This window comes from Dryobates pubescens, chromosome 2 (assembly GCF_014839835.1).
Source record: "Dryobates pubescens isolate bDryPub1 chromosome 2, bDryPub1.pri, whole genome shotgun sequence".
Lineage (NCBI taxonomy): Eukaryota > Metazoa > Chordata > Aves > Piciformes > Picidae > Dryobates > Dryobates pubescens.
Window position 1 is genome coordinate 13,467,164 of NC_071613.1, and position 132,656 is coordinate 13,599,819.

General features: G+C 42.6%; 1 protein-coding gene across 1 annotated transcript; it reads left to right on the forward strand.

The window, feature by feature from the left end:
- The first annotated feature begins 11,148 nt into the window (after positions 1–11,148).
- Positions 11,149–111,734, forward strand: DISP1 (dispatched RND transporter family member 1). The gene is made up of 8 exons (XM_054170314.1): positions 11,149–11,324; positions 73,535–74,071; positions 92,764–92,793; positions 98,888–99,011; positions 100,247–100,374; positions 100,769–100,866; positions 102,906–103,003; positions 108,085–111,734. The coding sequence occupies exons 2-8, from the start codon at positions 73,566–73,568 to the stop codon at positions 111,721–111,723; spliced, it is 4,623 nt and encodes a 1,540-aa protein (XP_054026289.1). The 5' UTR covers positions 11,149–11,324; positions 73,535–73,565; the 3' UTR covers positions 111,724–111,734.
- Positions 111,735–132,656: the final 20,922 nt, after the last annotated feature.

Genomic DNA, 132,656 nt, shown 5'->3' on the forward strand with positions numbered 1-132,656 from the left:
TGGCTTAGGCCATGACTATTTCAGTAAATATGATGTAGTAGTTTAAAAATAGCCTAATGGAACAAACCAATTCAGTCACCATGTGTTGCTTTTCAAGACAGACTTTGTTTATGCGTGGTTAAAATCCTGTGGCAAACATTGGGTAGCTTTACTCAAGAACCTAGAGTGTTGAATTTGCGACGTGTAGAGAGCGGCCATGAGTCCATGAGCAGCTTTCTCTCCTGGTTTTGTTGGGTAGTAGTTAGACTTACTGTAAATAATGTGTAGGTTAAGTGTCCAATGTGCTTAAGATTATGGGTGGATTCACTGGGAGTCTCAGTTAATCTCGGTTTCAGCTGAACCCAGCAGCCACGTTCCTTGTGTTGCGATTTCCTTTAGAAGTTTTTCAGGATGAAGTCTTTTGAATGGTGACTTGGCAACACTCTCATGCTGCAAGAGCCTGCTTTTCTGGCCTCTCCCTGGTTTTAGAGGCTCTCATGGCTAACCTGCAAATCTTTTTGGTGTAAATAGTCTTTAAAACCGTGTGCCCAGTCGGAACTAGGAGAGAGCTGCAGCAGAATAAACTACAGAGTGCTGGGCCCTCTGTTTTGTGCTTTTAAAACTGTAGTGATTGTCTATAACCTACTATAAACCAAACCATAAAGCTCTTTGGAAGATCTCTATTTAAATCCCTTCCTCCATGTATTTAAATACACTTTCCTCCATGTTTCTTGTTCCTGGGTTTACAGTAGTTAATCTCCATCCAGCATGTGACACTCCTACAACTGAGGGACTAAATGTGGCCCTTGGGTGCTGATGTGCAGCTCTCGCTGCATTCAGGAGAGGAGCTGTGCCTGTCAGCCTCAGGATGATCTTTGGTCACTTCAGTGTTCAGCATGGATATGTAGTAGTAGTAGTGGCTCATACCATGAGCAAGAGAACGGATCCCTGTGTCTGTGTAGAATATAGCCAGCTTTGCACTTTAGGAGTTTCTGACCTTGCAATTTCAGTACAATACAATATGGTTGTAAATATTCCTTCCTGTCACTTTGATTGTGTTGCACTGATTTCAGTACTGTGCTCTTGGTAAGATTTCTAGGGGAAGCATTACTAAAACGTATCTTCAACTGTCTGTGTATAAAACAAACTCATGAAGCATATCTCTGCCTTCAGTCTTGGGGGAACGTGAGAGGAGGCAGCAGTTAATCTGCCCGTGCAAAGAAATGAAAAGCTGCTGTGTACTGGCTGAGGGATGACACATTTCATCCCATCCACGTGTCTACTATCTAAACTAAGTTTCAGCATAACCATCAGCCTTGTCCATGCCTATACATTATCCCTGAAACAACAACCCCTCTCAAAAGATCACTGCCAAATTATCACAAAAGCATAGGCTGCTTTCTAATTTCTAGTTTAATTTGGTTTTGTCCCCTGACTGGCCTAGTTGAGGGAGTATGACAGGCATGGAGAAGCCCCTGCAACAGGTACCTGTCTCCAGATTTTGAGTGCGGTATGAAGACCTTTTCTACAACGACTGTTGGTTTCACTCAGATCTTTTCCCCCTGGTGACGGTCTCAATGTCAAGAAATGCCACATGGTAACTGGGGCAGCCCTTGGTTAGCTCTTTCCATAGGAAGGCCTACCTCCTTTGGTGCCTTCAGGGACTGCAACTTCGTCACTGGCATCAGCTCTGCCTGAGCAGTCTCGTTTTGTGAGGACTGTCACCATGCAATCTTAAGCTTCATAGTTTGGCAATTTGTATATAGCCACGGGTTTTGGAATACCATTTAAAATAAACAATCTTAATGTACCAGGTCTTGTTTCATCATTTCAAAGGTTAAGGTTGGTAGCAAGAAGAAGGGTGTGACTTTCTCCAATTTCATGCAACACTAATAATTACAGAGGATACTTGAATCCTCTGAGGGGCTGAAGGAGGATTTCCATGAGCAAAACACATGGATTGGGTGAGGTGGAAGTGGTAGCTGCAGCGAAGCACTTTTGAGTCATAGGGCAGGAAGGGAGGAGATGCAATTTCCAAGCTTCTAGTTCCTTTTTGGGGAAATAAAAAAAAAAAAAAAAAAGAAGTCTGATTTTGTAAGCTTACACAAAATCCTAGTGTTTGCAAAGGTCTGGGATGTTGTAGGCTGTTCTGTATACTGTGTGAAGGGGCTGTTTGGGAACTGCAGATTGCTGGCCACTTCAGGTGGCAAGTGGATTTGCAGGAAACATGTTTTCTATTTTCAGAGGCACAGTTGGCCTTTTAAGTTTTCAGTGTAAATACACACTAAGGCCTTTTAGCCTCTCAAGCTCTAGTGCACTTTCTAGAAGATAAAAATTGCCTCTAGCAGACTCTGATGTCTTTTTCCTTCTGAAGTAAATAATTTTCCCTCAACAAGGTACACTGAAAAAAAACCTGCAGAAAAGGTTAATTTATGCATGTAGTGATTTCAGTAAAGTCACTGTGGTGAGGCTGCACCTTGAATACTGGGGCCAGTTTTGGGTCTTTCAGTACAAGAAAGACACTGAGGTGCTGGAGCATCTCTAGAGAAGGGCAACAAAGCTGGTGAAGAGTCTGGAGAACAAGTCTGGTGAGGAGGGGCTGAGGCAACTCAGGTTTTGTCTGGGGAAGAGGAGGCTGAGGGGAGACCTCATTGCTCTCTACGGCTCCCTGAAAGCTGGTTGGAGTGAGGTGGGGGTCAGTCTCTTCTCCCAGTTTTTGCCCTCAGCAAGTCAGTCAGTCCCCTCCTCCTCCTTCCTCCTCTTGCACCAGAACAAGAGCACTGTTGAATTTATAAAAACACTGCCACAGTACCATAAAGGATTTTTGGCCACTAAGGGTCAGCAGAGCTTCTATTTTCCTGCAGGTTGTGGTTTCTGGTGAACAGCACGGAGTCAGCACAGGCAGCAGCCCCTCTAGATGTCTGTGTAACACCAAGAGCAGGCACTCAGGAGTGACATTGCAGCTTTAGAGTGGGGAGAGGTGTACCAAGTGACATCTTTTACATCAGGTGACACTCAAAAGAGCACTGGTGTAATTATCTGGTGATCTCAAGGAGCCCATTCACAGTCTGCGATCAAGTAAGCAGCTGCTGTGCCATAAAGGTCTTTGCCAATGCCAGGGAGCAGGAGTGCTTACAAACTGACAATCTCTTGGGCTGTGTCCCAGGGACTGGCAGCCTTTTCAAGGCATTTGCTCTTTAGGAAGAGACTGGTGTGATGCTGTTAACACCCGTGTAGGGTTTCTTTGAGGTCATGTACTGCGTTTATGTGGCAAGTATTTGGTACCTGGGAGACTGCAGGGGTGGCTTCTGTGAGAAGACACCAGAAGTTACACCCCATGTTGGACAAAGCCCATTTCAGCCAGTTCCCAAGATGGACTTGCTGCTGGCCAAAGCTGAGTCCATCATCTGGCCTTCTCATGGCCACAGGGTGGTAGGGTAAAAGGCTGCAAGGTGAGCAGATGAGGCATTCAGCAGCTGGAAAAGTAAACCAAGGCCTTTTCTGCTTTGCACACTGCCCTGCCAGCAGGCTGGAGACGCACAAGAAGTTGGGAAGGGATGCAGCTGGGACAGCCACTGACCAAAGGGATATCCTACAGCATATGATCTCATGCTCAGCAGTAAAACTGGGGAGGAGGGAGGTTAGCAGCGTTTGCTCTTGCTCAGGGCCTGACTGAGCTTCAGTGGTTGTTTTTCTTGTTTGTTTTGCTGTTGGTTTTTTTCTCTTTGTCTTTTATTACTATTACTGTCATTACTGATGTTGGGGGCTTGTTTGGCTGATTAGTTCTTTTGGGGTTTTTTGTTTGGTTTTTTTTTAATAAACTGTCTTTATCTCACCCCACAGCTTTTTATTCATTTCACTAGTATAGTATCATAGTATAGTAGCAGTCAGGGTTGGAAGGGACCACAAGGATCATCTAGTTCCAACCCCCCTGCCATGGGCAACGACACCCCACACTAGATCAGGCTGGCCAGAGCCTCATCCAGCCTGGGCTTAAACACCTCCAGGGACAGGGCCTCAACCACCTCCCTGGACAACCCATTCCAGGGCTTCACCACTCTCATGGGGAAGAACTTCCTCCTCACATCCAGCCTGAATCTCCCCACCTCCAGCTTCATTCCATTCCCCCTAGTCCTACCACTACCTGAGATCCTGAGAAGTCCCTCCCCAGCCTTCTTGTAGGCCCCCTTCAGATACTGGAAGGCCACAATTAGGTCACCTCGGAGCCTTCTCTTCTCCAGACTGAACAGCCTCAACTCCTTCAGTCTGTCCTCATAGGAGAGGTGCTCCAGCCCTCTGATCATCCTCGTGGCCCTTCTCTGGACACCTTGCAGCACCTCCAGATCCCTCTTGTAATAGGGGCTCCAGAACTGGACGCAGTACTCCAGGTGGAGTCTCACCAGAGCTGAGTAGAGGGGGAGACCTTCCAGTTCTCTCCCCTGTCCCACAGGTCTGGGACTTGAGCAAGTGGCTGCATGGTGCTTAGCTGCCAGCCAAGGTTAAACCACAGGATTCCTCTAGATCATAACAGTAATGCACCATGCATTCATAGAATCATAGAATCAATAAGGTTGGAAAATACCTCAAAGATCACCAAGTCCAACCTGTCACCCAACCCCTCATGACTACTAAACCGTGGCACCAAGTGCCACATCCAATCCCCTCTTGAACACCTCCAGGAACAGGGACACAGTCATCCACCACTGAGCAGCTGCAAATGAGGAGTGTGGCAGCATACAGGAGGATTAGCCATGGCCTTTTGGAAGAAATCATGAATATGACATGAAACCTCCACACAGCAAAGCATCAGTATGAAAAATGGAGAACATCAGAAATACAAAAGGTGGTATTCACAAAGATAGCCAAGGGGGTCTTCCAAATAGCCAGGGCAAGTAGGAAACAACTGTGGTTAATATGAACCCTCCCCCTGGAGACATCAGGCAAGGAGTTATGGATTCTTGGGAGAAAACATGCAAAATTTGCCCTTTTTGTCTTGTTTGGTTTGCCAAACTGACAAATGGGATACAGGTGAAGTACCTCCAGGTAGTCTCTCCAAGACTTGTGTCTTTACACGGAGTCCCATGGAAAAGACTAGGTAATGGGTACAAGTTACTCCTGGGGAGATTTTGATTGGACTCCAGAAGAAAATGTTTCACCATGAAAATGGTTAGAGATTGGAATCAGCTCCCAAGGGAAGCAGTGGATTCCCCTACACTGGACAGGGTGCTGGGCCATCTCATTTTGACTATGCTATCATTTAGAAAGGTTGGTCCAGGTGATCCTTGGGGTCCCTTCCAACCTGGCATTCTGTGATCTTTACAGACTCGGGTCTCTGTACAGCTGCTACATATGCTACCCCAGCAAAACCTGCTGGTCATGGTGGGATTATTTAAAGCTGGATCCGGTCAGTGTGAGGAGATCTGTTAAAACAAGCTTTCTTCTTTGCAAACTGGCAGGTCACTTCATATTGCAAGCTGAATGGCACAAGGCTGTGTTTCGTGCAGCTTGATGGATAAGCTTGTCTTGCTGTTCAAAATAAAAGCTTTCTTCTTGTTTATGCTCTCTAGGCCATACACACCTTGGAGGCTGTACTTTCAGATCTGGGCAGTCTGAATTGTAACCTCTTAATTCCCTAGTAAGTTGAAGTTTATTCTCTTTTTCAGTCTGAAGGATTAGCTTACTTTAAGGGATTAACTGGAATGTAATCACTGTTCAATAAACAAATCTAGAATGTTGCTATTCCCCCCCCTTCTTTTAATACTAGTCCTGTCTCAAGGAATTACTACTAGGATTTGAAATGACTTTTTAAACTCTGTGTTTTCTTTTGGCCAGATGATATAAACACTACCAACAATTTACATAATTCAGACTACACTGCTTGCTGTCAGCCTACCTATTGGTCTTTTCCAAAGGGTGCATTTCACAATACCCAGAAAGGAGCTATTTTGGGGGGTTGGATTCCTAGAGGCAGCCTTGGTGCAAGTGAAAGAGCAAATCCAAGACAATAGAACAACCTGATTATCATAGATTCATACAATGGTTTGTATTGGAAGGGACCTCCCTGCCATCTTCCACTACACCAGGTTGCTCAAGGCCTCATCCAACCTAGTTTTAAACACCTCCAGATAGGGGGTATCCACAACTTCCCTGGGCAACCTGTTCCAGTGTCTTACCACCCTCACTTTAAAGAATTTCCTTCTACTATCCTGTCTAAATCTACCCTTCTCAAGTTTAAATACATTCCCTCTTGTTCTAGCACTATAAGCCCTTGTAATAAGTCCCTCCCCAGCTTTCTTGTAGGCCCTCTTCAAGTACTGGAAGGCTGCCAGTATCATGCAGGTAGGTAACCACCAGAGTGCAGTATGTTAGGTATCTTATGAATTTTGTGCAGCCTTCACAGTTAGGTGAGTATGGCAGAGAGCACTGGCAGAAGATTCAGAACAGGAGGATTCTAATTAAGGATGGATTATTTTGTTTGGCTTCTTTCCCTAAGAGAGATGGAGTAATTCTGGACAGGGTTGTCAAGACTTCTAGGAATGGTTACTGCAGCAGCCCCCCCAGATAACTGGCTGTAGTGTTTTTGAATGCTTTCACTACTGGAGTTTATTTGATGTAGCTCATGCTGTCTGCATTTCAAGCTCCTCTCTTGTTCTATCAACAAACTATCCTTTTGTCTTACATGAGCTTTGCCTGTATTTGACTGGCACCACATCTCCCCTTAGTCTTTTCATCTGTAGACTAAACATCACCATCCCTTTGCATCTTTCTGCCTTCATCTTAGTTCCCAAGATATTTGCTTACTCTTTTTGCTGTCCTCTGGACTTTCTCTAATTTCTCCAGATGCTTTTCAAATGGTGGCACGTACAAAAGAGAACAGAAGCCTCCAGCTGGTTCTCACCAAGAGAAAGCATATCTGCTACCTAAGCAGCTGTTTCCCATCTTGTCTCAGTGCAGAACCCTGTAATTACTTCTTTACATCCTGATTGGTTTTGTTGTTGTTGGGTGGTGGGGTTTTTTTGTTTGTTTGGGTTGGGTTTTGTTGTCAGTGACCTTCATTACTGTGTTGCAATCAGCGTGACCCACAATACAGGGTATGAACTACTAGGCAGTAAGAAAGTTGGCTTTCAGTTAAACCTGTTGCAGTCTTATGAAAAGCAGGTGAACACCTGAGCTTGAACTGGCATAACAAGAGGGATGGTGCCAATGTAGAGAGGGTGTAAGGAGAGGGGAAGCAGGAGAAACTAGCACCGAGGCAGGAACTGAGGCCACAAAGAAGAAGGACCATAGCCATAAGTGCTGTAAGAACACGGCCTCAGAAGGCTGACAGCAGGATTGTGCTGGCTGATGTTTACTCCAGGCAAGCTCTGTCAGTTTGCTGTAGGCAGGGCAGTGCTGTGGCTGAAAAGGTGGGGCCTGAAAGCAGCTGCAATGAGTTCATTTTCCTCAGCAGCTGCCTCAAGTTCAAAAAATGTCACTTCTCTTTCTTAACCTCTAACAAAGAGCAAGGAGGTGGAAGAGGTAATTGTGCTGAGATAGTTCTGAGGTCATGTCATTAACTAAACCAAGGTCAAGTTGTTTAATTGAAACATAGCCTGGAAGAAATTTTTATAGACAGGGAATGGAGCAAGTGAGATAGGGCTAGCCCAGAAATGTTGGCCAGACCTCTGGAAAAAGTTGTAAAGGTTGGATTATGAAGGAGGTTTCCCAAACAAGGAGAAGATTTTTCACTTAAATAAATGAATTTTTGCCCTATGTCATCTCCTCTGCTGCTGCTTTTATGTTCATATGCATGACTGCTCCATGGAATTCTCTGCCATCATGCAAAATGCCTGTTGTCAAAAGCTCTGCAGTAGAAGGAAGATGTTCCATTTAACATCCATCTTTTGGGTGTTTTCAGAATGTGAGTCCCTTAAAAGGACACTTGCCACACTCCTTGGTCTCAGTGAACCCAGCTACAAAGTCACGGTAGAGGAATACAACAGGACACAGAACCAGGTAAATAAGAGCTGTATCTTGCTGTATCTTGCTCAGGAGTATGGAAAGGGTGTACTTCATTAGGCTTTAACTCTTGATGCCACAAAAGATGTTAAAATCTGATTTCAACCCTCAACAACACAAATTTGGTCCAAATTTGGCTCTGTAATACTTTTTTCACTGATGTACCTAAAGCTATTTGAAAGCTTTAGCAGAGCTTTCAGGGTGCCTATTAGTTTATGTCTCCTATGACAAGCACCAGTCCCTCTGTGCATTCTGAAGTCACTGCATTGAAGCTGGATGTTTTTTACTGTGTATTGAAATTTTGATTGATATTTGAACATGAACAAGCAAGTTAAAACCACCTTAGGAATGTTATTCCCCAGACAGATGAGATAGAGGTGCATGTTAATGGGGATGTGTGGCCAGATTGTTCATTTCACTTCTGATAGAAGGATCAGAAACCAACTTTTATATACATACATATATATATGCGTGTGTTTGATTTGTGAGTGCTATTGATTTTAAGTAATGTAAGAGAGACCTGTGTCAGAATTTAATGCCCTAAAATGAAAAATGAATAGATATGTCTCTAGATTTTATATATAGAAACAGAATATATTACAACTGGATGGAAGAGACCTCAAAGATCATTCAGTCCAACCCTCAACACAGCACTGAAGGGTTAACACTAAACCATGTCCCTAAGTGCCAGGTTCATACACCACGTGAACACCTCCAGGGATGGTGACTCCACCAGCACCTTGGGCAGACCCTTCCAATATTTGATAACCCTTTCAGTGAAGAAGTAATTACTAATATTCTGTTTAAGTGTCCCCTGGTAAAAAAGGTGACCATTTCCTTTAGTCCTGCTGCTTGCCACCAAGGAGAAGAGGCTGGACCTCTCCTTGCTCCAGTGGAGGTTGTGAAGACTGGCATGGTCTCCCCTCAGCTTCCTCTTCTCTAGACTGAATAACCCCAGCCCCCTCAGACACTCCTCATAGGCCATATGCTCCAGGCCCTTCATGAACCTGAGGGTGCACTCAGTCCCCTATTTGTAAATTGATACAATGTCAGTGCAGTCTATCAGTTTTCAAAATCTGATGAGAAATTCCAGCAGTTACAGCCTCTTTCACGTGTGAGCACTAGATGGCACTGAAAGACAGGAGCTGTGGCATGGAAACAACATTCCTTAGGGTTCGTTTTTGTGAAGGAAACGATGCTGTTATAGGAATTACAGAAACTATGTGACTCAGTAGTTGATAGAAGAAATCAGCACAACTAGAGAGTAAATGACAGAACTGACCAAGCCTGGTGGCAAAGTCCTCCTGCAGCCAGAAGGGCTGGAGCTTTTCCTCTTCCATTTGCTCATATTGAGTCACAGAAATCTCCTCTAAAATTCATATTCTCTCTCTCTCTCTCGTTCACTGTTGTGCTCCTCAAGTACAGCTCTAGTGGCAGACACGACAGAGTTAAACCCATCGACCTCCACAGCATTTCATGCTCTGATTCTACTCCTGTCTGACCAAACACAAACTCTGGAGGTGTTCAGGAGGGGTTTAGTAGTCATGAGGTCTTGGGTGACAGGTTGGACTTGGTGATCTTTGAGGTCTTTTCCACCCTTATTGATTCTATGATTCTTGGGCTGGTACAGGAGAAGCACTGCTGGTGTTTAGAATGAGGACTGAGTCAGAGATCAAGATTATAATGAGTCTTTAATAAAAAACATGTCAAATCAACTCCAGAGGAAGAATGAGGAGGAAAGGAGGGGGTTGGTGACTCTGACTCAGGCTGCAAACTCCAGCTCTTGAACCACTGACAGGCTGACCTGAGGTGTTTCATGTGCTTCTGAGCGACTTGCAGAGAGCCAATTACCCTCACGCTAAGATGAAAGCCTAACAGCTTGTCACGTGCCAGGGATCACTGCAGATTATCTCATGTTGTGTTCTAGTTTTTAAAATTACCTGCTTTCATTGCAACCACAAAAGCAAGTGCTCAAAGGTTAGCAAACTTCCACATCTCTGAAGTAAAATCACAACCATATTTCAGCCCGGTTCTGTGCACTAAGTGAGGCAGAAGTCCTTCGGGACAAAATGGCATGCAATCGTGTAATTAAAAACTAAAACATATGCACAAGGCAGCACAATTAGAATAGGAATAGGAATGGGAATAGGAATGGGAATAGAATTAACCAGGTTGGAAGAGACCTTTCAGATCATTGAGTCCAACCTATCATCCAACACTATCTAATCAACTAAAACATGGCACCAAGCACCCCATCCAGTCTCTTCCTAAACACCTCCAGTGATGGTGACTCCACCACCTCCCTGGGCAGCCCATTCCAATGGCCAATCTCTCTATGAAGAACTTCTTCCTGACATCTAGCAATTAGTGCTGTAGCAAGCTTTTCCTAGCACTTCAGCACTGCATTGATCCATCCAGAGAATATTGTTTCCTATGTGCGATTTCACATACAACATTAACCTGTCTTTGCAAGCGCACTGTGCACAGGGGGATGCTCCATGTGCCAGAGAAGTTTATAGGCTGAGCTGAAACCATCTGAGGGCCACTAGGGCCCACACTGTGCCCTGCACAGGCCTGGCTGCTGGAGCTGTGGGTGAGGCTGAGGAGCCCAGCTTGAGCTTCTCATTGTGCTCCTCTCTTGCCTGCCGTTCCTGGGCTTTCTGCCCTGTTCCCTGTCTTGCGGTGATGCCAAAGGACCTCAGATCGCAAGGGGGCTGCTGAGGCAAGTTTGGTTTGTTTCCGAATTTCTCCAGAGCAAAACAAACCAGCAAAACCAACCAACCACCACAAATCACCACTAATTTCTCACGAGCTACATGATGGTACCTTTCTTTTCCTTACCGTAATTTTATTGCACTGAAGAGAATCGTTTCAACCCCAGGTACGGCTTTCTGCTTTGATCTCTTTTTACATCTGTGTGCATAACGCTGTAATTCTTTAGTGTTCCCGCTCTCGGGGACGAGGCCTAGTGGGGAGGACAGGGACTCGAATATGCCCTCCAGGAATTTCTTTACCCTTACCGCCTTGCCTCGGTGCCACGCTCAAGATGGCGGAAGGCAGGCACCAGGCCGGGCGCTTGGTGCCACGTTCAAGATGGCGCCTCTCCCCGCCCCCTTCCCCGCCCCCCCGGCGGTGACTTCCGGAGGGAGAGGGCGTCCGTCCCATGGTAACTGCGCCACGGTGGAGACGCCGCCACCGCGGGGGCTGCTTGTTTCCTGTCGCCACCCGGGCCACAACAACGGGCAGCCACCTCTGGGGCCCTGCCACCGGGGCCCTACTACCCGCAGCCGTCAGGTACGCGCCACCGGGCGGGCCAGCGGCTTTCCCCGCCCGCCTCCGGTCGTGAGGTGAGAGGAGCTCGCCGGGGGCGGGCGGGCCCTGCGGGGCGGTCTCTCCGTGCCGCCGCGGCTGAGGTGTGCGGCCCCCGCGGCGGGAGGGCGGTACCGGCCGCCTCAGCCGCAGCCGGCTCCTATGAGCACCCGGCAGCTCGGCCCCTCAGCCCGGCGGCCGGCAACCCTCCTGCCTCTTGTCCGCCGGACTCATCGCCGGGACGGCTCCCCTCTCTTTAAGTCTCTCGGGGGCTGCCGTGCGGTCTGCTGGACCCCCGCTCCGTCTCTGTACGGGGGCGGCTTCCCCCCCCCCCCCACCTGCGCTTTGGAGTAGGTCGAGCCGGCGCCTCGGGGGAGGTGATGGTGGCTCTCGGCGGCCGCAGTAGCGGGGGTAGCATTCCCGCTCCCCGGGGTAGCGCTCCTGAGTGCCCTGGAGACCCCTCTTTCCCTGTTCGCGGGGGACCGGCGCCTCCTCCGCGGCGGAGGGAGAGCTCTTGTTGGGGCGGAGGTGTGCAGGCGGTCATGGTTGCCCTTGCAGCTGCTGGGCAGCCAGCTGTGCCCTTGTGTCTTCCGAGCCTTACTTTAAAACGTGATGTAAAAATGAATATTCTTAGGGGGGGTTATTTTGTTTTTACGTCGGCTTTTTGTGTGTGTATAGTGGGGTTGTTTTGGTTTTTTGGTGTTTTTTTTAAAAGATGTGCAGGCACCTAACTTTTCATTCATTATGGTCTGAAATACAATTAGCCCTTCGTGTGCTTTTGGTCTTTTGTTCAGATATACGCTGCAAGTTTGTTTGTTAGGAGGAAAAAAAACTCTGGTAATGTAAGGTCGGCAAGGCAGTGGTTCCCGAAGGGTACTCACGGCACCCTTTGTCTTGGGAAGTTACTCCTGATTTGCCTATGCAGCACCGTTGCTTGCAGTGGTGGTGGCAGAAGCTGAAGTTATTGGAGAGACGGTGAAGGCAGAGTTCTGTCCAGAGATGAGTGTTATGTTCTTTATGTGCTCCTCCAGAGAAGGGCCCCAAAGATGATCAAAGCACCGGGGAGCCTGCCGTATGAGGGAAGGCTGAGAGAATTAGCCTTGTTCAGCCTTGAGAAAAGGCTTAAGAGAGACCTTATCACTGTGGTCTAGAATTTAAAAGGTAGCTACAAAGAAGATAGAAACTCCGGTTTTACTAGCAATCACGTGGAAAAGATGAGTGGCAGTGAGTACGAGTTACTCCTGGGGAGATTTACAAGAGAGATTCAATAAGAACAATCTGCCAGGGAATCTTCTTAGGGAAGTGGTGGATTCCACAACATTGGACAGTTTTAATACTTGGCTGAGCAGAATGCTGGGTCATCTAGACCATGCTTTTGCGACAAAAGTTGGACCAAATGGTCCTTGAGGTCCCTTCCAACCTGCTACTCTACAACTGCATATATTATGGACAGTGCACACACAAGCCTCTTCAGTTTGATTCATTGCAAGCAACCAGTTACTGTGTTATCAATTATGGCATCCATAGCCATTGAAACTCTCATTGTAACTTGCTTACAGAATGGGTTAGCTTCTGTGTCAAAGGCAGCTCACCTGATGGTTTCTTCCCATCTTTCCCCTAGGAGAAGAGAGGATGTTAGAAGGTTAATTGAAAACACTTCTGTAAGAGAGACAATAGGACACTTTGTTTTCTCAGCTTCAAGATAAGATTGAAAAATACAGTTTTGCTGAATGGTTACTGATTCATGTTGTATAGCCCCAGATGAGAGCCAGGCCTCTTCAGGAGGGGACTGAAGAGCTGTACTTACTTAAATGTGCTTTTGGCTGGCCGATTATGAGCTAGCAGTGTGCTTGGGTGGCCTAGAAAGCCAATGACATCCTGGCTTGGATCAGGAATAGTGTGGCTGGCAGGTCTAGGGGTGGTGTCATCCTCCTCTACTTGGTACTGGTGAAGGCCACACCTCAAATACTGTGTTCAGTTTTGGACCCCTCACTACAAGAAGGACATTGAGGTGCTGGAGCAGGTCCAGAGGAGGGCAACAAAACTGGTGGTGGGTCTTGATCACAAGTCTTACGAGGAACAGCTGAGGGAACTGTTGTTGCTTAGTATTCCAAAGAGGAGACAGTGGGGAGACCTCGTTATCCTCTACAGCTACCTCACAGGAGGTTGGAAAGAGGTGGGGATTGGTCTCACATGCAACAGGTGACAGGACAAGAGGAAACGTCCTCAGGTTGTGTCAAGGGAGTTTCAGGTTGGCTATTAGGAAAAACCTCTCCCCAGAAAGGGTTATCAAGCATTGGTACAGGTTGCTCAGGGAGATAGTGGAGTCACGATCTCTGGAGGTATTTAAAAGACATGTGGATGTGGTGCTGAGGGACATGGTTGAGTGATCAAATTGTCAGTGTTGACTGGTGGAAGTGCAGGGCAATAAAGGTGCGAGAAAGCAGTTGTGACAGAGAGGGACCGGGAGGAAAATGGCAGTTCCTAACTGGGTAAAGGGAAAACAGCCTGAAACAAACAGCTTGCAGTGATGCAAGTGGAAGAGATCCAGTATGAAACAGCCAAGGAGAGGGGCAACAATCTTGGGAGTGGGAAAATGTGTACTAGGAAAATACCAACATTTAAAGCATCAGCATTTATAGGCTCTTGTGGCAAATGCTTAAGCTTGTCATCACTAAATTATTGACTTCCTAACATACTGTGGATGTTTATAGGCATTATTATTGATGTTTAGAACATTCACAAGTTATATATATTTTGCATACACTCAGCTTTGAATGTAAAATAAATATGACTTGCACTTCTTTCAGTTTTTCAACAGCTTCTAGAAACTGCAGCTACTATGGGGTGCCTCTGTGCTGACTGATGAATGCACATGTGAGCTGTGGTGCAAATTGGAGGCAAACATCTAGGGGCTTTTTAGAGACTTGTCTTTAAACATTAAGCTTAAAGTAACAAAGCATAACAGCCTTTCACACTCACGTTGTGTTTAGGAGTAAGTGGCTGAGCTACACCCTGATTGCAGCACAGTGTGTTTTGTGAGTCATTAAATAGAAAGGAAAATCCAAATTCTGCAGAAAGATTTATTTCCTACTTTACAGCAAAGTGAGTAATGTCCTGTGGTAATAGAATAGCCTGGCCTGAGGACATGGTTATTTTGAGATAGGAGGTTTAAATGTGTACAAATGCTAAAAGCAGATGAACGTTGAAAATGGGGCCTGATGCTGTGGTGGTGGAAGACTAGAATTTGAGTTAGGCTTTGAGACTTTGGTAGCATAGCCTAGGAGGTGGTTGGGGAGGTTTGTGGGGGTGGGGGGTTGCTGGTTTATATTTATTTATTTAGTATTGTCATTATTGTTTTAACCTGCTTTTGAATTCATCATAGTGGAGTTAAGGTTGTCTGCACTTTGTATAATACAATACATAAGACTTTGCCTTCATGGAGAGAGAGAGTTTTGGTGGCTGGGCTTTCTTGTGTACAGAGTAGTGCCTTTGCTTCAGTTTAGTTGGCTCCTTTTGCTCAGCAATGCAGGAGAGGCATGACTTGAGGATGGAGCATGTTCTTTTTTGGCTCCCCCCCCCCCAACCCCCAGCAGACAGTCTTACAACAAGTTAGCTGTAAGAAAGTAGGGTGTTTCCCTTCAGATGATTTCTTTTCTTGCTCCCTTCCAAATCTGCTACCATTGCAGATTCCTGACTCTGTTGGAAAATGCCATGTGAAGCTGTTTCTGACTGATCAGAGAATTACTGTCACAAGAATAAAAGACGTGGATGGGGGAGAGCAGTCCCAAGGGGCCTGGAGAAGAAAGAGATGGAATTCAGATTAGTAGCCTCCAAAAAAAAAATCTTGCTGTGGAAGAGGTGAAAAATAAGACTGTAAAAGAACAAAGGTAGAAGGAACATGTGAAAACACTTAGTACTCATAATGTTACCCTTTCCCATGAGGAGGCTTTTCAAATGGCTTTCATAGTAATGTTTCTCATATGTTGACCATAGATTTGAGCAGCAAGCTTTACTTTCCCTCCAAGCCTTGAACAGAGATGATTGATTTATTAGCTTTGATAGAAGTATAGAATTACTGTCAAACTTTGAAATACACAATAAGCACCTTGGATAATTAGCAAGCCTTACAGCTATCTCTCTTTAAAGTGATCAATGGCATTAATTTGTTTTGGTAACCATGGCTGTTTTCTTGTTCAGTGACCATATGGTATTTCTGAGTGGAGTGTGACTTCCTGTGAGCAGTTTTTACAAAGTCAGCTGGGCTTTGGTGTGAAGTGCAGCAAAAATTAAACACCATGTGAAGGTGTGAAAAGTTCTTATTTAAAAAAAAAAAAAATTATATAATTAAATCAGTTTTTCTGCCCAAAGAAAACAGGTTGCTTTAATTCTGGTGTAAGAGTGGATTGCAGCCTCTAAATCATAGGTTCAGTGAGATTGTGACTTGTGACTACTGCTTGTGTGACGCAGGCTTTGAATGCAAATTGCTGTTAGCAGTGTTTTGTTGTCAACAAAATACTTTTTAGCTTTGCTGTAGAAATGAGACCCTTGTTACAGTGACTTTTAAGGGGATATCTTCTCGAGCTGTGCTACAGTAATGCTGCCGCTGTGTGTTTTGACCTTGACAGGACAGCTGCAGAGGTTTCCATTGGAATCACAGAATCAGCCAGGTTGGAAAAGACCTCAGAGATAATGATTTGTTTGTTTGTTTCTTGAGACTTCCAGTAATCAAAAAAATTTGAATTTTGTCTGAATACTAAATCAAACAAGTCAAGAGGTTTGGAGAAATACTCTGGACATCAAGGAGCACAGTCCAGCTGAGTTGGTGAAAGCTAGAATAACAGAGAGGATTCCTTGCTTGGGAAGCCCCGAGCTGTGTGTGAAGCAATTTTATAAAGGTGAAAGGTGGATTTCTTTTTCAGCTGACCTTTACTCTCTGTTTATTAACAGCAGTTTAAATTGCTCCACAGGAGATTCTCCAGCATGTGATATTAAGAGAAATAAATCTGTCTTTGAGAGTTGTAAGGGAAGGGGAACCTGTGTCAGATGGTGGACTGGGAAGAGATCTAAAGGTGGAAGAAATCAGGCCAGAGGAGTGGGGCAAAGGAAAACGAGGAAAGAGGTGTTGGAAAGTGGAGTGTGGTGAAGCCAGAGGTCATGGGAAGCTAAAAGGTTGCAAGTGGTAATGTAGGGTAGCATAGACTCTGAAAGAGGAGAGTTCTCTGGGAGGGTGGCATTGAGGAGAGAGAGTGAGGAACTGTTGGTTGGATACAGGCAGGGAAGTGCCACCAGAAATTTAGTAGATACACATCTGAGAGGAGTGATGGGCAGCAGATGAACTAGTTACTGTGTAGTAGATGGGCTCAAAGTATGTGGATGGAAATGAGACTGTGGGCATGTGGAACCTGTCCCTGTGAGAACAAATTTGCATTGAGGTGGGGAGCCTGGGGTATGGAGACAGCTCAAGGCATGCAGCCTAAAATGACAGGAGCCCCCCTTAAGAGGGGAATGGTAGGATGCCACACTGAATGTCCTCAGTGGTGCAGAGCCTGAAGTGGTGGGCACAGTGTGCTCACCTTAGACTCTGCAGTTGAAACACTTTCTGCCCTCGCTCTTCTTAGTCCTTCCCACATTTTTATCCTCTATGGGAGAGGTGAAAAACTTCTCCTATGCAGAGCCATAACGTTTAGAAGTTATTGTTATTTCTGGATTGTCAAGAATCCCTGGCCCCCCTCCTAGAGTGTTAATTCTTTATCTTCTGCCTTTGTGTAACAAAGGTTGGTCAAGGATTGTAAACAGCCTTGGTTTAGACTTCCTGGTATTCCTCTCTGCCATTGCCATCCTTTCATGTGATAAGAGGTGCCTGTTGGAGCTGTGCAAAGGAGTAAATCTCAAAGGCAGTAAGGGTTATTGCCACAGCTAAGTCTCTGCTTGTGGCTTACTTTTGGAAAGTATCACATTGGCTGTTTTCCCAAGTGTTTGAAGAGAGTGGTGGTTTTTTGGAGTGGTGTTTCAGGTTTGAGTGTTTTGAGTACAGCATCATCATCTTCCTGTGACTGGTACCTGCCTGATCAATGAGCATGCTTTAAAAACATTTTAGATGTAAAAAACCTGACTTGGTTCTTTCCATGCTTTAAGGCTTTTTAACTAATGCCTTATTTAATTGGATGTGAAACTTAGGTTATTCTTCTTTGTTTTAAGCTTGGGGAAGCTGCATTTGCCATTGATAGGTGTTCAAGCTGCCTTCTGTGAAGTGCTTGTCTGAGATGAAAATATTTATACACAGGATGGAGCACCAGGAGTGAGATTTGAGAAGACACATTTTGTAAACACGAGATCCATTCTACCTGGAATGTGAGTGGAGTGCTACAGCTCAGATTACACTTGTGTTTCAGGATAGCGCTGGAACGGAGGCTGAGTGGTTTGGCCGTTGTTTTGGCTTGAGTTTCTGTGAGGCTTCATTTGTGGTCTTCTGAGTTTTGCACTTTCCTATTAGTTGTAGGGCACGGTGGGTGCTTGGAGATGCTTCTGGATTTCATGTCAACTTCAAAGACTTTTAGTTTTCCCTCTTTTTGCAAGAAGTAGTTTATATGCTGGTAGGATTCATTTCTGGAGGTAAAAATATTTAGTATTGAAACACCCTGGTAGGGCAGCAGTTCTGGAAGTCACAGGAAAGAAACTGGGTGATGTGGAGGTATCTTGGGGTGGGAGGAAGGAAGAGGGGGATTTTGAGACCTAAGTGATTAATTGAGGATTGCTGCAGTTACAATGTTTTGGGCTTAGAAAATTACAGAGTACTATGCCACATAGTTTGAAGATATAAGTTAAAATATGTAGTTCAAAATAACTACATAAAGCTGAAGGGAATTTTTGCCTCTTGGAATAAACTTTACCCTAGTCTTAAACATATGTTCTCACTTATTGTTGATAGCTTCTTTAATACCATAAAAAAAAAAACACTGCAGCAGGTATTGCAAGAATTCAGTAACTTAATCTTAACCCTTTGAAGTTAAATCACGTGAAATGTGTGCTGTGCTGATACCTTAATGAAAACATAATGGAATTAAACCCCCAAATCATTATTAGAACTAAAAATAAGATCATTAATATGGCACTAAAGTCCAAGATCCTGAGCAGTCCTAGGAATGTTTTGTGCCTTGGTCATTGACTATTTTCTTGGGTGAAACTTCATGACATGGAAAAAGCAGGATTTGTGGCAAGGGTTGAAGTGTAGCGTTTGTAAATGCATCACTGTGTAATAACGTTTATATATTAAGACAGCTGAAGAAAGTAGATTTATGGCTGGCTGAACTCTCAACTGGCTCTTTTTTTTTTTTTTGGTGGTGTGTGTGTAACTGCTTAACTGTTGCAGCAGTAAACTGTTTCTGTGTGTTTAATCTGCCGTCGAGCATGAGCCGGTTTCAGATCTGCTGCAGCTCAGTACTTTGGCAACTCGGTCTCTGTTAACAAGTGGTAGAGATGGCATTAGTGGGGAAACAATTACTTGCTTTGTAAGTCATGCTGTTGAGTTATGACTGAGTGTATTGATTTGCCTGGCCAACACAAACTCCAGGCAGATTTATTTATTTATTTTCATTTTTGTGTTCCCCCCACTCCTTTCTGCAAGAGGGTCACTTGCCTGTTTGTTATTGCTTTGGCTATGGTTGAGTTCTGCAAACCACACTTGCTTTCTGGGGAAAGGGAGAGGTTTTTAAAACACTTTTAAAAGGGTTTTATTTTCACTTTAAATAGATTTATTTTTTTTTTAGATCACTGATGTGTGCTGGTGAGTGGATTGGGAGGGGAGCACTTGGCCCTTTCCTAGCTTTTCACAATCTCTTACTTTGCAAAGCTTTTTAACTTCTTTGTCATGGCTTTACAAGTAGTGTATACAATAAAGAAGTTACTGACTTTAAGAAGTAGGAATTTCTAATTCTTATTTGTTTTTTACTCTCTAGACAGGACAAATGCTAATCTGCTTGTGCCAAATGTGTGGGGTGTTCTAGTTTTTCCCCTCGATTGACATCTTTCCCTCTAACTCCCAAAGATCTAAATATGTGGTTCAGAGTTCCTTGCTGTGTTTAGAATTTAGGCTGCTAAATCTGTAGAACCCACAAACTTAAGCTGTAATAGTGGGATTCTGTGATACTGAGGCTTCCTCCTGTTGGACCTCAAAAGTGGTAGTTAACAGAACTCCTCTTGTCTTCCCCACCTCTCAGTTTCAGGGAAGGGTCCACTAGTGGCTGTCAGAGGTTCCAAGTTAAAATGTAGTAAACTGGTAATAGTGGGTCTGAATGACATCCCAAAATGATTATACTGCTTTGCTCTTCAAAGTTCAGTGCCAGCTCTTGTATCAGCTCTGTTAAGAGAATGTTCAGTGGGATATAAACCTTATGAAGAGCAGCTGAAGGAGCTGGGTTTAGTTTACAAAAGAGGAGGCTGAGGGGAGATCTCTTTGCCGTCTACAACTACCTCAAGGGATGTTGTGGAGAGGCTGGTGCTGGTCTCTCCTCACAGGTAATTAGGGATAGAACAAGAGGGAACCACCTCAAGCTGTGACTGGGTAGGTTTAAACTGGACAGTAGGAAAAAGTTTCCCAGCAAGAGTGGTCAGGCATTGGAATGTGCTGCCCAGGGAGGTGGTTGAGTCACCAACCCTGGATGTGTTTAAAGGTTGTTTGGATGCGGTGCTTTGGGGATATGGTTTAGGGGTGAACCTTGTAGAGTAGGGTTATTGGTTGGACTTGGTGATCCCAAAGGTCTTTTTCAACCTGAATGTTTCTGTGATCTTGTTTATCTTCACTGGAAGCTCATATTCATATTTGTGTTACAAATTTTCCCTGTACAGCTCTGGGCAGGATGACTGAGTAGAAAACAGAAATGCAGTAAGTGAAAAGCTTGAACAAAGTAAATGTTTTGATAGTTCTTAATAAGATGTGGTTATCTCATGTGCTGCTTCTGTGTAGTCCTCTGTGATTTACTATTTACTGTAATAAAACCTGGGCAGAAACAAACTCAGAAGGAAGGGTGGGCTGGTGTGAACTGATGCAGCAAGTTTGTTCCGCTGCTTAAATTTGTCTTTCTTAGTTACCTTCTTCCTGTGAATTTAGACTTGTATAGAGTAGCTTCCTGAGAGTCTATCATTAACAGTATCAAGGTGTTTAAGTTATAGATGTGACTGCTATGTGTAACAGATGTGTTCTTACTGTGGGCCGTGGCATGGTATCCCATCTTGTTTAGGAAGAACAAATATGTTCTTGGGTTAATGAGCTATTCTAATAATTGTATCTGGGTAATAAGCAAGGAGCTGTTTCTCTAAATACCATGAAGAACCTTAAGTGGTTTTGTGCATCAATGTAAGACCAGAGGATGTCTAAACTGAGCAGTCTCTGCAGCATTCTGTCACTAATTTCAACTCAAGTGAAATGCTAAGGCTATGCAAGATTAGCAGCAGATGGTCCCAAGCTAGGAATTGCTGCAAGTGCATTGGAAAACGTGGTTAGGGTTCAGAATGATTTGAAGGAAGTGGAGAGGCAGGTGGATGGATAAGGACCACACTCAAGAATCCCTATTTATTGGTCATCTTTGTCAAGTAGACAGTGGGTGAGTAGAATGAGTTGTGCAAAAGATCTAGGGGTGTTGCAGGTAGTGTTGCAAACAAGTCAGATGCACATCAGCAGGATAATTTTCCATAAATTGTGTGCCAGTCCTTCATTCTAAGATAAGAAAAAACCAACACAGTACCTTGAGAGAGTGTAGAGTAAGATGGAGATCAAAGTCCTGAAAATAAGTCTTTTAATCACAGAAGGATTTAAACTTTCATTTAAAGACCAGAAGACTATGGGAAGAAGGAAGAGCTGTCTTCAGGTGAGATATAAAGGAGAGTGTTTTTTTCCAGCCTAGCTACTCTGACAACAGAACCACTGGTAATGTGCTTAAACTGCAAGAATGATGGTGTAAATGGACACTAGGAAAAAAAATTGTGAACCACTGGAACAAATTGCTTGGGAAGGCTGCAGTGTTTCCATTTTTACACTGCCAGATTAACTATGTCTAGACCATGCTTTTCTCCCCCAGTCAGGAGACAGTATAAGCTGATTTATTGAGCTCCTTTCCAACCATTATTTTACAGTACTAGAAAATCCTGGAAGGGTTTCTAGAAAGCAGGGGCATACCAATTAAAAAGGTTTCAAAATGGTTAATAGCACTGGGCCCATGTTAATAACTTTCTCATTTGTGCTAATGGGTCTTGCTCTCAAAATTGTACATCTGCACTCCCTCACTTCTACTCCCTGCTCTTCAAAGAGAAGTAATACTGCACTGGGGAGAGGGGGGAAATCCTTTTATATATCTTGTGGCTCACTTCCATTTCATTCCTGTAAATATCTTCCACTTGATATACTAAGTGTGTAGCAGTGGCTACAAACATCCAAAAATCTTCTGTCTTCCCCATCTTCATATAAAATTGCTTTGGGGACAAAGGAGAAACTGGAGTCTTCAAACCCCGTGGTAAATTTGAGATCAGATTCTGAGATTTCAGACTGCTTTGTTCATTACTCCAAATGAGAATTAAGATATGAAATCAAGCATTCTGTCATTAGCAGATACCAGCCTTTATCTTGCATGCTCTTTTTCCTGAACCTAGCAATTAAGATGCATGAAGAAGAGTCTGGTAGGAGGAATTTGGGCCTGGGAGACAACTGTCAGCATCTTAATCTTAGAAACAATGTTGAATTATGATCTGCTGAAGGGCATGTTTAATTCCTGGCCCCTTTTTTTCTACACACAGAATATAGTGCTGTAAGGATTCATTTTTTATCTGTAGCTACAGAGCTGAAAACTCCAGGACATGTAGCTCTTTTTGCATGAAAAATTAGCGTGAAATCCGAAGGTTTTCATTCATGATTCTTAGGTTGTGTTTTACTACAACTGCTATGGGACCTTCAGGTTGAAGAGCAACTGCTTAAACTTCTGGTATGTTAAAAATGCCTGTCACAGTAGAATTCACTGTGGTGTTTTCCCTAGTCTTTGTATATGGAAAATGCAGCCTCTTATTTTCTTCCTTTTGCCTTTTTTTTTAATATATTTTTCTCCTGTTTCCCATTGCTATTGAAGATAGCTCCTTTCTCAAAGGCTTCAGTATCAACAAGGTTGGAAGAGACCTCAAAGATCGAGTCCAACCTGTCACCACAGACCTCATGACTAGACCATGGCATCAAGTGCCACGTCTAATCCCCTCTTGACCACCTCCAGGGATGGTGACTCCACTACCTCCCTGGGCAGCACATTCCAATGGCTAACAACTCTCTCAGTGAAGAACTTTCTCCTCATCTCCAGCCTAAACTTCCCCTGGCGCAGCTTGAGACTGTGTCCCCTTGTTCTGGTGCTGGTTGCTAGAGAGAAGAGACCAACCCCTTCCTGGCTACAACCACCCTTCAGGTAGTTGTGGAGAGCAAGAAGGTCTCCCCTGAGCCTCCTCTTCTCCAGGCTAAACAATTGCAGCTCCCTCAGCTTCTCCTTGTAGGGCCTGTGCTCAAGGCTTCTCCCCAGCCTTGTTGCCCTTCTCAGGACACGTTCAAGTGTCTCGATGTGCTTTTTAAACTGAGGGGCCCAGAACTGGACACAGGACTCAAGGTGATGCATAGCACAACTTTTTGCCTCCATTTGTGATTGATAAGGCACAGAAAACTTGCAGAACTTAAATTGTATTTGAATTCCAGTTCTGTTTACTACCTAGCTTTTCTACGTGGGGGGGCTGCATCAGTATGCCCTGATCTGTGTTTTATTATAGCAACACAGTCATCCTATGGGTTTCTTTTTGGGTTTTCTTGATTTAACTTCTTTAGGAGACTGGGGCCCATGCTGGGATGATGTCATTCTGGTTCTACACACCCACAGTGTTGAAGACTGAGAAGGTGTGTGGGGTCTTCAGGGCAATGAAATACCTTTCCTTTACAACTGGTAGCATCAGACTGAAATCCCTGCAGGCTTCTTTGTGCAGGTGTGGGTTTGAAGCTAGGCCTCCGCTGACGTTTACATTTACATTTATTATTACAGTGTCACCCTACAGCATTTATAGTTTCTTCAGTGAACTCTTTGTGAAAGAACTGGCACCATCTTTCAAAAAAGGTTATGTTGAATTCTCGTTTCCACAGCACAAGTTGCCATGGATATGTTAGGTTCTTAATGTTTGTTGACGGAGGAATGAAGTAGAGAAGGTTCACGCTAGCTACTTTGGATTGAATGTTCTGCATCCAAATGATGCTGTTCTCATTTGGAGTTAACTCTGGCCAGTGCATCTAAATTCTACTGTCTGCTTTGGAAATGGATTAAGATCACTCTGGAAGGAGTTAATGCAGAGGTGTTCATGTGTATGCCTCTGCTTTGTGCTAGCTTTTCAGTTGTTCAGGGCGCTTTCCTCTGCGGTTTTGTGTGCCTGCTGGTGGTGTGTGCCCCGCAGTCCTGTCCTTCAGCATTTCAATAGCTAGGCAGGATAAGTGCATTATTGCAGTGCCCAGAAACTGAGGAATGCAGCATTGCCACTGTAAAACTTGTATCTTGTGTATCTTGGTGAAGCAAGAAAAGGTAATAGACTTCCCATTATCTGAGAGAAGGAGATGGTGACTGCTGGCATAATAATGAAATTGAACTGTGAAACTCCTGGACATAGATCAAATGCCCAGGAGAGGCCACTTGCATAAATGCAACTTTTGAAATATGTTTCTGTTCAGTTCTCTGCCTTCTAAACCATCTGTTTTACTGCTTCTTAACTACTAATTTACTTCTCTCCTTCAAGGTAAAGATCACAAAGATGAATGTGTTTAGGTAACCTCTCAAGTCTTGATTCATAAATACGGACTTCTGACTTTCAGGCCCATGCAAACTACCTGCACAGCACACCAGACTGCTGTTAAGTAACAACTAGAAAAAGTACACAACCAAAACAGAAGTCAGATATTAACTTCCTTCTTTCCTGGGTCACCCTGGAAGAGGCATGGGCAAACATTTGAAAGCTGAAGAAAATGAGCCTTATCTTTGTCGTAGTAAAGATACAAGCAGGTTAAGTATGGCTCATGCCTCATTCTCTGCGGTTTTTAAGGACAAGGTGAACAAATGCTACAGGACACATGGTTTGGGTTGTTTGGGGTTTTTTTTCATCAAATAAGCCTAAAGAGAAGCTGGAGGTCAAACGGCACTGTGGTGGAAAAGAATGAAAAGGTGAACATTCTTGTGTGGGAAATGAATAATGAGCAAGGAAGAAAAACACCTAAGGAAGAAGCAGCTCCATGAAAGATAGATAACCACTTTTAATGGGGTAGAAGAAATAATTAGTAGCAGGTTTCTTGGTAAAACTGTGGCTTTTGCCCATGCTGAAAGAAACTTAATTCTGCAACTCCACAATGTCTTTGTCCCCTTCCACTTCACAATCAAAGGCGGATTTGTATCTGAAGATACTCTGTCCATGTAGCACAGCTTTGTGTACCAATCACTTCCTCTACTAGCTCTATTGTTAACCTTGTTTTAAATTTGTCTTGTGTAGAGTCTATTAAAGATATCTCCACAAAAAGTGGTAGACCTGCACCTTATGTGTCCACAAACCTTCTCTACTGAGGAGTCTTTTGTATACACGAAAGCCACTCATAGTGCTAATTTTATTGCTGTACACCTGAGCTGAATGTCCAAATGGAGGTAGTAAGATGGTCTGTGGGTTTGGTAGCAAGCAATAGCCAGAGAGCTGTCTTTGTGAGGTGATAGGTACAGAGATAGATGTGTTATAAACTGTCTGTTTTAATAGAAGAGCTCTTTCATTGCTTTTATAGATGTAGTGCAAAATCTCCTGAGTGATTCAGGCAAGATAAATATTACTTAGCAGGCACCACTTTTGAACATCTCTGTTTTCCATTCAGAGTCCAAAACTCATGTTCTGTACTTCCTGCACCTGTTTGGAGGAACAGTTTAGTTGGGTCCTTCTTTGCAGCCAAATTCCAATCATGAGTTTGCCTTAAGGTGGGAAACTTAGAGAACAGCAAGGCAAGCTGTGGTCTAGTTTCCTTTGACAAAAGTTCTTTGGTAAGAAAGCGGATGCGGATTTGAAGAGGCTCGTATCAAACATCTGTGATTAAATGAAACTGCGAGTTGCCACTGGAATTGCTGAGATGTCTAGCTTCAGGTTTTGAGGCCTGATACGGTATGGCTCCACTTGCTGTCTCTGATGCAGCCCATAAACCACAAAGGTGCAAGTTCAGCAGGATGGTATGAAGTGATAGTGCCTGGGCATGAGTGCCTTTTGCAGTCTGTGCTTATTGCATTATATTAAGTCTTGTCTTAATAACAAACTGTCCCTCCGCTGGTTGTTGCCAGGAACCAAATACTCCTGGGTTGTTACTCTTTTAAGGCAATTCAAGCTTCCTTTCCAGGTAGATTTCTGGGTAAAAGTGACTCTCTTTTTTTCTTTCTTCTTCTCTAATCTTCCCATATGTCAGTTTTCCACACTTGGAAATTGTGCCGTAGGCAGAAAAGCCACTTGGGCTAGTGACAGGGGAGGAAAATCCTATGTGCTATATACATCTGCTGGATTACCTCATTTTCCATCAATCCTTTTGGCCTCACCCAACAGCTCTGTTTCCAAAGCTGATGCTACCAGCCATCGAGCTCCTGAATATTCATGGAGCAATCACTAGTAAATATTTTCAGATTAACCCTTAACACACAGTGAGAAAATGCCTCAGATGCAGAGTGTCAAGGGAGACCTTACAGTAGCCTTCTAGTACTTGAGGGGGACCTGAAGAAAACTAGGGAGGGAGTTTTTACAAGGGGTTGTAGTGACAGGACAAGGGGAAATGGCTTTAAGCTGCAAGAGGGGAGATTTGGACTGGATATTAGGAAGAAATTCTTTACAGTGAGGGTGGTGAAACACTGGAATATGCTGCCCAGGGAGGTTGTGGATGCCCCCTCCCTGGAGGTGTTCAGGGCCAGGTTGGATGAGGCCTTGAGCAAGCCGGTCTGAGTAGAAGGTGTCCGTGCCCACGGCAGGTGTGTGGGTGTTGGAACTAGATGATCTTTTGGGTCCCTTCCAGCCCAAACCAAGCAGGTAGCTTGCCCTTTCTCCTAAGAGCCATTGTTTAACACAGATATTGCTGTTCCTGTGGACAGAAATTGTTGACTTTTGAGTGACAGTGGTTTTGAAGAGCATGCTGTGAAGTGCAAATACGTGTTGTTAAGAGTATTTTGTGTAAAATGACTCATGTTTAGCAAAAGCCTCTGGTTTGCCTCAACCCTACATAGCTGCTGTTAAACTTTTTCTTTCTTTCTCCTGATATTTTAGACTTTTTAGCAGCTGTCATTAATTGTGCAGTTGAACAGTTTGAATGCTAGTTGGAAACAGGTGGTGCATGCTCTAAATATCTTGAGATAGAGAGGGTGGCCAACAATGTTGTCATTGACAATGCAGATACTTGCATAAGCCCTATGTTGATTTTGTTTTAGCAGAACTTTGATACTCTTTACTGCTGAGAAATATGTACAAAGTACTCTAAAATGATTTAGGGGTAAAATGTTGCTGAAATTTGAGATTGCTAAGCCTGTACAAAACCAGCATAGAATTTGCTGGCTTAATTTTAGAGTGAACGGATTAAACCAGCAGCAGAATGTCATGTCTCTTAGCTGAAAGACAGCTTTGTGTGAAGCATTTCATTTAGTTCTACTGTTCCCACCCAGAATATTCTTATGTTCACTGAATATGGCATGTGTATTTACTGAGACATGTGCTTGCATAACACAGTGAAATCTCTTCCAAGCAGACACTTTGGGAAGGCTTAAACTTAAGGCAGGATCTGTTCCTGAGTACCTTTATTTTGACAGTAAAAACATCCAGTTTGCAATAGGTTCTCCTGTAGTTTAGCATTAGTTTGGGGTCTTAAATCAGTTGGCAAAGTGAACCCTGTAAAATTGCAGCTAAAAGTGCACGGGTTTGGGTGTGCTGTAATTGAAGACTTTAGAGAAGAACAATCAAATTGAGGCAATTAATTTGGCCTCCTTAATTAAATCTGTGGCCGAAACACTCTTATAATTAAATCTTCTTTAAAGTATTATCCCTATCTCTGCACAATGTTGTACTGCTGATCTATTCAGTTGGGTAAATGAGGGTTGATCCAGACCTTTTCTCTTAAGCAAAGTCCCTGGACCATTAAAGCTAGCTAAAATAAATTCAGACATTTGGTTTTCATTAGTGTCGTAACCGAAACAAAAACACTTTAATGACTGATCCCAGAGTATTTTGAAGTTTGTGCAACTTTGCTGGGAAGGTATTTAAACTGTAGTATCAGTTGCAAGTTGGCCAGAGGCCAGCTCTTAAAAGCTGTTTCAAAGCAAGAAGTTGGGTTTTCCAGAGTGTTACAAAACAGGAAAACTTTGTGAGGGTCGAAGGAGTGGAAGGTAGTTCCAGGGAAACTGGCACTGATGAAATGAAATTACTTGCTAAAAGGAGACAGCGAGAACATTCATCCTGTTCTACAGTTTGCTGTTTTGTTCAAGAGCTGCTGCAGTTATTTGAGAAGAGATACTGCTTTGAGCTTTAATACTTCTGTTAATGAAGAGTCAACTACCTGAGGAATCAGTGTGCTTTTTAGATGGGTTTGCAGTACCTCAAGCTTGCACAAAATGGTATCCTGCTGCCAATGGTATCCAGCTACCTGAGGAATCAATGTGCTTTTTAGATGGGTTTGTAGTACCTTAAACTTGCACAAAATGGTATCCAACTACCTGAGGAATCTGTGTGCTTTTTAGATGGGTTTGTAGTACCTTAAACTTGCACAAAATAGTATCCAACTACCTGAGGAATCAGTGTGCTTTTTAGATGGGTTTGTAGTACCTTAAACTTGCACAAAATGGTATCCAACTACCTGAGGAATCAGTGTGCTTTTTAGATGGGTTTGTAGTACCTTAAACTTGCACAAAATAGTATCCAACTACCTGAGGAATCAGTGTGCTTTTTAGATGGGTTTGTAGTACCTTAAGCTTGCACAAAATGGTATCCTGCTGCCAAGGGGAAGGACTTAAATGTTGCTTACAAGACCTGATTTTCAAAATACTTTGAATTGGTCTTGGGAGAGGATGACAGTAAAAATCTCACAAAAATTAGTGTGTGGACTTGGCTTTTGCCAAAATACTAATTCATAGCTTTATAGTGGTGGGAAGAGCTGCAGGTGTTGAATGTGCTATAAGCTGGGGACTGCTTTTTCTGCACCGTTCTGTAGTTGCAATGTGTCATGAAAAAGCTGCTGAAGTGGAAGTGTTCTGGGTCACAGGGGTCACCTGAGAAGCCAGGGGCAGGATATCCAGGGCTTCACTGTGTCCAAATGGGATTCTCCTTGTGGTTGCTGCTTAGCCTGGGCACTCAGTGTCAATAAGGTAATGTTTTTGGTGTGTTTATTTATTGTTTTTTCCTTATTTGGGGTTAAGTGGCAATTAAAAAAAGACCAGGTTACTTCATTTAGGATACCAGAAATGGGTAGTGACTTGAGTTAGGCTAAACTGGCACTTCTAGCAAAAAAACCCACCAAACTGCTCTGATGGAATGGTGAATTATCTGTCTGAACAGGTATGGATTTTGAGAGATTCATCTGCACAGTATAACCTCAGTGAAGTGATTTTAGCTATGATTGATTGAATGAAAGTGTTCCTACAGAAATCCATCTGTCATAAACAAGAAACAGTGATCTGAGAGCACACAGAGTTCTGGAGAGCTTTTGATAGCTTTATCCTGAATTCCCAACTGATCTGTTTATACTTGATTCAGTATCTTCACCTTATGTAGAATGTGCATAGCCAAGCTGAACTTAATAGTTGCAAAGGCTGAGGGAGCTGGGGTTGTTTAGCCTGGAGAAGAGGAGGCTCAGGGGAGACCTCATTGCTCTCTACAATTACCTGAAGGGTGGTTGTAGCCAGGAAGGGATTGGTCTCTTCTCTCTAGCAACCAGAACAAGAGGACACAGTCTCAAGCTGCACCAGGGGAAGTTTAGGCTCGAGGTGAGCAGAAAGTTCTTCACAGTGAGAGTTGTTACCTGTTGGAATGTGCTGCCCAGGGAGGTGGTGGAGTCACCGTCCCTGGAGGTGTTCAAGAAGGGACTGGATGTGGCACTTGGTGCCATGGTTTAGTGGTCATGAGGTCTTGGGTAACAGGTTGGACTTGATGATCTTTGAGGTCTTTTCCAACCTTGTTGATTCTATGAAAAGACACAATGATAATTTTACTTGTGTTGTTGTGTGCTTGTTCTATTTCAATTTGGAGTACCTCATATACAATAAATACACCTTTTTCTCTGGCTTTGGAAGGATCCTGTAACTTTCTTTAGTAAGTTCTGAACAGAAATAAAGCATTTTACAACATAACATTTACCCATAGTCATGGAGTGTTCCTGTGTGCCATGTTCCATGCATGTCATGGAAGTTTTGTTGGAATGCCTGAATCAAAGGGTTTTACAAATGTGGAGTAAGGCAGAACTTCTGCTCCTCTAGGAGGAGCCTTTCCTTCCCTCCCATATTCTGTCTCGGGGATGTTTCTTGTGTGGTTTCCCAGTTGGAATGCTCTTGCTGAGTTCAAGGAAGGACATGTTTTTCAGCACCTGCACATGTGTGAGAGCACAATGTAGTCACACCTTCATGGTCTGTGAACGGATGGATGTGGGGATTGAAGAGAACAAGTTAATAGGGCCACATGTGGTTACTTTGGGACTTCTAGCTACAAAGTAGAAATCCAATACTATACTTGTATTTATTTGAGTTCTTTTTGCTAGGCCATGTAATTGTTATCTGACCACAAGATCCTAATAAAGATTTTTACTATCTCCTGTGATTACGAGGGGCCTACCAGAAAGCTGGGGAAGGCCTTTTTACAAGGCCTTGTAGCGACAGGACGAAGGGGAATGGCTTTAAGATGGAAGAGGGCAGAGTTAGACTGGATGTTAGGAAGAAACTTTTTACAGTGAGGGTGGAGAGGCACTGGAACTGGTTGGCCAGGGAAGTTGTGGATGCCCCCTTCCTGGAAGTGTTCACAGTCAGGTTGGATGAGGCCTTGAGCAAGCTGGTGTAGTGGAACTACGTGATCTTGGCCCTACGTGATTGTGCCCCTGTACTCTGCATTGGTTAGGCTGCACCTTGAGTCCTGTGTCCAGTTCTGGGCCCCTCAGTTTAAGAAGGACATGGAGACTCTTGAACATGTCCAGGGAAGGGCAACAAGGCTGGGGAGAGGCCTCAAGCACAGCCCTATGAGAGGCTGAGGGAGCTGGGATTGTTTAGCCTGGAGAAGAGGAGGCTCAGGGGTGACCTCATTGCTGTCTACAACTACCTGAAGGGAGGTTGTAGCTAGGAAGGGGTTGGTCTCTTCTCCCAGGCAACCAGCACCAGAACAAGAGGACACAGTCTCAAGCTGTGCCAGGGGAAGTTTAGGCTTGAGGTGAGGAGAAAGTTGTTCTCGGAGAGAGTCATTCACCATTGGAGTGTGCTGCCAAGGGAGGTGGTGGAGTCACCATCCCTGGAGGTGTTAAAGAGGGGGTTGGACATGGCACTTGGTGCCATGGTCTAGTCATGAGGTCTGTGGTGACAGGTTGGACTCGATCTTTGAGGTCTCTTCCAACCTTGGTGATACTGTGGTCTTTAAGGTCCCTTGCAACCCAAACAGTTCTATGGTTAAACTGAGGATGCCTTATCTGAGCTGAACACTTTTGGAAGTGCTTGCTGTGTTACTCAACACATGAGAACTTGAATACTGAAGGACTGCATAGCTTGTCATAATTCAGTGTAAAGATAGCTGCATTTTGTGATCATGAAGTGCCAGATACTGTGCCTTGAAATTGCTTCAGTCAGGCCTAAAAAAATCCACTCTCCCCTTCTAATACTCATTATAGATAAAAAATAAATATTAATTTTAGAACTTATTTTCTTGAGAATATTTAGTTGAGAGATTACTTTGATATCACCATAATTTTGATACTGAACAAACATATTAATTTGGTGCTGGTCCTAGCATGAAAAAAACCCACCATCAGATCTTGCCTAGGGCATGAAAAGACTTATTAATGAAAAAAGAGAGCTGTCCAGTAACCCTTTGTCCCAATTTATTCTCTGCTTGGTTTTAATTTTCTGGTAGTTTGCATAGAAATGAGAGAGAGAGCATTAATATTATTGGGCAGGATGAAAGAAAGAAGTTAAGTCCTTATTTGAACAAGGCCTGCCAGACAGTTGGGAATGTGTAGGAAGAATGATGCTCTTGCAAGCATGGAGGAGCAGAATAAGCAGGAGGAGAGAGTGCATCAAAACCCCCCAGACAAACTCCCAGAAAACTGGAGAGAAAGCAAGCTTCTGAAGAGTGAAGCAAGTAAATGGGATGTCTGGAGGAGAAGTAGCAACAGAGAGTAAGATCTGTTCTCCACAGGGATATTTAAAGAATACAGAAAGGGCTGTGCTGAATTTGATTCCTCATGTGCCTGTTTCCTGCATGATGTCTGATGCCAGCTACTGCCAAGAGCTTGACAAAGCAGAAAGTGCTGTGGGTAGGTAGTTGGGACAATCTGTTTGCCAGAGTAGCCTTGACTTACTAGTTTAAGAAAGGGCTCATCTAGAGAGCTTTGGATGAGTTTAGCTCTTAAAATAGTTAAGGACCTTGTAAGGCTCCCTTTAGATTAAATGAAGAGAGACTTGCTCTTTTCAAATGAGGTTTCCCAGGACAGCAGGAAGACAAATGTTTCAGCAAGCAGTTGAGGTTGTCTTGTTCTGGGGGTGAAGTTGCACTCTGCAGCTAAGTCACTGTGATAGCCTTGTTTTCACATCAGCTCTGGCATGCATCAGGTTCACTTTTGGGTCAGCTTGGCTTGCCAACCAGGGACAAATGCAGCTTAGTACGAGGGAGTATGGGGGACAATGGTTTTCCATTACCGTTGCCAATAGAAGCAGCTTAATTCAGGAGCTGAAGAGCACCAGGGTTGGAATCTTACTGTAAGGAATCATGTCACCTTAGAGAGGGTGAAATGACTCATTATGGTTTGAGCCAGCGACATGAAAAGTTTAACATCTCAAATACTAGATTTTTATCTCTCTTCCAATAGCATTAATAGTATAAGCAGCTAAATGTTCTTATCAACCATAAAAACTTGCAGTGCAGTAAATCTTGCTGTATTCACTGCTTGTGAATCCTAAAGGCTGATTGATTTCAAAGATATCAGAGGTGCCAAATTGAGACTTTTATTGAATGCTCTCCTGTCATGAGCAGACAACTTCTGTTTATTTCTCTCCACTGTTAAGCTGCAACTGGGAACAATATTCTTTTTAAAGAGGCTCCTGAGCATGGAGCTCCAGGAAGAGCAACATCTGGCTGTAATAAGACTTTGCTGTCTTTCTCCTGCTTTCTGATTTCCAGGTGCCAAATGCTTGGTGGTTTCAGCTGTGTTTTGCTCATAGGACCTGAGGTGTGTTGGGGGGTGGCGAAAAATTCAAGTGCCTTATGGAAATGTATGAAATGCAGGCAGCTGAGGGGGAAACAATAAAAGGTGGGAATATAACATGCAAGTCTTGTGAGTGTGAGAGACTTCTTAACCCTTTAAGAATACAAGGACAGAAATTCCCTTATTCTGGCCTGAAACTGTGCCAGGGAGGTTTAGGTTGGATGGTAGGAAAATTTTCTTACTGGGAAAAAAAGTGGTCAGGTGTTGGAACAGGCTGCCCAGGGAGGTGGTGCAGTCACCATCCCTAGAGATGTTCAAGAAATGTGTGGACATGGCACCTGGGTGCCGTGGACAGGGTTTAATGGCCATAGTGGTCTTAGGTTGATGGTTGGACTGAAGCAATTCCCTGTGCAGTTATTCTCCATATAAGTTTTAGTATGATACACTCCTTTTCTTTGCAAGGTAAATGATTTCTGTAAGTTTAGTGCCATTTTGATACATTTTCTTTTCCTTCTGACTTTGTGGGAAAGTGTTATAGTCAGAATGACAAGAGTTGTTTTACTGGGGAGATTCAGGGTGTAGGTTAGATGGAAATTCTGCGATTGAGAATTGGTTTCTTGATGCTGGCAGGGAAGGGTAAAGGCAAGGACTTGGAGAAAGAGGCTGTAACACTGACAAGGACTTTGAGGGAAAGACCTGAGGAATCAATGGAGAACAACAATGAAGAAGTCTCAGGTGGCAGTTACATTAAAGGTACATTTTTACCTGCACAGTAATTGACTCTAAAGAGCTGGTCAGGTGAGCCATTAGTATCTCTAAAGAACTGGAAGCAGAGGCTGGATGTATTAGATCTAAAAGGCAACTAACTCAGTGAGGATTCTCTTTACTAATTCTTACTTTATTTTTTTCTTTTAATGATTGTTACATCTGATTAGGCAATGACTCTGTTACAAAGCAGGTACAACAACTCAATGATTTAAAATACAGTGCAAACATAAGTGCACCCTGCTGCAGAGGTGAGAACAAATACCCTTGCCTGGGACTTGGGTAGAAGCTCTGGAGGATGAAGTCCTGGAGTAGGGCAGGGTGTGCCTTAAAGTTTATCAGTGCCTAACTTAAGCATTGATCATGGCATTGGGAGCTGAATAAATTCCATGTGATTCATGGAATGTTGGTTTGGTTTTTATTTGTTTTTGTTTTCTCCTCCTCCTGTTTGCTTTGTTGCTTGGGTAAGTAAGGGAGTGAAGTCTGGAGGTGACTGTAGGAATGCTTACTTGAAATGTAGAATTAACTACTTTTTCCCCTTTGCAAATGAAAAAAAAAACTAGAGCTGAGTGAAGATATTGGCATGGTTTCTCTACAGAAATGGAAAATGTGTTGCTTTTTTTAGGTGACAGGCCTTGGAATAAAAGCTGCCAATAACACTGGCGTGTAGGTGCTTTCCTGCTTCCCTGTCTCCATTGCCTGGTTAATGTATTTAAAGGAACAGTGACCAAATAGCAGGCTAGAAGTATTTACCTTCTACAGTTCCAAACAAAACAATGCAACTGTACCTAAAGATTATTCTGTTCTCTCCCTGGACTGACAGCTTACTGTGTGGGAGGGCTCTTTCTGAGTAGCAGTGCTCACTGGTGGTCCCATTGCTGTTTCCCAGTTCAGCCAAAGGGGAAGGGGCAGTGGGCACCAATACAAGAAATTCCTTTTAATAATAAGAAAAAAGATAATAAAAAGGCATTTTACTGTGAGGATGATCAAATGCTGGAACAGGTTGCCTAGAGACTGGCTGGATGTACCTGTCTGTGCTGAGGTACTGTGTGTTCTGTGTATGCCATGGCACTTTTAATCGTTTAGTTGTAAAGTGATGCTATGACAGGGAAGACTGTGTCCAGTGCTGGCCATTTCTGCAGATTTACTTTTGCTTTGATTAATGCAAAAATTGGAGTTCTTGGAAGTATGGGGTGGATTATAAGAAGCATACCTTGTTTGGAAAGCAGAAAATTTGGCTGGATGGTTGCAGAATTGATGTTTTTGAGATGGGGCCTCTGCCATATATGAAGCTTCATTAAAAATAGATCATGGCCTCCAAATGTGAAGCTTTTCTTTTTCTTTTTTTTTTTTTCCCTGTGTTGGTTTTTCCTTCCTTTTTCCTTTTTCTTCCCTTTTTCTTTTATCATTTTTCTTTTTGCTTTTCCATGTTTTCTTTTTTTCCCTTCAGTAAACCCCCCAGGTAATAGTTACAAACTTACAGCCCAAATCAATTCCAGAGAGCACATTCCTCAGGTGTTCATCTTGTGACAGTCATACTTTGCTTTGAATGATCAAATATTTGGTAGGTTTTTTTTGAATACTGCAAAATCCAGTATCTTGTGTGTTCATTCACAGAATCACCAAGGTTGGAAGAGACCTCAAAGATCATCCAAGTCCAACCTGTCACCACAGACCTCATGACTAAACCGTGGCACCAGGTGTCACGTCCAATCCCCTCTTGGACGTCTCCAGGGATGGTGACTCCATCACCTCCCTGGGTTCAGCACAATCATTCCTGTGATCCAGTGACAGAAGTGTAAATAGCTGCAGCCATATATATAACAGTGTACAGTATTGTACCTGATTTCTACAACAGAAGAGAAATCTTGTGCTACAGAAAGCAGTAACACCTTATCTAACCCATAGATAATTATGCGGATAGTTTCTCATAACTTGGTAAATGTTGGAGGGAAGAGTGAAGAGTGTTAATTTCTGTGCTGATACACATGCCATTTCTCTTACCATAGGTGCACATCTGTCTAAAGATATGCAAACCAAACTCACCTGTCTCTAAAATCCTCAAGTGAAAGGGGTTCTGGCTCATCCTGAGCAAGAAGATTCATAGGTTTCTTTTTCTTATTGAACACTCACTTCCAATAGTCCACTGCTGCCACTGATCACATTAAAAAATTCCAGAAGCAAAATTTTAACATGATTAGCCTGAGACCTTAAGCAGAGATTAAGTTAGCATTTCTTAAGCAGTCTTGGTTCATGGAAAGTAGAGCAAATCAGCAGAGTGTGAAACAGCAATCGGCCTGCCTTGAAGTTTTAAGCTGGGAGTGGGAGTGTTGGAATGCCAGATTTCTGTCTCCACCCCAAATTCTCTGTTAGTTTTTGAGACTTTGTACTGCACTTTTTCAAAGAAAGGTCATGAGTAGGAACATAGTCCTCTGCTGTTCCTAAGTGCTCAGTCCTCTAGGAGGGGAGAGTGAGTGGAGTGATAAAGTGTTTTCCCTCTTTCCATTACCTCATTCTCATGTTGCAGACATGATTTTTTTTGCTTACTCTTATGGTGGCATGATAGGTAAATTGTGTCTGAATGGTTTAGTGCAAGAAGCTTAATTTTTTGCTCATACTGTGCTATAAAATGAAAATGTGCCCTTAATGTTGCTGCTTAGCTTAATTGTAAGGGAAACTGGTCATTCCATTAGTCTTTAGATTTCTCAGAGCAGTATGAGTAGCTTTTCATAGCTTGTTATGGGTTGGGAAGGAATGACAAACCGTGCCACTGCTTCAATTTGCTTTCTACACCATCCAGCCCATTAAGAGCACATCCTGCCTGGGGAGTGGAGAGGAGTTTGTCAAATACATTTCAGCTCTGAGCTGTTCAGTAGCAACAGCTGCTTCCATCTGTGTACATGGCTCAGGAAGAGATGTTCAGCTGAACAGGCAGCATGCTCTTTTTATTGTGGTGTGAATAATGCTAGCATATGTGCTCAGTCTGCAAATCTGCAGAATGCAGTGTATTTTTACTGAAGATTATTGAACAAAATATGACTGAAAAAGAGTGGATGCATTTTGAAAGCAAACAAACAAAACCAAAGGAACACCTTGAGTTTTGTTGGGGCATTTGAAGTCCTCTTTGGTCATCCATCAAAGTTATCTTCTGTCAGAAAGGACAGGTATATTACTTTGTGTATTCCATCCTACAAGTGAAATGTAACTGTCTCTGTCAAGGTCTCCAGGGAAGGAGGCAGGGCTTTTGGCATGTACTCCCAGTTCTGACAGAGTACCTAGAAGCCATTTGCAGCTGGCTGACATCACATCAGGCAAAGTTTCAGTTCACTGAGTCCAGGCACCTCAGTCCACAAAATGTGTTTTCAGTGCAGATTTGGTTGTTGGGAGATAGTCATTGGATGTTCAGAATTGTAGATTTGTTTATAAAAGCCTCTGGAAATATCAGACTGAAAAGGAGGAATTCTATTTTAAGGTAAAGACAAGTGAATTTCCCCTGTGCCTTCTAAAAAAAAGTGGATCTTTTATAGCAGCTGCAACTCCTTTTTGCCAAAATAGCAGTCAGTTGCCCTACTGCTTGTGTTAGCTACTGTTTGCAACACCAGTTAACTAGAAGCCCAGCAGCCAATTCTTTTCTCAGAGTGGCCAGGCAGAAAGGGACCTGGGGGTACTGGTTGATAGTAGGTTGAACATGAGCCAGCAGTGTGCCCAGGTGGCCAAGAAGCCCAATGGCATCCTGGCCTGTAGCAGGAACAGTGTGGCGAGCAGGAAGGTCATTGTGCCCCTGTACTCAGCACTGGTTAGGCCACACCTTGAGCCCTGTGTCCAGTTCTGGGCTCCTCAGTTTAGGAAAGATGTTGAGTTGCTGGAATGCATCCAGAGAAGGGCAACAAAGCTGGGGAGGGGTCTGGAGCACAGCCTTGTGAGGAGAGGCTGAGGGAGCTGGGGTGGCTTAGCCTGGAGAAGAGGAGGCTCAGGGGAGACCTTATTGCTGTCTACAACTACCTGAAGGGAGGTTGTGGCCAGGTGGGGGGGTTGGTCTCTTCTCCCAGGCACCCAGCACCAGAACAAGAGGACAAAGTCTCAAGCTGTGCCATGGGTGGTTTAGGCTGGATGTTAGAAAGTAGTTCTTCATAGAAAGAGTGATTGGCCATTGGAATGTGCTGCCCAGGGAGATGGTGGAGTCACCATGACTGGAGGTGTTTAGGAGGAGACTTGCTGGGGTGCTTGGTGCCATGGTTTAGTTGATTAGATAGTGTTGGATGATAGGTTGGACTCAAAGGTCTTTTCCAACCTGGTTAATTCTATTCTACTTCAACAAGATACTGTGATTTTTGTGATACCTTTGCAGACTGAAGGGAAGGAAAGGTTTAAGTATCACTTCTACCACAGACGAACTGGATATAATTAATATATTGACAGCTTAGTTTTGGGGGAGAGGAGTTTTGACATGGAAATCTTTGGAGGGTCGTGAGCATGAAGGTATAGTTTATTTACAATTATCAATATTCAGGACAATCCAGGCAATGTAATGTATGTATGGCACAGGTAAGTGTATTCTCTTGATTGTCGGGAAGCTTGGAGCTTGAAAGGGGAAAATTAGCAGAGTGAAGAAAGAAGCTGAAATGTTGGCACACATCATGTATCGACAAAACTGTCGCGTGTGACATGAGCTGGAGGAGAGACATTAGAGGCACACTTCTGAATTGCAGCAGGATGAGTTCAGGTGCCCAAGGTCAGCTAGAGAGAAGACAAACTGGGTTTGCAGTACCCTGCAGCCTGCACAGGAAGATTAGGAACCATGGCATAACTAATGTTTAAAACCATTTCAATTATGTTGAGGTGTGGTGGTCAAACGGCCACATGAGGTATCTGAAGGAAACAGCTAAGTTCTGCTGCTTGCTAACGACTGTTTGTATAGGGACATAAATAATGTGTACTGGGGAGGGGGGAAGGCAGGCAGGCCCACTCAAGTACTCTGGCATGATTCTTGTGGAGTACAGATTCTTTTAGAAATCCATTTAAATCAGATGCTGTTTTGAAGTACTGACTTCCCCTTTCTACAATACTGTGTGTTCCAGTGAGCAGTATAGACATGTCCCACTTTGAAGTGGTCTATACCTAATTACCTTGTTGAAATTCCAAGCAGAGCTTCACTTACAAATTTACACTGAGATTCCTTCCTGCCCTCCTGAGCCTAATCAGTTCAGATTTTGTTTATTTTCAGTCCAGGTACAACTACTGCTTTTTTAACTGTCTTCCAAACTATAAGAAGAATCTCATTTAATAGAAAAACATAGTTTAGGAAGTGTGAAGTGGCTTGGTGTTCTGGTAATGATAGTGAGAAACTTTCTTCAGATCTCTCTCAAGTATCTGTTGCAACAGTGTCATCTTGGCAAACATGCACAAATAGTTTGTCCTAGTTAGTTTCCCACCTTAAGTAAAGAACATATAAACATGAGGTCATACTTCTGACAGGTTTTAAGGGTATTAGAAATCTGCCATCAGCTTGCACACAAATATTTACCTTCCAATTATTTAAATTAGACAGATTTGATTACGTTTTGGGTACTGAGTAAGGTACCTGATAATCGTCTGGAAGGCAAGATCAGCGTGGCACAGTTCCTTTGACTGCAAATTCCTGTAGCCCTCTGCACCCAGTCTAAAATGCATAGAAGAGACCTTGATTGGAATAGGCTTGGGAATCTTCTGACCTGGTGGTAAGGTCATCCTTAAGGTATGCTGAAATAACTTCAGGCTATTCTTGAAGGCAAGCCTGCTCCTTTCCCAGCACTTTTTGCTATGGAGAAAGATGATTTCCTTTGTGTTTGTTTTATATTAAAGAGCCCTCTTAATGGTTTACTGCAATAGAAACAGGCATAGAAATTTCTGACTTGTGGAGACTGTTGGTTCTGGAATTAGCCATTCATTTAATTTACATGAGCAATGAAACTCTTATTTTTAATGGATGCTGCCTGAAACTGGCTATCAGCTAGCATGTTAGAAAATGAACTGCTTTCCCCCCCCAGCTCTGAACTGTGTAGTTACATTTTGAACTGTTCCTCGTGCAGTATATTCAGTGTCTCAGTACATTCACCACCTTGTTTTCAGGTCAAAACTATTTTTTCATTTCCTTAATAGCCAGAATTATAACTATTTAAAGAGCTACTTGTTGATTATTGCTCTGTTTAATTGGCAATGCCTAAACTTCAATAAAAAGGGTAGGTGCTGACCTCTTTAATAAGGCCTGAGGGTTTTTTTCACTTGAAGATACTGTAGGTTAAATAAATTCATAACGGTTGCATTTTAGAGAGAATGAGGAATCTGCTGATAATTCCTACTAATCTTGTTCTATAAAAATTTCTTCTTGCTCTGAAAGTCCCAAGTCAAACATTGTTCTGGCAAGAAGTCACCATCCAGGAAATGTGGAAGTTGGATTTTACTTGTATTAGACAAACTAAAAGAGAGGCTTATTGGCAAAGCAGTGCCAAAGGGGAGAAAACTCAATGTTTAACTTGTTTCCTAGAATCACAGAATGTTAGGGGTTGGATGGGAGCTCCAGAGATCGAGTCCAGCTGCCCTGCCAAAGCAGGATCACCTAGGGCAGGCTATGCAGGAACACATCCTGGCAGATTCTGGGAGACTCCACAACTGCAGCCTGTTCTAGTGCTACATCACCTGAGCCATGAAGAAGTGTCTTCTCATGTTGAGGTGGAACCTCCTGTGTTCTAGCTTGTATCTTTTGTTCCTTGTCCTGTCACTGGGCCACCATCAAAAAAGGACTGGCACCTTTATCTTGACACACCCCTCCCACTTCAGATATTTATAGATGCTGATAAAAGATCTCCTCTCAGCCTTTTCTTCTCAAGACTAAACACCCTCAGGTCTCTCAGCCTTTCTTCATAGGAGAGATGTTCAAGTCCTTTAATCATCCTTTTAACTCTCTATTGGACTTACTCCAGCAGTTCCTGTCTTTCTTTGAGGAGCCCAAAACTGGACATAGTATTCCAGGTGTAGTCTCACCAGGGCAGAGCAGAGAGGGAGGAGAACCTCCTTATCCCTGCTGGATATGGCTTTTCTTAAAGCTCCCTAGGATGCTGTTGGCCCTCTTGGCCACAAGGACATATTACTGACCTGTGGGTAACTTCCTGTCTGCTAGGACTCCGAGCTCCATGGAGCTGCTTTCCAGCAGGGTGACCCTTAGTCTGTACTGATGGGTGGTTTTATCCCTCCCCACATACAGGACCCTGCACTTGTCCTTACTGAAGGTTCACCTTCACTCAGCTCTCCAGCCTGTTCAGATCTCATTGGATGTTAGTTAGAGAAGGACTTGTAAGGAAATTTTAGGGATTCATAGAAATGATGGACCTATGTAGCTCTATGATTAGCTCTGCTGAAACTCCATTGATAAAACTATTCTGAGTGAATCATCAACAAAGTATCTGAAGATGGCTGTGAGCCTAAACTCTCTCTTCAGAGAAAAGTGATGCCACTTCTACATGTCCAAATAATTACAGCACAAAACCAATTCATGTCTAAAAAGTAAATAAATAAACAAAGCAAACATACAATAAAACATAGACATACACAAAACCCCAAACCAACACAACCCTCCCAAAAGCTGTGTTTTTGATGCTGAGAGTCAATGTCCAGCTTAAGCTGTTTCATTTTGCATAGGTAGTAATGTGGGGAACTTCACTGAGCCAGGTGCTCAGAGTAGAAGATATTTCTGTGCAAATAGTGGCAGTGGCTAAAACCTTTTAAGTGCCTAAACATAGTGTGGTGGAGACATGCCTGCAGCTCAAACCCTATGGTTCCTTCCTTGGCAAGGATCTGTTTGCAGCATTGCCTCCTTTCAGCTTTTGTGTTTTGTGTTTCAGAACAGCAGTGCCCACTTCAGCTATGGAATTCTCCTTGCTTGGGTTTTCTTTTTACCTGCCTGAGACTACTACTTTAAAAAATACTGTTTTAAAGGACAGCTTTCTATAGTGCTTGAAAACAATGGTCTGTTTGATTGTATCAGGGATAATTAAGATCATTTGTTTATATTAGCAGTAATACAGAATAGAGAATTGACTAATTGTGGCCTTCCAGTATCGGAAGGGGGCCTACAAGAAGGCTGGGGAGGGACTTCTCAGGATATCAGGACTAGGGGGAATGGAATGAAGCTGGAGGTGGGGAGATTCAGGCTGCATGTGAGGCAGTTCTCTCATGGTGAAATGGTGAAGCCCTGGAATGGGTTGTCCAGGGAGGTGGTTGAGGCCTTGTCCCTGGAGGTGTTTAAGAGCAGGCTGGATGCGGCTCTGGCCAGCCTGATCTAGTGTGGGATGTCCCTGCCCATGGCAGGGGGGTTGGAACTAGATGATCCTTGTGGTCCCTTCCAACCCTGACTGATGCTATGAACCAGGTTGGAAAAGACCTTTGAGGTCATCAAGTGCAACCTATCACCCAACACCATCTAATAGAATAGAATTAACCAGGTTGGAAGAGACTTTTGAGATTGACTAAACCATGGCACTAAGTGCCTCATCCAGTCTCTTCTTAAACACTTCCAGTGCATATAAGTGTTGATATTTTTAGTTCAGTGGTGAATATCCTTTTGCAAAGGTATTTCAGAACTGTGTACTGAAAACCTGCTAAAGACTTACCTGCTTCCCCCCCTGCCACTTTTGCTGTTGGAAACACAAACTCTGTAGATACCCAAGCGGCATTCCAGCACAGCCTGCTAACAGGCAGGAGGATTTCCGCCTCAGTGCTGCAGCTCATTAAAGAGTTGTAAACACAAATGCTGCAAAGAGTGTACTGTGGGCATGTGGGGAGAGATCTCTGATAACCTCGAGGCTGGCTCCCAAACGATCTTATTAATTCTGTGAGTAATCCGGGGGAAATCAGTAGGGTTTCTTTGACTTCTGCCCTCTGAGGTTGCAGTTTTTACAGCTTGGAGCAGCTATTAGTAACAGCAGCTCTTGAAGTGTAATTTAAAAAACCCCAGGAAATATGTTCCTGTTTTTCTTTCTGATGCACTTAGGACTGACAGCTCCTCTTCTTTTAGCCCCCAATTCAGTCTGCTGCTGCTCGTGGAAACCTGCTTGGAATGTTATAATGAAGTTTTTCACTTGCCTGAAGGACATCAAATGTTAACATGTGGGCCTGGTTTCCAGTGGAGGCTTCCTCCTGTGTGCAGTCAGCTGTTTCTCATGAGTCACACCATTAGCTGGGAAAGGAGGGGAAGGGTTGCTTGTTAGGAGCTCTGGGTTCAGGATTTTCATTCTTCTGCATTGCAAATATTTCTGTTACACTTGTCAGCTGTTCCAGGTAACTCATCCAGGACCAGCAACTGACTTTTTTTTTCCCCCTAGCTGTTAGTAACAATTAAAACATTGATTATTGAAAATCTGGACATAAGAACTGTTATCTTGGGTGAACATGTTCTCTGCTTATCTAACTTGAAATTGGGTTTTGCTTCTGTTCTCCTTTGAGAATTATTTTCAGTATCATTTTCAATATCATCATTGTGGCCAGCAGGAGTAGGGAAGCAATCATGCTCCTATACTTGGCACTGGTGAGGCCACATCTCAAACACTGGATTCAGTTTTTGGGCCCCTCATGCCAAGGAGGACACTGAAGTGCTGGGGTGTGTTTAGAGAAGGGCAACAAAGCTGGTGAAGGGTCTGGAGATAGTCTTGTGAGGAGCATCTTAGGGAACTGGCATTATTTAGTGTGGACAAGAGAAGGTTAAAGGGAGACCTCATTGCTCTCTGGAGCTCCCTGAAAGGAGGTTGGAGTGACATGTGGGTTGGCCTCTTCTCCTTGTTATCAATGATTAATGTCCTGAAAGTGTTTCAGAGGAGGTTTAGGTTGGATAACAGGAAGAATTTCTTTCCTGCAAGAGTGGTCAGGCATTGGAACAGGCTGTCCAGGGAGGTGGTGGAGTTGCTGTCCCTGGAGGTATTAAAGAAACATGCAGACATGGCCCTTTGGGACATGGTTCAATGGCCATGGTGGTGTTAGATCAATGGCTGGACTTGCTCTTACAGGTATTTTCCAGCAGAAACAATTCTATGCTTCTAATAAAATTTTCTCTTGAAGAGTAACACACAGAGCTGTTTCAAATTGCTTTTTTCCTTATGCAGTGCCTTTCAGAGGGGCATCATCCTGCCTAGAACAGGTCTACCTCTTCCCAGGTACTTTTTCTCCTCCTATTCCATTTTGCTTCCCCTGTCATAGAGCCTGCATTAGAGAGGGCAAGATTTCAGAGACTATCAAGTATTAACTGTTTTGAGAGGTTTGTGTATGTGGCCTGTTTTCTGGGTGTTACTTATATGGAACTGTTAACTACATAAAACCACAACTCATTTTAACACTATTCCTTACTATGCAAATTAACCATGGCTGTTCTTTAAAATTGCTCTACCACCTTAAGGTAGGCATGCTGGCCTTGATCTTCAGTGTTAACAACATAGTTTTGGTGCATATGCACACAACTTCCACATTATTGTCTTATTGTCATCTACAGCTACCTGAAGGGAGGTTGTAGCCAGGTGGGGGTTTGTCTCTTCTTCCAGGCAACCACCAAGAGAACAAGAGGACACAGTCTCAAGCTGTGCCAGGGGAAGTTTAGGCTGGATGTTAGGAAGAAGTTCTTCACAGAAAGAGATTGGCCATTGGAATGTGCTGCCCAGGGAGGTAGTGGAGTCACCATCATTGGAAGTGTTTAGAAAAGACTGGATGAGGCACTTGGTGCCATGGTTTAGTTGATTAGATGGTGTTGGATGATAGGTTGGACTTGATGACCTCTAAGGTGTTTTCCAACCTGGTTAATTCTGTATTATTATAGTTTTCCAGTTTAGCTAGTTGGCTTATCTCTCTGGTTTAAATCCACATTTGGTTAAAATACATCCTTTGAAACCAGATAAATGGGAAGGCATGGAATTTGATACAACAAAAGAGTTTTAGAAGTTTGATCCAGTCTTCTGCAGCATTTAGCCTTTGGTTATTGCAGTTAGGAGATAAAAAAAAAGTTCAGATTTTTTTTTTCCAACTCCTTAAATTTTTTCCTAATTACTAGTTTTGAAGCCAGCAGCCATGTTAGTTGAGGCATCAAGCAAGTAGATAACATTACTGTCATTAAACTTGGTTTTAGAACTCTTTGTTGTTATTTATCTGTTAAGCCTAATAATACCAGAGTCACATGGTAACCCTGAAGAGTCATAACATTCATTATGGTTGGTATTATTTGCTTTGTCACCTTAGAAAAATCACAAAGTCCAGTAGTCACAGAATATATCTGGTTAGAAGAGACCTCCAAGATCATCCATTCCAGCACTCGACCAGTCACTGAAGGGTCAACACGAAAGCACCTCCCTGAGTCCACACTAAGCTTGAACACCCCCAGGGATGGTGAGGACTCTACTGCCATGGGCAGACCATTCCAGTGTTTGGTAACCCTTTCAGAGAAGAGGCTTTTCCTAATACCCAGCCTGAACCTCCTCCAGTGCAGCTTGTAACCATTTCTACTAGTCCTGTTACTTGCTTTCAAGAAGAGGCTGGACCTGCTCCTTGTTCCAACCTCTCTTCAGGTAGGTGTAGCTCTTAGGAAGCATGGGGATTTTTTTGTCTGGATAGTTTTGACATGCAAAAACTACCTTCTAAAGCTTGCTCATGAATTGGATAAATAAACAATTAGAATTGGTTTGTTGGATTCCCCCCCTACTATCTTTTTTTCACTTATCTGCCATTGTTCTTCAGAGACAGAGATAAGAATGTCTTCATTTCTGGTTTCAGGCAAAGGCAAATAGAAGTTAACCGATGGGTTGTATTTCCATCCCAGGACCAGCCTGTGGGAAACATATCACTCTGCTATGTATTAGTATGGTCATTGATGGCTTTAGGCTTGTTCTCCTCTTCTCCTAATTAAAGTAATACTACATCAACCTTTCAAAAGAATTTAAGTATGTTAAAGTACGTGGGAAGTATTTCTAAGCTGTAGTTAGTGACAAACAATGCACCTTGACCTGTCTGCTTTGTAAACCGGATTCATGTTACTTGACTGGTTTAAATTCCCTATCTCCTGATTATCTAAAGTGCTCCACGATTATCAGTTGTTTCAAATCCTGGTAGTCTCGACTGATCAGCGATCACACTGAAGATGGAATTGAGTAATGTGCCTTTATGCCTTTCAGTAAGCACGTGGGGCTTTGAACTGTTCAGCTCTGAGTTTAAATATTAGAGGTGTAAAGAGTTACACTTTTATCTTTATGTATTTATTTTCCTTCTTACAACTTCTAAAGCTTTTCTAAGCATACAAAAAAAAAGCTTAAGGAAAATAAGTGCCTGCAATTTATCAATATCTATTGTTGGGTTTAAAATTTCTCTGTCTGGGAGTTTAAAGTTCTGGTGCTGATTTTCAGTGTTTCCTCTCACAAAGATGGGGCTTTGGTAATTAATAGCTATTGTTTGATCTTTTGGTAGCTTAAAGTAGTTGACTGTCCTGACCAGAAATTGGTGGAATGCAACTGTATTGTAACTTACTAGCTGAGGAAAAGTCTTGCTGGAGGGGTTTGGAGAAATAGAGAGTGATTGCCCATTGGAATGGGCTGCCCGAGGAGGTGGTGGAGTCACCATCACTGGAGGTGTTCAGGAGGAGACTTGACAGGGTGCTTGGTTGCATGGTTTAGTTGGTTGGGTGGTGTTGGATGATAGGTTGGACATGATGATCTTGAAGGTCTCTTCCAGTCTGGTCTGGTCTATTCTATTCTCTTCTCTGGGTGAAATCAGTCTGTGAAAACCAAATCATGTTAGTGATGATTTTGAATAGCAGAGTTTCTCACTGAATTGGGGGACAACATTTCTGATTATTTTTTTTTTTTTCCATTTCCAGATGTTTCCCTTGGGAGGATAAAAGGCTGAGATTAAAGCTAAAATGGGGAAAATGAGAGACATGCCTCATCAATGAGCTTTATGCTGCCTGGCACTTCAGTGTTGTGGAAAGTGCAAATGTAGTGCAGGTCACTGCAATGATGAAAAGGTGAAAGTGGTTAATGGGGTCTGTAGAACCTGTGTGCCCACAGAATCTTCTTGGTTACACGTGAAAACTGCCCTGCACATCTAAGCTGCTTGTAATGATAAATAATATGTATGCAGAGAGGTATTCAACACAGTAAGATTGCCTACAGGTCAGAGGCAGAGATTTCTTCTTTCTTATGTTACTTCCAGAAATTAAGGTTGTGAATTCAGGTTGGACTTGATGATCCTCGAGGTCTCTTCCAACCTTAGTGATACTGTGACGCTGTAATTGCTGGTTCTGCTAATTCAGAAGATTTTGTAATGAGGAAAGTTCTGTAACAGAGAAGATAAATATGAAAATAGAAGCAGGAGATGAGAAAGAAGCAAAGGTTTGGATAAAAGAGGACTGGTGCTGCACCTGGGGCATAAGAGATGGTTGTTGACAGACTGGCAGTGGCTTCCCACTGTGCAGAAAACTCTTGTAGTTTAAAAGTTTCATTATATTCCTCTGTCAGTTACTGCATACACTTGTACAGCTTCTTAAGGAAATCTGGGATATATGGGTACAATGATCTCATTTAGATTCTTATCCCCAAAGTTTTCAGTAGCCATAAGGGGGAGAGATCCAACTTTATCAGCTGGAATGTACATACAAAGAAATCTCTTTCTACACGAAACCTCTTTTGTTATCAAAGTAAAGATTCCCTGGAAGGATTTCCCTCTAGTTAGAGTGCATAATTGGACAAGTTTAAAATAAAGAGTGCTACTATATATTGATACTTTCATTCACAGCTTCAGTTAAGCAGGCATGATCAATGGCTTTAGCTGGTTTTAATTAGCCTTCTGTCTGTTCCTTTGCAACAGGAGGAATAAATGACACAGCAACAGATTTTTGTTAAGCAGGAGAATTTAACTCGGTGTGTGCTTACAAGGAGCAATGGAAGGCTGCTTTTGTCTCAGATTACTCCACAGTATCTTCTGTGTTTACATCTCCTTTGGATTTACTGTGGCTCAACTTATTAGACTCTGGGTTTGATTTAATAAATAGGATATTGAGCATATCTTTTGTAGATCACTGTGCTAAACGCATGTGATGCCAGTAAAGTCCAAGCTGCCTTCCCTCTTTGGTAGCAGTGGGTCCAGCTCTCCCTGTGGAGACACCAAAACATTCATTCCAAACATAAAACTGGCACTTTCCCCCCTTTTTCATGTGGTTCACTGCTTGCATGTTGTCTGTCCTTAGGCTTCTTGATGAAGCTTTTGCTTTTTTTTACTGATTGTTTATCTGTAATGGCAGTTTAATTTTGGGGGAGATAAATGGAGGTGTCATATACAGTGAAGTAACTTTTCAACAGCTTAGTGCTAAATGTTTCCAGATACAGATGCAATTTAATCACATCTACACTCTATGAAAAATGTGAATCTGCAGGTCTCTAAGGAATGTTTATTAATACCTTTAATGTTTATCACTGGCCAGGAGGAAAGTATACATAATCCCTCTGTGTAAGAAACACCCTTCAGCTTAAATTTATTAGAGATTACTTTAGCCTGTCGTGAACAAAGTGTCCCCTAAATCCAGTTCCCTCCCATGAAAGCGTGAGAATTTCTCCACCTCTTGGGGTCTGTGCAAATCATCTGCACTACAAAAGAACCCCACGGTCCCCTTCCATTTTAGGAATCTGGGAAGGGTAAATATTTAGAAGTGCTGGCATAACAATAGCAGAAGGAGAAAGAAATTAAAGTTTGGGATCCTGTGCTGAGACACTTCTAGTTTAAAATGTGGGTGGAAAAGGGGGGAAAAAAAGAGGAAAGCTTTTCAGTAAATTGGTGAAAGGTTACTGTGTTCATTTTTTATTTTATTTTTTTTGGATTAAGGAATACTCAGAAGTGTTCTGTGTGGAAGAAACTACCCAGTTGCACAGACGAGAAACCTCAGTTTTTAAAATCACAGCCTGTTTAGCTTGTGGTTGAGTTTGGGTTTGGTTTTGCACGTTCTGGGGGCTTGCTTTGTGTTGAGGGGTGCTTTCTTTTGGTTTGTTTCAGGTTTTTTGCCTTTTCTGTCATACTGCACTGTGGTGTTGGTCAGTTACATTCTGACAGGTTGCAGGAACTTGCATTTCACTGAGCAAAGACTAGCTCTGTTAGGTGAGCAAGTCTTTTTAAGGAACGTTATACCAGCAATAATAACTCCTTGAATACGAAGCTTCGAGGCTGTAGGTGAAATGAATACATGAAGTAGACTGAGAAATTAAGGCCATGGCATAGAAATTGATTTGGTTATAGTAACTGTGGTGTTTTAAGTTGCAAAGTATTTTGCTTTATGAAAGATGATTTATTTTTTTTTTGGTGGAGTCTCAGAGAATTTTTAGCATCTGTTGTTTGCAACAGCTGTTAGATATTGAGCAGAAAGATTCATCTGTCCTCAGAATAGCATGAAAAATGTATTCTTTATCTTGATAAATTCAGTTCAGGTTGAGTAACTCTTTGGATATTAAAACCAGTTTTCCTGGTGTACTTCACTTATCTTTGGGAGATTTTTTTGGCACTGTGTTCAAATACCTAAATGTGTATGTCCTGAAGACTGAAGTCTGTTTCTGCCAAGATTTGCTGTGTGACTTATGAGCCTTTATAAAGACCATTATAGTAACTTAAGCTGATACTTGGCTTGTGTTTATGCAATACAACTCCAAATAATCCTTTAACTTAATTTTGAACCCTGCTATGTTTTTCAGAGGCAGACCCTAAAGAGCTGGCTGGATAAAGGAAACTCTACTTTTGCAAATAACTTCAGTGTTTTGAATGTTTTAAAAATCCAATTTAAAAGATAAAACAAAAAAAATCTACATTTCTTTGTAGAATTTATATCCACAAGGAGAAGACCCTGTTGGGTAGCCTTATCTGATGCCTCAGTGTGACAGTTTAGGCTGTGCCTTTAAGAAAGGATAGCTGCACACACATCACTCAGGCATCTTAGCTCTTACTGAGCTTGCTCGAAGTTGTCATTGGAAAATTGCAGAACCACAGCATGTTGGGGGGTTGGAAGGGACCTCTAAAGTCCAATCTTCCTGACAGAGCAGGATCACCTAGAGTAGGTCACCTAAGAAGGCATCCAGGCAGGTTTTGAGTGTCTTCAGAGGAGACTTCACAAGGTCTCTGGGCAGCCTGTTTCAGTGCTTTGTCATCCTCACTGGGAAAAAGTTTTCCCTTATGTTCATGTGGAACCTTCTGTGCTCCAGCTTGCACCCATTGCCCCTTGTCCTGTCATTGGATGTCAATGAGAAGAGCCTGGTGCTGTCCTTGTAGCACTCCTCCTTCACATATTTGTAAACATTAATGAGGTCTTCTACAAGCTAAAAAGACCCAGTTCCTTCAGCCTTTCCTCACAAGGGAGATGTTCCACTCCCTTAATCACCTTTGTGGCTCTGTGCTGGACTCTTTCAAGCAGTTTTCAGTTAGCTCTGTTGGCAAAGTTGTCAAACTTCACCATCACCACTGTGTTAATAGTATTTTTGTAACCCTTGATGTAATTTTGGGTTTTACATCTTCCAGGTGGTAGATAATTCAGTGCAGCCCCCAGCATTATTAGCTGAATTTCAGATCACCTAGTGTCTTGAGGGCTAGCAGATGTTGCTCTTCAGATTTGGGTGCCAGTTGCTGCAAGAGAAGCTAGACCAACAGAAATTTAGAAACAGAATGACATGCAGTGAAATACTTAAATGTATTAGTGAAACAGTGTAGTAGTATTTGGAGATAAAGTAATTAAGGCCCCTTCAGGCTTCAATGCCTGAGCTTTCTTGTGAGTTTCTTGGTGTTTTGGCTACCTACTTACATGGATACTGGTTATTTTGAAGTTTCATTGGTGGAATGACAAACACTTTGGTATTCAAGTGCCTGTCCCCTGCTGGCTTAATCTTACTGAGAAGACTTTTTGAGAATAATCAGGGAACTGGAAGCCCTGCCATATGAGGAAAGAGAACTGGATTTGTTCAGCCTTGAGAAGAGAAGGCTTAGGGGAAACCTTATTACCATGTTCCGGTACACAGAGTGGGTACCAGGAGAATGGAGACTTCCCTTTTTAAAAGGAGTCCCATTGAAAAGACAAGGTGTAAATGCTGCAAGTTACTCCTGGTGGGACTATAGAAGAAAGCTTTTCATAATGAGAACAGATTGGAATCATCTCCCAGGGGAAGTAGTGGGTTCCTCTACATTGGACAGTTTCAAGACTCAGCTTGACAGGGTGCTGGGCCATCTCATTTCAGCTACACTATCAGCTAGAAAGGTTGGGCCAGATGAGGCTTGGGGTCCATTCCAACCTGACATTCTGTGATTCACTCTGCAAATTCTGTAATGGAGAATTATCACTTCAGTTATGTCATTTGTTCAGCCTAGACATCTGAAGAGCTAAACCCAGTGCCTAGAAGTAATTGAACCATAATGTAGTCTTGCTCTGTACCACAGTGATGCAGACGCTGGCAGAGCAGAGAAGAAGCTGTTTGTCTGCCTTGTTTGGAAGCAGATGTGTCCTGCACAGAAGGTGATAGTGAGTCTCAGAGTTGATTAATCAAGCACTCTTTCCAGCCTTTTGCATCATCGTCTCTTAGTGAATATTTCCAGTTACTGTATGAGATATCTTAGTTGTTGAAACAAAACCCTTTACAATATTAAGCAGAGAAAAAAAATGACCAAAGTTACACTGAGTTTACAGCAAACTGAATGTAGACTATGAAATCTGCTCTCTATGGTAGTTTAGTCTCTTGACAGCAAATTAATATCTGTCTACTTCAGTGTCTGTATGACAACTCTTGAGTTTGAGTTCCAGGGAACTCATGGCAAAGGTCAGTGTCATTCAGGTATCTTTGCAATAGTTTTCTGCAGGTAAAATAAATCATAACTAAACATGCTTTAAATCTGTTTAAGAACTGTAATGGATTGCTGTCCCATACTAATGAATACAGTTCAGCAGTGGCAGATGACACTTGGGTGTAAGATGGATGAGTGTTCCATTTCTTCCCCAGTAATTCACTAATAGCACTGCTTTGCCAGTCAGTTCCTTAAGAACCTGCAGAATTAATGATGTTTATGTTACCCTGTTTGAAAACTGGGATTTCAAAATGCCTTTAGCTAGGGTAGGGCATCATTACTTCGAGAAGTCCCTGAAGCAACATCTGACAAAGATGAGCATTTAAGAGGGACAACAGGGATGAAGGCCCTCATTGCATAGGGGAGGAATGGGGATTTTAGGTAAATGTCACATTCCAATCCCTTTGCAGTCTAAGCAGCACAGCTACTGGTGTGCTGTAGAGCAGTGGCTGTGCTTGGTGCTTGTTTTACCAGTGCTCCAGTGTCCCGAGTTCCACAACAGCAATCCAAGGAGTGCCTCTAAATGTTTTGCAATGGTTGGATAAAGTTGCTGAGAAGAGGAAGATTCAGATTTTATGCTGAAATCCAGCTGAAGAATTTCAAATTCCAGGTTCCTCACTGAGCAGTGGACTCTTAACTGCCCAGCTGCTTGCTAGACTGGGATTAAAGGCATCCTTTGTACAACTAGAAACTCAAAATTTGCAAGACCAGAGCAAGGGAAAGCAAAAACAAGAGAAACAGGACCTTGTAACCCTATAGTGAAGTACCTTACCTGGGGCTGGGAGAAAACAGGCTGTACTTGGAGAAATCTATGTATTTTACATTAAACAGTGCACAGTTTATTAGCAGTCTTGGAAGGTTAAACAGCACTAAGCATAGTCTGTGTGCTAGGGACGTGAGCCAGCAATGTGCACTTGAGGCCTGGATGGCCAATTGCATCCTGGGCTGCATCAAAAGTGTGACCTGCAGATCAAGAGGTGATTCTGCCTTTCTGCTCTTATGAGACCTTACCTGGAGTACTTTGTCCAGCTCTGGGGCTCTCAACACAAGGACATGGACCAGATGGAGAGGGTCCAGAGGAAGCCACAAAATTATAAGAGAGCTGGGGCCACCATGCTTATGAAGACAGGCTGAGAGAGTTGGGGCTGTTTAGCCTGGAGAAGAGAAGGCTCCAGGTAGACTTTATGGCAGTATTTCAGTATCTGAAGGGGACCTATGAGAAAGCTGTGGAGGGACTGTTTACAAGGGCTTGTACTGACAGGACAAGTGGCAATGGTTTTAAACTAGAGCAGGATAAGTTTAGATTGGACATTAGGAACCAATTCTTTACAGGGAGGGTGGTGGAACACTGGAACAGGTTGGCCAGGAAGGCAGTGGAGGTTCCATCCCAGGGAGACATTCTAGGTCAGGCTTGATGGGGCTCTTAGCAACCTGATCTAGTTGGGGATGCCCCTGCTTACTGCAGAGGGGTTGGACTGGAGGTCCCTTCCAAGCGATAGATTGAACAATTTCTGTCTTAAGGCCCTTTGTATATAATTGAGCAAAGCTTTAAAATGGCAGTAAGGAAAACAGGATGAAAATCAGTTTTGTTCATGTGGTTTCTTCTTTTTTTTCCTAGGTTCTTGATATTTGCAAAAGTGATTGATTTCCTGACAGAATTTGGTGAAAGCTTCTGCTTAATCCTATTTTAAGCCTGCTTTTAATATTATCTTAAGTGTGCTGGTCGTGCCGTGTTCTGTGGACTTGCCAGAGAGTTTGTTCTTGATTTTTTTGCTGTAGTTTTCAGAAAAATGAGTGTCTTGAAAATCAGTAGAAATTCTGCACTCTCCTCTGGGGATGGAAAATGTTGATGGGGCATGCCAGTACTCCTTTTTTTTTTCCTGATTATAGAAGCAAAGAAAATGCAAATAGATTGTACTTCTGTGCAGGACTAGATGAGGTTATTAAAACAGGTTATTCATTATGCTTGCCTCTAAATTTCGATGGGTTGCAAAACTCACTTGTTATAAGCTAAATTTACAATGGCAGTTTTAGGTTTCTAGGAAGCTCTAGTGACCTCTGTTAAGAGGTAATTCAGTGAACCTGTCACTAATAATTTCATTCTGTAGCTAATAGTAATGGGTTTAATCCAGAAATTATGAGCTTGGGCCCCCCCTTCCCTGAGGGAAGTATTTCTTTCCATCTTTAAATGTAAGGGGGAGGAGGGTGTGAGCATAGTAAATTTAACAGCACCTGGCTGGTTTGTTTTTTGAAGTCATGAGGCTTTTGCTAAGTACTCTGCAGAATTCAGTAACAGGCAGCACAATTTTGCTTGAATTCCTCTGTCTGAGGGCAAACATATGTTTCACCCAGGCTATTTTAATGGAATACTGTCACTCATAGGTTTACCTGGGACCTTGCAAACTAGCTTATGGTGGCTGGCATCTTTTAGACTTGTCCTGTGCACCTGCCTGACCGTTTCAGTCCTGCTCTGATCATCTGAAGAGCATGGATGCTTCTGCTTGCTGTTTACAATAGCCAGGCAAGTAGAGCAGTAATGCAGCACTTGTGGAAGTCACGGAAGATAATGACGCTGTTGAACTGTTGACGACTTCAGCTCTGAAAGGAAAAGTGCAGTCATTCAACACCAAAGCGAGAAACCTGGGAAAATCCTTTCAGTGGCTTTAGCAATTGTACCCAGCTATTTTTTAGCATTGAATTAGAATGCTAATTGCGGAGTTCTTCTCCATCTTGTCCTAAGGAAAGAAATTCCTGTATGCAGAGGTCTGGAATTTCGGTTTGTAAGCATTTCAAACACAGCCCTTTGTTCTGCTTCGTTGTTTTGTGAGGATTCAAAACTACTTCAGAAACAACTTCGTTTCCCTGGCCCCCCTTAGAAGACGTGCAACCAGAAACTAAGCATCTTGCTTCTGCTTATCTCTTCAATTTTGCAGTTCTTTCAGTTGTGCTCTCTGTCTGTTCTTCAGTAGAATGTTGAAAAGATTTCTGTGTAGTGCTAAGTGTCAACTCTGAAGCTGTTTGTTTTCTAGTGTCTACAGCAATATACACATTATAAGCAGACATAGTTCTAAATGGACCTAAATGATTAGTGTCGCTTGAAGAAGCACATCTCCCCCCTCCTCCTGGTTCTTCATGCCAGTTCTGGTTGCCATCTTTACACCAGCAAATGTGCTTGTGCAGGTATGTGGATGTGGGAATGCAAGGAGCTAAATTTAGAAAAATTTATTGGAATTAAAACTAATCAGAGAGGAGACAGCATGTGGGTGAGTGTTTTAGCACATTTGTGTGATAGGCACTTGCCTCCTAAAATTATCACCTAGCTGTGAAATTCCATGTCCTCTGACCTCAGGCTGAGCTTTCCAGGTTCCCTTCTCTCCCTTCTTCCCTGCCCCCTTTTCCCTTGAAGTGCACAGCTTGCTCTCACCCCTGGCTTGCAATGTGCCAGTAACCAAGGAGCTCAGGGTCACCTGTTTCCATGCACAAATACTGTTGGTCCTGCCTGACGTCTCACATTCAGTTGTACTGGGAAGGCAAGAGCAACACTGGCAGATATTGGTCTTCTCTAATACCTTGCCATAACTTTGCATGCATTTGGCTTTCAGTGCTGTGACCAGATCCAAATGTGATACCTTTTTGTTCCCTGTGAAGGGGTAAAAAAAAGACAACCTTAAATGTAGTGGATATGTCATGAAAGCATGAAGAACAAATCATCCAAAATTGATTGGGATGCTTTCCTCCAGGTTAGATGGATTTGTTTTCCTTATCTTTGTCTCTGAAGCACATTGTTTAGGAAAGGTTTTGTGGTGGTGGTAGATTTACAGTTGTTTTGAAAGGCTGTATGCAAAGATTAGTGTCTTCTGACAAATGGAGCAACCTTCCTGTGGTTGCTCTTTTTCCTTTAATAGCTGATTGGGCTGTGAGTTCTTGCTGGGCAGGTCAGTATCTCATGCATGCATTGCTCATATTAAAATAGTATCTGGCTGATGACTGTTAAATGCTATAGACTAAACAAGACTGTGCTGTTAAATAAGATTTTAAATTGTAAAAAGAATATTCAGGGTTTAATATCTGAACACTTCTATAAAGTTTCAGTGGCTTGGTAGTAAACAGATTCCTCAGCTTTATTAACATTAGCAGTGCCCATGCCCTGGAAAAGGTACTTGGCCCAATTAAGCAAGCTGAAAGGGAAGGAGCTGCAAAGGGACCAAACCTTTCTTCTAGCCATGGGATGGCTGTGCAGCTGCTGCTGCCCCAGGGCTGCTATAAGTCTGCAGCAGCTGCTGTGTGCCTGTCTCCATGTCTGATACAGAGGTCATTTACTGGTGCTGACTTTGTACAGCTGTGGTTCTGCTGGCATACACCCAGTCACTTTTTTTTTGGCCAGAATCTGAAAAAGAAATCTCCATGGCTGTACCCTGTAATGACCAAAACTGACTTCTGTTCTCTCAATTCTCATACCCTGGTTTCTGTGCAGAAGACTGGCATTGGTCTTCATGCTTCACAGTCCAGGAGCACTTCATGATCCTCAGTTCCTGGGTATAGAAAGAAACTGTGTTCCTGAGTACATTTCAGCACCTGATCCTCTTCAGATTCCTTAGTTCTTATCTGAAAAGAGTTAATCTGATACTGCAATTCATTTAACCAGTAAAGAATCAATTCCTGTTTCCTAGAAACAGAGCTTGTATAGCCCACACAAAATGAGTAGCCCCTGTAGTGACTGGAAAAAGAACCAATATTGTCCAAGTTGGCTACATACATCATAGAAACTGTAGTAGAAGTAATCTAAGAAGTCTGATCTTGAATTCCGCCTCTCCAGCTGTACTTGATGTATTTGAAGGCTTGAGATTTACATTCACTAATTTAAGACATTTGGTCAATACTGGACATCTTAAATATAAAAATTGGGTTTCTTAAATGGACCTTGTGCAGGGAAGTTATATGTCTGGGTTTGTAATACAACTGTAATGCAATTTCTGTGTGCCCTGTGCTTTGCCAAATGTTGCTTTTTTTGCTTCAGGATTGATCGGGAAGCTGTACACAGTTGCAGTTTTGTACTGACAAGAATAAAGCTCAAGGATATAGAATTCAGCCTGTGTGGCTCCAGGCAGCCTGTGCACTGCACTGGAAGGAAAAAAACCAAACAACTAAATCAGGTTGCTGAGAAGATAAACCTTAGCACCTCTAGGCATAATATGAAAGGAATAGATATTGCATTAAAACCCCATACATTTAGGGGAATGTTATGTAGATGTTCATTGTTTAGGCTTGTCTCAAAGTTTATGACTTTGAGTAGCAGGTAACACAGACATGTATCCCAATATCTTTAGTGAGCAGCATTGGAAATGATGTGACTTGTGTGTGCTAGGCAGTAACTGGCATTTAGTCTAAACAGTGTAAAATCAGAGTCCCAGAGAAATCTGACATCTCCTTCTAAAGCTTAGGGAGGTTAGTCCTCGGAAAGGGCTGGTTCTTGATTTATCTGAAAGTGTGAGAAATTCCCAGGCTCACATCTGTTTGCTAAGAGACAGCTAGAGAAGATTGACTTCCCATTGCAGGAGCTGTGTTTGGGTAACCCTCCATCAGGCAAGCAGCCTAGTGAGCAAACATTGAGTTTGTGCTCGAATAGCATTTTCTTTTGCCTGGTCTGCCAGGCCTTCCTTAGCGTGTCAGTAAAGCTCACATCAAATAAAAGCTCTTGTATGGACTCTGACAATGCATGTTTACTCCAAACACTTAGATCTTCCCCTCTCCTCTTCTTCAGGGGAAAAAAAAAGGTGGGGGGGAGTGGTGGGAAGGATTAGCTTTGGTTCTTACTTCACTTTCCTAATCAGGCAAGGTGAAGGTGTGATGTGCGTTGTGCACAAAAGGAAGGCAGCTTTTTCATGCATTGTTCCAGGGCTCAGGCAGTTGATTCTGAAAATCCTTTAGGAAAATGAACTATTAAGAAGCTGGTAAGGGTTTTCTCTCAGTGAAGTTAGAGGTTCAATTTGCAGTAGGTAGAACTACACTTGTCACCTGATTTGTAGCAAGAACCTCCAACTTAGCCATGAAAGTGAACAAACAACAAAATGGATGATTTCAGACATCTGCAACAGAAATCCTTCTTTTGCACATAACTGTTTATGTTGCATGCTTACTAGTGGCCATAAACACTGATGTTGCATTCTTAGTGTCCCTGAAATTACATCCAAAACGAAGGTCCTAAAAGTAATTGGTCCCTTAACATTTCAAGACTTTGCTGGTTCCTGAATGGAGAAGATGACTCTGAAAAAGTGAGGGGTTTGCTTTGCTTTTTCTAGCTGAAGTAGGAGTGGGTAGTCATGTTTTGTGGACTGGTGCTGTATGAATTCCTCCATAGGGTGGGAGAAATGAAGTCCTTTATTTGATTATATCATATTGGTTTATATAATATTGCTTATATAGTATAATAATTGTATTTAGAACCCTATTAATTATAATGATATATGATAATTAGTCTTATAATCATATTGTATCTTATATACCATTATTTATATATTATATTATTATAGAGAAGTTTAATGTTAATATGGTGATTACTGTAGCAATATCAAAGTGCATTTCTCCTGTCACTTGGAAAATACTGTACTAGACTAGTCACTCTCACTGCAGCATCAGGGTAGTGGTTGTTATTTAAGTACTGGTGTACAAGTGTTGGAATGACTGCTTTTTATGTCACTTGTTTATTTTACTTTCAGATAAAGCATTCTGTTAGTTTTTTCCCCTCCTCTGGTCAGCCTGGACTGTTTTACAAGTGACATTATGCATGTGTGCACTTACATAAGAGACACTTAAATGCAGTTAGGTCGTAGTGGAAAACGTACACCTGCAAGGGAGGAATGTGACCGAGAAAATGTGACTGTGTGTAAACATGTTTATGCAGCTGCATTTTAATGTAACTTACTGGTGGGGCAGTCTGCTTTAAGCCTAAAACTGCTACAGCTGAAGACAGCCTGTTAAAAACCTCCTTCGAAATGTTGTGAGCTGCAGGTAAATCCAAAGTATGGAATCTTAAATTCTGCTTCCAGATATGTCTTGTACTTTTAACAAACTTTCTTCATCTTGGTAGCTGGAAACTAATTGAAATGCTAATGAAACTGCCTGGCAAACTTTATGATACTGGAGCATTGTTGCAGAGATCAAATCTAGGTTTTAGGGGGAAAGCCCCCCTGCCCCCTTGTCTTTTGCATGATTAATACACAGCTGTTTTACATTTATTAATTTAACTTCACTCATTTAAATGTTAAGTTTAATAAATTCTGTAATTTATTACAGCTCCATTTTTTTGAGAGAGATTTTTTGAGGTGTGGGACTTGAGTGACTGTGAAGCCTCAGATCTGCATTGCAATTCAGACTGCATGTAGTTTGGAAAAGTGCAAAATACAAACTTTATCTCTCTTAGATCTTCACTGAAAAATAATTAATTTGATACTATTATCGAGCACAAGCCCTGTGAGGAGAGGCTGAGGGAGCTGGGGTTGCTTAGCCTGGAGAAGAGGAGGCTCAGGGGAGACCTTACTGCTGCCTACAACTACCTGAAGGGAGGTTGTAGCCAGGAAGGGGTTGGTCTCTTCTCCCAGGCACCCAGCACCAGAACAAGGGGACACAGTCTCAAGCTGTGCCGGGGAGGTTTAGACTCGAGGTGAGGAGAGAGTTCTTCACCGAGAAAGTCATTAGCCATTGGAATGTGCTGCCCAGGGAGGTGGTGGAGTCACCATCCCTGGAGGTGTTCAAGAGGGGATTGGACGTGGCACTTGGTGCCATGGTCTAGTCATGGGGTTTGTGGTGTCAGGTTGGACTTGATGATCCTTGAGGTCTCTTCCAACCTTGGTGATACTGTGATAATACTTTGCATTTTGTTTATTTTTCTCCAAGAAATGGACCCACAGGTACATTGGTGGGTGTTCTTGATTTTTGTCTTTTACAGTATTCTTTTATCTCTGGATGGGTAACACAGATTGTGAACTGACTTCACTGTCAGTTGAGCAGTTCCAAAATGCCAGTTTTGAGAGTTTCCATCTCAGGGGTGATTGCCTTATAGACATAGCCATCTGGTTTTCAGGCTCATTTTAGGTCTAGGAGCAGGCTGCTCATGTTTTTGTGGCTTCAGTCTGAGAAAAGTCAGTTTGTGTCTTTGCTTTATGTTTCTGGACCCAAAAGCACTTGAGAGCACCATGTGGGTACTTGGAGATCTTTGCAAAATTGTCAAGTGTGATAGTGGCAGTCTAGACCTAGTAATCTCTGAATCAAACCAACTCAATCCAATTCACTTTCTCATTGCTGTGCTCCTAGCATGCCCCATGTACTGCTAGAAGGTGAACGATCCCAGTATGTCCTGTGTACCTCTGTATAATTAAAGTAGCTGCTGCTATCTCATTGTTACTTCAAGTATGAAAAACAGTACAGAAGTGATTGATCCCACTGATTGGTGGGTTTATATGTAATTAGGTAAATTGCCTTACTGCAAGTACTGTGCTGTAGTACCTAAGATGTCATAGAGAATATCGTGTCCAAGGTTAAAAACACCAGTCAGGAAATTCTGTAGGTGGATAGGAATTGTAATAAAAATCCACTGTAGCTGTAATAAAATACTTGCAAAGTACACATGCCACATACAGAACTGGAATACTGTCATTTTCAACTTTAATTAGCTCTTTGCTTCTCTTCCTTTCCCTCTTATTCTTCCCAGTTCATTAGCAATGCAGCAGAACTTCCACAGTGCCTCTGGTGCCCTCTGTCTGGTCATCAGGGATTTCCAAAGCCTCTGCACTTTTCCCCTGAGCAGTTGTGGAGTCCTCCAGCTACAGTTTGTCTCCAGAGCACCCAAAAATGCCACCAGCTCTCCTATTAACTTTTAGCACTGCCAGACTCCCTCAACTGCTTCTGAATCTCTCTCTTTAAAAGACACCACTGTGACAAGAACAATCTGTTTAATGTCCTATTAAGTTCACTCACTATTAAGTGAGGCACATGAAGGCATCCAGCAAGGAAGTTACAGAGAATCTAAACCTCTCCTGGCACAGCTTAAGCCCATTTCCTCTCATCCTATTGCTAGTTACTTGGTAGAAGAGACCAACACCAGCCTCAGTACAACCTCCTTTCAGGTGGTTGCAGAGAGCAGCAAGATCTCCCCTTTTAATATAATATAAAGTAATTAATTTCTTTGTGGTTATCATCATAACAGTGTTTTTTGCTTTTACCTAAGGATTATTGTATTTAGAGTTCTGGGAATTGTACTAGTACTTTTACTACTACTTAATTCTCTTAGGTAAGCATACTAGGAAAAATATTTCAAGATCTCATTAAGAAAGCCACCTATCATGGTAAGGACTTCTCAGAACATACAAAGCACTTTTGTTTGCCCAGAGCAGTGTCTCTGTCTTAAGGAAATCTTTAAGTCATCCATTAAATTGAGAAGTAATTATCTTCAGGATGCCATAGTGATCAAATTGTATTCTGCTTATTTTCTCTTTAATGCACAGCAAAGCTTTGAGAGTTCACTTAATTTATCCTAGAAATCCCATTGGTTATAAAATGTGTTGGTAGATCTGTAGGTAGGGGGAACTTCCTGGTGGATCAAAGCTCATACTGACTTAAACCAAGGCTGAATTGGGAGTGCAGAAGTCTTGTTGAATTAGAATAGAACAGAATTAACCAGGTTGGAAAAGGTCTCAGAGATCATCAAGTCCAACCTATCACCCAACACCATCTAATCAACGAAACCATGGCACCGAGCACCCCATCTAGTCTCTTCCTAAACACCTCCAGTGATGGTGACTCCACAAGTCCTGCAGATCCTTCTGCACATATGCATTTCCAGGTGTTGGGTAGAGCAGAGTGTTACTTGTTTATCTTCTCAAAGCTTCCACAGATGAAATTTGACATTCCTGATCTGCCTTCAATTGGTCTAAATTCTTCTGTCCTGTTCCACCATCCCCCAGTTTTCCTGTACCTGCATTCCATATGCTGCAGAGCTTGGTTGTATTTCCTAATCACTTACAAATGAAGAAGTTGATGTTTACCTGATACCACTGCAGATGAGCAGTGGGATAAGTAGCAGTGTTAAAAGTTGAATGTAGTGCAGAAGGAGTGTTAAAGGGTGGAGATGTCAAAGCAAGGAATGTGAACAATTAAGGCTCTGCAGGGATGGTGTAGCATGGGGAAAGGTTTCTTGCGCTCACAGCGCTGAGTTTGCTTTCCAGAGACTGTAAAGACAGTAATTGACTGGAAGTCATTCATTCAAATACGTGATACAGTATTTAAATCCAATTTGCACAGGAATCATTGAGAACAACTTATGAACATAGATTATAGGTTTTGCTGTCATCCTTGGGAGCAAAGCAAGTTGATGTGCTAAGATGTAGTAGCAGTATTTTGTGCAGTACGTATAATGTATGACCTGGCCAGCCGGTCAAGGGAGGTTCTTCTCCCTCTCTACTCTGACTTGGTGAGACCACTCCTGGAGTATTGTGTCCAGTTTTGGATGCCCCAATTCAAGAGGGTCAGGGATATACTATAGAGATACAATGGAGGCTATGAGGATGATTGAGGGACTGGAATATGTCTGACAGGAAAGGCTGAGAGACTTGGGGCTCTTCAGTCTGGAAAAGAGAAGACTGAGAGGAGATCTTGCTATCATTTACAAATATCTGAAGGGTGGATGTCAAGAAGGGGCCAGTCTTTTTCAACAGTGTCCTGTGACAGGACAATGGGCAACAGATACAAACTGGAATGCAGGAAGTTCCACCTTTACTGTAAGGATGCTGGAGCACTAGACCAGGCTGCCCAGAGAGGGGGATTGGACTCAATGATCTCTAGAGGTCCTTACCAACTCCTGCCATTCTAAGAGCTTTAATAGGTTGTAGTCCCTCTCATTTTTGTAGTACTTTTCATCCCGGATATCAATGCAGTGAGCAAATAGTACATGCCTTTTGTCCCTTGAGGTGGTTAGCAAATCCAAGTGATCCAATATCTGCAGTGACCTGATACACAGCAATATTTGCATATTTGAGAAACACTTTTGTTACTAGATAGGCTTTTAAAAAGCCTATTAGAGTTTTGAGACTTTGAAGAAGCAGCTTTGAGATTATTCTTGTGATGCTTCTGGGGATATGTCTTTTTGGATATTCAGAAAGTGAATACTGTGTTGTAGTTCTACTTTGAATTATGGTTTAAAGTTACTTACTTTGTAGTATTGCTGTTTTGCTCAACAAATATATTTGAGTTTCTTGTGTAAGAGCTGCCCTGGATCATTAGCACTGAATGGCTGTGTTGGAAAGGAAGTTTAGTGTTAGAGAATGCAGTAATAGTTTTCTAGATAGGAAAAGAAAAGGCTCCAGGAAGACTTTATTGTGGCCTTTCAGTCCTTAAAGGGGAGGGGGGTGGGTGAGGGGTGTTTGCACAGGAAAGCTGGAAAGCGAATTTATCAAGGTCTGTAGTATGGAATGAGGAGTAATGGTTTTATACTGAAAGAGGGGAGTTTTACATTAGAGATGAGGACGAAATTCTTCACTGTGAGGATGATGAGATACTGGAACAGGTTGCCCAGAGAAGTCATCGGTGCCCCAACTATGAAGTGTTCAAGGTGAATTTGGATAGGGCTCTGAGCAGCCTGGTCTAGTGGAACCTGTCCCTGGCCATGTCAGGAGGGTTGGAACTAGATGATCTTTAAGGTCCCTTCCAACACAAACCATTCTGTGATTCAGAAGATAATGTGTGGAAGGTAAAGACAGGGCAGCTGATGGCAGTGAAATTTTTCCAGTTGAAGCTAAGTGAGAAAGGCAAGGAACACTGGCTTTAAAATAAATGTTTCCCCTTAGAAGTGAGGAAGCAGCACAGTCTCTCACCACCTGTTAGAGACCAGATCCAGGGAGCAGGAAGAGCTGCCTGTGTAAAAACTTGGACTAGAGTTAGAATGCATAACTTCAAGGTCACACTGAGGGAAACTGAGCCCCAGAGTGTTTCCTTTTGTAGTTTTTGTTTTGTTTTCACAAAGATAAAGATGCTTGCAGATGAGAAATTTATTTTGCTACAATCACTTCAGCATAACCCCAAAATCAGAGCTCCTGTATTTCAGCAGAGAGCTCTTTCAAAAAGCCAGTCCCAGGTGGATGATGATCTTCTTGGAGTGGCAGGGCAACAGTTTGTAAGATCTGCCCCAGGAGAATGCTAGTTCTGAGGTTTGCATCTGAGATACCCAGAGCTGAGGCAAAAACAGGAGTCACATCCCAACACATGAGGCTTGTGTGGGTTTAGGAGTTAGTTTGAGCATTCTCTGGCAGAGACCAGCTTGTAGTATTCCCCATAACAGTGGTGTTTTGTGGTTTTTTGAAGTTCCTCATACTACAGTTCTGCAAACTGAATACAGTGTTCCTCCCTGAGTAGTGCACTCTTTCTGAACACAACCTGCTGCTTTGAGGGCTTAAATATCACCAGAATTTGGCAATACGTTTTTTCATCTTGAAAGTGTCCAGGCAATCATCCCTGCTCGTGGAATTTGCAGGGCTTTTGTGTTAATAGTGTGTAAGAACTCAGTTTACTTACAAAGTCTTTTTAAGTGTGTCTGAGGAGTCTGAAAATAAACTTCTCCACATATATTAGAGTTACCAAACGCTGGAACAGGCTCCCCAGGGAGGTGGTTGAATCCCCATTCCTGGGGGTATTAAAAAGACACAGAGATGTGGTGTTGAGGGACATGGCTTAGCACCAGACTTGGTAGAGTTAGAGAATGGTTGGACTTGGTGATTGTGAAGGTTCTTTTCCAACCAAAACGTTCCTATGACTAACAAGTCCTCAAGTGCTCTCAGGTGTGAAGAAAGCTCCAGGGGGAAAAAAGCATTTTAGCTGCAAATGTCCTAGGATCTGGTGGGGGGAAAGCTTATTTTTTAAATTATTTTTTGGGTTTTTTTAATTCCCAAGTAATTTTTTTTTTCTTGTTAGAGAGGTGTCAGAGATTTGTAGCCTCACAGAGCTGTTTTGTTAAAAAGCACCTGACTACCGACGAATGAAGTAAGAGCTGGGGGCTGGGAAGCAAGGCACTGCCAGGAACTAGCGAGGGTTGAAATGAGTTTGGAAAAACACCCCTCCAATTGGCGCTTGGCGCTGTTTTCAGCGTCACACCTTCCTCAGCTCTTTCCTTTTTAAAACTGCTGCTGGCAAGGTGATGCCACTTGTCCTTCCCACGGAAGCCACGCGTGTTGAAGCTGGGAGAGGAGCGAGGCGGTTGCAGGTCCCACAAGGAGACGAAGCTGCAGAGCGCGGATCTCCATCTCCTCCTCATCAGCCTTAACATCAACCAGACCGGATCAAAGGGGGCTGGAACCAAGGGCGGGGAGCGGCCCCAGGGCTCCGACAGCAGCAGGGAGGAGCCGGCGGGTCCCTGCCAGCTCCCGGACCTGCTGTGGCAGAGGAGCGGCTCCGCTCACGGCCCCGGCTCCCCGTCGCAGAGCAGCACTAGCAGCGGCAAGCTCGGCTCGGTGTGTTTGCTGAGGCGAGCAGCGAAGAGAGCCAGGTTCCCGGGTGGCTGTGGGAAGAGCGGGAGCGTAGGTGGGGAGATACCTGCATCACGAAGGCGCTGCTTTTCTCCTCTCGGGTAAGTGAGCAGCGCGCTGTGTTGGGTTTCTCCACATCTGGCCGTGCCTTCCCGTGGCGGCCGTAGGTTACAGCGGGAACAGCTGGAGCTTTTAGACAGCGTTAGTCTTAGGTTTGAGTCGGACTATTGTGTATGTTCAGTTTATTCACACTAAAACGTGACATTGTAATGCAAGTAAAGTTCTGGGCTTGTAAAAGACTGCAGCTGGAGAGCTTAGAGCAGGACCCTGCTAACTGCAGAGCCCGGTGAGAAAGCAAAACACCTCTCTTGCCTCGGGATCCAGCTGTTTCAACAGATGTGCTATTCTGAAAGTGGTATATGAGGTTTATCATCTGGCCTTCAGAGTGCTGCTCAGCAAAGGGGGGACCGAAACCCAATGTACGCTTGGGAAACAAAGCGGAGGGGGGGTAAATCTTACATGTTTAGCTTGCAAAGAAAATGATTGTTGGGCTGCTTGCTGGTGTGAAACCCTTGTGCTGCATCTTCTGTAGCTAAATGCAAAGGGTACTTGGTGTTTGTAGGTGTGACTGCCGATGTATACCTGCCTGATGTGCCCTGACAGGCGTTTTGCTTGTCTAATACGGAGTAGTTGAAAAATTGCTGGTGTTGCTATTAAAATATGAAGGGGGGGGGGGGGGGGGAAAGCACCCTATTATTAGTAACAGACTCTTTAAGGGTGTTCAAACATAGCTTTTAGAACAAAATCCAATCTTACACATACCATTGGGAAGTTTTCTAACCTCTTCTGTAACACTAAAATCGGGAGGATGATGATGATGGTAGGCATAGGTAGAGCTGGATCCTAGAGAGTACTGCTTTTGTGCCTGTTTAAAGCTGTAATAATTCAAATGTTCATCTCATAATGTGATGAAGTAAAAACCTTCAATGCCAGTAACTCCCTTTACACCCAGAAGGAGGCATATTTTGGTTTCCCTCCCCTCTCTGAGTAAGCAGGGTCAGAGCTGTGTTGGGTCAGAATGATTGCGACTGCTAACACTGAGATGTTTGTCACAGGGTAATGGAAAGTCACTAAGTTGTGTAAATAAGATTCGGTGCGATGAGGGTGCCGCAGTTGGGGGTTTATTTTTAACAGCTTTCCGTGCTCTTAAACTCTGCTGAGGGTTACCTCTTTCCCAGAATTATGCACATTTATTTGTCTTCTTTAAATAATATGGTTTGTCCCAGTCACTTCTGTTTGTAGCTGTATCTCTTGCCAAAACTCAGGAGTATTTGAAACTTTCTCATCTATTCGTAGTACTTCTTTTTCTTCCATTTCTCCCACGTGTATATATACACACATCTATGTGTATACACACATCTATGTGCATGTATATATGCTTAAGTCCATTTTAAGTTAGATTCTAACATCCTTGCAAAACTTCTGGAAGAGAATTTTCAGGGCTCCTTATGGTTGCTTGCCTCTGCGTTTTAATTATTTATTGCGAATCCTGACTTTTAAAAGACTTTGTAGTTAAGGCACCACAATTGATTTCTTTAGCCAGAGCTTTTGCAACTTGTTTCTGTAAATGGTCTGCTGTTGCTTTACTGATTGTGCCAAGGGAAGTAACTTTAGCTTAAAAGCAGAGCAAAAATCTATTTCTGAAGGCCTGAGGAGCGCTGTTTTTCTCGCCGTTTGCAGTCTTTCCCAGCTCCCTCATCCCACAGCTGTCGCTGGTGGATCAGTTTGTGTGCCAGCTTGGCAACGCTGGTTTGTTAGTGCCCATCTGTAGCATGAGCTATGGTCCTGGCACAGTGACATCTGGAAACATCCTGTCACAGGAATCACAACTCCTGAGCCGGCCTGCGACGCAGGAAATGAGCTCATGGTGTCTCGGGTTCAGGACGGGACAGCTTCTCAACCTTTCAGGCTGTGGAAAGGGATGGAAGGGATACCTGGCTCTTGAAACACTTGGTACAAAATGGAGGAGGGGAAATTTTAGTTCTGCAAGCCTCTTTGGCTTCCTAATTGTCTTCCAACTACTACTGCATGGTGCAGGTACTTAGGTCTGCTGGTTGGTAGGACAACATCACTCGAGAACTGTGTATCTATAGATAGCACAGGAAACAAACCGTGACCATAATGGCATTCCTCAAAACCAGCAGCTATGTTGCATCAGTCCTCAAAGGCAAACAGTTGTATTAATAAATATATCACCTAAATTTGTGTGTTGATGGTATAAGAGTTAGAGAGTCTTCTTGAAAGTGTAACATGTGTGTTTAAAATATACTTTAAATACCTGAAAAAAAGAAGTGGAGAGGTCCTGGGCTTGTTCTAGTAAGTGTCTGTTTTGTGCAGTGAAAGCTTTTCAGGAGAAGACCCAGTGATTAACAGTTGAAATGGGAAAGCAAGAATCAGGGCATTGAGAGAAACCAAGCTCCACGTATGAACACACAAGAGTAAGAGCTGGAGAATTTGAAAAATGTCTAGCTGAGAGCCAAAATGGAGATCAACAACCATAAAACATTAGAAAGCTGTTTGACTTGCTAAAGACCATTGCAATAATAGATAACCAGACATCTCCCATAAAACCCAGTATCAAACACCAGTCACCACCTGTTACTCCTGCGAGCACTGAGAAAACACAAAGATGCAAGGAATTTTTGGTGATGTGAAGGAGGAGAAATCTCCCCCTTGAGAGTGGCTCTGCACTGGCTGGCAGAGTTAATGGGGTCTGGAGAGGATTTAGCTAAGTTTACAGATTGAGAACATGTAACCCATTTGCCCCGCTGAAAAACCTCAGTGTCTTAAAGGACTATAAGGCCATTATAATATTTCATCTGGAAGGAAACTTAAGAGGTAGTGCTGGGATTGTTAAATGTTGCTTATTTCAAGAATGCACTGCTTTTAGAGTCCAACTGGATTAGATGAACTTCTGACATGAAAGGATGTTTTTGTTACTTCAGACATGATGTTCATCTCAGAACCCATATGCTTTGTAGCTGACAGGTCTAGGCTTTCTGGACCTTGCAGACTGGTTCAGCTGGCTGAATGGTGTGATGCTGACTACAGCTGAAAGGCTTTAAATAACTTTTAAATGAAACTGGGGATTTGTCATACCTGAAGTGAAGTCTAACTGGCTTTGGGGGTTTTTTTCAGTGCCAGGTAGAGATTTCTTATATGGTTGAAACAACTCTCAGTGCTTAGCTGTTCTCAGTTGTCTTCTAGAAGATCTATAAATTATTTCTACTTACATACTAGGTAATACTGAATTTCCACTACATCATTCCCTCTTTAATTTTCACTTCTATCATTCTGAGTTGCAGGCATTATGAGTCCAGATGGGATTTATTGGACCAATGTTGTTTTAAAGTCTGGTGTGTTTTGTTTTGTTTTTAAAAAGAAACTTTAAAGCAAAGAAAAAGTCTTTCAGATGTAGCCAAAGGAACAGGTGAACTTAATCCAAGGCTACAAAGAACACACTGCTTAGGCAACAACAAATCCTACATAGTTGCAGTGTGGTACAACATTACTTTATTTCCTGAAGGGCTTGCAGTGCAGATGGCAGATGTCTGCTGGGTAAGCTGTGTTCATTGTTAACTCCACAAATAATAGAGGGATTACTCCATAAAACTGTCACTAAGTAACATTGCATCTACAGACTGTCTAGTTCCCAGTTAGGACACTCTTCTAAGCTGTTGTTCTGGACTGCATGGCTGAAGTGCTTTCTTAGCAGTTATTGTTGTCAAGCATGCAGGATTTAAAGATTATTCTGGGTTTCTTGCCTTAGCAGTCCAGTTGATGAAATTTCTTCATAGATGTTGATGTTTGAAATATCTTGTATCCAGCTAGAGAGGTGGATTCTGGTGCAACATATTAAACAGGTAGGTTAACTCTTTTTCTGATTGTACTTAATCTGCAAGTAACTAACAGCAGGACAAAAGGAAATGGCCTCAAGCTGCACCAGGAGAAGCTTAGATTAGATATTAGGGAGAATTTCTTCACTGACAGAGTGGTCAGGTGTTGGAACAGGCTGCCCAGGGAGAGGGAGATGGTGGAGTCACACTCCCTGAAGGTGTTCAAAAAGCAAGTAGATGTGGCACTTTAGGACATGGTTTAGTGGTCACGGAGTTGTTGGGTAGAAGATTGGACTTGATGACCTTAGAAGTCCTTTTCAACCTTAATGATTCTTGGTTCCTGCTAAGTAGGGCTGCCTATATTAAGATGTTTATTATCTACAGCCTCATTATTCATACTCCCTGTCCACTGCTTCAAAGCATTTAGATACAAATTGGTGTAAGTCTGAAAACCCGAGCCTGTTGGAGAATGCCAAATCTTGAAGCAGATTGAGGAATACAGCAAAAATAAACTTGAGCACTGCAAGAATTCAGTCAGAATTCTCACACTGTGCTTTCAAAGATTATATCTAGATTTCTTTTCAGGATGAGCATGTTCTTTAATTTCTTATGTCCATGTATTGCTATCATCTTACTGTGCTTCTTGCATTTTTAACTGGCTTATTTGCACATCCTTTCACTTAACTGTTTCCTTGGGCTGTTATTACATCACTTAGTAACTTGCCAGTCGCTGTAGTTGTGGCAGAAGAGACAAAATACAGCAGGGAGACAAGGATATCACCATAGAAGATATATTGTAACAGCTGCAGGTGAAGTTTTGCTGTCAGTGTAGTTGCAGTTGCTTGTGTAGAGCATAATATAAAGGAAGTACCATAATATGTAATTTTTAATACCCACAAACATGAGTGAAGCTAAGCTCAGATAACATTAGACTTGTCAACTGACATCAACCATCTCACATTTGGTGAAAAAAACAAAGTTATCAAACCAGATGAAAACCTACAGCCCGACTCATATTCTGGAGAATTGGTTTGAGTCCTAGTTCTTCTTAGCTGTGACTGAATAAAATACTTAATCAGCTGGCTGCCTTAAACATGCAAAGCAGACTTACTTTGACATTGAAAGAGCTAAAAGGTAAGCAGGTAGTTCCATTGCCTTGCTCAAAGACTCCATGAAAATGGACATAACTCAGCAGTTTCTCAAGGCTTAGGAAGAAAAGCCAAGTCTTTCTGTCTGTTAAAACATTTCTATCTTGAGATAGCTAAGGAATAACCAGGAGAACAAAAGCAGAACTGTATGGTATGGTACTGATGATGGGGATTCTCTTTGGCTTTTTTTCTTTGAATTTACTGGTTTCTGAAGAGTTCTTCTGAAGATTGTATTTAAACTGAAAGGCATGCAGGTAGATGTTATAGCTGTTGAAAGTAAAGCATTTCTTCCAGAATTCTAGGCTGTCTGGAACAAAAGTTATAATTCCTGTGTCAGTATTAATGAGGGGCCCAAGCCTGTCTGTGTGTCTGAGAACAGTTAGACACTGGAATGAGCTCTCAAGGGAAGCAGTGGATTCCTCTACACTGGACAGTTTTAAAACTGAGCTTGACAGGGTGCTGGGCTATCTTATTTCAACCACACTATCACCCAGAAAGGTTGGACCACATGTTCCTTGTGGTTCCTTCCAGCCTGGCATTCTGTGATGCTGTGGGTGTGAGCTGTTTGGCATGCATGTGCCTTGAATATAAATTTGTGGTTTCATTTATAAAGTGATTTGAAATGGCTACTAAAAATTATGCTGTGTTATCTCAATTGCTGTATGCTGCAGATGTCCTGAGATTTAAAGCAAAAGGATGGTGCATTTGTCTTCTTGAAGGGCTGTGTGTTTGCAACATCTCCATACCTTATTTTCAGTTACAGTAGTAGTCTGTGGGACAGTAGTTACAGGAGAGGGGCAATGGTTTTAAGCTGGAGTGAGGTAGATTTAAGCTGGAGGCTCTTCACAATGAGAGCACTGAAATACTGAAACAGGTTGCGTAGGGATGTTTGAGGCCCTGTTCCTGGAGACATTCATGATCAGGCTGGGGAGAGGCCTCGAGCACAAGCCCTGCAAGGTGAGGCTGAGGGAGCTGGGATTGCTTAGCCTGGAGAAGAGGAGTCTCAGGGGAGACCTTATTGCTCTCTACAACTACCTGAAGGGAGGTTGTAGCCAGGAGAGGGTTGGTCTCTCCTCCCAGGCAACCAGCACCAGAACAAGAGGACACAGTCTCAAGCTTCACCAGGGGAGGTTTAGGCTGGAGGTGAGGAGAAAGTTCTTCACAGAGTTGTTAGCTGTTGGAATGTGCTGCCCAGGGAGGTGGTGGAGTCACCATCCCTGGAGGTGTTCAAGAGGGGATTGGATGTGGCACGTGATGCCATGGCTTAGTAGTCATGAGGTGTTGGGTGACAGGTTGGACTTGATGATCCTTGAGGTCTCTTCCAACCTTATTGATTCTGTGACTTGTTGTGGCCCTGGGAAGCCTGATCTAGTTGGAGGTATCCCTGCTCACTGCAGGGGGCTTGGACAACATGACATTTGAGGGTCCCTTCCCACCCAATGCAATCTGTGAATCTGTAACTTTGATCAACGTACAGCAGTTTCAGGTGATGATACGAATATGTCAAACTACCTTAGGCATGGAAATGTAGCAACCCCACCATACAGCCTCTTCTGTGGGCCAATGTGAAAATAAGCAGCCAAAAATTCCTCAAATGCTGCCAGATGCCTCAGGAGGAGCTTGCTCTGCCTTGACGTCCAGCTCTCGTTCTGTCCACTTCAGCAGGCTTTGAAGCTGCCTGCAGTGCAAGAGAAAATCCAGCCTGCTCAAACAGGATTGCAGTATTTCGCTTCACTAATGTGTCTCTTCAGACTGAAATCAAGGTTAGCCAGCCACTTGAATTTCCTCTCTGTGTTTGGCAGAATGTCCTCCGTGGGCTTGACTTGCCTGGGCCGGGGCGGGGGTACCCAGCAGGAATGTGTGGAATTGGAGGCTGGAAAAAATACGCTTGTGGAGCAGCATTGTCTTCTGTTCTGAGCAGTTATCTAAATTGAAGTGATTTCCCAGGGCATCTGGCTCTGCACATGATCTAGAACAAATAGCAGAGGATTAATTTTTGTTTGAGAAGTGAAGGATTTAGCCATGTCTAGGGGAGGTGCTGCTTGGGGGGGCTGCCAGGGGTAGCATTCCACTCGGCAAAACACTCTGCTGAGAATTAGCATTCAGGCAATTAAATAGCTCAGCGAGCTGGGCAGGCTTAGCTCTCTGAGCACTCAGCAAAAGGTATCCAGGAAGAAAATGAGTTAAACTTCCTCACTTATCTGTATGTTGTGTCTTTCTGCAAAGTTCAGTGCCTATAGTGCAAGCTTGGCAAATTCTGCTTGGAATGTTGTTGATGAAATTCCGTATTACAAGGGTAGCATTGTTAGCCAAAGCAGTTGTAATTAACTGATGCTGTTTTTTAAGCAAGGCTTGATTCATTCTTCTAGATAGTACATAATTAGTGCACTAATTTCTTCCTCTTTCTCCTTCCTCCTCCTCCCTCCCCTGCCATGTAACTTGGGAAACAATTTCTTATCTGAGTGTGATGTTTGACCTTTCATGTTATTTATCAGAATAGTCATCTCCAACTTGCTTTCAGATCTTATTAAAAGGTGATTATAGTTAACATGGGGGAAATTGGCTGCTGTGAGCACCTCAGAGACAAGTCTTGATTTTGAGCCAAGCTCCTCAGTCACCTTTCCAGCGTTAATAGTCTTCACTTATTTACATTTTGCTTGAAAAAGACAAGACTTTGGAAAAAGAGCTTTACTATTATTTACAGCACAGTGCATTTCTTAACTGCCATTGCAATACCTGTCACTGGGAAGCATGAGCTTTTCAGTCAGCAGTAATTGGATCCTAGGTTGTTTTTGGTTTTTTCCCCCTAAATTTGGGGGAAACGTGGTTGTATTCTATGTTTTTAGTATTCCTAACAGTTCATCTTGAGCTTCTGCTAAAGACCTAATTTACCATCCGGAAATGTGGACTGATGTCTGCCGAAGTGGTTTGATTTGAATGTGCTGCCCAGGGAGGCGGTGGAGTCACAGTCCCTGGAGGTGTTCAAGAGGGGATTGGACATGGCACTTGGTGCCGTGGTTTAGTAGTCATGAGGTCTTGGGTGACAGGTTGGACTTGATCTTTGAGGTCTTTTCCAACCTTATTGATTCTATGATTTATTTAAATAAGGCATTTTAAAGGAGTTTCTTCAAAAATAGGAATTTGCTTCATTTCCAGTAGAAATTGGAGGCAGGAAAGGAGATTACAGAAAACAGCACCTTAACGATTACTTATTGTGTGGTGCTGTCTCCTGGGGGATTTCAAGGCACACAGGCAAATCACTGTGCAAGGTGTGGATGATTGCAGGCTTTACAGCAAACTCTGTTTTCATAAATAGGGGCCATTATTCAGCCTGGTGCACAACTGTCTTGTTCCTGTGCATCTCAAGCATTGCTTGTTAGCTGTGACCCAGAGCCTGTCAAATGTCTGTCCATTTGGATTAGCTTTTGGTTTAATCACTGAGCATCTACATAACTTTGCTCAACTTTTTGTTAAACAGCTTCAGAATGTTCCTGGCAACGTGCATGTGAATCCTTTGCCTGTGTTGTGAAAGATGCAGATGTGAGAAGAGCTCTACTCATTTGAATATAAAGTTCTTTATGGGCCTCTGAAAACAACACAGCTCTGTAAACTTTGCTTTATTTGTTTCTGCAGGGTCAGCAGGTGTCTGCCACGAACTTGGAGCATGGCTATGAGCAATGTCAGCAACTCCGTGGTTCTGAGCAACGGCAGCATCTTGTCGAACGCTACTGGCCCAGGTATTGTCACGGCTAATGAGGGAGATGTCGTGGTCCAACAGCTCCCATCCAAGGAAACACCAAGAGCAAAAGCAAGTCCAAATGGCTGCCTGCAACTTAATGGTACAATCAAACCATCCTTTCTGCCTTTAGACAACCAAAGAACTCAGCAGATGTTGTCGCAGTGCTGCCACCCGTGTCCATACCACCATTCTTTAAATAGCCATAATAACAAGCAAGAATGTCATCCGGTGGTTGGCAGCTCAGCATCATCTCCTATGACTTCGTGCTGCATGCAGCCACATACTGAGTATTCAGCATCTGTTTGCCAAAAACACACCCCCATATATCAGCCTGCCTGCTGTCTTCAGCCCTCCCCATCCTTCTGCCTTCACCATCAGTGGCCTGACCATTTTCAGCATCAGCCTGTGCAGCAACATATAGCCAGGATAAGGTAAGCAGATTGTGCTGGTTGTTGGCTCTCAGTATGGATAACCTTTTCCATAACCAATTTTTTTCCTTAGGAAAACAGAAGATCTAAAATGAAGGTGAAGCAAATTTCTTCCCCAGTGTTTTTACAAGTTAATCTTCAATGTATTGCCCACTTTTTTTTTTCCCCCACTCCTAGTTTTCCTGGGGTGCTTTCCTAGTTTTCCTGACATGAATTAGCTCTTTCTAGGGGGGAAAAAAAAGGCTGATTTTCCTTTCTTGGGGATTGTTTGGAAGCTCTTTCAGAAGACACAGTATACACCTGTATTGTGTGAAGCAATGCAGAGATAGGTAAGAAAACACTGAAAGAGCTGGTGTGCACAGTCTAATCAAAATCCATACCTCCTCAAAAAGATGCATTGGAAAAAAATACTATTCCTAAGTGTGCTGGGTGTTTTTTCTTTGTCAGATCAGCTGGTTCAGTGAGTTTCCCCAGTGTATGTATCTGCAAAGCTTCAAAGCTGTGCTTGGATTGAGAAATTTTTGATTGTTCCAGGTTATAATCCTTTCTATCCTCCACTTAGTATGAACTCGCCTCTTTGTTAGCTTTGGAGTTCCACTACAGTAGTCTCAGCTGCAATGAGCAGCAGCCATGGGGAAGATCTTCTACAGCCTGCAGCTCCTGGGCAAATTGCAGGAGTCCCTCCTGACTTGCAATTGGGCCAAACTGGATGTGTTTTCAGTGGAGTAATAAGAGCTACCCATCTCACTGCCATCCAACATCTGGATCCCTGCTCAAATACTTGGAGTTGCAAGTATTACTCAGTAAGGTATAATGATTCTGCCCCGATGAAATGTAGGAACTAATTTTAAACTTCAGAAAACATCAGATTGGGACAAATGTGTAATGTGGAAAAAATCAAAGTGAGTAAAGCTTTATTCCTGAAGGCGAAAGCAGATGAAAATAAGGCTAGTAATATAAAGTAAAAATCAGCTTTTCTTTGCCAATTATTCATTTTACAAAAGGAAAAAAATCCTAGTTGTTGGAACTGCTTACAAACAAACTGTTTTTGCAAGCCTCCCCTTGTTTAACTCTTAAATGAAGATGAAAACCTTTGTACAATTGTGTTTGCAAAGGCGTATGCAGAAGTTTGAACCACTACAGCATCAAGTCACTCATCCTCTGCAAGCTGTCAGAGTGGGTGCACTAATTTCCTGATTTTTCTCTCTGTGCAGCAGCACTGTTCAACTTCGTCTGTATTCCACAGCCTTCAGGAAGGGAGCAAATGTGATCCACAATCTGTTTCTGTTCTTAGTCTAGAAAAAGTAACAATGAAAAGTTCTTCCAGATACTGGAAAGCAGTATTTTCCATAGCACTTCACAAATACTAGGGCTTTGTTTGAAGGACTCTGATTGGGATGTTGAATCAAGAGGCTTTCTTTTCATCATGCCCTTCCTTACCATGGTGTACATCTGTACATAAATGTACATGAATGATAAGTAATGATTCATTATAAGTTTGTCTTGCTGTTAGCAGTCAAAATAAGGATACAAATCTGACCTTTAAAGCACCTGTACTGATTTACTCAACTATATGCCTTAGCATACTTGACATATCCCTATCGATTAGTTCCTCTTCTGGGCTTGCTTCCTGCTAAGGCAACTGGATTTTTCTCAGCAACAATACGGTTGCAATATGCCTCATAGGCCAGCAAATCAAATGAGTCCATCTAAAAGCCAGCTAGCTTCTGATTGCTGTTGCCTGTTCTCTTAGGTCTGTTTGGTAAATAGGACTCAGGTCCCATGCCATGATGGACTTCTCATGCACAGTTTAACTCCCTAAACTGGCCATGGCTGCATTAATGGACAGTGCATATGTCAAACTGTATCACTTGTGGTATTAGTGTGGAACCAAAAACTTCTTTCCTCTCTGAATAATCCACAACATGAGTCTAAATGTGGTGGCCTCCCATTGCATTGTCAACCTGGTATATCCTACTGAGAGGCCACTTTTAATACAGATGTTGACAGTTGCTTAAAAACAGGGAGCAACTGGATGCAGCCTTACAGGTAGATGGATATAAGGTCAGGAAAAAGCAAATTGTCTCCCTGGTAGTTAATTTACAGTGCTAAAGAGAATAGGTGATAAGTGTTGCAGGTGATAGATATTGCTGAAGTGTGCCCAGAGAAGGGTAACAAGGCTGGGGAGAGGCCTTGAGCACAAGCCCTATGAGGAGAGGCTGAGGGAGCTGGGGTTGTTTAGCCTGGAGAAGAAGGAGGCTCAGGGGAGACCTCATTGCTCTGTACAACTACCTGAAAGGTGGTTGTAGCCAGGAAGGGGTTGGTCTTTTCTCTCTAGCAACCAGCACCAGAACAGGAGGACACAATCTCAAGCTGCACCAGGGAAAGTTTAGGCTGGAGGTGAGGAGAAAGTTCTTCACTGAGAGAGTCGTTCGTCATTGGAATGTGCTGGCCAGGGAGGTGGTGGAGTCACCGTCCCTGGAGGTGTTCAAGAGGGGATTGGATGTGGCACTTGGTGCCATGGTCTAGTCATCAGGTTTGTGGCTCTATGATCTTTGAGGTCTCTTCCAACCTTGGTGATAGTGTGGAATTTGTGCCAGGGGAGATTTAGGTTGGATATTAGGAAAAATTCCTTTATGGGAAGAGTGGTCAGGCATTGGAACAGGCTGCCCAGGGAAGCTGTGGAGTCACCATCCATGGAGGTGTTCAAGAAACATGTGGACATGGCACTTTGGGACATGGTTTATTGGCCATTGTGGCCTTATGTTGAAGGTTGGACTCGATCTTAGAGGTCTTTTCCAACCAAAACAGTTCTGCAGTTCTATGTGCGTTCATTTTTCATACGCTCAGATAACTTTCTGTACACAGAAGAGCAATGCTGAGGTGTGTGATATTTTAACATGATCTCTGTTCCACACTTTATTACATTTTGAGCCTATAATCTGCAAAACAGTTTCTTCTCCAGAGACTTTTCCTTGCAAGGCTCATTGGCAGTCATCCAGCTTTATAACATATGCATGTTTTGACAGGGTTACTTAAAATGCAGGTTCTCATAGGACACATTAATGAACTTCAGCACACAGGCAAGTTAGCTTTTGTTTTGCTTCTTTGTGTTTACAAAGAATGCATTCAAATATTGTCAGGAATGAAGGGAGAGGGAAAAAAAGATATGATTAGATAGGGGGAGATGAACACTTTTTACAAACTGTATTGCTAATGCTCACAGCTCTGGGCAGGTAACCAATTGTTTCAGCAGGACAGGTTTTGTCAGGTCTCGAAGCCCAAGGCTTAACGTTCGCCAGTGAGCTAATATTAAAGGAATGCAGCTCTGGTATATCATTGCAGATTGGAGTGTATAAAGAAGACAGATTGAAGTAATGCCACATTTGTCCTATCTTCTTAAAAGCTGGGCTGGATCTGGAATTTTGTAGTGTGTTCAGCTTTGAGGTTTAAACTGAATGACATTGAAGTGTCATTTACACACCACAACCGAAATGGCTGGGCAGCTGGTAAATTTTTAGAGTGGTGAATAATGCTTGTAGCATAAAAGCAAATACTTTCATAGATTCATAGAATGGGCTGGCTTTCAAGGAACCTGCAAAGGTCTAGTCCAACCCCCTCTGCAGTAAGCAGAGTCATCCTCAACTAGATCAGGCTGCCCAGAACCCTCTCAAGTATCACTTGGAGTATCTCCAGGGATGGGGCCCCAAACACCTCTCTGGACAACCTGTTCCAGTGTTCCACTACCCTCGTGATAAAGAACTTGTTCCTAACATCCAGTCTACTCTTCTCTAGTTTGAAGCCATTGCCCCTCATCCTATCACCGCAGACCCTTGTAAACAGTCTCTCTTTCAGTGGCTGGTGCTTTACAACACGATGGTGGTGGAAAAATTCCGCTGTGAAAGTAGGTGAAGTACAACTGTAATGATTCCAGTGACTTTAAGATGTTTTTCTGAGGTTGGAAGATCTTGAGCCCAAGTTTTTTGTGTGGTTTTGTGTACATGTTTAAGAAGTAGCTCATTCAAACATTTTGATACTTTTTATTTGTTTTTTATTAGTGGGTACAGTATCTTGATCACACCAACACCTCCTGGGAAATTCAAGCTTTCCTTCCATATCAGAGTGCAGTGGTTTCAGGACTTGATTTGCTTTTTGACAAACAGTTTATAAGCATACCTGTTTGGAGCATGGATATAATTAGTTCTTTTCAGGTACTATTGGAAGATCTTTTTCAACCCTTCCCCTTTTGAGGACTTGTGTTGAAGTAAATTTTTGTCTAAATGCACTCAGGTATCTGAAGAAACCTGTGGGGCTTAGAGCCACTTGAAGGTGGGTAGTTACTGCCCCTCCTTTGCTGCCATCTGCTTCTGTAATCATCAGCAACCTTCATCAAGCAGACAGTAGAAATGAGGAGGAATAACCAAGTAATGCTCTTAAATCTGAGGAGGTGGAAGAAGCATAAAGGCTGGTGCTTGACAAGTGGAAGCACTGAGTTAGGAGTCCCTAGGGAAGAGTAAAACTATGCAGCGCAGCAGCATGTTTAGTTGGGATGAAAGCAGGGTCAAATGAATAATGAAGGGTTGCATCTTCTACCAGATCTAAACACTACACTAAAATATATGTATGTATAACAAACTAGAATACCCTTTAAAATGTTCCTGGTATTTTTCAAAATGTGTTGTTTCTGTGGGAGTTTCTGCATGTAAATAGGAGCAGAAGAGGGGAAAATGTGCATTCAGAAAGTCATCTCAGGGTTGTGGAAAGTAAGTGCTGCTTTTTCTGGTACCAAATTGAATTGCTCCTTTCAGACTTGTATGAGACCTTCTTATAGGGAAGACCCCATTTAAAAGCTACCTATATCCTTGCTAATCTTGATGCCAGCTCTTTTGGAGTCTCTTCTGCAATTAAAACCATAGAATGGCAGGGATTAGAAGTGACCTCCAGAGATGGAGTCCGGCCACTTAGGGCAGGTCCTACAGGAACATGTCCAGATGGGCTTTGAAGATTTTTAGAGATGGAGACTCCACAACCTCTCTGGCACCCTCACAGTAAAAATATTTTTTCTCATGTGGAGATGGAATTTCCTGTGATTGTCTATTGCCTCTTATCCTATCACTGGAGAAGAGAAGGATCAGGGGTGACCTCATTGCCCTCTACAACTACCTGAAAGGTGGTTGTAGACAGGAAGGGGTTGGTCTCTTCTCCCAGGCAACCAGCACCAGAACAAGGGGACACAGTCTCAAGCTGTGCCAGGGGAGGTTTAGACTCGAGGTGAGGAAAAAGTTTTCCAGTGAGCGAGTCGTTCGTCTTTGGAATGTGCTGCCCAGGGAGGTGGTGGAGTCACCGTCCCTGAAGGTGTTCAAGGGGAGATTGGACGTGGCACTTGGTGCCATGGTCTAGTTGTGAGGTCTGTTGGGACAGGTTGGACTTGATGATCCTTGGGGTCTCTTCCAACCTTAGTTATACTGTGATACTGGGTGTCACTGAAAAGAGACTGGCTCCATCCTCCTGACGCATACCCTTCAGGTGATATTTGCAGACATTGATAAGATCCCCTCTCAGCCTTCTCTTCTCCAGACTTAGCCCCAGGTCTCTGTCTTTCCTTGTAAGAGGTATACTCCTGTCCTGTAATCATCCTCACAGCCCACCACTGACCTCTCTCCAACAGTTCCCTGTCCTCCTCTTGAACTAGAGGGCCCATAACTGTATTCCAGATGTGGTCTAACTAGGGCTGAATAGAGTGGGAAGAGAACCTCCCTCTTCTTATTGCACCCAAGTATACTAGAAAACTTGAATCTACGGACTGGAGACAAAAGGTGAGGTAGGGAGAGGTCAGGGAACTGAAAGAACTGATAGTTCTGCTGCTAAGGAAATCATTCCAGGTGGCCTCTGTGCTTGCACTTCTGCAATATTGACCCAATAAATTGATACAAGTACTCTTTGCATGGACTAGGCCTGCTCTATATCACCTACCATTATTTACATCTCATGACTATAATGTCAATGCTTTTGGCTGGCGCAGATGACTAAAGAGAACGGTTCTGAAAAGCATCACAATTATCTCCGGTTAAAGACAGGATAAAAGGACACATGGGATGATCCTCTCTATCATCATGCAGTTATCTGAAGCTGGAACACGAGAATAAAATCAGTTTAAAGCCTCACAGAATCATTAGCTGGCTGAAGTTCTGAGTTTACATAGAATACATAGAATAGAATACATAGAATAAACCAGGTTGGAAGAGACCTTCAAGATCATCGCGTCCAACCCATCAACCAATCCAACACCGCCCAAGCAACTAACCCACAGCACCAAGCACCCCATCAAGTCTTCTCCTGAAAACCTCCAGTGATGGCGACTCCACCTCCCCAGGCAGCCCATTCCAATGTGCAATCACTCTTTCTGTATAGAACTTTTTTCTAACATCCAGCCTGAACCTCCCCTGGCGCAGCCTGAGACTGTGTCCTCTTGTTCTGGTACTGCTTGCCTGGGAGAAGAGACCAACATCCGTCTGTCTACAACCTCCCTTCAGGTAGTTGTAGAGATTAATAAGGTCACCCCTGAGTCTCCTCCAGGCTAAGCAACCCCAGCTCCCTCAGCCGCTCCTCGTAGGGCTTATGTTCCAAACCCCTCACCAACTTTTGGGACATATGTGAATTGCTCCTCGTCCCCTGCCAGCTTGGATAGTTTGAATAGGTGGATTCAAAGTTTTTGCTTGCTAGACCAATTCACATTCTAAGAAAGGCAAACCCCACAGTACTGCAGAGTCAGGAAACTGGTAGAGCTTTCTTATCTCCAGGCTCACTGCACATCTTCTGTTCAGTTAGATTTAAACCTTCTTTTGAACTGTTTTGGCATTGGAGATTTATGTGGTGGTTTGGGATTCTGAGCTCTGCTGTACGTCAGAATTCTGTGCCACACACTGTTTAAACAGTATTGCAGATAGACCTGAATACTTATCCTTTTAAAAGTATTAATTAAAAGTGTATCTATTAAAAAAAAACTGTGAAGTGAGGGTAGAACACTTGGAGCTAGCTCTTACATATTTTATACTCTCCTTCTAGTTACTTGGCATAAAGGTTAGAAGCAGAAAGAAATAAAAAGCTTTTGGTTGGTGGTTGTATTTTGTTTTTTCTTTCCAAAAACCAAGGGACTGTTTGCCAAATACCAATCTGAATAACAAGACTTTATTGTGAAACAGCTCTCTGCTTGATTCCAGGAGAAGGATCATTGTTATCTCGTACATTCTGCAGGCTTGCAGAGCTGATTATGTGTATGCATGCATAGACAATATTTTCAACTCTTCTCATTTCAGCAACTTTTAACTATTCACAGGAACTCCTACATGGAATTTTTTAAACAAAGTGTTTTCTACCCCTCCAACTGCTTTTATTTTGAAAGCTGTTAGCTTCTGTTGTGTTTCATGCATCAAAAGATCCTTTAGTTTTTGCTTTGAATAGGACATGTGTGCTGCAACCTTTTGTATAAAATCCATATGCATATACTCTATCACAAACCAATCAAATAAACTTACTCCCTTCCCCTGGGAAGACTGAAAAAAGTATCTTATAAAGGAAAAAAAGAAGAAGAAAGAGAAATCTTTTGGGTCACAGACTCCTAGAATATATCTGGTTGGAAGAGAGATCAATGATCATGCAGTCCAACCCTTGATCCACCACTGAAGGGTCAACACTAAACCATGTCAGATGCACAGGCTGCCCTGGGCAGACCCTTACAATATTTGATAGCCCTCCACCAGCCTCCTTGCCCTTCTCTGGAAGTGGTCCAGCACCTCAACATTCTTCTTGTAGTGCAGGGCCCAGAACTGAGCATAGTATTTGAGGTGTGGCCTCACCAATGCTGAGTACAGGGGGACAATCACCTCCCTCTTCCTTCTGGCCACAGTGTTTCTAGTAAACTCAAGGATGCCGTTGGCTTTCTTGGCCACATGGGCACTCTGCTGACTCATGTTCAGTCAACTATCAACCAGTACTCCCAGGTGCCTCTCCAAGCTGCAGCTTTCTAAACACACACCCCCAAGTCAGTAACTTACCATAGGGTGGTTATGACCCAAGTGGAGGACCTGGCATTTAGCCTTGGTGCACTGATCTGACCTATCCAGATCCCTCTGTAAAGCTTCCCTACCCTCCAGCAGATTGCCACAGCCACCCAGGTTGGTGTCACCTGCACTCAGTCCCCACATCCAGATAATTCATAAGGATACTAAAGAGGGCAGGCCCCACTACTGAACCCTGGGGGACACCACTAGTGAGCGGGCCAGACTTAACTGAGTTCACCCAGTTAACTTGGGCCCAGCCTTCCAGATGGTCACGTTTTTCAAGCCTATTTCTGAAACTATTTATCAACCTTCAGCAGCTAAATAGCAAAAGTTGCTACCATCATTTAGTCCAGGATGTTGCAAATGTCTTGGTCCATACTGCAGATCAGGAGTTCCTGCCTGTTGCTAATTGGTATGGAAACAATATGGATTCTGGCTCTACTCTCCTTTAAGCCATTTGTTCCATGCTGAATAGGAATTCTTTATTCAGTGGCTTCCCAGAGTGAAGGGGCTGAAAGCACAGGAGAGCTGCGAACTAGATGCTCTCTTTCATGGTTTAGTAGTCATGAGGTCTTGGGTGACAGGTTGGACTTGATGATCTTTGAGGTCTCTTCCAACCTTATTGATTCTATGATTAACAGCTCTGTGACACTTGGGGATTTTAATGTAGTTGAGGAAAGGAAAGGGAATGTGTAGCCCTCTCATGCATCCTTGTGAACCGGAGTCCAAGTGTGAGGCAAGATATCTCCCGATGACCAAGCAAATGACCTTGTTCTTTTTCTGTCTCAGAAACATGGCAGTCCATAATTTGAGCTGCACTCAATCACTTTTGCTCATCTTATTAATTTTTAATCCTAGCATAGAATTGTAGAATGGCTTAGGTTGGAAAGGACCTCAGAGATCATTTACTGCAACCTCCCTGCCACAGGGCAAGGACACCTCTCCACTAGCCTTGGGTGCTCTTACATTATCCCCCAAGTGTGACACTTTAAGATGTTTATTCTGGCTTTATTAATTCATTTACTGTTCTTGTGATAATTACTATTCACTGTCAGCTATGCAAACAGCATGCTGCACTTTCTACAAGTCTTGCACAGAGCTGGGACAAGAATGCCTTTCCTCCTCTTTTCCCTCTTCCCTCCTCTTTTCCCTCTTCCCTCCTCTTTTCCCTCTTCCCTCCTCTTTTCCCTCTTCCCTCCTCTTTTCCCTCTTCCCTCCTCTTTTCCCTCTTCCCTCCTCTTTTCCCTCTTCCCTCCTCTTTTCCCTCTTCCCTCCTCTTTTCCCTCTTCCCTCCTCTTTTCCCTCTTCCCTCCTCTTTTCCCTCTTCCCTCCTCTTTTCCCTCTTCCCTCCTCTTTTCCCTCTTCCCTCCTCTTTTCCCTCTTCCCTCCTCTTTTCCCTCTTCCCTCCTCTTTTCCCTCTTCCCTCCTCTTTTCCCTCTTCCCTCCTCTTTTCCCTCTTCCCTCCTCTTTTCCCTCTTCCCTCCTCTTTTCCCTCTTCCCTCCTCTTTTCCCTCTTCCCTCCTCTTTTCCCTCTTCCCTCCTCTTTTCCCTCTTCCCTCCTCTTTTCCCTCTTCCCTCCTCTTTTCCCTCTTCCCTCCTCTTTTCCCTCTTCCCTCCTCTTTTCCCTCTTCCCTCCTCTTTTCCCTCTTCTCTCCTCTTTTCCTTGTGCATTACTGAGCAAGCAAAACAAATCTAATCTCAGGAGATAAAATGTGATTTTGGTATGTATGTACAGTTTTTCCTCTGTGTCAGTATTGTCTGAGAAGCTTTCTTTGTGCAGTTGCTTACTAAATCCTTTTATATCTTTTAATTGTGTTGAATGTTGTGTGAACTTGTTTTATATCATTTCAAACTCGACCTTCAAAGTAACTTAAATTCACAGGCACCAGAACACCAGCTCAGCACTGAAATGCGTTTTGGGAATGAAATGTAGAACAGAATTGTTCAAGTAACAATATTTTCATTTGCTGCAAGAGATGAAATATGTAGAAAGGTTAAAAACTAGTGTTTGTCCCCATAGTCAGGCTAAGAATTTGGAGGATTTGTTAAGGATTGTAGTCTATTTTCAGGAAAGCTCTCTGGTCAAAGGAGATTTTTCTGAGAGCAAAAATGAACTCCCCTGGTGACTTGCATTCACAAACTCTTACATCTGCACAGGAAGGAGGGCTGAAGCATGTACCACTTGAAGTGTGATATATGACAGTCTGAAGGCTCTCTGCTCCAGAGGCAAGCTAACGTATGCTTCATGTCAATCGTTAATGCCTGTAAGAACATGGATTTCAGCCCTTGTGGAGAAATCCCTTGAATGAAAATAGGTGCTCTGTACATCTCTCTCGCTCTCCTTGGTATCATGGGATGGAGTCTTTCTTGTGTGTATGTTGTGATTTCTTGGTTCATGTTAATTTCCTGTCTGTCAGAGACATACAAGATGTGACCGTGACCTTGCATTGCTCCATTCAACTGGGAAGTGGAAGAAAAACAGCTTTGAAATCAAATATTTCTGAGGAAGGAACCTCTTTATTTTTTTGCCAGTAAAAATGCTGGTAACTGCTCTACTCATCGTTTAAATCCCAGAACATATCTATTAATTTCACTGTAATTACAAAGAGAAGAAAAAAGACTTAATGGTTTTAGACTCGTGAAGGATCTTGAAATAATATTAGTCTGCTCCAAATTAGCTGTTGGCTTGTTTTCAAATAGTGATTCATGGTGGTATTTTACTAAGCCCTTTTTATTGTCTTGAATAGTTCAGAACTTTTGTTTAACTTGCCCAGCAGTGCTATATGTGGTCTTGCCCTCAGTGCTTCAGAAGTTAAAGGAATATATATATATATAGCTTCAGTTAAGCCCTTTGAAGCAGAATCTACTTTGAATTATGTATAAACTTTGCCATTTAAAGCTAGGACAATGCAGTTTAAGTATGTTTGATGGCAGTTTTCTTATTGACAGTTTAAGAACTGTGTTTAAAAGTGGCTGCACTCATTGGAGGAAAGTTTAGGGGAGGAAGAATACAAGAACAAATTTTGTGGGGTGTGTATTACTTGGCTGCTTCATACACTGTCGGATTTTCCTGCAGAGAAGATGATCTACTTTCTCTTGAAGACAAGTGAACCAAGTAGGTGCTCTTAAGGGAAAGAGCCACCTGTCCTGGTAGTTGATAATATTGGGTCAGTTGTTGAAGATGAAAAAGGGAAGGTATTAGGAGTAAGTATTGCAAAAATGAGCTTCTAAGGAACCTTAAACTGCAAACTTGGTAAATAAAATCCTAGGCTCCTTAACACCACCATACCTGGAGGTATTCAAACAACATGGGGATAGGGTTTAGTAGTAATAGTTTAGTAGTAGTGGTGGGACTGTGAGCTCTAGGTGAATGGTTGGACTTGAGCTCAAAGGTCTCTTCCAACCTCAACAGTTCTATGTATACCATAGGGGGCAGCAAGGAAAGGGAGTGGATGGGACACCAAAACCCTCAAACCTTGCAGATGTTTATATCAGCATTTCAGTTTTAAGTAATATGTGTGCTATAAATTAGTAGAAGTTTTAATTTTAACATATAATGAGGATAAACTTATTTAAGGGTGATGGAGCACTGGACCAGGCTGCCCAGAGAGGTTGTGGGGTCTCCTCTAGAGACTTTCAAGGTCTATGTAAATGTGACCTGCCCTGGCTGATCCCGCTTTGGCAGGAGGGTTGGACTTCTCTCCAGAGGTCCCTTCCAACTCCTGCCATTCTATGATTCTGGGGTACTAAATTTATCAAAATGACTTCCAAGTGGAAATACACATGTAGGGGATGTCAATATGATTGCATTGGCCTTTTCTCCTGTCTAGTGATGTGATGGAAACACTTTTGTCCTGTTCTATGTTGACGTGAGCCAGAAGTTAGCTGCTGGGAGTTGATTTTCACAGTGGATTAATAAAATGTAATATTGATTTCATAGCAAAACCTTGGCTTAGTTAAGTATATAGGGATTCAAGGAATCTAGTTTTGCCCAGTGGGAGAGCTGTAGGTCCATAAAGCATACCCTTCTGTGCTACATTGAAGGCAGAGCAAGAATCACTCAGCCAATTATTTAATTATTGTTAACACATTCCTTACAATTGCTGTCCTTGCAGACAGACAATGTTATTTTCTCATACTTGCTGTGAATACACAGCAGATCCACAGGTGGAACTGTAAGAATACACAAGAAGAGCAGACAAGAACCTTTATAAAAGTTTGGCATCTCAGCCATAAAAATGTGAGTGACATCTAGAATACACTGATTTTTGGTCTCTGTTACAAAGACTTTCATTTTGCTTAATTTCATGCTTAAAAACAGCCTCAACAAAAAGAATCCATAGTATGAAGTTAAGTAAAGCTGCACCATTGAGATTTTTAGACTTTTTAATGGAATAAAATGGTGGTTAGTTTCAGATCACCTCACCCTCATAATTTAGGGATAAAAACTAAAATCCTTTTGTTCCTTCACATTTTGTGTGAAAGCGCAAGAGAATTGTTTTAATTTTTCTTGCTTTCAATAAGCAACTTGGCAGAAAAATGAATTCTCTGTCATCTTGACAACATCCTTCTGCTCTGTCCTATTCTTCCTGTATTAGAATAGAATAGAATTAACCAGGTTGGAAAAGACCTTTGAGATCATCGAGTCCAACCTGTCACCCAACTCCATCTAATCAATTAAACCATGGCACCAAGCACCCCATCCAGTCTCTTCCTAAACACCTCCAGTGATGGTGACTCCACCACCTCCCTGGGCAGCCCATTCCAATTTCTATGAAGAACTTCTTCCTTGCATCCAGCCTAAACCTTCCCTGGTGGAGCCTGAGACTCTGTCTTCTTCTTGTTGTGCTGGACACCCAGGAGAAGAGACCAAACCTGACCTTGCTACAACCTCCCTTCAGGGAGTTGTAGACAGCCATAAGGTCTCCTCTGAGCCTCCTTTTCTCCAGGCTAAGCAACCCCAGCTCCCTCAGCCTCTCCTCCTGGGGCTTGTGCTGCAAACCCCTCCCCAGCTATACATGTAAAAGTAACACAAGTTGCACACACAATAAACATGATATGTTTAAAAACACTTAAGAGTTCATTCATTCTTAGAGTCAAGGAAAACTCCATATATCATAGCAAAAAAAAATATTAAATTGGGGGGCTTGTAAAATATCTTCTGGCAACTTAATCTGTTGGATTTGTGGCCTTGAGTGATTGCAGTGATTTGTAAAGTGATAAAGCACATAGGTGTTATACCTGATACTGCAGCAAAAGCTCGCCTGATACTGGAGAGCGATTCAAATTGTTCTCTTGGGTCAACGACATCCTGAAAACACAAGGATTTTCTTCCTCTGCTGGGATTTAGCTTGCATTATGTGTTCTAATGGAAGGTGTACAATATGCTGCATATCTCAAATCTGTCCTGCAGGGATTTAGCTTGTCCTTGAGTATAATGATGACAAAAAGCTATGTTTTATCGCTTCTTGTAACCAGATCTGCCAACAAAGGGAATACCTTCCCTCTGGCAAAGTAAAGCAATGAGGTTAAACACCTCATAATCCATGGACAGAGGAGTGTTTATATTGATTTTTACCTTCCCCCCCCCCCCAGCAAGTACAACTATTTATTGCAGCTTACCATTTTTGACCCAAGTGAATCTTGAAGTGGAAGGCGAGAGTGCAAATTTAGTTTTTCTATTCCTGGCTTTGTAATGGTTGACTCTTTGTGTTATCACTATGTTTAGACACCTGTAGTATACAGTGTATTTCAGGAGGAAGATACAGTTTCTGTCCTAAAGAGTACACCATATGACAAATATGCCATCTACATTTATGGTTGTTATGTTTGTGTGAAGAGAAAGAACACATCCCTTTTATGAACACCTGCCTGACGAAAGCAGAATTGAGTTGGTGTCAAGCAGTCGGTGTTTGACCATACTGGCAGAAACTGAAGGTGCAGTGTCTACAATTTGCATTTTATGCTGAATTCCATTCTGCTGGAGCAGTTGGTTTTGCTTCTGTTGCTGTGTTGCACACAGTACTGTCAGTGATCATTCACAGACCTGTAACAACTGCTTTAAGCTATATGTTTCTGAATTCTGTGCAGCTCAGTGCCAAACTGGAAACAGCCACCTAAGCAGTTAGTTTTCTCTGAATGGTTGGTTGGGAAAATAGGCTTTTCTGGCAAGTTTCTGTCAGTGACCATTCCTGTGCTATGCTTGTGCCTGGGTTTGAGCCCTGAAATTATGGCTCATATTCAGGTGTCACTGAGCATGGGTCTCAGCTGGATGTGGTAAGGGATGGCATTTCTCAGCAGTCAGGGTGTTTTTTATCTGAGACCAGTTGCCACAGAGAAATAGGGAAAGTGATTGCAAAGACTGATGTGTATCTTTTTTGAGACTCCACAACCTATCTGGGCAGCCTGGTCCAGTGCTCTGTCACCCCCACAGTAAAGCAGTTTCTCCTCATGTTAAGGTGGAACCCAGGCTTTGACCTGGTGTTCCTTGTCCTATTACTAGGCACCACTGAAAAGAGACTGACTATCACCTTCATCTTGACACTTACCCCTCAGATATTTATAGATATTAATAAGATCCCCCCTCAGCCTTCTCAAGACTATCAATGCAGACAGGACTGCTTCTGTTCCAAATCATATTATTATCTCTTTCAAAATCTTAGGTTATTGATAGTTTTGGTAGTGCTTTTTTTTTAAATGCTGGTGGTTCCACAACATGTAGAAAATTCTCTTCAAAATATGCTTCAAAGCATAGCCTATTTTCCCAGTTTTCCTGGCTACCTTCTGCAAGGTTTCTTGCACCCATTGAGGAAGCAGCTAGCATTGATTCTTTGTGGTGTGAGAAAGGGGGATACTTTAATTGATACTGTGCTCAAAGCTGAGGCTTGTGAAGAAAGACTGGGAAAGAATGTCTTGGCATATATAGATTCTTTTACTGTCCTCTGACATGCTCAGGTTTTTATTTCCCTAAAAGGCATTAAATCAATGAAACAAATACACTGCAAAAGGAGTAAACCATCCATAATTCTATTAAGTGTTAAATTCATTTGAAATGGTCTCATACTGAGGAACATGAAACATGAAACATTGCTTTGTGATGTGATGTGAAGGTTATAGAACAAGGTTTAATAATACTGATGATACTCCAAATGCTTGATTTTGATTCTTGAAATTGGGAGCAATCTGTCTGTTAAACCCATGCCAATGGGTGTAATTGGCAGCTTTCATGAGAAAGCTCATTTAGTGCTGTAACTGAAAGGAAACTTTGGCTTCGCTGAGAATCTGAAGGCAGGATTGACTGAGTGGCACAGCCTGTTCCCCTTCAGGAGGCTAGAGCACTAGTTGTGTTCTTCTTCAAGCTGATAACTATTTAAAACAGTATTTTTTATCCATGTGAACTGCCTCTCTTCAACTTGTTATTTACACAAACAGTAGAAATATATACACAAACCAGAAAACTAATGTTTTGTATTACCTTGCTGTTCAGAATAACTTAAATGCTTATTTAGGCTTGAGAGATGGTACAGTCTCAACTGGTGCCCTGAGCCACCCTCCTGATAACTCCTATTGTTTCTTACAGTAAACTTTCAGACTTTATACCAACACATTAAAAAACCCCATCAATTCTCCTTTCCACCATGTGGCACAGAAGGATGCTGGTCAACCAAATACATTTGATGGTGAGAAATGTCTGGGGGGTTTTAACCAACCTGGTTTTATGTATTTCCTAATGGACCTACACTCTGTCTAAACTCCCCAGTTGGAAAAGACAGGATGAAACAAAGTCTCTGTTGAATAGGAGCTGAGACTTGCAGTAAATGGTGGTAGAATAGAACAGAACCCCTCACTTTCTTTCCCTCTACCCTTGTCCCACCTTGGTGCATGGTATGTGTTAGATTTTAATCAGTGACTGTCATTTATGTAATAACTTGGTTGTGCTGGTCCTGTCACAAACAGCTTTGTCACTTGCTGCTACCAAACTTGTGAGAACTAAGCACAGAGGTAATTTAATACACAGATCAACTTGTCCCAGCAAAATAAAGGAATTCACCATTTCTTTCTCATGGAAACTGATGAGGATTTCTTTCTGTGTCTAGACTTTTTTTTTCACTTGAGGATAGTGGTGTTCTTTAAACGAAAGTACTAATACCTCAAAAATTAGATACAGCAGCATTAATGAAGTGGGAAAGATCTGGGTTTTGCCATGCATTTCTGTATTTTAGAGCAGAACTAAAGAATTTTTTTTGGCCATAGTGTTCAGGGATAGCTTTTCCTATTGACCAGTATAATAGAGTCATCACAACAGCTGCAAGGGATTGGTTACACTGCTGGAATTCACCCAGGCCTATGCTGGTTTTTTCAATGCGTGCTTCTCGAAACAAAACAGTTTGATAGCAGGTGTGACCTTTAACCCTCCCTAACTTTGAAGAACTTAATCATCATCATTTGTGCAGCACCAAATATATTTTGCAGGTGGAGGAAACAGAGGGAAATGTAGTTTGGTTTTGATGGGAAAGGGGGAGGATGAGGAATGGTTGTGTGGGCATTTTTAGCCCTTTTATGTAAGCCAGATTAGGTGAAGGCAATTTTTGAAAGCTTTATCTAAACCAAATTTTATGTTCTGTGGGGAAAATCTGTTTTGCCAAATAGTTGCAGAGAAAATTGAAAGATTGAGGAGATAGATTTAAAACATACCCATCTACTAAGATTTTGCTTAAAGAAGCGGCAGGGAGAGCTGTAGAAAGAGTGAGTATAGTCACCCTTTCTAGGTTGTCACCCTTCCTTCCTAGGTAATCACCTTTTCCAGGTATTGAATCTATTCATAAGAAGAAGATACCTTGAGAAAATACCTGCATTGTCCCCAGGGTGTGATCAGTTACAGGTTGGTCCTTCCCAACAAGTGTTTGGCTTGCCAGCTGTTCATGGTCATCAGATGAGGTTCTGTACATCATTGTCCAAGCAAACCCGTGTGTTTGGGGGCTGTGCACAGTCATGTGGACATGGCTCTCTGGATGAACCAGGTAACCCTTTTATAGAGTCATGGAGATCATGGTAACAGCCATGCAGAATGGTGTATGATGATGAGGGCAGCAGGGTTACAGCCCATGAAAATGGAAATGTTGTCTTGAGGGGAGTTAATTCTCAATCCAGGACCTGCTTCTTTTGCCAACCTTGTAGGTTACATGTGTGTTAAAAGTGGATGCTAAAACTGACAAAACCTGACAGCTCCTGCAGCTGCAGTTCCTCTGGACTGGAATTTCAACCCAGTGAATGGACTTAGGTTTTGAAGGACAGCTAATCCCATTTCTGAGCACTGAACTAAGCTGTAAACTTTTGTGAACATCTACAAAGAGTCTGAATTTTGTTTATCCTGTGATGGGAAAGCATACAAATCTACTCTTGGAGACCTCAGTCATCTATTTTATCATAGAAACATTTTGGGTTGGAAGGGATCTGTGAAGTCCAACCTCCTGCAATAAGCAGGGACATCTTCAACTACATCAGGTTACATCAGTTCAACCTGATCTTGGATGTGTCCATGGATGGGGCATCTATCACCTCTCTGGACAGCCTGTGCCAGTGTTTCACCACCAGCAGGAAAAGTTTCTTCCTTATATCTAGTCTACATCTCTCCTCTTTTAGTTTAAAACCATTACTCCTTGTCCTGTCACAACAAGCCCCACTAAAGGCTTTATTTCAGACTCTTTATTCAGAGTCTTTATTACAGACTCTTCTTCAAGTACTAGAAGGCCACAGTAAGGTCTCCCAGGAGTTTTCTGTTCTTCAAGCTGAGCAACCCCAGCTCTGTTAGCCTTTCTTCACAGAAATGTTCCAGCCCTCTGATCATTTTAGTGGCCCTGCTCTGGGCTTGGATCAACAGGTCCATGAAATTTTATGCAAGCAGCTGCTTCTAAGTTCATTGTTCTCTATACCTTTTTTTAAGAAGTAATATGAAGTCCTTGGTGGTAAAAAAAAATTCTATAGCTTAAATGAAGCCATAGTATGGTTACATCTTTGGAATGATTGCACTGTCACATTAATAGACAATTCTTGAAAGGACTGGCAGATGATTCATGGGACTGTTGTTCATGTTGGATTTTTAATAAATAACAGCAACTTGCATAGCAAAGTTATTTTGTATGTGTGCCTTCTGTCATTCTGTGTTATGACAAGACAGGATTTATGTCCAGCATAATTCTTTATAATGGAGTTAGGAAGGACAATCAAGAAGGTTTGTGAATTGCAGTGATTGAACATGGTGTTTGGGTTGTCTTGTTTCCATCATCTGCAAACTTTGTCATGATTTTGCATGGCACCAAATTGTTGTCATCTTAGTTTATTTGCTCCCTTGTTGAAAACTGGCGAAGCCTCTGGACCAGCAACCCCAAAAATCAGCTTCATGAAATTTCACTTTTGAAAACACAGCTGTCTTTATAGCTGTAGTTATTCTCTGAATTACTTGGTTGCAAAGACTCCTTTGAATATGCTTGCCTGCCTTTTAATATAATTCATATTTGAAAATGGCTGGTTTTCATCATTTCTTTGCTTATTCATGTATGGGAAGAATTAAACACAATGTCATGTGTATGTCTATTTCTTGTATTGACAATTAACCTTCTTTTTTCTTCCTTCCAGGCCAGCCAGACCGTTCAAGTTACCAAAAAGGTAAGCTCTGATACTGTTGCATGTGATGTTTGCAGAATCTTAAAGGCAGTAGATGAGGTGATGGCAAAGCTGTTACTCCCACCCCACAAGGCAAGAGTAAGGAATGTTCAAGGAAAATAGTAGGCAAGCAAGGCTGATTTAAAAAGAAAAAGGTGTTTCTTCAGGCAGTGGGTAGTGAATTTCTGAAGCTGCCACAGGAGATTGTGGAGACAGATAGCATCAGCAAGTTCAAACAACGTTTAGAAGAACTGATCCCTAAATAAACACCGAAAGGAGGAGTCGGGGACAAGTTCTTTGACATCCCTAATCACACATCTTTGAATCCTGGGGGAACAGGAAGGGGACAGACCGCAGAAGGTGGCCAAGCTCCCATGCTCTATGGAGAGACAAGTAGTCTCTCCAGAAATACTGGGCTAGAAATTTAAAATGTATGCAGGTGTTCATGTTCCTGGTTTTCAACTATTTCATGGCAATTACAATCTGTTCTGCTCTCTTTGTGTACACATACATTGGCCTAATAACTCTGGGACTCTACTGTTTCAACTGAGGGTTGTTCTGAGAAGCGACTTGGTTGTACCATCAAAAACTAACCTGACAGAAAAGTTCCCCAATAATGTCATCATAATGATCTTCTCCCTATAACCAAACCCACCATAAAATCAAGAACACTAGGTTTGGATTGCATGTTCTCTGAAGAAAGACAGGGTCATATTAAAAACCCCAACAGAACACTTCACCTGATACTGTTACTGCATCAGTTACAGCAACAAGAAACCATTTCAAGTGAAAATACCTTAAAAAAAAATAGAGCTTACCTCTAGGATTTGCTTTCAAGCCTGGCCTCTAGGTATCTCTTTTGAGTTACATAAATCTGTTTGTTAATAGAAATTCAGTCATGCAAGTGTCTGTTGCTCCTAGTGACCTCTTTAAGATTCAACTGTATATTGTTACAATAAGTAGATACTATCTCTCTCTCTTTTTTTTGACACTGGGGAATGGCCTGACTATGTTTTCATATGGGTGCTAAATGGAAAAGCTTAACACTATCCATGTGCTGTGCTGTAGCTTACAATGGGAAAGGAAAGTAAACACTATTTTTCAGCATCTTCTTTTGAAGGCAGCATTATGAGGTCTTAGATCACCTTGGAGCAAATGACTTGAAACCAGTCTTTGAGTCGTGCTAAATGGGTGAGATAAGTACAGGTTAAATTGCTTGCCATATCTCCTAAGCATTTTAAAATATTTAAAACATGGGGGGAAAAAAACCCAAACCAAATGAAAAACCCAAACAAACAAACCCAAAAAGCCCAACAACCAAGCACAAACTTTTTTCAGCTGTGTGAATAAAATCTAGATGAAAGAAATGAATGCAAATTATGTGCATTTTGATGTAGAAGGCAGCTTAAAGTAGTGCTACCATTTGAACAGCTAGACTGAAGGAAGGGGTGAAATGGCATAAAGAGGACATTCCAGTGAGTGTCAGAGAGTTATTGAGAATTCCTCATTCAGTACATTGGAGTATTGCATCCAATTCTGGGTGTCCTACATCTAATTCTGGGGCCTGCAACACAAGAATGATGTTGAACTGTTGAAGCATCTTGAGATGAGAGAAGGGCCACAAAAATGATCAGGGGGATGGAGCACCTCCCCTCTGGGGACAGGCTGTGAGAGTTGGGGCTGTCCAGCCTGGAGATAAGAAGGCTCCAGTGAGACTTAATGGCAGCCTTCCATTACAGTACCTGAAAGTCCCGCTGGAGAGGGACCTTTTACAAGGGCTTGCAGTGACAGAGTGATGGGGAATGGCTTTGAGCTGCAAGGGGGGAGATTGAGATTTGGATATTAGGAAGAAATTCTTTTCAGTGAGGGTGGTGAGACACTGGAACAGGTTGCCTGGGGAAGTTGTGGATGCCACCTTCCTGGAGGTGTTCAAAGCCCGTCTGGATTAGGCCTTGAGCAACCTGGTCTAGTGAAAAGTGTCTCTGCCCATGGCAGGGGATTGGAGTTAGATGATCTTTCAGATCCCTTCCAACCCAAACCATTTGGAGTGGAAAAAAAGAAGGTAGTTTATGTAGTGTAGCAATATGTCAAGCTTATTGCACAACTGTAATTTTAATTAGGCATCACAAAACCAGAAGCATTACCCTGCTTTAGAGAAGTACTAAAGGAAGTACAGTGCACTAAGGATGTCCTTTCTGAATGGGATTCCTTGACTGAGGAATTGATTCAAGTGTTTTTCTGTTGGACAAGTGGTCATTTACACAGAATCTAAGCCAGGGCACAGAGAAAAAGTAACTGAACTCATTTTATGGCTTTTTAATGCGTGAAAAATAGAATAGCTGCCATCTGTTCAGCTACTAATGATGGCTTGGGACTGAGACAGGCTGTAGGCACAGATTGGCTGGAATCAGGGCCCTCTGCGGTACTAAATGATACTCAGTTAAAATATAGCATAGAATCATTAAGGCTGGAAAAGACCTCTGTGGTCATCAGGTGCAGCAGACAACCCATCACTACCATCACCACCTAAACCATGTCCCAAAGTGCCACAGCCACACATTTTTCAAACACCTTCTGGCATACTTAGTCCTTTTTGATGTTCTAGCCCAGGTCAGCTCTGTTGATCTGTATTCCAGTATGTGATGCAAGACACGGGACGAATTTGCAGATGCAAACAAGCACTTAGTGTTTTCTGAAGGTGGCTTATGAACATAGTATCAGTCAGGGTTGGAAGGGATCACAAGAATCATCTAGTTCCAACCCTCTGCCATGGGCAGGGACACCCCACACTAGATCAGGCTGGCCAGAGCCTCGTCCAGCCTGGGCTTAAACACCTCCAGGGATGGGGCCTCAACCACCTCCCTGGACAACCCATTCCAGGGCTTCACCACTCTCATGGTGAAGAACTTCCTCCTCACATCCAGCCTGAATCTCCCCACCTCCAGCTTCATTCCATTCCCCCTAGTCCTATCACTACCTGATATCCTGAGAAGTCCCTCCCCAGCCTTCTTGTAGGCCCCCTCCAGATACTGGAAGGCTGCAATTAGGTCACCTCAGAGCCTTCTTTTCTACAGACTGAACAGCCCCAACTCTTTCAGTCTGTCCTCATGGGAGAGGTGCTTCAGCCCTCTGATCATCCTCGTGGCCCTTCAATGTTAAACATGTTAAACAATTCACCCAGGACATAGTTTATTTTACAGCTAGGGCCTGAAGAATTTAATCAATTTAACAGCTGCTCAACTGAGAATGGAAGTGTAGAGGCAACATGTCTAAATGGTAAATCTAGTGATGAAAAGGAAAGAAAAAAAATCTTTTGAGTGTAATTTTTATGACTGCAGAGCAAACATCTTGGTGTTTATGAAAACATTTAGTCCTATAAATAGGAAAATTCTATTAGGTCATTTGCTTCCCTTCACTTCTACTTCGTACAATTGCTCATTTGGCAAGCTGCCCCTTTGTGATTCACTTTAATAAAAACTTGCACTCCAGATTGCTTTTCAAACTTTTGCTAATTAACCTCTTGTGTGAGAATGTAAGAGTTATTTCACATTCACCTAATGGGAAATTGAGATACACCCAGTGCTTTGGACTTCCTTGCTTCTTAAAGCTCTATTTAGACCCCTAGACCATACCTAATCCCACAGGTTATGGAAAGTCAGCAATAAGCTTGCTCACTGCTGTTGATGTTACAATTAGAAAACTGGGAAACTGTTTACTGGAGTGAGAAGCTGGGCATTACCTCCCTTCTTAGGAATGGGACAGAAAATTTCTGTGGAGCAAATAACCCTGATTAGATAGTGAGTTGCTCAGAATCTCAAAAAGAACCATAATCTTTCTAGACAGTATTAAAAAAGTAAACTCTGCTATGATCCTGTATGTTATCAGAGTGGCTGGAGAGTGGCCAGGCAGAGAGGGACCTGGGGGTACTGGTCAATGGTAGGCTGAACGTGAGCCTGCAGTGTGCCCAGGTGGCCAAGAGGGCCAATGGCATCGTGGCCTGTATCAGGAACAGTGTGGCCAGCAGGAGAAAGGAGGTCATTCTGCCCCTGTACACTGCACTGGTTAGGCCACACCTTGAGCCCTGTGTCCAGTTCTGGGCCCCTCAGTTTAAGAAGGAAAGATGTTAACTGGCTGGAACATGTCCAGAGAAGGGCAGCAAAGTTGGTGAGGGATTTGGTACACAAGCCGTATGAGGAGAGGCTGAGGGAGCTGGGGTTGCTTAGCCTGGAGAAGAGGAGGCTCAGGGGAGACCTTATTGCTCTCTACAACTACCTGAATGAGGGTTGTAGCCAGGTGGGGGTTGGTCTCTTCTCCCAGGCAACCAGCACCAGAACAAGAGGACACAGTCTCAAGCTGCACCAGGGGAGGTTCAGACTGGATGCTAGGAAGAAATTCTACACAGAAAGAGTGATTGCCTATTGGAATGTGCTGCCCAGGGAGGTGGTGGAGTCACCATCATTGGAGGTGTTTAGGAGGAGACTTGATGGGGTGCTTGGTTGCATGGTTTAGTTGATTAGGTGCTGTTGGATGATAGGTTGGACACGATGATCTTGAAGGTCTCTTCCAACCTGTTCTGTTCTATTCTGTTCTGTTCTGTTCTGTTCTATTCTGTTCTTTTCTATTCTGTTCTATTCTATGTTGCATGTAAGTTGAAGAGGAAATAAGAGTATAGATCTTCTTGACAAATATTAGTGCGTACAAAGACTATCAACATAGAGTGATTCATACCCTGTAATTATTTTTACTCATGCCTTTTAAACTTTATGGGACTCTCTCTAGTCTTTGTCCTCCTAAGATGAGAGAATGTTGCCCTTGAAACCAAGTCTGTGAATTTAAGCATTTTAGAAAACTCACTAAGAAATTAAGATCTCTGGGTTTCATTTTCTGCTACTTTTCTGTCAATTCAAGAAAAATTAAAGTGTTGGAAAATGATGAAAATTGGATTAGCATATTAAAGTTCTTACACTCTTAAAATTCAGAATGGTAGTGTGTTATACTGGAACACCAACCAATTAGTGTTGATTAGTTTATGTATCATGTGGCCACTCCTTTGCACCTTTGAATTTACAGCAGATTTTGTGGGTCATTAGTCTATAAGGTTTGAGGGGGGATTTTAATGACTGTTTCAAGTATTGAACAAATGTTTTTCTTTTTGGGCTCTGCTTTCAAATCGATTTCTTTTGTTTTTTCCCCCCTCCTCTTTGATATTATTTTCTTTCAAAAGTTTAAAGAAGAAGCTGTGGTGCATTCTGTAATTAAATCATTAACAAAGCATCTGTTTCTAATGCTACCCCACCATGGGTAATATCCCTGCCAAAAATGAGGTATCACATTAACAGAAAAGTGTCTGTGTAAAAACCAAAACTGCACTTAAAGAAGGTTTCACTTCACATCTGCGTTTTTTGTTTGTTTTGCTGTTTGTTTTGGTTCCTGGTTTGTTTCCATTTTTTTTTTTTTTTTTTAAATGTAAAAGCATTTTATGCAAATTATTGCTATGCAGTTTGAGATTTTTTCAGTAGGTGCAAAAGAACATAAATATCTATCTGGATGTGGCACTTGGTGCCATGGTTTAGCAGTCATGAGGTGTTGGGTGACAGGTTGGACTTGATGATCTTTTGAGGTCTCTTCCAACCTTATTGATTCTGTGATTCTATGATTTCAGTATCCTGTAGTTAATCCCTTCTGCAACAGCATAAAGAACATCTAAGATAAAGCCTTTATTTTTTGTCAGAATCCTGGGGGGAAAAAAATAATGGTTTGATGATGAAAAGACGAGAAATAGAAAGTTTCAGTGCAAAGATTCGATAGAAAGTGCCTTTTTGTTTTGCTTTCTTACTTGAAAAACAAAAGAGCAAGAAAGAGGGAAAGAGAGCAAGAAAAGAGGGAAAGAGGGAGAGAGAGCAAGAAAGAGGGAAAGAGGGTAGAAATAACCAGTTTCCATCCATTTGTGATAGCTGGCTTAATGTCCTGTAAGTAGAACAAAGGAAACTGGTCAGGGTGTCAAGGTGGTTCTTCAGAGAAGTGTGGATTCATTTAGTGTGCAGCTTTAATGTCTTTAATTTCTGCATCACCTTTTTCTCTGCTCCTCTCCATGTAGCTATGCTGCGCTGATAGCCGACTGGCCTGTAGTGGTCCTGGGCATGTGTACTGTGTTAATTGTGGTGTGTGCACTGGTTGGGATATTAGTTCCAGATCTTCCTGATTTCTCTGATCCATTGCTGGTAGGTGAATTTTCATCAGTTGTGCTGTCAAAATGAAGTATTTTTTATTTGCTGGGTTTTTTCTTTTTCAGTAATACCAGTAAACAGCAGATGATGCATTCCTCTTAAACTAAGGTCTGCCCAGGGGTAAAAAAAAAATGACTCTTAATATGTTTGAAAAGATTTTGCTATACCATAAATCTGTTTGAGAATCAGTTTCCAGAGAGATTCAATTGCTGGTAAGCTTGCAGAAGCAAGTTCTAATGAATCCATGAAAGAAATGAGTTGTTAAAGAGCCTTGTAATTCCTCTAATTAAAAATAATCTTGACATGGGAGCAGCTAATGGTGGTACAAAGATGCAGTTCTTATCAGAGAGTATTAACCCCTGGTTTAAATTCTTCCTACACTTTGCTGTTGAAAGGTCATATGTGCTTCAACAGAACTGCTGTGGATTGAATAATGTAAATTCATCCCAGAATTAGATGTACAATGCAGACCATACGTTCTAAATCAGGTTTCAAAGACCAAGGGCCAGGATCTATTAAAGGAAAAGGGATTCAGAGTGCCTTCTGGGGGTGAAATTATATCCATCTTGGAAGAGTGGAAGTAATTTTTATCAGACTCTATTAAATATTGCACTCATGTCTTATTTTTCATGAGCTATCTTATCTATGAGTGGCTTTCAGGACTTTCATTGAGTGCACTGTATTTAGTTATTATCATCAAATTAAAATATACTGTTCCTCTAAGTTCCTCTGATTTATTATTATAGTTGGGTATATCTGTACCTAAACATATTAAATGGATAGGTCTTGAACACAGCCAAATAATTAAAATTGTTTCAAAGTCCCATTCAAAATTGTTTAGTTTTGCCTCTCGTAGAAACAGAGAAAATATACTTGAGTGGGTTTTAATCATATTTAATCAGTAAAGCACTATAACTGAGATACAGAAGAGGACTTTGTAGGATGCCTTTTGTTTGAAAACTAAGTGCTGACCATTTGATAGACTCAGTCATCACCACTTCTCAGGGAGAGAAGTAGTAGGTGCAAGAATTCTTAATCCCTTGTCACTCTCTACAGTTGGTCATTATTTTGTCTCACCTGTCATAAAGCATTTTACTTTTAAAAGTAGATGCCTGGAGTCACTCTGCTTCATAATGAAAACTATCCATCACTTTGATCATGTTTCTACTTTCCTGCTTGAGCTAAAGAATGAGAAGTATTAATGGAATTTCATGATGCTCTTCGCTTAGGGATTTGAACCAAGAGGGACAGCCATAGGACAGAGATTGGTTACATGGAATAATATGGTGAAAAACACAGGGTACAAAGCAACACTTGCAAACTATCCATTCAAATATGCAGATGAGCAAGCCAAAAGGTAAGCATTTGTGTTAAAAATGCAGTTTGATTGGTTGGGGGGAAGGGGGTTGTATCTACACAGCTCTCGCTCCAGTACCCTCTGAAGGCAATATACTGCCACTGATTTCAATAAATACTCAATCTGATCATCTACAATTCTCAAAGCCTTTCACATGGAGCTAGCAACTTCCCATTGCAAGTTCCTTAAAATTAGACACTTCTTTAGTTTACTCTTTGAATTATGGATACTTTCAGTACTGGGCTCAATGTAATTTCCTTAAACCAAAAGAATTCAGTGAATGTTTTGCTTTTTGTCTACCAAAGCCATGTTTTCTCATACATAATGGCTATTAAGATGTGCAGCTTGTCTTAACAATCTCCTTGCTAAGCTAAGGTAAACTCTTCTGTTTTAGTCATCAAGATGACAGATGGTCAGATGATCACTATGAAAGAGAGAAGAGGCAAGCAGAGTGGAACTTCCACAAGGATACCTTTTTCTGTGATATTCCAAGTAAGTGGAGACATGATGTAAGGCAGGCTAAAAAAATTCAGCCAGTTGAATGATTTCTGAGCTCTTCTGCGTGTTGTGTGCCTTATTAGGAAAGTATTGTTTGCTCAATGTATTCACAATAGGTATACCTTCCTCCTATCTGCAAAAGTCTTTGAATGAATAGGGCTGAAATGTTGTGTTCTGTTGGTTCTTCCTAGGAAGCAACTCTGTTTACTTCAAGTGCCTCCTTTAAGTGGTTCTGTTTCCTGTAAAGATTTTGATTAATTATTGGTAATGCTGATGCCTCTAGAGGTAGCATTTAATTCATACTAGATAAGAAGTTATAGCTGTACCACTGACTCTCAAAAAACCCTACAGCAAAATATTTTGCCCATATATGTCCTAAAAGACATCTAACTGTACAAAATGTATTGGGTTGTTTAGGGAAAAAAAGAGGAAAGCAAGAAAGCAAACACCCCTCCCCAAAAAATAATCCGAGACACACACACACACACAAAGCTCAAACAAAATACCCTTTTCAATGAAGAAAACAAAACCAACCATCTTAAAGTACTGAAGATTTATGCAGCTGTCTAAATTAAGCTAGAGGATGAGAAAGACAAAGAAGTCTTTATTGGCTTTTTCCAAGGCATACTGCAAAGCTTTGATAAGTCCTGTTCTGGCAGAGAGCATGCACTGGCAAATGCAGATCTTGCCTTTATTCATATAATGACCTGGGTGCTTTTGCAGCTCTTTCAATATGTGAAGACTGATAACAGAGCACAAAAACATAATTGTGGAATGATTTGTTTATATTACTTGATCTGAGAGTGCACTGACCAGTAAAAACAAAGGTGAAAAAAGGATCTGTGATATACTTTTTTCCTATTACGTTATGGTCTTACATTTAAGTGAGGTGTGAGCAAGGTTGTCAGTTCTGCTCCTGTGAGCAGAACCGAATTGGACTGAGCATGCCTTGTGAAAGGAAGAGGAAATGAGCTTGAAACTCTTCTGTGCACTTGAAGCAGATTTAACTCCTGTTATCCTGCTTGCTGTATCTGCAGAGTCTCACTCTCATTCTTTCCACTGCTGTTTCTGTCTAGTCTCAGTTGTGGCAGTCATGGAGGAATTGTGCTTCCATGGGAAAGTTCATTTTATAAAGAAAACAGTTGATTTCCTCTTGACCCATTTTTGTCCTTCCTGGTATCTTTCTTTGTCTGCTCCAGGATCTGCAGATTGCAGTTTCCTCTATCCTAAAGCATGGTCAGAGATCCTCAAGTGATACTCCTGAGTTGTTTCATTACAGTCTGGTGAAAGGCAAAAATTCTGCACATTCACAGCAGTGGAATAAATTCCACTTTTTAGTCTTAGGAATATTGTAATTAACATCATCATGTTTCTTCCCGCAAAGTACCACACAGTGTTATGCAGTGCTCTGTATTTGTGTTTGTATATATGTTTTCCTTATTAGCTATGCATAAAGATCTCACTGCCACTGAGTAATTATTTCCTTTCCTAAAAGCTGTCTCCTAATAAATGTGATTTAATATGTAATTTAAGCTGGAGAATTCTTTCAAATGGCCTGAAGGGTATCACAACAATTTCTACTGCAGTCATTTGCTTCTGGAGCAAAAATGTTCCTGTAGAAACAGCTTCATAATTATTATTTATATTCCCAAATGGCTTACTAAATCAGCCTTTGATTACTATTATCTGTGTGCTGCCATTATGCTGTGCCAAGAATTTCATCGTTTGCTGATTAGATCTCTTGATTTTTGCTTGTTTGTCATATTTCAGAATGAAATATGCTTGAATTAGGAGCCTGTAGAGCTTCTAAGTGGTACATACAAAGATGCCATATTTACTGTAAGCACTTTGAGGAAACCGAAACTTTCATGCGGGCTGAGTCTTACAGCTGGATAATGTGTCCTGAAAAGGAGGTGGATTCCCATGACCCGACGGAGATTTCTTCTGTGTAATTTGAATAGAGGGATTTTGCCTCAGTCTTTGATACCAGCCACACCTAAGCAATCTGTGAAATCCCCCTCCTGTCATTCCAGGTGATCGCTATTCACGAGTGGTGTTTACATCAACAGAAGGCGAGAATTTATGGAATCTGAATGCAATTAAGTCAATGTGCAATGTAGATAACTTGAAGGTAAGTCAAGGTGGCATTTAATTCAAGTTGCAGACGTGAAGCACGCATTTTGGAACTCTCTTTCACTGCCTGCTGCCCTCCAGTCACATAGGAGAAGTTTCAGCGTTTTCCAGATCTTTTTCAAAGGGTCAGTCAGCATGCAGACAAAGTTCAAAGAGAATTGTCAGTTTCTAAATCAGATTAAATCAGGGAACCGCTTTGGGTTTGCTACTAACTGTCCAGAATGAAGTGGAGGCAGATTGCTTTTGAAGATGCTTTGCAGAAAGGGCTTTTGCTGTGTATTTCCTCTTAGAATATTAGTCCACGGGTGTTCGCTCTTGTTTCCTAGCAAGAATTAATTGTCCTTGCTTTTCCATCTCCAGGTGAAGTACTGCATCCCCATCCATAGTATATGCAGTTTTCTCTGACACCCAGTGGGTCACTCAGATGTTGCATTTTTTAGGTCAAAAGAGAATAAGCTGGTAGATGGATATCAAAGGAGCATAGATGCTGTAGTTAGAAATACAGCTCCATTAATTAGATGTGGGTAGTGATACTTGAGAATAACATTCATTTTCTCTTTAAAACTGAGGAAATGAGAGGAGACATTTTGGCTTTGTCTGGCCCTGTTGTCATTTTTTCTTGGCTTGCCTTGTAATCAGGACCTTGCATAGTCAAAGTAAGTGTTGTAACAGCCCACTCCAGACGTTCCCATAACTTCTTTTACATGTGCTAGGGAGGGGATTTAGCACCCTGATTGAAATCAATGTCTGCTTTCAACTGATGGAAGCTAACTGACAAAGGCCAAAACAAAACAGGCATTTGGATGGTACATTTGTAAATACAAGCTTGTCACTTGCTGGAGTGAACTCCATTGCATACATTTTTGTCTAGTATGTTGTGTAGTGGCTCTGTACAGAAATAAAGCAATGTGTTTTCCATCTATTAACAATGATCTGTTCATTTCCCTTTTTCATCCTGCACATTTAGTTCATGAAGGAATATTCTCATCATTAAGTTTGTTTATCATTGTATTTCCCCTAACAATTGGTGTTTGCTTGCTTAGAATGTTGAGCTGTAGTGAAACATTGTGTAATGACTCTGCCTTGGCCCTCCCCTAAACAGGCATTTTGTGCTGGTTGGCCTCTGTTGGTGTAAGTGGGTTTTGTTTTCACATACTCCTGAAATGATCTTTATTTCCCCATCAGAGATTATTGCACCAACAGAGTGGCTCATCTGATTACCCTTTATCTTTTTCAATCAGAATGAGCCAGATGAGTAAAATACAGTATTTAAACTAACCCACCTCAGTTTTGAATGAACAGAGCTAGGGAGTCATCATATCAGCAGTTCAATCAGGAGACGAGATGAGAGTAACCTTTAACAAAGGTTAAAATTAAGAGCTAGGGAGGAGATGCTAATCTGTGTCTTCAACTATAGAAGTTTAGTCACAAAGATGGGCGACATAAGTAAATCCCAGGTAGTAGAGATTATTGCAAAGCAATGCATCTGAGAAATTCTGTGCAACAGAATAAAGTTAGTTAATTGCCTCTGAAAAATAATATTTGTAAGCATTGCATTACTCCTGAGGATTTTTTTTCTCTTTGTTTTCCACCCTAGATGCACACTTTGTTATTTCAGGTAGTGCTTTACTTTGTGAGGGCAGGATGAAACTGCTTCAGAAAATAGGCACTATGCATCTTGTATCCATAAAATTATCTCTTCCTTTGAAAGGGGAATAATTGAGAAAATTCAATGTTGTCTCCTTAAGCTACACCCACAATTGCACAGATAATTACAAAGAATACTGTTTCAGGTAATATTTCTATGGAACTCGCGTAATTTAGGCATTAAGAGTAATAGTAATTAAACAGCTGGGCAGAACAACAGTGCATTATGATAGCAGTGTTGATTTTTTGCTAGCTATTAGGCAAAGGAAATTGCTCTGGTAAGGTTTGGCAACTATTTCTGGTTTGTATGTAAATTTATAATGAAAATTAGATAGTAGGGGCTCAGAAAGGGCTGAAGCCTCTTTTCTCCTCTTTTCTCCTCTCCTTTCTTTCTCCTCTTTTCTCCTCTCCTTTCTCTCTCCTCTTTTCTCCTCTCCTTTCTCTCTCCTCTTTTCTCCTCTCCTTTCTCTCTCCTCTTTTCTCCTCTCCTTTCTCTCTCCTCTTTTCTCCTCTCCTTTCTCTCTCCTCTTTTCTCCTCTCCTTTCTCTCTCCTCTTTTCTCCTCTCCTTTCTCTCTCCTCTTTTCTCCTCTCCTTTCTCTCTCCTCTTTTCTCCTCTCCTTTCTCTCTCCTCTTTTCTCCTCTCCTTTCTCTCTCCTCTTTTCTCCTCTCCTTTCTCTCTCCTCTTTTCTCCTCTCCTTTCTCTCTCCTCTTTTCTCCTCTCCTTTCTCTCTCCTCTTTTCTCCTCTCCTTTCTCTCTCCTCTTTTCTCCTCTCCTTTCTTTCTCCTCTTTTCTCCTCTCCTTTCTTTCTCCTCTTTTCTATTACATGTTTAATCATTTTAGTACTTTCTAACAATTTCTAAGCACTTCTGATACCATTTAGAAATGGGAAGTGCTGCTGTATGCCCCACTTCTGAATGCTAAGTTCTCTAGCAGCCAGCCCCTAGAGAGCATGGATGTTAACTACAGCTATCGGATGTAATTGATGACTTCAGTGACCTTGTCTTACAGACTGTCTCCTGGCTGTAGTTATTTTTGTTGTTGAATTCATGCTTGTTTAGGGCCACAATTCTGTTGAAATAGGTGGCAAAGCATTCTGTATTCCAAGACAGGAAAATCAGATGCTGTTTGCTGAAGGTGCAGACCTTAGAATGTGTGCATTTTCCTGATGATAAGCAGAATTTCAGCACCAGCTAATATTTACTTTAGTATAAACTAACAATCTATCCCCTATGCATTAATTGTATTCCCATCTGCTTCTAACTACTTTAACTGTATGTTTTACTGACACTAAGGGGCTCCATCCTGCAGCTGCTTAGCATATGGTCATCGTATAATCCTCATGGAAACTTTATATACCAAATAGCTATAGGAGGTGTTCTGATTTTTTACTACTTGGATAAGAGCAGAGCGCTTTTCCTTTTTTTCACTTGTTAATTGCAGAATGTTTTCCCCATAAACTGTAAACAGTTATTTTATAAACTTCAAAGACTGTAAATGATCTGTTCAGACTGCTTCCCCCAAACCGTGTGTGTGTGCTGCTCTGTCACTGTGCAGGACCATTTGGGCAGATCTGCCCACAGATACAACATGTGCACAGGTTGCACAGCTTAGTTTCCTTACTTGTTCCAAAATAAATGAGGATTTTGCCAGTGGCAGACCAAGTCTGGCAACGGCAAAATGGTCTTTTCACTTTCTTTGGATCACCAACAAAGCTCAGTGCTGCAACACATTAACATTTTACTTTAGTAATTTAATGAGCTATCTGGAGCTACATTTTGGATTTTAATTTCTAATTTCCAGCTGCCAGCTCGTGTTACTTTCTTTGGCAACAGTGACTTTACCAGTGAATGTTTGTGGCCTGCATCAAGTGGTGAAGAACAGCATATAAACCACATTGTCCCATCTTGAACCTGAATACATAGAGAAGACAATACAATCCTTTCCTCTTGATTTGCCTATTATATCCTCATGGGATTAACCTGGAGATGTGCCATGAAAAACACAGATATGCTATTCCAGTGCTTCCTTTTATTTAGTAGGTTGTTCAGTTTTTCCTGAGTTTGCATGCAGGAGTGTTTTTATCTGGAAACAATCAAATGTGAATTATCCTGTTTTTGTGGAATGCCAGTCCGTTATTGTTCAGAAACTAGTTGACAAAATTAAGTCCATATTAAAGCTTCTATAACTGCCATGAGAATCCCCAAGTGCAGGTTTTTTGTCTGCACTATGAAAGACTGCTAATAATTAACCTGTTCAGTTTTGCTTAAGGGAAAAAAAAACAAAACACAAAACAACCAAACAAAACCAAACAGACAAACAGAAACCCAGCCAAAAATAAAACCAGCAAAGTGCTCTCTTTCAGCTCACCTAAATTTAAGATATGCATAGATAATGATTCCAATCATGCAAGCTCTTAAGCACATGGATTTATTGATGTGGTTCTACTAATATGCATTCATTCTCTGTAACTTAAGACTGAAATCTTGCATGTATCTAACTATTTGAAGAATCAGTTCTAATTTGTCATGTATAACAAAACAGAAGTTCTGAGTTCTAAGACTTGCATCCCCTTTGCCCTAGCAAGGCTGAGTTTTCCTGACTTGAGAAAATGTCTCTCATCCAACCTTGTTACTTCAGAGTTTCAGTTCTAGTTTTAATACTTTCAGTTTTGCCTGGAAGCGCACCTCACTCCTGAGTCAGCTCCTGAAACTTTGTCCCATGATGTGTGCAGCATGGCTGTTGTCTCTGTGCAGCTGGGCTTGTTTTGGGGTGCTTCATGCCACAATGGAACTCACTCATGCTCGTGTGCTTATGTTGGGAATCCTGCATGACAGGGACACACAGTGCCTGGGTGGCAAGGTAACTTAAGGGAAATGTCTGTCAGCTGTACAAGAGCTGAAAAAGACTCCAAAAGTGAGAGTTGTAGAAGAGAGGTCAGGTGATGGGAGGTCTTCATGAAGCTGTAACATCCTTTCTTTCTGGATGATAAGTCCCTGCCTCTCCTAGGAACTGCAGAACGTGATTCCAAGCAGAATGAAACTTCACTGACACATTGTGTGGCTCACTGTTTATTTTCAGGAGTATAGCATAAGATTAAAAAAAAGAGACTTAACAGTCCTCAGCCTGGGGAAAAGCCAACCCACCTCTCTGTGCCTCTTTAGACAACAGAATTACAGTAATCTTAACACTTTGCTGCTGTGACAGGGCAGTGTACAGTTACTGCTGGTTTAGTCTGCTGAGGATACTGAGGGGGAAAAAAGTAGTATGTGGAAATAAGAAATGTATAAACATGAACACAAAAGGACTGTAAGCTGAGTTTTCATCGCTTCCAAGATTATTTCTTTTTGGTGGGTGAATGTGTTTAATAATTCAGACAATTACCTTAAACTGGGTTTGGTGTCTTGTTTTTGCCCTGCCTGTCTTTATACAGATCAGATCTCATTCCCAGTTTGGTGATCTCTGCCAGAGAGCCACTGCTGCTTCGTGCTGTCCCAGCTGGACGCTGGGCAACTACATTGCTATTCTGAACAACAGGTCGTCGTGTCAGAAGATCGTGGAACGGGACGTCTCTCACACCCTAAAGCTGCTTCGCACATGTGCCAAATACTACTACAACGGAACCCTGGGGCCGGACTGCTGGGATATGAATGCCAAAAGGAAGGACCAACTCAAGTGCACAAACGTGCCTCGCAAATGTACCAAGTACAATGCTGTTTACCAGATCCTCCACTATCTAGTGGACAAGGATTTTCTAAGCCCAAAGACAGCTGACTATGTCTTACCAGCTTTAAAATACAGCATGCTCTTCTCTCCGACGGAGAAAGGGGAAAGCATGATGAATATTTACCTAGATAACTTTGAGAACTGGAACGCTTCTGATGGCGTAACCACTGTCACAGGGATTGAGTTTGGAATAAAGCATAGACTGTTTCAAGACTACCTGTTGATGGATACTGTGTATCCTGCCATAGCCATTGTCATTGTTTTATTAGTGATGTGTGTATACACGAAATCCATGTTTATCACACTGATGACTATGTTTGCAATAATTAGCTCCTTGATTATTTCCTATTTTCTCTATCGGGTGGTATTTAATTTTGAGTTCTTTCCCTTCATGAATCTCACGGCCTTGATTATTCTTGTCGGAATTGGAGCAGACGATGCTTTTGTCTTATGTGACGTGTGGAACTACACCAAATTTGACAAACCTCACGCTGGAACCTCTGAGACAGTGAGCATCACGTTGCAGCACGCTGCTCTTTCGATGTTTGTCACGAGTTTCACTACCGCTGCTGCCTTCTACGCCAATTACGTCAGCAATATCACGGCAATCAGGTGCTTTGGTGTTTATGCTGGCACTGCCATCTTGGTGAATTACGTTTTGATGGTTACGTGGCTACCTGCTGTAGTTGTCCTACACGAACGTTATCTTCTCCATATTTTCAGTTGCTTTAAGAAACCTCAGCAGAGGGTGTACAACAACAAAAACTACTGGACAGTGTTGTGCCAAATGTGCCACAAGGTTATTTTTGCAGTCTCAGAAGCCTCCAGGATATTTTTTGAGAAAGTTCTGCCGTGCATTGTTATCAAATTTCGATATATTTGGCTTTTCTGGTTCCTTGCCTTAACAGTCGGTGGAGCATATATTGTGTGTGTAAATCCAAAGATGAAGTTGCCCTCCCTGGAGCTCTCTGAGTTTCAGGTGTTTAGGTCTTCTCACCCCTTCGAACGATACGATGCAGAATACAAAAAGCTTTTTATGTTTGAACGCGTCCACCACGGGGAAGAGCTCCACATGCCGATTACAGTAATCTGGGGGGTCACACCTGAGGATAATGGTGACCCTTTAAACCCTAAAAGTAAAGGAAAGCTGCAGTTAGATAGCAGCTTTAATATTGCCAGCCCAGCTTCGCAGGTTTGGATTTTACGCTTCTGTCAGAAGCTAAGAAATCAAACCTTTTTTTACCAGACTGAAGAGCAGGACTTCACAAGCTGCTTCATTGAAACGTTTAAGCAGTGGATGGAAAATCAAGACTGTGATGAGCCATCTCTTTACCCCTGCTGCAGCCACTGGAGCTTTCCATACAAACAAGAAGTTTTTGAATTATGCATTAAGAGAGCTATAATGGAGCTAGAAAGAAGCACAGGGTACCATTTAGACAGTAAGACCCCAGGGCCTCGCTTTGACCTAAATGACACTATCAGGGCAGTGGTGTTGGAGTTCCAAAGCACCTACCTCTTCACACTGGCTTATGAGAAAATGCATCAGTTCTACAAAGAGGTGGACTCATGGATTTCAAGTGAGCTTAGTTCTGCTCCTGAAGGTCTTAGTAATGGTTGGTTTGTGAGTAACCTTGAATTTTATGATCTTCAGGACAGTCTTTCTGATGGTACTCTGATTGCCATGGGTCTTTCAGTTGCTGTTGCATTTAGCGTAATGCTTCTTACAACTTGGAATATAATTATAAGCCTTTATGCAATAGTTTCAATAGCTGGAACTATTTTTGTCACTGTAGGTTCTCTCGTTCTTCTTGGGTGGGAGCTAAATGTGTTAGAATCTGTCACCATTTCGGTGGCTGTTGGCTTGTCTGTAGACTTTGCTGTTCATTATGGAGTGGCTTATCGCTTAGCCCCTGACCCCGATCGGGAGGGAAAAGTCATTTTTTCCTTAAGCCGTATGGGTTCTGCTATTGCAATGGCTGCATTGACTACATTTGTAGCTGGAGCAATGATGATGCCCTCTACAGTGTTGGCATACACACAGCTTGGCACTTTCATGATGCTTATCATGTGCATTAGTTGGGCTTTTGCAACCTTCTTCTTCCAGTGCATGTGCCGATGCCTTGGACCCCAGGGCACTTGTGGCCAGATCCCTCTACCAAAAAAATTACGGTGTAATGCCTTGTCTCAGAGCTTTTCAGGAGTCCAAGGAGGCAGAGGTCAAAATAAATCACATCCTGTTAGCAAATATCAGCTGGACTCCAGGAGTCAAAAGCCCGAAATGGAGCATGAGCACTATGAGCTTGAGCCTCTGGCAACACAAACGGGGATCTGTAACCCTGCGGAGAAAGTGACTTATGAAGAAACTCATATCTGCTCAGAGCTCTTCAGCAGCAGGCCCCAAAGCACATGTGTACATTCAGCCTATAGTAGTGAAGTGAGTAAAAGCATAAAAAACGTTGCTAGTTCAACTGTGCTACAGACATCTATTGACCAACACACCATATGCCCCATTTTCTCTCAAAACAGGCAGTGTAGCTGCCCTGATGCATATAAGCAAGTGGCAGTGAAGTGGAGTCCCCACTCATGTCAACAGTTAAGTGACACCTTCTGTTACCAGTGTTCTCCTTCACCGGGGACTGTACAGATCCAAAGCTCTGTAGCTCCTATAAATGCTATCCAGCAAGCTGCCGAAGGTTATGTGCATCCGGTCCAGCACGTCCTCCACTGCAGCTGCCTTCAAGGAAGGCTCAAGAGAACGATGACACAGAACTCTCTGCCTAAAAATTTTCTCCTCCAGTCTGTGCAACAGTTTCAGGCACATCAAAGAATAAATAGGGCAGATTCGCATGCTCATCAGAACCCAGAGGACAACGTAAGAACTGTTCCAAAGGTGATGAGCTCCTCACAGTTCCTCTGCCGAAATGCAGGACCTCTGCTCGTGCATTGCCCTGAGTGTGAAAACGGCGTGTCACAGGCCCAGAAGGGGTTCTGTCAGCAGACAGGCAAGTGTGATGAAAAGGCTGGTACAGAAGTGAACGGGGTCGAAAGCAAGAAAGCCTCTCAGTCAAAGCAGAAAAAGAAAGCTGAGAGCAAGGCAGATCAGCGCTCTTCGCGGGATGACCGAGTGGTGAGGGCTGACCAAGCTGATAAAAAACATCTGCTGAGCAGGGCAGGGAGAGAGGCTCACCACGAGGGCTGCCGTGACAGCTCGCGCTGCTGTAGCAAGGCTACCCCAGTGAAGTGCAATTCCTTTGACTGTCAAATGCCAAACATCGAAGCCAATGTGCCTCCTATGTTAATGCGCCCAGAGCTTTCCAATGAGAGCTTGTTAATAAAGACGCTATAATAAACCTTTCACTTGGCAATCCTGTGTCTTCCTTTGAAAAGTTAACCTTTCAAATGCTAAAAAAAAAAAAGAAGGGAAAGACCTGAATAAATAATGAATTATCATTTGCATTTTGGAATATGAAAACAAATTAATAATAATGTATTTTATAGAACAGTAACATTTATACTTTTCATAAAGCCATTACATGTAGTAAAACCTGATGTTGTCCAGACTGCTTTTGGTTTGGTTTTTGGTTTGGGTTTTTTTTTGGGGGGGGATAGGGGTGGCTTTTTGCATTTTATTTTATTTTTTTGGTTGGTTGGTTTTATTTTTGTTGTGGGGGGTCTTTTTTTTCCCCCCTTCTTTTTTTCCCCCCCTTCTTTTTCCCCCCCGCCCTGTAACTCGTAAACTGGATTATTCTTTATTTAGTTTATGCCCCGGGGCATCAGAGTCTGAATTCTCCTTATTAAGCTTCTCAAGAAATAAAGCATTACAAAGAAACCTCTCCCTTTTTATAAGGCTTCTGGAGCGCTGTAGCAGACTGCCCAGAGAGGTTGTGGAACCTCCTTCTCTAGAGAGTTTTAAGACCCATCTAGACACATTCCTATGTGGCCTGTCCTGGGTGATCCTGCTTTGGCAGGGGGGTTGGACTCAAGTCTCCAAAAGTCCCTTGCAATCCCCTTACCATTCTATGATACTGGCACCAGATCTTATGAGATTGGTGACATTTTGGGTAGGCTGATACTGCCACATTTTCAGAGTACTTCATTTACCTTTATTATTCTGCTTTGGCAGGCTTATGTGCACCTTGAAACAGCAGCAGGGTTACAACTGTGTTCATTCAGGACTGTCTGAAAGACTCCAGAGTAGCCTGGTATGGAAATACTTTTAACTGTTCATTCCAACAAAATGTAAAGAAAAGCTCTTGGAGGTCAACAGTACTTAAGAGAATTATTTCAGTTGGAAAAGACCTCCTAGATCACCAAATTCAACTGTCAATCTACAACCACTATGGCCATTAAACCATGTCCTAAAGTGCCATGTCCAGATGTTTTCTGAACACCTCCAGGGGTGGTGACTCCCTGGGCAACCTATTCAAATGTGTGGAAAAAACCCCAAACCTTGCACTGCTGTTGTTGCCTATCTGTATATATAGCACAACAAAACAGCTTAAACTGCCCTTTCTGGCAGTGTGTAGACTCTGGCATTAAATACCAGAGAATACTGGTGGAAACAATGGTGAGTGAACATTATTTACTTCTTAGTGATGGCAAGAAAAGTATAATTCACGTGCATGGTACATGTATGTATGTAAAATCAAGGGCTACAACACAGGGCATGAAGTGCCTTGCAATACCTGAACTTTTCCCTACAAAGTGTGCCCAGGGATATTCCCTCCCTAGAGGTGTTCAAGGCCAGGTTGGATGAGGCTGAGAGCAGCCTAGTCCACTGGAAGGTGTCCCTGCCCATGGCAGGGTTGTTGGAACTAGATGATCTTTAAGGTCCCTTCCAACCCAAGCTATTCTATGGACATAGGATATTTTGAGCTGGTGAGCTCAGAACTGAGGTTTTTTTCTAAGCAAGCTTTCCACAACTGCTTTCTGTGTAAGGAAACCATTTTCCAGCTGTGTTTGTTAATATAGCTGCCTCTATGATGATGAGGTAAGCAATACTCTTGTATTTTCATTAAAACTTGCATGTTCTCAGTGGCTGATACAGTGAAAAAAATGAGGCAGATAAGGAGTTGTGACATAATATACTCTTGGTAAAGATTAAAATGAGCTAATGTACTTGGCTAGTGAACAGTATCGCTGTTGTATTTGCCCTTGTGACTCTGCCATTGCTTTGCTGCTATCTCCTGTACTCTTTCCAAATCACTTAGCTGGACAAGGAGCAGTCACTGAAATAGATAAGTTTATTATTTTGTGTGTGCGTGCAGCATTAATTGTCAGTTGGTATATTGACTCTAAAACCCTTATCAGTTGAACTTCTGGGGAGTGGAAGAGAATAGGCTTTATTTCCTGTGGCAGTTGAAGGCTGATGAGGCTACTCATTACCCTATCCCCAGAAAACTCATGAGAGAAAAGAATTGCTAATTAAGTTTTTACAGGCTACAAGGAGCAAGCAAGGAAAGGGGAGATTCTGTTCCACTCCAGGAAATCTTAATGAGGACTATTGTGTCCTACTGAGGCATCTCTTTTAAGAGTTGCTAGTGATTGCTGAGTCCTAAGGGAAGCCGCTGCGCCTAGAATACTCAAATGTCCATTAACTTCTTGGCTGGCATTGGGGTCTTCCCTTGCATTGGGATCAATACAGTGGATTTGGATACATGCACACCATAGAATCATAGAATCAACAAAGTTGGAAAAGACCTCAGAGATCATCAAGTCCAACCTACCATGCTGGCACAGAGTCTGGTGCTTCTTCCTTGTAGGCTTCCCACTTGGGGTAAGGGCCCTACCATTGCCACTGGCTAGTGCACTCCCCATGAAGTGGCAGGCTCCTGGCTTTAGCAGATAACAAAGTTTGCTTTCTATGGATTGTCCATTTGGTATCTACCAAACTGAGCAAGGTTTGGTCATTGTTCTGGCAGTGATGACACCTGTCGCTTGGGACATGACAGATGAACATTCTGCCTTTTCAAAGTCTAGGAAGGACTTAACTGTTACTTGTACATGCAGCCAATCTTTAAAGTAACATCACTTAGACTATCCAAGGGAGGAAAGAGAGGCTTTATTTGAAAAGACAGTGATCTGTTTGTGCCTCTGAAGTCACTGGTACACTTTCTTCAGAAACAAAGAACACAAAGCAAAATATGCCTGTGAGAAAGACTTGTATCTGAGACCAGCTCTCAAATTCACCTCACCCTAGGAAAGAAATAATTACATTTAACATAATAGAAACCTTGGTCATTTATATTGTCCTTAGGGCCTGTGTTTTTCAGGTAACAATCACATTTCTAATGTGGGTGACAGAGTAACTAATTTAACAAAAAATGGTGCAGTAACTTACTATAAAGCCTTGAAAATATGCCACCAGGCTCAATATATGATTGCTTTGAATGCAGCTACCTCATAGGAAGTATTGTTAGATGGGTAGATGGCTGGTATAGTAACACCGAGGGGATTGTTAAGTTACTATTTCATGGTTTGTGGGTTTTTTAAGAAAATGAATCTCTGTCAATTTAAAATCACCTGTAATCACTTACATTTGATTTTATATAGATTTAACTAATGTGGGAGAACTGCTTTGAAATCCTGTGGATTAGGAACACCTCTAATTTTGCCAGATGGAGGCCTGGCAGTCAGTGCAAGAGAGCTCTAAAAATACAGGTTGACAAATGACAAAAATGTTAGTGCCATATGAAATGTCAAGTGTGATCAAAACTGAATATATTTTACTTATATAGAGAATGTTATACTACTTAATGTACGTAGCATATGGGTGATTCACACTAAAATCACACTGACTTCATTGAATTGGACTTCAAATTTTTTCCACATGCTGGCAAGCTCTGTTTAATTTTACTTCTGCCAATAATACCTGAAGTGCCTGTGCTTCTCGTGCTTGATTTATGAGGGTGAGGTGGGACACAGTACTACTAAATACTGCATATTCCCACAGTGTGAAACAACTCTTCCCTTTGTCCAAAAAAAGAGAGATTGCAAGAAAGGCAGAAGCTTCTCTGAGTTCATAACAGATCTCTGCAGACTTGTGAATTTGTAGCCAGTGCCACTATGACAGAACTCCCCTGACTTTAATGTTGTTATCTGCTGACTGTTTATTCTCTACATAATATTGATCTGGCATCAGTCATTCTGCCTCTTGAGTATCTCACCACTTCTCTCATCTTATTAGGTCTCTGAGGTCTGGATTGTGCACAGCTTAGAGAAGCTGCAGTTTTTAAGTACTACCTTGATGCAACTTCTGAATACAAAGTAGTATTACAGACCAAGGACTCTGACTTCCCTGTTTCCCTTTTACTGAGTATTCTGAGTGTTTTTCCAAAGGTCTCTACTTGAGGAGGTTGCAGAGACTCAGGTGCCTCCTGGAGACATGTAAATTTGACTTGATTCCTGGACTGCATTAAATGTAATACATACAACTTGGGTTTGGATTCCCTCTTTATAAAGGTAACGTGTTGTGCAACATGGGTTTGGATTCCATCTTTATAAAGGTAACATAGAATACATACATAGAATACATAGAATAAACCAGGCTGGAAGAGATAACATGTTGTGCAGCTTGGGTTTGGATTCCAGTTTTTGGCTTTTGAGAAATGCCACTAACTGCAAGTGGAAAGACTCCAGAGAAACAGCTGGCTGTTGTCTTTATTTAAATGATTAGTTAACAGTGTATGTTGAGTCTATTTCCCAAACTATTAAAGTTAATTAAAACTAGTGCTGATTAGTCTTCTTAAAAGCAGTAGAGATAGCATGTGCTCTCTTGTTGCAGGCTGGTTACATTTATGGTAGTGAGATGTTAAACTCTTCCAGCAGTGGGTCTTCAGAGCAGATAGGTGGCTTTGCTTTGAGGCCTAAACAAAATATCTTAAACCTTGTAAAGCCTTAACCAAACCTGTCCTTAGATTTATCTTAATAGCAATCCCAGTACATTCCTCTACGGCTTAGGAAAAAGTATCATAGAATCAGAGAGTAGTCTGGGTTGGGAGGGATGACCCTGCAGTCAGCAGGAACATCCTCAACTAGATCAGGCTGCCCACTGCTCTGTCGAACCTCACCTTGAATATCTCCAGGGGTGAGGCCTCAACTACCTCCCTGGGCAACCTGTTCCAGTGTTCCACTGTTCTGTCTCATCTGACTAAATTTTTGGCATTCATAGATGCCCTGCCATAGTACTGAACCTGTTAAGTGGCAGCTGTAGCTCATTTTGGTGTTAATGTGCACTGAAGGTAACCAGTTTTCCCTGTGTTTCATGTATTCCTAAAGCTGCCTGTAGCAGGCCTTCCTCTCCTTTTGTTGATTCCCATGTTTCTTGAGTTCTTGACACACAGCTTGTGAAGTTGTGCAGCATAATCTCTTTGATCCTTTCTTATTAGAGAAGCTTTATTTACTTTTGTGGAGTATAATATGTCAGCTTTCTAACAGCTCACAGCAGATTACACTGCTAAATAGGGCAGAATAGGGCTGTGTTACACTGACACTAGTTTGAATACTTCCAGCAGCAGGTAGTTACATGATTTGGAGGTGCTTTATTTGGCACAGCATTGAATGTAAAGTCTTCACAATGATGGGCATGGTGAATTTTGTGACATAAATGACAGACAATGACTTGCTCTTATTTTCTTTTGTGTAGCGTTGCCTTCACACCAAGAAACTTGGAAGTAGTCATTCAGGAGGTATTGAGCAAAAAAACAACATAAAACTGAAAAATGCTAAGAGTAGAGAGCCTAGCCAGCAGGTAAGCTCTGCTGCTTTCTCAGTCTACAAGGACTTTTTAAACCACTCAGCTTAATATGTCCCATGTGAACAGCATGCTGTTCCAGAAACAGGCCACTCACATCTCCAGACAATATCACTTTCCAGAGCACTTTGAAGACTATCATTCAAGTGTTACTCTGTCATTTTCATCATTTGCAGCTGAGAAGCAATATGACACTTGAACTAAAGTGTTTTAGCTGCTCAAGTCCATATGCAAGAATTTGAGGCAGCTCAGGAGGTGCACTGGACAACTTAGGTATGTAACCTTCAATTAGTCTCATTAAAACAGAGGAATGGAAGGAGTGTTTGCATTGGAATACTCTTGTACATGATACAGAGGGAGTAAATGCCTTGAAAAGGTATGTAAAGAACAATATTTGAGACTACAAGAACTTTATGATCTCAGAGTAAAACAAGACTAAAAAGAGTTGCAAGCAATAGCATGTAAAAGGTGGCTGATGTTTAATTAGGGGATTTAAAACTTCTTTGCATTTAACATCTGTGGTAGTTAAAAAAGATACATTCCATGAACCTGCAATAGATGTTTGTATTTATTCAAGATGATCAGTAACTCAGTACATGGAGAAGGACCTAGGTGTCCTGGCAGACAGGAAGTTATCCAAGCAACAGCAATGTGCACTTGTGGCCAAGAAGGCAAATGGTATGCTGGGGTGCATTAAGAAGTGTGTCCAGCAGATCAAGGAATGTTCTCCTCCCCCTCTACTCAGCCCTGGTGAGACCTCACCTGGAATATTGCATCCAGTTTTGGGCTCCCCAGTTCGCTCTGCTTGAGAGAGTCCAACAGAGGACTACAGGGATGGTTAAGGGACTGGAGCACTGCCTTATGAGGAAAGGCTGAGAGCCCTGGGGCTTTTTAGTCTGGAAAAAAAGAAGACTGAGAGGGGATTTAATAAATTTCATAAATATCTGAGGGCTGAGTGTCACGAGGGAGGGGACAGGCTCTTCTTCTATTATAAACTGATGTTTAGTGTTACCATTATTTCAGTTTTTTTTTTAACAGCCCAGCAGTGTAGGGGCATATAAACTGTTTTGATTTACCATTTTTAGTACTTCATTTATGTATTTCATGATGTCTTTAAAATAGAAATGCTTAGGCCTGCATGCACAGATGATTCAAAATACCTACAGCTAGTTTAGAACTTCTTGAAACAGCTTGGGGGTGGGGGGGAAGACAAAACTCTTGACTTATAAAACACAAGCCCAATATACTTCATTGCTAGCAAGCCTGCATAATATACATGCTGCGTGTCTAGACTTGCCCTTTTCACAACCCTCCTTTCAAGGCTGCCTCAACCTCTCTTATGTCTTCAAATTCTCCTTTCTAGCTAACTCTGTTTTTTCATGCATTGTCTGGACATGAATCCTGAAGGGAAAGTTGTCATACTGCAAGGGGCCAAGCAGTTTGGGAGGGCAGCAATTATGCCATTGTGTGCCTGCTGTTTGAGTGCACGTTCCCAGACACAGCGCTCGAATAAGACATTCCACTCTTCTATCTCACCTAGTGCTCTGACCATGAGTGATTGGTCTCAAGCAGCAGAGCAGGTGTGATGGCCTATGCAGCAGGGGGGCACTGGGCCATGCAATCCCTGAGGATTAGGTCTCCAGTCATAAGAACTCTCAGCAATTTATCTTTCTGATATTAGGTTCAAATTTGCCTTCTGTGCATTGTGGTCACGCTGCTCTGTCAGTGATTCCCCCTCCTTTGGGCAACTGAGAGCAGCTCCCTCCTGGTGCGTGCGGCCTTCAAATCCCTGCAGTTGCTGCTGCATGCAAAGAGGCCCTGCTGAGGAAGGAGCCCCTGCTGCTTGTGTACAGCCTTGCTGGAGCCCCTTGTCAGTGGCAGAGAGCTGGCAGGATTCATTTATTGAAGTGGCCTTGCTCCACAGATAGCTATTGTTTGTATTGCAGCCTCTGCCACCTGGGGACTGGGAGCAGGGCAGGGCAGTGTGAGCTTTTGAGGTGGACTGTAAATCTAAGGACAATGGATTTAAACCTGGTTTGTCTTCTGATAATGCAAGAGCTCAGAAGTCATCCTGACATATAACATTTGCTGTCTCACTCCTCTTTTCTGATACGCTACAGCCTGAAAAGCCTGATTGATGTGAAACCCTGCTGGAGTCTTCAGCCTTCACACTTGCTCTGGTTTCACATTGTTGTATTTTTAAGATTAGGAGGACAAAGATTTGTGTCAGATGTTGTTGCTGCTAGTGTCTTCCCCCTTCCCTCCACCCAAGTCCATGCTATCTGAAAGTGGATCCACCCTTCCTTAGGAAACCCAGACAGTGAGGAAGCCACAGCCTCTTCATGTTTTTACATTTAGGTGTGCCTGTCTGAATGTAGATTTCCTCAAAGCTATCACAGCTCTCAGACTGGTTTGGTTTTCCTTCAGATGATCTGAAGTCTTATCTCAGTGTATCGCCTCTCCTACAGTGGGAGGGCAAATGGGGAAAACAAACTGTCAGAAGACATTTGAGTCTCTTCCAGCCCTTCTGAAATTGATAATCTGAACTGAGAATCTGACTCCCAGCTACCAAGTTTTGCCATATCATGAATTCAGTAAGGTGAGATCAGAGAGCTCCAGCTTGCTTGGGTATGGATGCAGCAGACAAGAAGGTCTCCAGAGGCTGCAATTTCTTTTTTTGCTAACAATGCAGGATAGTTTCTTTCTTTCCTGTTAACTAATGTACAAGTGAAATGAAACCTGGGACTGGAATCAGAATGGTCATAGAATGGTTTGAGTTGGAAAGGACCTTAAAGATCATCTAGTTCTAACCCCTCTGCCATGGGCAGGGACACCTTCCACTAGAGCAGGTTGCTCAAGGCCTCATCCAGCCTGGCCTTGAACACCTCCAGGAAAGAGACATCCACAGCCTCCCTGGGCAACCTCTTCCAGTGTTTCACTGGGTAGTATGGGAATGTTGAACAGGCACAGGAACAGGTGAAATATTTCTTTCCTCCTTGAGGTAGCAGGCTTGGCAAAAGGGCTGCTTCACTCCCAGGAATCTTTTCATTTGACCAGGCAAAAGAAAGGGTTGACAGCCTTACCTGAGATACTTGCGCTGCTCCCCTTAGCCACCAAAGAAATTGAGCTGGGACTACACAAGCTCTGGTCTGTCTTGTTTATTCTACCTTCAGTACTCAAGTTACTGCATGTATCTCTGTGTTGTGCTATGGTCTGCTGCTGTTGGAACTCAATTTAATAGACATAGAATACATAGAATACATAGAATACATAGAATAAACCAGGTTGGAAGAGACCTTCAAGATCATCGCGTCCAACCCATCAACCAATCCAACTCCGCCCAAGCAACTAACCCACAGCACCAAGTACCCCGTCAAGTCTTCTCCTAAAAACCTCCAGTGATGGTGACTCCACCACCTCCCCAGGCAGCCCATTCCAATGTGCAATCACTCTTTCTGTATAGAACTTTTTTCTAACATCCAGCCTGAACCTCCCCTGGCGCAGCCTGAGACTGTGTCCTCTTGTTCTGGTACTGCTTGCCTGGGAGAAGAGACCAACATCCGTCTGTCTACAACCTCCCTTCAGGTAGTTGTAGAGAGTAATAAGGTCACCCCTCAGTCTCCTCTTCTCCAGGCTAAGCAACCCCAGCTCCCTCAGCCTCTCCTCATAGGGCTTATGTTCCAAACCCCTCACCAACTTTGTTGCTCTTCTCTGGACTCGTTCCAGCAAGTCAACATCCTTCCTAAACTGAGGGGCTTTGATACTGAGACTTTTTGAAACTGAGACTTTGATAGCTGCCTCTTAGAGACAGCATCTCCTTTTCTGGGTAACTGATTACCTGTTTCATGGTGGGGTAGAATCAGTAGACCCTGGGCCCAGTGCTTTGAGCCCAGCTCTTGCCTCTCCCATGATGATTCTTGAACCCAAGTTCATCTTCTTGCTAACAGTCAGCCATCAGCTGTGTGCTGGCTTGGGAAAGCTTCATTCAAATGACTAAGCTATTGTTCCCGTTTGTTTGTTTGTGTAGGTTTTAACAGGAAAAGGTGTGGGTTTTAGTCTATAGCAGCAGACAGCACTCACCCAGGACACCTGATAATATTTCTTTGTGTGCAGCAGACAACATGTTAATACAAAAGTTATAAATCTTGTGTGCTTTTTGTAAGCTAAAACAATGCAGTTCCAGTTCAGAGTCTTTCAGCATGTAAATAGAGGCTAGGAAATACAAGGGAGGGAGGGATGGATGGATGGATGGAAAGCTGCAGCTTGGAGAGGGACCTGGGGTACTGGTTGATAGTTGACTGAACATGAGTCAACAGAGTGCCCAGGTGGCCAAGAAAGCAAATGGCATCCTGGCTTGGATTAGAAACACTGTGGCCAGCAGGATCAGGGAGGTGATCTGTACTCAGTACTGATGAGGCCACACCTTGAGTACTATGTTCAGTTCTGGGCTCCTCACTGTAAGAAAGATGTTGAAGTGCTGGAGCATGTCCAGAGAAGGGCAGTGAGGCTGATGAAGGGCCTGGAGCACATGGCCTATGAAGGAGCTGGGGTTGTTCAGTCTGGAGAAGAGGAGGCTGAGGGGAGACCTCATTGCTCTCTACAACTACCTGAAGGGAGGTTGGAGCGGGAAGGGGGCAGCCTCTTCTCCTTGGTATCAAGTGACAGGACCAGAGGAAATGGTTACAGGCTGCACCAGGGGAGGTTTAGGCTGAATGCTGGGAAATATTTCTTCACAGAGAAGGTTCTCAAGCATTGGAATGGTCTGCCCAGGGCAGTGATGGAGTCACCATCACTGGAGGTGTTTAAGCAGCATGTGGACCTGGTGCTTAGGGACATAGTTCTGTGTTGACCTTTCAGTGCTGGATCAAAGGTTGGACTGGATGATCTTTCTGTTCTACCCAGATATATTCTGTGCTTCTATGTGATTCTGTGATCTACTCTTGTTCTTACAGATCAGCAGTTTTCTTGTACACCTCTCTATTCATAGGCAGGAGGTGTGCAAGATATGATTTAGGTTTTGAGTAAACCCTCTCTGACTCTGGAATTCACAGTCATCCTTTCTTGTAAGAAGAAATGAAGTGAGCAATTTCCAGTGGGAAATGGTTTCTCTGGTAAAGTTCTAGCATCGTATCCATACATGTAAATGTGTTGAATGTATTAAAATACTGAATAAATAAGCAGGCATAAACCCAGATTTCTGTCAGGGTTAGGTCTGATCATAAAGGCTGAGGCTGTTAAAGACACATAAAAGTTTTGTTCCTACCATGTTCACTGATGGTGTTTAGGGCAGCTGAAGCTTTGAGACACATCAGCATACTGGAGGAAGCTCAGGTTTACATTAGTTTCTAAAAATGTAATCTTTCACTTCCAGCTTTCTAAGAAAATTTGACCTTTCTTCCCTTGTACAGCAGCTAGCCACGTTATGCCAGTTTGTTCTTCACCTCCAGACTCTGTTACTGTGGTTTGTTGTATCTAAAGCTGGGTTTGAAGAGATACACAGATTCCAGCGGGGACAGCATGTGGCTGCCTGCCTTCTCTGTGTTTCAGGCCACAGTGAGCATCTAAAGCCTGCTGTCTGCTGCTTCCCATTTAGTTTCAGTACCACTTCAAGGCACTGATCTAGTTTTCAAATCAATAAATGGATCAAGCTTCAGCCACAGGAGAAGCTGAATACTCATTTGTGTATTATTGTGGTGTAGGGCCACACCAGACCCCTGGCCCAGACATACCGCTTCTCTTGATGGTTAACAAGGAAACATGTCTCCAAAAAAAAATGTTAGATGAATCTGGAAACAGAATTGCCTGAGGATACATTTCAGAGCTTCCTTAGAAAGGCTTTTTATACTTGGGTACTTAAATTGTGAGCTTCATTCTTGTAGCTCTCATTCTTCCACTTGCCCTTTCTCTCCTGTGACTGTTGACCTTCAAGAGGGAAGGCTTGGCAGCATTACATGGTATCTACTTAATTTCTGCACTATTACAGGGTAACAGTGAAGAAAACCCCAAACAAAATAAGGCAGATAATGTAGTTGTCCAGCATTTTTAGTTCTGTATTGCTTCTGCAAAATCCTGGCTGTTCCAGGATTTACAGATAAATAAAAGGTCAGTTCTGAAAGGCAAGGATGTTACCAGAGAGAAATAGGTGCAAGCATCAAGGACAGCCTTTAGCTACTCCTGATTCAGAATTTGCCCAGCTCCTTCAGAAGGCACCATCTCTTAAATTACATCTCCACTCTGATGGCATGATTATTCTTATTTTAAAATCAATGTATGAAGTAAAAAGACAAGCCTAATTCTTAGGTGATGCGTTCAGTCTACAGCACTGGCAGCCTGATAAACCCTTTTTCTGCCTGGTAAATGTGGCAGAGTCAGAACTAGCTCCTCAGATGTGTATTTATTATTGATTGTGTATTTATTATTGACTAAACAAGGATAAAAAGGGACATATGCAGAGACAGACTTGCTGAGCCTGAGCACATATGCCTCTGAGAGTGTGTCACTGTCTTGTTGAGTAGAACAGAATAGAATTAACCAGGTTGGAAAAGACCTTTGAGATCATCAAGTCCAACCTATCACTCAACACTATCCAATCAACTAAACCATGGCACCAAGCACCCCATCCAGTCTCTTAAACACTTCCAGTGATGGTAACTCCACCACCTCCCTGGGCAGGACAGCCCATTCCAATGACCAATCACTCTTTCTGTGAAGAACTTCTTCCTAACATCCAATCTAAACCTCCCCTGGCACAGCTTGAGACTGTGTCCTGTTGTTCTGGTGCTGGTTGGGAGAAGAGACCAACCCCCTTCTGGATACAACCTCCAGGTAGTTGTAGAGAGCAATAAGGTCTCCCCTGAGCCTCCTCTTCTCCAGGCTAAGCAACCCCAGCTCCCTCAGCCTCTCCTCATGGACTTTCATGCATTAGAGTTGAGTTAGGAGGAACTGCCAGATGTAATAAAGGCAGTTTGACCTAAGAGGACCAGTGATTGGAAAAACTAGAAGGAAACAGTGTGTGCAGAGCTCTAATATGGGTCCTTGGTAGATATGCAGACAACACATACCTGAAGGGTGCCTACAAAAAGGATGGAGAGAGACTATTTACAAAAGCCTGTAGTGATAGGATGAAAGGCAATGGCTTCAAGCTAGAGAAAAGTAGATCTAGGTTGGATGTTAGGAACAAGTTCATTACCATGAGGGTGGTGGAGCACTGGAACAAGTCGTCCGGGGAGGTGGATGCAGCCTCATCTCTGGAGATATTCAAGGTAAGGCTCGACAGGGCTCTGGGCAACCTGATCTAATTGAGGATGATCCTGCTGACTGCAGGGGAGGTTGGACTAGATGACCTTAGGTCAGCCCTTCCAACCCAAGCTTATTCTATGTGGCGAAGTATCACAGTATCACAGTATCACCAAGGTTGGAAGAGACCTTGAGGATCATGGAGTCCAACCTGTCACCACAAACCCCATGACTGGACCATGGCACCAAGTGCCACGTCCAGTCTCCTCTTGAAGACCTCGAGGGATGGTGACTCCACCACCTCCCTGGGCAGCACATTCCAATGACTAATGACTCTCTCAGTGAAGAACTTTCTCCTCACCTCGAGCCTAAAGTAACCGCAGTACCTTAACAGTCACTCATGAATGTGCTGGCATGGATTGCAACAGCCAGCCACGTGCAGCCCATCTGCCAGCATTTCAAGAGGAAAGCCAAAACTCCTGCATTACCTTGGTCTGGATTGCTACCCTGCCTATTTTTTATTTTTTTTTTTTCTGTACTGCTATAGGAATTTTTGAGGCACATAAATTGTCTGCTCAACTGTTTTCTTGCCAGTGCATCCAGTTGTGGCTGTTTCCCAAAAAAGCTTGAAATGCTCTCTGTGTTCCCATTGTGATCACATCGAAGTGGGGAGGGGGGAGCAGGGAAGCTATTTTTTCTTGACCTCAGCTGGCATTCAGTTTATCCCCTTAAAGCATGACAGTTGATATCTTTGGACATTTTTCCTTTAGCTAGGGTAATATTAGACACTACTCTTATTTGCACAAATGTCTAATCCAGCTTTTGTTCTCTGAGCTGCTTCTGCCAGAGGATATCTGAGCTGAAGAGATGAAGAACAAGGCAGACAGTGTCCTGATGCGGTGTGACTGATGTTACTGGGAATGCATAACAGTCATTGCTGGGTTTTCCTGCCCTGGTTTCCTCTTCCTGTTGGCACTCAAGCTAATGAGGATTTGAAATAGTTCTTCAGCGTTGTGTTTGTAGAATAATTATTGATATTAGGAACAATGAAGGCTTTAAACATGCAGCATATTGACATGCCACCAGGAAATTGTAAGTGTGTTCCTTGGGGGTGTCACACAAAATACAGTGCAAACAATCTTTGTTCAAGCCAGGCAGGAAGTCAGAACCTTCCCCAAGCCTTTATAGCTCAAGAATTTGTTCTAAATTTTGCCAAGAGAGCAACTTGTCTAAGAAAGCAGTTTCTGGAGTAAATCAAAGTCCTTGTTGCCCTTAGGGCCTCTCTGAGATGTTCTTCTCAGATATCAGCTGCACAAGAGATGAAAATAAGTGTGTCTTTCTGACTGACTGCTGCTCTACCTTGTCATTCCAGCAGCCTGGAGAGAATTAGCAGAATCACAGCCCAGGAATGAGCATGGAGTTGTCAGAAATCTCAATATTTGGGAGGCCTGAGCCTTAAGTAAAAACCTCAGAACGTTTCTGAAGCAGAAAACTCTTAGGGAAAACACAACTACAAGAAATGTAGCCACCTAAAGAAAGAAACCCTGTTTATAAGCCCTGGAAATGAGTATCTTTAGCTGTGTCTGGCCATGGACTGGCAGTAGCAAGTGCTAGTTTTGTTCTGCTTGCCATTCAATCACAGGACATTAGGCAGGGATAAGAAACAGTGAGCCCTGTACTCCTGTAAACGTTGTCTTTAAAAAGAGAAGCTGGAGAGAGAGAGAGAATCGTATCATAGTATCAGTCAGGGTTGGAAGGGACCACAAGGATCATCTAGTTCCAAACCCCCTGCCATGGGCAGGGACACCCCACACTAGATCAGGCTGCCCAGAGCCTCATCCAGCCTGAGCTTAAACACCTCCAGGGACAGTGCCCCAACCCACTCCCTGGACAACCCATTCCAGGGCTTCACCACTCTCATGGGGAAGAACTTCCTCCTCACATCCAGCCTGAATCTCCCCACCTCCAGCTTCATTCCATTCCCCCTAGTCCTATCACTACCTGAGAAGTCCCTCCCCAGCCTTCTTGTAGGCCCCCTTCAGATACTGGAAGGCCACAATTAGGTCACCTTGGAGCCTTCTCTTCTCCAGACTGAACAGCCCCAACTCCTTCGGTCTGTCCTCATAGGAGAGGTGCTCCAGCCCTCTGCTCATCCTTGTGGCCCTTCTCTGGACACCTTGCAGCACCTCCATATCCCTCTTGTAATAGGGGCTCCAGAACTGGAGGCAGTAATCCAGGTGGGGTCTCACCAGAGCTGAGTAGAGGGAAATAAGCAATCATGTAATAGTCTGTGTTTTCAAACTGATGCTGAGCATTACCTGAATCCAGAGACTCAGACCTCCAGGATTATTCTTTGTTTAGACTGTAATTGCTATGATTTCATCCCAGTGCAGTTTGGAAAAGTCTTGAAATGTCAGAAATACTTTGTAAGGCTCAGAGCTTTACTTCAGGGATTGGGAAGCAATGGTGCTAAGAAAAAAAAAAAACTTTAGAAAATGGTTTTATTTTGAAGGCCTTTGCATACAGCAAAACCTCATTAATTCAGATGCTCAAATTTCTTTGTGGCTGCTTGAAATTTTCTCTCTCTCTCTAAATCTTTCTATTTTTCCACTGAAAAAAAAGAAGTGAAAGAAGAGTAAAAGTGATAAAAGAGATGAACCAACCAAAAAAAAAAAGACAACTAAACTGAAGCTTCTTTAATCCAGACTTGATTTATATATTTTTTTTTTTTGAGGAAGATGATTCTGATACTAAGATTTTTGCTAGAAATTAATATTTTAAGTGTTTCCTGAAATGGAAAACCAAACCAAAAACAAACCCCAAGCCTCAATCTGATAAGGATAGCTTGTTCTGTTTAGAACTTTGATCTGTTTCCTGCCCCTGGCCTTTGTGCAGCTTTGCCTCCTCTTTGTATAAATCATGGGCTGGTCTTTTCACTCCAATTTGAGAAAAATGTCAGGTATGCCTGTGTCAAATTGCCCACATAACCTTCACTGCTTTAAGGCATGCACTGACATTAAGTTGTCTCTGTGTAACAGTGTCCAAGATATCTGGTTTATCTCTGTCACCTCGAGCTAAGGTCACCTTCTGCACTGACTTTCTCAGGTAACTTGATTAAAAGCAGCATCTGCCCAGACTTCTCAGCTCTGCCATGTGTGTCTAATGGCATGGCAACATGAGTCCCTGCAAACAGAAACCACAGATGAAATCCAGCTTCAGTGAAGTCTAACTTCCTTTAGGATTTGAAGCAAAATGCCTTTCTTTCTCTCATATTACTGAACTTTCTACATGGAGATACCTGATTCTTCAGACTCCTCCTTCTTTGCTTCTTTCTTAGGAAAAGTTACATCTTTAATCAAGTGCTGACATCCCCACAGCTTCAATGTTGTTAAAAATATCAGAGATTAAGTCTGTGGTTTCAGTGAGGTTATTCTCATCATGATGTTCATACAGTGATGTGCCAATTTCCTTTGCTGTATACATTAATTTCTGGTTCCAGTTTCCTTCTATTCCAGTCTCAAATTAGTCTATCCCAGTAATACTTAATTCTGCTGCTCTTTTTACTTCCATGTTTCACAGGATCACAGGATGTCAGGGGCTGGAAGGGACCCAAAGAGATCATCAAGTCCAACCCTCCCTGCCAGAGCAGGACCATATAGTCCAGCTCAGGTCACAGAGGAATGCATCCAGGCAGGCTTTGAAAGTCTCCATAGAAGGAGACTCCACAACCTCCTTGGGCAGCCTGTTCCAGTGCTCTGTGACCCTTACAGTGAAGAAGTTCCTCCTCATGTTGAGGTGGAACCTCCTGTGCTGCAGCTTACATCCATTGCTTCTTGTCCTGTCGCAGGGAGCAAGTGAGCAGAGTCTGTCCCCTCCTTCCTGACCCCCAGCTCTCAGACATTTATAAACATTTATTAAATCCCCTTTCAGTCTTCTCTTTTCCAGACTAAAAAGCCCCAGGTCCCTCAGCTTCTCTTCACCAGGCAGTGCTCCAGTCCCCTAATCATCCTCATAGCCCCCCGCTGGACCCTATCCAGCAGATCCCTGTCCCTCTCAAACTGAGGAGCCCCAAACTGGACACAGCAAGCAAATTAGCTTGCCAGCTCAAAACCCTGCTCCCCTGCAAACCAGAGCTAGGAGCCGCTGCAGTCCTGGAGAGAGAAGAGCACAACAGCCAGAAATGTCCATTTGTATAGGGGAGATGCAAGTGTGATGGGATGAAATAACAAAAGATTACATTTTTCTAGTGTCCACCTCCCTGCACCTTTCTGGTCATTGGAAGGCTTCTCTATTCTTCACCATGAGAGTGGTGAGGCCCTGGAATGGGTTGTCCAGGGAGGTGGTTGGGGTGCCGTCCCTGGAGGTGTTTAAGACCAGGCTGGACGAGGCTCTGGCCAGCCTGATCTAGTGTGGGGTGTCCCTGCCCATGGCAGGGAGGTTGGAACTAGATGATCCTTGTGGTCCCTTCCAACCCTGACTGATACTATGATACTATGCTTAAGATATCCCAGTTCTTAAAGCCATAACATTATTTCCCCTGAATTCTATAGCTGATTCCATCTCACACCTCACATCTTGCAGCTCTTCAAGATCTCTATACAATGCTGTCATACTTGGAGGTACATGGTAGCTTAGATTCATCCCATATGTCAGATATTGCTTGGAAATGAGTTTGAAAACAATGGGCTGGAGCGTGACTTCTTCCATATGATACTAATGCTATAGAAAAAAGAAACTAGAGATGCTGAAAAACTTCCAGGACTTAACTGACCTCCCAAGGCACTTCACCATCCTCTGAATCTGCTTTGTCCTGTCTCAGTTGTATTAGCTTTTGGAAACAGTTTTGGTTTGTAGCCTCTGCAGAGGGAATGGAAGTCACAGAAGCCACTTGTGTATAATCCCAAGCCAAATAGGGATCCCAAAACTCCCAAGAATTTTGCCTTTAAAATGTCTTTGATCGATTACCCAGTTCTCCCTCTTCCACTAAAGAGCTTCTAGGATTTTTTTTTCCCCTCTGAAAAATGAAATCACATTATGAAATTACATTACATTGAGAGAGTACCAGTTATCTGAGCTGACATTTTATATATTGATTGAAATGCTGAGAGACAAGATGCTCATGATTTCTGCCAGTACAATGAAAAACTCAGAAGCAGATGAGGTAAGGTCATGAAACATGAATGGTAAATGGGAGCTGAGTGCACTCAGCTCCTACAGAGCATGAGTCTGGCAGGGCTTCTCCATGAGGGCAAGGAAGGAGATGAGGGGCTCTTGGTCACAGATTGCATTGGGTTGGAAGGGACCCTCAAAGATTGTCTTGTCCAACCCCCCCTGCAGTCAGCAGGGACACCTCCAAGTAGATCAGGCTGCCCAGTGACACAGCGAGTTGGATCTTGAATGTCCCCCGAAAGAGGGCTTCAACCACATGCCTGGGCAACCTCTTCAAGTATTTTATCCAGCTTGGTATCATCTGTAAACTTCCTGAGGGTGCACTCAATCTCTCTCTGTATCACTGATGAAGATATTGAACAGCACTGGTCCCAATACAGACCCTTAATGGACATCACTTTTCACCCCAAACCAAGTTTGGTTTGCTTACCTGTTTTGTGTTTCCACTGGCAAGATTTTACCAACCTATATATATGGAGCAATAGCTACTGATAATAAGAATATATAGCAAGAGTTGATCCAGAATTTTTTATTTATAGGTCTCAAAAATACTTCAGAAAGGTAAAGCAACAGAGATGTCCCAAAGTTAATTACCTAGCAGACTGGTAGGGGAGCCAGAACAGCCCCCAGCATTCATGAACCCCCAGTCCAGAAGTCTGTCCTCTTGGCTGAATTGTTCTTTATCATGAGAGCAAGGAAGGGTGATTACCCACAGCTTGAATTAGCTGGGCAAGTTACATTTGACTTGAACTGGTTTGTGTAGCATTTCTGGCTCTGCCAGCCTTGGCCACTAGGGAAGAGCACAAAGTATCTTTTAGGGGAGGGTTTTGTAAAAACAAGATTTTTGCTGTAATTGCTATTTACATGTTCCACCCTTTGCCCTTTTTCAGCTGCAGGCAGATCTCATTCTATTTTAAAAGCTGGGGCAGGAACTTGAGGCTAGAAACTGCAGCCAAATCAAACAGGAATCTCACCAACCTAATAGAGGGTTGGCTGATAATAAAGGCTATCTTCCCAAGCCTTTAAAGAGCTCTTCTTCCAAAGACACTCCCTTATCTGAAGCCTCTGGCTTCCCATGAGAGGGTATAAACATCTCCCTATGCAGCAGGGTACCCTTTGACATTAAGAGGAAAGCACAGCTCAAGATAAATTGAAGAGTCTTTTATGTCTAATCTCAGTAAGCATTCAGAGGTTGTGAATGCCTTTTTATCCTGAGTTGTTGAGGTTTGTTTTGTTTTTTTGGCTGGGAACACATTTTGCTTGGAGTTTTATGACATCCTTCATGGATTTTTTTTCCCCCCCCTTTCTTTTTTTAGCTGAGCTGTCAGTGCAGTTCTTGTTTGGTCTCCAGAAGTGTGTGTTTATTTGGCATCTTCAGTGTATAAAACTAGTGCTGTTTGCATGGCTTCCATGAGGCCAATCCTGCTAATATTTTAAGGCTGTGACTAATGTGGCTTGAGGGTAAATGCTTTCTGACTTTAACATTCTGTCTTGCTCACAGGAGCAAGTTTTGATGCCTTATTTTTCCCCCCCATTGGCAGAGGTTTCCATTTTGTCAATTCACTGCCATTCCTCCTCAGAGGGGTTTTTCTTTTAAGAGGTGGCAAAGTTTTTATTCTTGTTTCATAGCTGTTGGTATCCCATAGCTGTGAACAGCCCATAGAAAGCCCAGCTCACTTGCACACAAACACATTAGTATATCCATGTAATTGCTGAAGGCAAGACTCCTACACCTCTCCTGTAGTAATAATTTCCTCTTCCAGGACTGCTGGGCTCTGATGCTTTCTCCAGGTCCTGTTCTCTGATCCTTGTTTCATCTTGTTTCATGGTGAGGCCCTGGAATGGGTTGTCCAGGGAGGTGGTTGGGGCGCTGTCCCTGGAGGTGTTTAAGGCCAGGCTGGATGAGGCTCTGGCCAGCCTGATCTAGTGTGGGATGTCCCTGCCCATGGCAGGGGGGTTGGAACTAGATGATCCTTGTGGTCCCTTCCAACCTTGACTGATACTATACTATGATCTCTCTAATTCAATACCCCTTCTCCTTGCTAATGAAGAGCAAATGGGTTCTCATTTGAAGCCTGTCTCAAGCAGCCCTGTTGTCCTTAAACCTGAGGGTGAAGGATGTGAGGTGCTTCATGTCAGCCCAGGGACATCCACTTTGCTTCTGCTGCACTCTGGGCTGGCTGGGAAGATACTGGAATTGACCTTTCTCTGTCAGCAGCAGTGCCAAAGAGTCTCTCTCTCTTCTGCTCACTGGGAGCCAATTAGAGAAAAAAACAAAGACATTTCAGCATAAGATTTACCCCTATAGTGTAGAAGCAGTGGTGTGCTTCACTCCAAGGCTGTCTTGACCCTCCTTCTTCTGTCCTGTGACTAAAGACTGGAAGCCCCTCCCATGTGTTTGGTAAGCACCACAGAACCTCCACACTGGGTGTTCCCCCATGGTCCAGCTACCCTTCAGCTATCTTCATTGCCTTCAGAAGGAAAACATCCCTTGAGGCTCGTGATACAAACTTGTTTTCAGATAAAGTACATGTAGTCAACTGCCATAATTAGCCTTCCATTTTAAACCCTCCATTTTCAGATCAGCTCCCTACAGGCTAATTCTTCTGTTTGCAGGAATGCCTGAGTGATGCACGGATGCTCTGTCAGGATACCTCACCTATTCATTAAGTTTGATTAGACAGCATTTGCACTCTGCTGTCTAAGAGTGCAGCCACTTTCTGATATAATTAGCGTTCCTCCAATTAGGATAAATGGCTGTTTCATTACTTTTAAGTGGGTCATTAAAGTGCCATTCCTGCCTCATGCCTCTGGAACTGACAAGGGTACCTGAACACTGCTTTTCACAAAGTCACATCTCATTTCAGAAGGCTAATGGAGAAGGTAATGTACCAGGGCAGGACTCCTACTGAGAGAAGTTCTTGGGTAGCTGATTTTCCTGTGTGCTTGATACTCTAATTTACTGAGGAAACAGAAGAACCTGTTTGCTGAGACACCTTTTGAAGAAGTTTCTAGAGGCATCAAAATCTGGGAATTACTTACACTAAGTATTGCAAGCTTCTGTTACCATGTGAAAAATTGTTATGAGCATGGAAGTGCGTGGTTGTCACAGGGAAAACACA

Excerpts from the sequence above, each read along its gene's own strand:
- DISP1 (XM_054170314.1), top strand. The coding sequence starts at position 73,566 with ATGGCTATGAGCAATGTCAGCAACTCCGTGGTTCTGAGCAACGGCAGC. Across the intron at positions 92,794-98,887 it reads CCGTTCAAGTTACCAAAAAG|CTATGCTGCGCTGATAGCCG; the intron begins GTAAGCTCTGAT and ends CTCTCCATGTAG. Across the intron at positions 103,004-108,084 it reads GCAATGTAGATAACTTGAAG|ATCAGATCTCATTCCCAGTT; the intron begins GTAAGTCAAGGT and ends GTCTTTATACAG.